The 140,589-nt window shown below is 43.5% G+C and overlaps 4 protein-coding genes across 6 annotated transcripts; 2 read left to right on the top strand and 2 right to left on the bottom strand.

The window, feature by feature from the left end:
• Positions 1-53,317: 53,317 nt before the first annotated feature.
• ccdc124 (coiled-coil domain containing 124) lies at positions 53,318-77,939 on the bottom strand. Of its 2 annotated transcripts, none has more exons than XM_052038092.1 (5): positions 77,825-77,939; positions 64,489-64,665; positions 57,953-58,142; positions 57,383-57,494; positions 53,318-55,272 (listed from the first exon to the last, which is right to left on the bottom strand). In XM_052038092.1, exons 2-5 carry the CDS (start codon positions 64,645-64,647, stop codon positions 55,035-55,037), a joined length of 699 nt encoding a protein of 232 aa, XP_051894052.1. In that variant the 5' UTR covers positions 64,648-64,665; positions 77,825-77,939; the 3' UTR covers positions 53,318-55,034. The 2 variants fall into 2 exon arrangements, with proteins under 2 accessions (XP_051894052.1, XP_051894053.1); XM_052038093.1 differs by lacking the exon at positions 77,825-77,939 and adding an exon at positions 75,812-76,023.
• A 5,842-nt stretch (positions 77,940-83,781) lies between these two features.
• On the bottom strand, positions 83,782-101,044 carry ushbp1 (Usher syndrome 1C binding protein 1). The gene is made up of 13 exons (XM_052037907.1): positions 100,955-101,044; positions 100,108-100,250; positions 99,222-99,370; positions 97,792-97,998; positions 96,846-96,971; positions 96,449-96,597; positions 95,335-95,475; positions 93,468-93,538; positions 92,360-92,637; positions 90,869-91,048; positions 90,032-90,105; positions 88,451-88,573; positions 83,782-86,619 (listed from the first exon to the last, which is right to left on the bottom strand). The coding sequence occupies exons 2-13, from the start codon at positions 100,115-100,117 to the stop codon at positions 86,445-86,447; spliced, it is 1,683 nt and encodes a 560-aa protein (XP_051893867.1). The 5' UTR covers positions 100,118-100,250; positions 100,955-101,044; the 3' UTR covers positions 83,782-86,444.
• A 6,389-nt stretch (positions 101,045-107,433) lies between these two features.
• Positions 107,434-120,224, top strand: babam1 (BRISC and BRCA1 A complex member 1). 2 transcript variants are annotated; one of them, XM_052037782.1, is made up of 9 exons: positions 107,434-108,227; positions 109,868-109,926; positions 112,000-112,120; positions 112,464-112,542; positions 113,459-113,489; positions 114,498-114,627; positions 115,933-116,019; positions 119,218-119,440; positions 119,766-120,224. In XM_052037782.1, the coding sequence occupies exons 1-8, from the start codon at positions 107,580-107,582 to the stop codon at positions 119,416-119,418; spliced, it is 1,356 nt and encodes a 451-aa protein (XP_051893742.1). In that variant the 5' UTR covers positions 107,434-107,579; the 3' UTR covers positions 119,419-119,440; positions 119,766-120,224. The 2 variants fall into 2 exon arrangements, with proteins under 2 accessions (XP_051893742.1, XP_051893743.1); XM_052037783.1 differs by having other exon boundaries at positions 107,435-108,227; positions 113,465-113,489.
• A 4,119-nt stretch (positions 120,225-124,343) lies between these two features.
• dda1 (DET1 and DDB1 associated 1) lies at positions 124,344-139,811 on the top strand. Its single transcript, XM_052038342.1, has 5 exons — positions 124,344-124,465; positions 127,573-127,653; positions 131,723-131,774; positions 132,263-132,324; positions 133,062-139,811. The coding sequence occupies exons 1-5, from the start codon at positions 124,463-124,465 to the stop codon at positions 133,170-133,172; spliced, it is 309 nt and encodes a 102-aa protein (XP_051894302.1). The 5' UTR covers positions 124,344-124,462; the 3' UTR covers positions 133,173-139,811.
• Positions 139,812-140,589: the final 778 nt, after the last annotated feature.

Raw genomic sequence — 140,589 nt, 5'->3', positions numbered from 1 at the left:
TATGGAGTCTCTTCAACATCCCCTCCGCTGAAGGAACAAGATTCCTTGCTACCTCATTTCTCATATTTCCTCACAATATGGAGGGAGGTCATTCAGCTCACTGAATCTATGCCATCTCTCAGAGCAATCCCACTGATGCCATTCCCCTCTCACTTCCCTGTAAGCTATTCACTCACAAATGTCCATTAACACCCACTGAATCTCCACCAGCCACCTGCATGTGGGATAATGTACAGTAGCCAATGACCCTAACAACCAACATGTCTTCAGGATGTGGGAGGAGACCAAAGCACCCAAGGGCAACTTATGTGGTCACAGGGAGACTGTGCAAACTCCACGCACACAGCACTGGAGGTCAGAATCTAACCCAACTAGTTGGAGCTGTGGGCTACACTGTGCCACCCAGTGTGCCATCCCTTAATTTAACTTCTTATCCAAAAAAGGGAACCTCCAGCAGTGTGGCACTCTCTTCTCTACTGCACAGGAGAGTCAGCCCAAATACATCGCCCAAATTGTTTGGTGTGCAGCTTGAATCTATACCATTTCCAAATCAGAAACAATAACTGGTCACAGACCTGAAACGTTGACTGTTTCTCTTTTCCACAGATACTGAGAGCTGCAGAGTTCTTCAAGCAATTTTTGCTTCAGATTTCCAGCAACTGCAGTTTTCTAGATTTTTATTACAAATCAGAACCCTTTGAAATACTCCATGTGAAGTTTGAAGAAAGGACATCAGATAGGAAGATTAACTCTCTTTCCTTCCCCACAGGAGCTCCCTAACTCACTGAGCATGTCAAAATTGTTTTTATTTCAGATTTCCAGCATTCGTTTTTGTGGTCTAACAATGCTCTGTATAAGGTTTACCATAACAACTTTAAACTCACAATGTTCCAACTCCAATATAAAGTACCATCAGTGCACTGCAGCTCACACCGCTGAGTACATCAGTAAACTGGGCTATGTGGACATCTGAGAAGTACAGGGAACACAAGACCAGCACTGGACAGTATTAAGAACATTCAGTAACTAAATGGGGGTTGTTGAAACATTAGGGCAACTGATAGCATCTCAGCAGGTGATCTCCTGCAGCGGTATTGTGTTGTGGAAGTGACTATCCACTTACATGATCATGTCTCTTTTATATACTTAAGAGAAATGCTGGCTTAACACAGCCCAACATCATTCAAGGAGAGAGAACCAAGTGCGATCTGTGTTACATTGTGTTTTGGTTTGTGCAATGTTACTTGCCCTTCAAAAACAGTATGAATTCGTAGTTATATCTTGCTCCTCAGAAGTGTCTGAGTGCTTAACAAGGGGATGAATGCTGTCACTTTATTGGAAGGAGCTGGCAGTCCTGGCAACCAACTTCAGCACAGCAAGCTCTAATTTATAACAATGAAATAAATGGTCAGGTAATCTGTTATTGTTGAAATATTAAAGAAGAGGAACAGGAAAGAGAATGCCCTGTATGTCTTTAAGTAATGTCAAAATGGCTTTTACATGAGAGTGTAGATGTTGCCACCCTATTAATTCCACCCCATCACAGATCTTTTCTTTGTTTTCTCTTTTCTTTCCCTTTTTTCTTTGCAATTTAAAATCGGTTTATTTCTGACTTTTTCCAGTTCTGATCAAAGGTCATTGCCCTGAAACGTGAGCTCTGTTTCTCGCTCCACAGATACTGCCTATGCCACTGAGAATTTCCAACATTATTTGTTTTTAACCTCAGTTTAATGTCTTACCCAAGGTATAATCCCAACAAGGCACTCCTGGAGGAGCAGCCTAGAAACTGAAGAAGAGTCTTCAACCATAAAAGATAATTCTGCTTCTCTTTCCAAAGACGCTGCCTGACCTGCATTTCTAATGTTTTCTGTTTTATTTTAGCCGAGAAAATGTGCTTAGGGCTCCAGAAGAGGAGTACTATGCATTGAACCTCAACAGGTATAGAATACATTGCACACAGTAGCTATCGTCTTGTGTCCGAGACAGTACTGTGACCCAGGCATTCAGAAACAAATACCTGGAAAAAGAAACGAGTTCCATTTTCTTGGTCTCCTCACTCAATGAAAATTCTTCTCACTGAAGAATCAAAGGGCATCAACTCTTCCTCCAATTCCTACTGTCTAATGAGTTCAACATTGGAAAGAATTGCATTTACATGGTGGATTTAACTAGCCTACTGAGAAACTCAATTCTCACTTTTCCAATAAAGATATCTCATTCCCTCCACAACACTAAATTCTCTTTAAAACTCAGCGCAATTCAAGATTTAAGTGCTTGCGTGGTGTCTCAAACTAGATTCTGACACTGTTGTCCTGCTTACAGGGCTGTCCCTTCCTGGTCCCATTTTGCTCTCTATTGCTTTCCTCAATTTCATCAGTACCACTAAGGTTAATCTTCTGAACTTGATACACAGTAAATTCCCAAAACACACTCTCTACCTCCTCCCCAGTTGAAACAGAGGCCTTGTATTCAAATAATTCTTATGATCTCCGTATTTTGAGTTCTTCATCTGCCTCAGCCTGTGCTTCCTCTGACCAGACAGTAAACTTGAAGTCACCACAGAAGAGAGCTCACATCCTTTGCCCAGCTTCACAAGGATAATATCATAACCACCTCTTTTCCTGTCCATCCACCAATGTCATGGGATCCTCCCACTGAAGGGCTCAGTGCAAACCTTGAGAGCTGGGCTCAGCAGGATCTTGAGCTGTGCATGGGTTGTCTTCAAGCAGTGGGCAAACTGAACGGTATTGCATGATGTGCCTCTTGTTGCAATGGTGGGTTTCAGTTATACCATTTTGAGTTTTGAGCAGCCAACTTGGGTTTTAAGGTTGTTTGGGGTCTTCCAGTTGGTCCATTTCTCCTTTGTCCCACAGGAAGCTGCTTGGACCCCACTGCCAGTGCTGGTCCCAAGGTCAAGTTCTGCAAGTCACAGCTGCCACAGCTCTCCATGGGCAGTTGCAACAGTGGTGCTGCCTACTTGTGTTGTAACGAGGAAGCTCCTGCAATTCAGGCATTCTGCTGCAGTGGGGTAGTCATGTCATGAGTGTTTGGCAGCCTCTGTTTGTCTTTTCCTTTCTCCTCACCTGGCCAGAGCTCGTTGAATGTCTGGTGGTGCTATTCCAGTGAGGACATACAACCTTAAGGAACTCAGACAGAGTTTTGATTCACCACTGGGTCAATTCTTTCTGTGTGGGCAGGGTGTTCCCACACTGGACAAGTATATTCTGTACTGGAGTACACACGCAAGAGTTTGAATAATGGGTGGATGTGCCCCTCCCCCACACTATCACCCCCCCCCCAACTCTCAATTTGCAAACTTCTGGATGATATTGTTTCAGCCTTGACTTTACATATTCTCAACAGAGCTGGAAGGTTGACCATCAGGAAAGACTGTAAAGCTGGTGGCTCTTTTCTTCAGAGGAAAGAAGACTGATCTGTTAGACATTTTTATGAAAAGATTTGTTGGGGCTTGGCGTAGAGATGTTGCTCAATGAGTGGTCATCAATATAAGACAGCCTCTAAAAAAATCCAGCAAAATATTATAAATGCTTTCCCCAGAGTGGGGAGAATGTGGACCTCATTTCCATGGAGATCAGTGGAGGCAAACAGCAGTGATAGGTTTAAGGAAAAACCAAATAAACACATGAGAGTGAGAGAGAGAGAGGAATAGAGGGATTTGATGGGAGAAATGGGAAGGGGGTGTGGGAGAAGAGATATATATATATATATATATATATAGAGAGAGAGAGAGAGAGAGAGAGAGAGAGAGAGAGAGAGAGAGTGCGCAGAAGTATTAGCATGAAGCTGATGGGCTGAATGGCCTGTTTCTTTGTTGTATGCTCTGTGTGATCTAAGACCTTCTGCCTTGATCCTCTATCTTGGTTTCCCTATTTAAATAAATTCAGTCACTCATGGATATTTTGCCTCAAAACAGTCCATTCTAGATAAAGAGAACCAATTAAACAGTACCTTCTTACAACCCCTGGATGATCCAAAGCTCTTCATAGCCAAAGAGCGACTGTATAATGCAGTCACTATGGTGAATATGGCAGCCAATCTTATGCAGAGTAAGATCCAACAACCAGAAAGTGAGATGAGAGAGCAGGTAATTTAACGAAGCCAAGGATGTAGGCCAAGGTAATTTGGCAAGCGAAAGAACCCTGAGAAGAGTTTGCAATGGAATTGAATGGGTTACAGCTCACTGCATTTAATCCGAAAAAAAGTGTATTTCATTAAGTAATTGGAGGTTTCTTGACCCATTGAAGTTGTTGGATTTCCTAGCTATCTGCTTCTTGCATTTGGTGTAATTGCTAACATAAAAATGAATAATTTATGCCTTTTTTTAGCCTTCAGTCTTAGCCATTGCCTTTGATAGTCAGCATAGACCCTGACTAAATATAGCACATGCATCCTGTTGGGTAAAGTGTCCCTCCTCCACTTAGCCAAGACCATAAAAAGCCAGGGCTGAATTAAAATAGAAACATCTTTATAACATCTTTATCTGTCCAACAAGATGGATCGAAAGCCTTAGCACTTAGGAATAACTTCTTTCTCCAGCTGCATGATACTCTTCAGCAGTGTAAACTACAAGATTTTTCAAATTTTAACTCTTTCACATCTAGCTGAGAAATGAACATGAACATTTTGGAGTATTTACTAACTCCATCAGCAGTGGTGGCTACAGTGTGCACCATCTACAAAACACATTGCAAATGTTTACCTAGGCTACTCTGATAGCACCTCCTAAACCTGTGACCACTCCCACTAAGAAGAACAAGGGCAGCAGGCACAGGAGAACATCACTACCTGCATGTTCCCCTTCATGTCACTGTCCTGACTTGGAAATATATCACCATTTCTTCATCATGCCTGGGTCTAGGTCCTGGAATTCCCTCACCAACAGCACTATTAAGGGCATTTTCACCACACAGACTGCAGCACTTCCAGAAGGCAGCTCCTCGTCACCTTCTTGGGGAGCAATGCATTTTTTGAGCCCACCTCCCCATTGCTTCTGAGCTATAAGCTGCAGATGGTATAAGCATGCTCACGCACTCTTCCCCTTCCTTACTCCCCCCAACCAGATCCTTGTGCTTTTCTTCACTTTAGATCTCCAAGAAATGCATCACAGGAAGAGAACGAAGCCAGTAATGATGAAATCACACGGCCATACAATTTCACACTTGTAGACACCAGTTCAGATACTGACACCAGAATTTCACATTGGTGGGACATGCATATGATGGGAATCTTAGCACAAGTGATCTGAAGCCAGCTTGACAGAGGGTGAGGCCGTATACAAATTCCATCCCAAAGAACTCAGATGAGAATTTAAAAAGGCAGCTTATTAGGGCTGAATCATCTGTGCAATTAAATGTTTAGTACTTTGCAAAGCCTGTCAGAAAGCCAGTGTCCAGTATCAAGGATCATAGAGGATTTGGCATGGGGTGTACAGAGCTTGGAGCCCATTCATCTAATGTGGAAGTGATGGCCAATTTTGCTTTTACATTTGCAGACATGAAGAAGTATTCAATGACCAAAGATCTGACTGCTACACTGGAAGCTCAGAGTGCTGCCATTGTGGCTGTGGATTGCAGCTGATGAACATTTGTAAACCAATTCGTCATATGAATATAATGGACTCCTTCCAGTAGTGAACAACAGACCTTGTGTTTGTTAGTGTTATGAAATTCCTTCAGCCGTGTGAACTTTAGGCCCTGTGTATATGCCTAATGTAACTAGTCTCACATTATTTTTATCAATTCATTTTTCTGCATCTGAGCATTGCTGGCAAGGCTGGCATTTATTGCCCATGAGTCGCCTTCTTAAATCGCCTATGTCTTTCTAGTGAAGATGCTTCCACCATACAGTGGGTGAGGCATTCCAGGGTTCAGACCCAGTGAAAGGATCTGCGATATATGCCCAAGTCAGGATGGTGTGCCACTTGGAGGGGACCCTGCAGGTAATGGTGTTCCTGTGCACTTATTGCCTTTCTGCTTTTTGATGGTAGCAGCTGTGGTTTGGGAACTGTGATCAGAGTAACATAGGGAAGTAACTGCAGTGTTTGGCACATATTGCAGCCACCGTATGACAGTGGTAGAGGAAATCAATAGTTAGGGTGGTGTCTGGAGAAGCACCCAAGCAGACTGCTTTATCCTGGATGGTGCTGAGTTTCTTGAGTGTTGTTGGGCTCATCCAAGCAAATAGAAAATGTTCCACCACACTCCCGACCTGTGCCTTGTAGATGATGGAAAGGATTTTGGGCTTCAGAAGGATACCCAGCCTCTGAGTTCCTCTTGTAACCACAGGTTGGTCCAGTTGAGGTTCTGGTCAATGGTGACCCCTAGGATGTTGATGGTGGGGGACTCACAATGGTCATGCCATTTAATGGCAAGAGGAGGTGGTTAGACTTTCTCTTGTTGGAGATGATCATTGTTTGACACTTTTGTGGGCAATGTTATTCACCACGTATTAGCTCATGCCTGGATGTCATCCAGGTCTCGCTACTCTGGAACGTCTACCGACATGCTTCATGTACTAATGAGTTGTGAGTAGAATTGAACATTGTGCACCCACAGAACATAGAACAGTACAGCACATCGTCAGCGAACATTCCCACTTTGATCTCATGCTGAAGGAACATTATTGATGAAGCAGCTGAAGATTGTTGCAGTGATGTCCTGGGGCTGGGATGATTGATCTCCAACACCCACAATCATCTTCCATTGTGCAAGGTGTGACTTGAAGTATTAGAATGTTTTCACCTCTATATCTGTTGACTTCATTTTTACCAGGGTTCCTTGATGATACACTCAGCCAAACATTGCCCTTATGTCAGAGCAGTTGCCCTCACCTCTCCTCTGGAATTCAGCTCTTTGGTTCATAAGTCTAGAACTGAGGAGTCCTGATAAAACCCAAACTGAGCACAGACAGCAGGTTATTGGTGAGTAAGTGTCACTTGATAGCACTGTTGATAATACCTTTCATCACTTTCCTGGTGATTGAGAGTAGAATGATTGGGCGGTAATTAGCTGGATTGGATTTGTCCCTGCTGTTTATGAACAGGACATACCTGTGCAATTTTCCACATTGTTGGGTAGGTGACAGTGTTGTAACTATATTGGATGAGCTTGGCTAGAAGTATAGCTAGTTCTGGAGCACAGTTCTTCAGCTAGTCCCCTAGCCTTTGCTATATCCAGTGCTATCAGCTGTTTCTTGACATCACTTGGACTGAATCAAATTGACTGGATTGCTTTCTGTGACTGGGCTCTCAAGAATTTGAGGTGGATCCTCCACTAGGTATCACTGTGAATGCTTCAGCCTTATCTTTGGCCTCAGATCCTGTAATCATTGAAAATAGGGATGTTCTGAAGTCTCCCCTTCCTGTCATCTGTTTATTTGTCTACCATCATCCACAACTAGATGTGGCAGGACTTAAGTGCTTTGATTCCACTTCATAAGGATTCACAGTACAGCCATCCATGTTAATTCATTCCTGTGGCAATTCAAATTCTGTGGCTCCACTGCAGACCAGAGCATGAGCATCCTGGGATCCATCTTTGCAGGTATACTCCACAACAATCTGTGGCTCACGTGCCGTCAATCGGATAAAAAGAGGGAGGTGGACTTTAGATGAGGCCCATGGTAAAAGATTCCTATTTTGAAAGGTGCTGGGAGGTTGAAGAGCCACGTTTCAAGGTTCAACAACAGTGTCTTCTCCACTGTCATCAGGTTCTTGAACTGACCTGAAAAACTCCAACACTACCTTGGACTATATGTCTTTTTCTCTCTCTCAACTTGCACTAATGTCGTTATATTTAATTTGTTGTGTAAATTCTGTATAATATATGCTAATTTAAGTTTATGTTAACTTATGTTTGTCATGATTGTAATGTACTGTTGCTTCATAACGCTAATTTTTCATGGCATTTATACCTTGTACATGCCTACATATGACAATAAACTTGAATTTGAATTCTGACCATGTCCTGGCCAATATTTGTCCTTCAATGTCTTCATAAACAGTTATCTGCTCACTACTGTTTTGCTTCTTGGGGGATCATGCTGAATGTGAACTAGCTGTTGTGTTTCCCCCATTATAACAGTGCTTCTGCGGCTTCCTAAACTGCTGAGAAGCTCTATAGGAATTTCTCTACAGGAATCCACACCGGGTTTTCCATCTCTCAATCCAATATTTCGGACCCCTCTTGACCGAGCAGGTTGTGAGCAGCGTGTGTGTGAGTCAGTGTGAATCTCGCTGAGTCACTACAAATCTCACAGACATGTGAAGCACAGCAACTCAGTAGCGGATTCCTGCGAGAAATCCTCGAGCAAAGTCAAGCGTCACTGCCGCTATATTTGGCTGCATTGCAGGAACTGGTAGTCGCAGGAGGGATAACCCGGGCAGGCGAAATCATTGCGCCTTGTCATCTGCGGAAGCCCAATGCTGCCCATAATCTGAGAGGCAAGGATGGATTTCCATAACTCTGCAGGTCTAAGTTCCACTCCTGCTTTTCCCCTGCACCTCTTTTGTTTGAGTCCATTGTCCTCTGTTACCTCTTGAAGACTGAGGTATAAAGACCTCCCATTTGTGTAGCGCCTTTCATATCTCAGGACATCCCACAGTGCTTCACAGCTGCGGAAGACTTTTAAGAGTGATCATTGTTATAATGTAGGGAGCACCATGGTTAGCGCGAACTTCTCACAATTTGATAACCAGATAATGTGGTTTATAGTGTGGTTGGGCAAGGTATAAGTACTGGCCAGAACACAGAGAACCAGCACCCTGCCTCTCTAAGATCATGGTGATTGAATATTTTACATCCAACCAGAAGGGCAAATTGGCCTCAGTTTAATGAATGGACTTCAACTGCACTGGGATGTCAATATGGAAAATGCATTCAAGCCTCAGGAATGGGGATTGAACCCTTCACCTGCTGACTCAAAGGCTAGATTTCTGGAGAGATACAGAATGGATGACACACTCAGGGGTTGCTGCACTGTCAGGGGGGAGTTCTGAGAGACAGTGGCATTGTTGGAGATACTGCCTCAACCAATCCTGCCCTGTGTTAATTAACTGATTAAATTACTTGAATGCTGTACGCAGGATTGTGCTGTGCACAAAACAGTTGTGACATTTGTTTGCAATGCAATTTCTGATGCTATTCAGGGCAGTTTGTGTTCTGAAACACCTCTAAGAGACGTGATCAGTTGGTTTTAATGACCCACAATTGTCACACTGAAAAGTGAACACAGGCAGTTCCCAGCATCTTGGCAGAGGGAGAAGGTGGGAGTGGGAGGTGGGGTAAGGAGGCTGGTGGAGACATTTTACTAAATCCTGAGGTCATCCATTGTCTGCATCTGTGCCATAGCTGAGACCTTGTAAACGGATTCATAGTTCATGTAAACATGTCACACAGTAATTATACCTTCCAGTCAGTGGTGGGGATGCAGTGTCACATCATTCACGGGGGTGTAAATACCGTGTGACAGGTTTATCAGGAGCTCCCATTAAAATATCAAATCAATAATTTACTATGTTGTACAAATTCTCCAGTTAGCCCTACTCCCTTGTTCTTTCCCCATAGCCCTACAATTTTATCCCTGAAAATATTTAACCAATTCCCTTCCAGTGGAAGATGCGTCCACTACCCAGCACATTCCGGATCAAGCACCTTGCTATGTGAAAGGATTCTCCTTTTTTGCTGATCATCTGCCATCAGGATCCTCTGGTTATGGACCTTCTAGGTAGTGATAACAGTTTCTCTTAAAACCCATAATGATATAAAAAGTATCCCAGTTCTAGGGAGAACAATCCCAGTCTCTCCTCATAATTTGTTCCTGGTCCGAAAAGCCAAAAAAATAGCGAGTTATCTGAGGACTGAGTTAGGGTCACTCATCCTATTACAGAGGTCCCACTTTCTGCAAATCTAATTCACCCAGTGACTACACATTCCCTGTGTGCACCAACTCAGCTGGTCAACTGGTACGGAGAATACGTTTTGCACGTGTTCTTTAAGGAGCCCATTTATCAGTTCGATGTTCTTATAATTCAACGCAACTTAGCATCAATTTATATTAACTCCATTAAAATTCATGGTAAGGTGACATCTGGAGCAGGAGCCATCTGTGAGCCGTCAGTAGGAGCAGCTAATCTTTTATCCTTGGTTATAATGGAATTACATTTATTTTCCTTCATAGCAGATTCTTGGATGAAGAAAAAGTAGTTGTAAGCTCAGAGTTTAACCCAAACTGAAGCAAATATTACACTGACAACTGTTGTCCAATGAATGACCTTTGGGCACTGCTCCCTTCTCTTGGTGTCAGAAGGTCATATGATTAAGGTACACTGCAGAGACTTGCGCATTAAATCTCAGATGACACTCCAATACAGTACTCAAAGAGTACCTCATTGTCAAAGGGTAGTCCTGAGGGTGTACCAGAGGGTTAGAGGGGCAAGACTGAAGTGGTACCACATAATTGGAGAGGCAGTATTAAGGGAATATCACACAGAACAGCAGCAATAAGGAGGTGCTACACCATCTGAGAGGCAGTACTGAGGGAGTAATATTGGATAGAAGTACTGAGAGACTGGTGCGCTGTTGGTCGGGCAACACTAAGGCAGTACTGAGATGCACTGTTCTATCTGAGGAGCACTGTTGAGGAAGTGCCACATAATTTTGGAGGGGCCACATTGAGATTCTGCCACAGTGAAAGTGGCAGTGAAAGTGAGCACGTCTCTGTCTGAGGGGCAGTAGCGAAGGACTACCACACGCTGAGAAGAGCTGTAATGAGAGGCCTGTAGCCTGACTGGGGACAGTACTGAGGATGCATCACGGTATTGGAGGGACAGTACTGAGAGACAAATGCATCAACAGAGAGTCATTACTGAGGGAGTGCTGCACTTTCTCCTTTTAAACTGAGGTCTTCTTACCAGTTCAAGTGGTTTCTGTTTATGTTAAAGGTCACAGTCCAATTTTTTAAGAGGTGTAGAAATAAGAGTAGTGGCTGAGGTTCAGAGGATGTGGTGAGAAGATGGAGGAGGGACCTTTGGGTAAATCTAAGATGAAGATTCTGGTTGCTCTGCCTAAATAACAATGTGTTCATACAGTGCACTTGTAATAAAACTTTGCGAAGGCATTTCACAGGAGCATCATCAGAGAAGAATTGACACCAAGCCCTTTAAGGAGGCACCTTGTGCAGACATTCTCAGTGTTCTTATCATTGAGGGGTAGCTTTGCTTACAATTCTATTGTGAGACATGAGATATGAACAAAAGCTTGATCAAAGAATCAGGTTTTAAGGAATGACCAGGGAGGAGTGTGTGATGAAGAGGGGGAGGATGTTTAAGGAGGGAATTCCAGAGCTTAGGGTCTTGGCAGTTGAAGGCAGCTGTCAATGGCAAAGTGATTGAGAATCCAGAATCAGAGGGGGGAGAGATTGCAGAGGTTTTGGAGGTAGAAGGAAGCTTCATATACTGGGAGAGGCAAGGCCATGGAGCAATTTGGATGTAAGATTGAGAATTTAAATCTACTTCTGTTTCTACTACCGCGGGGGCACATATTGCCAAGGATTCTGTCCCTTTGTAAGTGTATTTGTAAGTTTGGATTGCTTATTTGTTCCTGTTTTGTTTTGGTACATACTGTATGGAGTATTTCTGAGCACCAATTTTAGGCAAGAGATAAAGAGGAAATGTGAGGAAGAACTTTATTAAGCAGTGAGTGGTAAAGACCTGGAGCTCGCTGCCTGTGAGGGCGATGGAAGCAGAGGCCAAGGAAACTGGATCTGCAACTGAGGGAAATAAACTTGCAGGTCTGCAGTGATAGTGTGGAGGAATGGGATTGACCAGATCGTTCTGCAGAGAGCCAGCATTGACTTGATGTACCGAATGGTCTACTTCTGTGCCATAATGTCCAATATTCCTAAATACTATCCTTGATCGGAATCCAGTTCCGTACATCATCAATCCAGTCTAGAGCATTTGTTGTCACCCTCCAACAATACCATCCCTATTCCCTGCTTCCCTCCCCCTCCCCGCCTCCCCACCACCCCTCACCAAACCACACTCCTAAATAATTCACTGAGTTTGATTTATTTCCATTTATCCCACTGTCTCTGCAAAACCCAGTCCAGTGTCATTGTGAGAAATGATGAGAGAGCTGAAAACAGATTTGTATTTAACGCTTGTTAATAAAAGGAGAGTGAAAGTCTCAATCTTGATGTTGACGGCTGTCTAATGTGCCAGCTGTAGATATACATCAGAGAGTTTGTCCTCTCCCCCTCCCACATCACCATCCCCACCCCCAAAATACAAGTTCTCATCCAAACATTACTCCTTGATTAATGGAATTAGAGAATCATTACTGAACGGAAAGAGAACATTCAGCCCATTAAATCCATGCTTGCTCTCTGGGAAAATAATTGGAAAAAATACCTTATGTCCAGAATGATTCAGGGTGCAAGATATGAACAAAGTGAGGAGAAATGAGCAAAAGATATGGGCAGGACTGAGAGAAATATATGCCTTGTTCTGGTCTGAGTGTAGAAACTGGAGGATGCCATTCAACACAAAATTGTTCCTACATTTAATTAATTCAAGGCTGATTTCTAAATTAACACCATTTACGCACACTGGTTCTTTGGTCCTTAGCTAACAAAACACAATCCATTTCAGCTCTGAAATTTTCAGTTGATCCCTCCCTGTCCTCATCCTAGTCTCAGCACCTATTGAAAGGAGGAATTCAGATTTCCATTGCCCTTCTCTCAGAACTTCTCTCAGGCATCACCCTAGAACTTCTTGGCTCTGGTCTCCCCCACCAGAGGAAGCTGTTTCTTTCTATTGCATCCTTTAATAAACACTCAGTTAAAACAACACATGAAGGGTATGGACAGGTCTAGAGCCACAATATGGGAAGAATGAGGAAGAAAATACCTTTAGGACTCAATGACAATGGCTGAGAATCAGACGGATATTGTTGCTGTAAGGGCAGTAATGGATTCCACTTGAGGGAAAGCTATGGGAGGAGCAGGAAATGGGTCGGTGGTGATATTAAACACCGCAGAGGGTGAGAGTATATTTTACATGCTTTAAAAGTTAGAAATTGCATATCGTGGCTCCAAACTCACATGTAGATGACGATCCCTGATCCCAACCCTCCAACACAGTCTGAGCCCTGACTCCATTCAATCCCCAACTCTGGTTCCTGACTCCTATCCCACCTCCAATCCTTGATCCCTGACTTCTCCTCCTGCCTTAACCCTAATCAACAGATGAAATTAACACATGAAATAGGAAAAGGAAGTCATTCGGGCCTTGAGCTTACCCACTCCATTCAATAAGTTCACAGCCAGTCCTCTACTTTCCTGTCTAAGCCACAGGTTGCTCAGTTCTTTTAATGTCCAAAAAGAATCTGTCAATCCCAGACTAGAAGATACTCAAGAAACATCCACGGTCATCTGCAAAAGGGAACCCTCTCCTTAAAACCATCCTCCTTCCATTTTCTGACCCTTCAGCCCCTTAACCATAACCCTGATCTTTCAATCCCTCCTAATTGCTGGGCTCTGGCCCTCAGTACCAACACTCAATCTGTCTTGACCTTCTCTGCCCATAACCTGCACTCTCTCAGTCTGCATGTTCATATGGTACCATGGTCAGCACAGACGTCATGGGCCAACGGGCCAGTTCCTGGGCTGTACTGTTCTATGTTCTACACCTGTCTTCCTGGCAGGAAACAGAATAAAAAAATGGGAATGTCATGACAAATTCAGCATGATCTGGGGGACCCCAGAATTTCTGGATTATCCAAATTGTGTTCCTTCTCGGTCTCCATGGAAATACCCAAGGCAGTACTGGATTAAACATAGGGGACTGAGAATCAGGGGCTAACTGCAAAGACACATGCAGGCATGGACAAAGATATAAAGTCACAAGCAGACATGGAAAGACATGCATACACATATAGAAACACAAGAAGACGCACACATGCATAACCATGTACAGACACAGATGTAAAGATATACACCAGCACAGAAAGGCAGGCGAAACATGGGGAGAATTCTACAACTACTCCTGAGGCAGAAACACTGCGCTGTGTAACCAGAGCCCAGGTTAATGGGCAATGTTGCTGAGTGTAAAACAGACCTCATCTCAGCAGATAAATAATCAGCCACTAAACTGTAAAATCACCTCAGCAAATGGATGCCCGATAGTTAATCAGTTGAAAATCACCCAAACTCAACTGGGTTCAGATGGATTACAGGAGTTTGGTGGGAACTGAAGGTTGCTGAAAATTAGAAATGCAATCATGCAGCGCCTGTTTTTATGTGTCATCTAGCCCATCCGGAATGGTTAACCCATTTGCCCTTTTGATGCAGATTCTGTGCAGTCCCAGCTTCACTCTGTTTCCCTCCAACTTGTTGCTTGGTTTGTGATGAAATTGGAGATCTGTTATGCTCTCCCTGATGGAAAACAAAAACTAAATAGTGTCAAAACTGAAATCAGCAGAGTCAAACAGTCTTTAAAAATAGACATCGGAAAGTGCACTTGCAACTCTGTGTTTGTGCCCTCTGACTGCATCGTCCACCTGATCAAGTTTTGCTTCTGAAACCAAACCCAAAAAGATGCAAATCTCTGGCTGTGAGGAGTTGCTCAGTCACAACCCTGGCTCTCTACTGTAGGTTGTCCCGGGGAGGACATGCATTCTCCCACTGAATTCAGTTCATTCCCCCTTCTCTACCTTTTGCTCATCAGCATACTCCAAAATACTCCACTTCCTTATGGGATGGGATGGGGAGGGGAGGGGAGGGGAGGGGAGGGGTGGTACATAATTAAGATGCTTGACTTAATCCACAGTGAATATTGATTGAGGGGATCATTTAGAGTGATGCATCTCTCTTTATCTCTCTCTCTCTCACATTAGATATGTAGCAGAGTAAAATTTGTACATGCTCAATGAAGGCTTCAACAAGTGTGATGTGAAATTAAATTTCTCTTTTAACAGTGAAAAACATATTCTATCTGCAATTAAGAAAATCACACACTGAAAACACTCCCCCCCCCCATACCCTCCATCCCCACCAATATTCAAGTGCAAACTTTTGCAGTTCCATCTTCACAATGAGGTAATAAATCAAGGATTATGATTAGGGTCTCTTAATTTAATCGCTCTGCCACTCGCAGTTGTGCCTTCAGCTGCCTGAGCCCCAAGCATTTACTAAGCATTTTGTCTCTCTTTTTTTCATTTAAGACACTCTTTAAAATCTATCTCAGTGACCAAACTTTCAGTCACCTGTCCTAATATGTGGCCCAGTGTCAAATTTTGTGTGATAAATCAGTCCTGTGAGTACCTTAGGACATTTTGCTATTCTAAAAGGTGTTACGTAAATGCATGTTATTGTTATCGGTGGAAACAGATCCAGAGTTCATTGACTGTCATTCCTTGGGGATGAGGAAGTCAAGCAACATTGTACTTCAAGGAGGTGGCAGATGGAGCATAATGTAGGAAAACAAGGCCATGCACTCTGGAAGGAAGCCCAGAAACACAGAGCATTTTTTAAATAGTGTGAAACTAGTAAATGCAATGTACAAAGGGATCAGGCTGCTGGTTCATGAAATACAGAAAGTAAATGTGAAAGTTCAGGATTCAATTAGGGAGGCAAATGGGGTGTTAGCCTTTATTACAAGAGGTTTGGGATACAAAAGTAAGAAAGTCTTGCTGAGATTGCCCAGGGCTTTGGTGAGACCACCTCGGGAGCACTGTGCATAGTTTTGGTTTCCATACCTGAAGGCTAAATTAACCTCAGAAGTGGTGCAGAGTTGAATGAATAGATTGATTTGAGGGATGATTGAATCATCTTGAGGAAAGGAATAGTATAGAACAATACTTAACAGTTTGGGAAAATGAGAGGTGATTTCATTGCATGATACAAGATTCTGACAGCAGAGAAGCTAGAACTAAGGTGATTAGTCTCAGGATAAGAGGTTGGTTATTTAGCACCAAGTCTTAAGATCCATAGATTTTGAGACTGCCGAGGAAATCCAGGATGTGGAAATACGGAAGAGATGTAGACTTGAAGCACAGGATCAGCCATGATCTTGTTGAGTGGGGGAGAAGGCTCAAGGAACTGAATGCCTATAGAAATAAGTGGAGGGAATGAATTGACATGTGTTTAAAATCATGCTCTCTGGGAAGAATGAAGCAATTGACACATTTAACAGAGAACAAATCTCTCCTCCCACAGTGAAATCCAGGATCGATGTTGATTTTTATTCTCCATATCCCTGTCCTTCTCACTCGGAACATTTTTCCTTTCACATCAGCAAGCAATTCCAAACGTGGCATATTTTCAGATTTAATCCAAAGCCCTTCCCAATCTTTTTGGGTTTATTTTACGTAACTGTCTCCTCAGTGATATTTTTACATAAAAGAGGCTGTTTTTTTTCCTCTATGCCATGGTGGCTTTGATATGCTGAGTAGCAGTAGTGATCATTCAGCAACAAGCAGAAAATATTTACCAGATAATCAGCCTGCCCTTGAACAAAAGCCGATGCCTTTTTGAAATGGAGATAGCAGATCAGAATTACTGGAGGTCCCTCTCTCAAAGCAATAAAATTAACCAGAAGGGCGAGACTCCAGATCCACTGCATTACTTATTACTTCATGAAGAAAATTAACATCTATTCAAGTGCAAAGATGGAACTGTGTTGCTTTATGTCTCTAATTCCACACTAAATATTCTGTTGAGTAATTTTTCAGTCAAAGGAACACTACATGTTGCCACTGATGCAATGCACAATCATTGCTGGTAGTTTACACAACCGCACAAGTCCTCGCTAGAGCATCACACACAATAGCAGCAGTCTTGCATGAGTGCACACATCCTAAATGGAAGCTAGCAGCAGCAATAAAAGCAACTTGCATTTACAGAACAACTTTAATGCAGTAAAATCTCCCAGAATGTCCCAGGGATGTTCACTGTGTAAACCTGCTTAACAGAACCACAAACACTCACCAACAGGGCAGATGATTGCATTACTTTGCTTGGTTCTCACTCTGGAGATTAACGTAATTCTAAAATTGATACTGTATTTGAGAGTAAGCTGACAAACGCATGAGGGAGAATGGGAGCAAAGTGGTGGGAAGATGCTGATGTGGAGCAGGAACATGGCATAGAGCAGGGGTCAAATGACATATTTTGACAGCAATGACAGCCTGGAACTCTGTCCTAAAACCCCTCGGCCTCGCTCTCCTCGTTTATGATCCTCCCTAAAACGTACCTCCTTCACTAAGCTTTTGGTCAGCTGCCCTAGTATGTCCTTTCTTTTATTGATAATGGTTTTGTTAAACTCCTTGATATATTATGGTACTTCAAAGACAGTGGCCCAGAAATAGTTCTACATCTCAAAACATGCATTAAACAAGAAATGCATGGGGTCTAATGGGTGTCTCCCACTGGGATATTATGCCAAACAAAACATAAGCCATCAGGCACAATGCCTTAAATGAATATACACCTTGAAGTGCCTTTCCTCCATTCACTGTTCCATTGTAGAATGGGAGGGTTGGATCTTCAACCAGGAGGAGTCTGAGGATTGGGTCTGACCTTCAGAAGGATGGTTGTGAGTTCAGGATCATAATTGGCTGGTGCGAAATGGTGTGAGGCTAAAGATCAGGCCTGATCTGGTGGTGAGGAGCCCAAAAGGGTCCCACAGCAAAAGGTAGGTAAATATTTAAAGGGAACCTACCTGTAGGTGCCAGATTTTGCAATGTCAGCCCTGCTCAAGCAGCTCCCCTTTAAGCTGTTTCCCTAGAATTAGGAGCCACTGCTTCAAAATAGGGAGTTGAACATTTCAGACGGACATGAGGCATTTCTTTCTCGCAGAGGGTTGTGAGTCCTTGGAACTCTCTTTCATACAGGGCAGTGGAAGCAGAGACTTTGAAGATTTTTAAGGCACAGGTACATAGCTTTTTGATAAGCACGAAAGATTACTGCGGTAGACTGGAATATGGAGTTGAGGTTACAATCAAATAAGAAATTAACTGGGTGACCTCCTCCTGCTCCAAGTTCATACATTTGTATATAAGCAAATCTCTCATGCACCGTGACGGCCTGCTACTGAGGTGTGGTCTGCGCCACTTGCAGACCATACATGCAAGTGACATCGAAAAGTACTTTGAATGCTATGTCATTGGGCACTTCTGGCCAGCTCCATGTGTAAGTGCAGCATTTGCACATGGGAGCTGGAAATGGTATCCCCTGGGAATCGTGCTATGGGTAACCAACCACATTAAGCAACAGGGATTCTAATTAAATTCCTTTGTGTTGTTTAGTAAAATTCTACAATGTACAGAATATTTTCTGGGCTATTATGAAAATGCAAATAGTGGCTGTTATCTGGTTATTTCCACGCTGTATACTGAATGTAATTCTATGTACTTTCCTCGGCAGGGGATGTGGGAGGGGAGGGTTTGGATCAAATGCATTTCCAGTATCAATGTCCAGAGACAAGAATCTTTCATGTCAAATGGATTAGACAGTCACATTGATCTAATTAGATTACATGCAAATTGAATTGAATTACATTGCTCTCGACTATTTCCAGGCCATTGTACAGCTCACTGGGGGAGTGGCCTTACGGTGTATGTGGCTTCTGATAAGCAGCACAAACCAAAAGGTATTGAGGTCTGCAGGTTCAAACATCAGCAGACAGAGCCGGATCGTGACTAACATAATCAGATGCAACTTGCCCCAGATGGTGAAAGGAAAGACTTGCATTTCTATAGCACTTTTCACAGCCTGAGAATACCCCCAAAGTTCTTCACAGCCCAAGACATACTTCTGAGTGTAGGAATGTAGGAAACACAGCAGCCAAATTATGCTGAGCAAGCTCCCACAGGAATGAACGCCATGATGATGAGCTAACACACACAAAATGCTGGAGGAACTCAGCAGGTCAGGCAGTATCTATGGAGGGAAATAAACAGTCAACGTTTCAGGTCAAGACCCTTCATCAGAACTGGAAAGGAAGGGGGTTGAAGCCAGCATCTTTCCAAAACGTCGACTGTTCATTTCCCTCCATAGATGCTGACTGACCTACTGAGTTTCTCCAGCATTTTGTGTGTGTTGCTCCAGCATCTGCAGAATATTTTGTGTCTCTGATGATGAGCTAATCTGTTTTTTAGGAGTTGATGGATGGCACAACACTGAGGAGAACTCCCATGTTCTTCAAATTGCATGAAAAGACCCTTTATGTTTACCAAAGAGAACAGATGAGTTTGATGAGTAATTCTAAGAACATCTCTGGTAATGCAATCTATAATTGCCTCTTGAGGAGGCTGTTAAGAGTCAACTACATTGGCTAGTCTGGATTCACATAAGGATAGCAGATTTCCATCTCTGGATAACATAACAGATCCAGAGGGGGTTTATGACAATCCAGTAGTTTCATGGTTGCCGTTACTAAGGTCAGCTTTTTTAAAAATTAGTTGAATTTGAATTCCCTAGCTAGCAAGGTGAGATTCAGACCCACATACATACAGGGGCTGAAAGCATGACCTTCAATCTTACAGCAAAAGAAGTGAGAGATGCCCAAGAGGACAGGACAGGAGAAGAACAGGGATCTCGGGCTAAGCAGATGGGGAAGGAGAAATCCATAGAGGGTCCAGGGCTTGGACGAGGAATTAAGCAGCAGTTGGGTTCTGATGGGGCAGAGGGGGGGAATTGGGAGGTCTCGGTCTTGGAGGTGAAACATGGTTGGAAGATCAGTTCAGGGTCAACGAGCAGGTGGATGTTGTGAACAACTCAGTTCAGCCTGAGATACTTAGGGAAAGGGGTGAAGTCTGTGGTAGGCAAAAGGAACTGGCAGTGGCTTTAATGCGACTTGACACAGTGTGATTCCAGTCTGCTGGAGCAGTTTAATGTCAGACTGGCAAACACAACGCTTCTTGTGGATGAACCGCTGCTGCTAACCTCATTACACATTTCTCAGTACCTCTGGGCACTTTCTATTCAATGTCTAAACGCAGCCATCAAGTGCATTTCAGCCAGCTTTCTCATAGCGCACTTCCTTGAGGCTGCTACACCACCTGACAGCTGCTCTATGCTGATACTGTTGCTTATTAAACTGCTGCAGGGGATTCTCAGGCAGACTGCATCACTGGGGCAGGTCCCAGCCCAACATTGTCAGAGATGCTTTCTGTCAGGATGGGACCTTGCACCAAGGATCTGTGAGCCTTCACAAGTTGATGTCAGAGATCACCTTGAAGATGAGCAGGGCCCAATACTTATCCTTCAACATCACTCAAAAATTAATCTGGTCATTATCACATTATGGAGTCATAGAGTCATGGAGTACTACAGCACAGAAACAGGCCTTCGGCCCATCTAGTCCATGCCGACCTGATATTCTGCCTAGTCCCATCTACCTGCACCCGGATCATATCCCTCCAAACCCCTCCATCCACGTACCTATCCAAACTCTCCTAAATGTTGCAACTGAGCTTGCTTTGCACAAATTGGCAGCAGCATTGCCAATTTATTAGTGCCTGTTTTGCTGTCCAATCGAAGACCAGTCTGATGAATTTGGCCTTTGTCAGTTACCCTGTGGTTGTAGATTAAAAATACAATTACCTACCCATGACTCCAGTGCCCTTGCTTCTCAGTGCACAGGCCAAATCTCCCTGGAAGTGAAGGTTAAATCAGAAGAAGCAGAGAAGCAGTTGGAGTAACAGTCAAGCTTCCTATAGATGCCGAGACAGAATGAGAATATTTGCCTCTGATGGGATTAATTTAACAGACTGCCTTATGCCAACCTCACTTCGGGTGAAGCTGTAGCTTAAATTTAGAGCCAGGCCATAGAAAATGAAACCATTAACTCTTCCTCACACAATAGTTGCAGCAAATCTAGAATTCAGTTCCTTGCAACACTCTGGTTGCTTGGGTACATGTGACCAAATGACGCATTTATATAGCACCTATCACAACTGAAGTTCTTCACAGTCAATGTTATATGAGTATAGGATAAGGTGTGTCACTTGGCCCCTCTAACCTACTCCTTCATTCAATAAGATCATAGCTGATGTGATTGTAACCTCAACTCTACATTGAAGTCCACCCAGGGTAACCTTTCACTGCCTTACTTATTAAAAATATATCTGCCTCTGCCTTAAAAAATCTTCAAAGACTTTGCTTCCGTTACCCTTTGAGGAAGAGAGTTCTAAAGACTCATGACGCTCTGGGAGAAAAAATTCACCTCCTGTCTCTTAACTCCATGATCTTTTATTTTTAAACAGTGATCCCTAGTTCTAGATCTTCTCTATTTCAGATAAGTCAGTCACCCCTCACGCTTCTAAAGACCTAGTTAACCTTCTCTGAAGTGCTTCTAATGAATATCATCCTTCTTTGAATAAGGATACCAATAACATTCATTGTATTCCAGATGTAGATGCACCAACACCCTATATATCTGAGGTATAACCTCCCTATTTTTGGACTCAATTCCCCTAATAATAAACAATAACAATCTGTTAGCTTTCCTAATTATCTGCTTTGGCAGAATACTATTCTTTTGTAAATCATACACCAGGGCACCAACATCCCCCTGCATCTCAGAGCTCTTAAGTCTCTTGCCATTTAGATAATATGCTTTTCTTGCTTTTTGTGCCAAAATGGACAATTTCATGTTTTTCTTAATTGTACTCTATGTGCCAGATCTTTGCCCACTCACTAACCCAATCTATGTCTTTTTGTTGCCTTCTTATGTCTTCTTCACAATTTGCTGTCCTATCTATTAGGTGCCATCGGCAAATTTAGCAACTGTGTCTTCGGTCCCTTCATCTATGTCATTTATATAAATTGTGAAAAGTTGAGGGCCCAACATCGATCACTCTGAGACACTTCTCATTACATCCAGCCAACCAGAGAATGCATACTTTCTATTTCTTTAGCCAGCCAATCTTCTATCACTATCGTAATGTGGGAGATGCAAGAACCAATCCACGCAGGCCTGCCAGAAATAGGTTCCAGGACATGTAGAACCTCACTGCTCTTCTTCAAAATAGTGCTGGGAGATCCTTCACATCCACCAGAGAGAACATGGTACCTCTATGTAATGTCTGAAAAAATGTTACCTTTGAGAGTGCAGCTCTTCTTAAGCGTTGGACTGGGAATGGCAGCCCGGATTTTAAGGCTGGAGTAATACTTGAACCCGCAAGCCTTCAAAATCAAGAGTGTAACCCACTCAGCCACACCAAAGTCTTCAGGTTAACCTTTCGTGATTGAAACTGATAAAATTTTTGCAGAGTACAAGTATCAAAGAATATGGAGCAAACTAAACCGAGGTGCAAATCTAACTGACTGGTAGAACAGGGTCAATGGGCTGATCCCTATTCTTCTTCCTGTATTAGAATCATGAAGAGATACAGCACAGAAACAGGCCCTTCAGCCTCTGAATCTACACTGACCATCAACCACCAGTTTTTACCCCATTCCTACACTACCTGTTTTATTCCCCCCACATTCCCATCAACTCCTCCTCAGATTCTATCACTTGCCTCCCCACAGGGGGCATTTTACAATACCCAATTAACCTACTAACCCTTACATTATTGAGATATGAGAAGAAAATGGAGGACCCCATGCATTCCCAGGGAGAACATGCAAGCTCCACACAGACAGCACCAGAGGTCAGAATCGAACCAGGGTTGCTGGAGCTCCAAGGCAGCAGTTCTAATCACTGTGTGACTGTGCAGCCTATATTGTTAGTGCTTTGACAAGGCCCTACCTAAATCTAGGATGAATTTCAAAACAATTGCAGCTGCAATGTGGCAAGGCAGACAAAATTGTGGAAGTATAATACTTACTTTTATCAAAGCTGCTAATTTGCAAAAGTTATTACGTATATTCATTTTTGGCAGAAAACAGCTTAAACCACATAGGCTTTACTTATATTTTATAACAACATTTAAATTATGTCATTAAATCTTGATGGTGGATGCTTTACCTCAGTTACTCATGTTTTCTATGCACAGCCTTTGGCGCACTGCAGTTTGTTGCTTCAATAGAGGGACGTGATTAGTTTGGTTCCTGGGGTCGGATGCAGTAACGGGTGAACTTTGGATTTAGCACTGGCTGGATGGATGGCAAGCCCAGGGGAGTGACAGAGATGGAAACCAGAGATGCCAGGTGAAACTGGGGGATTGGCTGGAGACCCTGGGAATGGCTGGGTGAGGATTGAGACCCCCAGGAGTGGCTGAGGGAGAGGTTTGAGACCCCGGAAGTGGCCAAGAGGAAGCCAGAGTCACTGGGAGTGGGGAGCAGGTTGGAAGTTACACTCATTGTGTTAGAGGTCTGATATTTCTGAATCCAAAGTATCCATAGTGTAACTTAAGTAGGGCCTTAGCTATGTTGTATTTATCATCTATTTGGACAGGCAAAAGAGACCTCTGTGCCTTGTTAGGAACTTTCATAGCCTATTATAAGATTAACTTTTCTTTAGAGAGTATTAAATCCCAACCATCTATAAGCAATTCATGGCCAGAGGTATGCTGTGGATCATTACCCAGAACACCCCAGAATCCAGCCTAGAGAGGTAGGCCCCAGTTCTGAATGACAGGAGATGTCTGGCCTTGTACTTACATACCCAGGTTTGCTTGGCAAGCATTTCTCAGCAAATTAACTTTCTCAACAGCGAATTAATGTCGCTAAATCACTACACTCCTAATCCACCTGAATTTGAAAAATGCTTGGCATAGTTCCCAGGCCAGGGAAAGAGTGTTAATCACTCAGAAAACGTTTAGCCACGTTCTGTGAAATTAATGTTCATCGAATTAATCCTGGAGCACACATTAAGGTGCAAGTTACTGTTACAAGATGCAATGATTAGGCTAAAACATGCAAATAGACCCCAGGATCACTTTTCTAACCAATCGCCCACATCCCCACTTCAAAAAGGCCTCTCATCTCAACAAGGAAGGCAGATTTATTGCAGCTGTGAACAATCTCCAGCCTGTAAATTCTCAAAACTTCCAGGAATCTTGGGGAGCAACTTCTCTCTTTCAAATTATTGGAGGCATTAGGATGCAATGTTGATTATTGGGAGGTTGGGTTAACTGAGAGCCAATCCCAGTGCCCTGGGAATGCTTTGTAAACAGCCCATGTGATATCCTTCCCTATACTAAATATCATGACTCTAAGATGTCCACAATGCAGCCATTAGAACCCACCTAATCTCATCCCTGTATCAGAAGGTCCAGTGTTCCAACCTGATTCTAGAATTTGAGGAGACTGGGCACTCCCAGCACCATACTGAGGGAGTGCAGTATTGTTGCGGATCATCTTTTAGATGTGACTTTAAACTGAGGCCTCATCTGCCGCTGCAGGTGGATGGAATGTATCACAGGGCTGATATTTTGAAGAATAGGGGAGTGACCCCTGATGTCCTGAAGCCAATATTTATCCCATAGCCAACAGTGCTAAAACAGACTAGGCAAGAAATTCAAGTGCACCTGAACAGAGATGTGCTGGATGGGTGATACAAGCAGGGGAGTGGTAGGGTGGGGGAGAGACTTGGTGCAGTGTGGGCAAATTAAATGTAAGAATAGAACTTGCCTGTCAATGCTCAAAGTCTAGCATAATCCTGAGAGGATTTAGAAGTCTGGAATATGTTCAGAGATTGTCTCTCCACTGACAACATTGACCAAGTTCCATTGCAATGCTCCAAAAGAACTGTTGTGTGGGAAATGACATCATGTTTTGTTGCATACATGAAAACTGCAAATGGAATACAAGGTTGAATTTTAGGTCTGACATAAAATGACCCAGTTGGTTCCAGCGGTCATTAGAGACGAACAGAAACAGTGTTTCTGCTTTGAGTTTTCGGGCAATTATCTCAATATTGCTGTTTCTGGGATCTTGCCACATGTAAATTGGGTGCTCTCCCTCCATAGTAGTTAAAATACTATATGAGTAACTAAGAAGTCTAGGAATAATCCAGAGTCCAGGCATCAAATCCCACCATGGGAACTGGGGGATTTAATTAGTTAAATAAAAACTGAAAAAGCATGACTTGGTAATGGTGACTATGAAACAATTAGACAGCCTATTCGCTTTATTAATGCTCTCCTGGGAAGGAAATCAGCCCTCATTGCCTGATCTGGTCTCTTGAATCAAAGGACCACGGCTGATCACTAACTGAAATGTCTTAGTTTGGAGTGATTAATGACGGGCAATAAATCCTGGGCTTACCAAAAATATCCACATCCCAAGAATGAATAAGACTCCACTTCAGAAATACTTTAGTGTCTTTGAAGCACTGTGGGATACTCTGAGATCATGAGAGATGCTACATGATTGTCAGACTTTCCTTTTTGCTGTGGTTTACACAGGAGGCTTTTACTGCCACATCTGTATTACTTACTCTATGAAATCGCTCAATGTGGGTGACCTTTCACTTGCTGTGCTCTGCTGCTGGCTACAACGGTTCGTATTTCAATGCACACACCAGAGACCCAGCATCAATCACCAGGACAGAGCATAGGGCATGTGTAAATGTGAAGTGAAATTCATTCCGCATGCCTCATCAGATGCAGCAGTAAGCAGTCGTCACCTTTCTTGAGGTGTGGGCGAAGCACTGACATTCCTCTCTCCTCACGCTGTGAGGAATCTAAGTGAAGGTCAGAGGCTCAGGATTAAAGGCTCAAGATCAAAAGGCTAAAGTAAGAGGCTCAAAGTGTGAGAACTGGACAAATGAGAAAATACCAGCAGCGGGCCTGTGATTCTGATGATGACTCAGAATACTGAACCCTACAGAAACAAAAGGTATGAGGTGAGTGATGATGCAAAGGGTATGCAAAGGTAATGTACTTCAGTTACTAGGTCTGTAGAGAAGAGGATTTTGGGTGTCTCAGGACAGATTGACTTAGACTATAAGGCAGTATGATGAGTTTTTGTCATTTCTTTTGCACGCTGAATTTCCAAGCTGAATTTATCTGAGACCTTAAACCCCATTGACCAATTGCAATGGCATTTCATTAAACGACTTTGAATGTCTTGCTTTCTGGAGGTTGTGCCAAGGAGACACACAGCAGCCCAGTGAGTTGCATGGAAACACTTGCCAGGTATGTAGCTGTGAGACTGAATGTGTTAGTAAAAGGTGGGAATCATCCTCAGGGCACCTGGCAACTGGGCACAGCCTCAAACCCAGTAATGTTTCATGTTTGCAGAAAACAGAATGAACTTGCATTTCCGTAGTGCTTGTCACAACCTTAACAACGTACCAAAATAGTTTAGAGTCAATTATGTACTTAAGGATGGCAAAAGCTTGGTCAAAGAGGTCAGTGTTAAGGAACATCTTAGAGAGATGGAGAGGTGGAAAGGTTTAGGGAGAGAATTCCAGAGCTGAAGGCACAGCCACCAGTGGTGGGGTCAGAGGCCAGGATTGGAGGAGTGCAGAGAAAGGGCTGTGGGGCTGGTGAAAATGACAAAGACAGGAAAAGGTGAGCCTACAGAGGGATTTGAGAGGATGAAAGTTTTAAGGTTGAGGCATTGCATGACTAGGAGCCAGTGGGGACAGGGGAAGGGGTGACTGCAAAATTCTGAGTCATAGATTCAGGCCTTTGGCCCACCGAATCTGCGCAATCATCCAATTACACTAATTTTACCTGAACCCATTTTATTCTCCCTACCCCACAGGTTCTACCCCTCACCTACACATGAGGGGCAGTTTACAGTAGCCAATTAACCTATCAACCCACGCACCTTTGGGATGTGGGAGGCAACTGGACCATCAAGGAAACCCAGGCAGTCACAGGAAAACGTGCAAACTCCACACAGACACAGCCAAAGGTCAGGATCAAGCCTGGGTCATTGGAGCTGTGAGGCAGCAGCTCTACCGGCTGCACCACTGGGTGGATGAACACAAGGCTCAAGAGAGGCCAGGAGTGTGTTGGATCTAATAAGCAGCATCTAACACTGAGAAACATCCCAAGGCTCGACACACCTGAGCAATCAGACAGAATAAAATGGAGGATCGTGGGGCCATTCTTGCTTGCCTATTTTTATGGGTCAGCAATGGCGTTGCCAGTGGGAGGAGTTTAACACCAGATGCAAGTTAGTGAAATGCCAGAGGAAGTTGTCCAACCTGCACAAATCAAACATGCCTTTAAGGAAATTTTCCAAAAATTAATTGGGAGACTGGAGTCTCAGGAAACAGAAGCAGGGAATGTGGTGAGAGATGGGCAAACTACTGGATTCAGAGGTAATGTGCTTCAGTTACTCTTTCTGTTCTTCAATAATTACAGCCTGCTTTCTCTGCCTGAGTACCAGTCCAATTGTTTCTTTTAGTTTTGAATTTTCCACGCAATCCTCTTCTCTATCAAACACAGTCACTTCCTGATCAAGTTATATAGCATCCCAGTGAGGACATGCTGACCCCTTCCTTCAGTACCATCAGGTCAATATCCTGGAACTCCTGACCCAACCCATTGTGGTGACTCCTTCACCACACGGACTGGAGCAGTTTAAGGTGGTGGCTTCTTAAGTGGCAACCAGAGATGGATCTGGGGCTGAGAGAATGGAGAAGCTGAGGTTGTTTTCCTCAAAGACAGTCAAAATCATAAAGGGTTTCACTCAAGTAAACAAGCTCAAACTATCTTCATCAGCGGAAGACCCAGCAACCAGAGACACAGATCAGAAAAGATTGGCAAAAGAACCAGAGGGGATAGGAGGTAATAACAACACAGTAATGTAGTAAAATGTTGCAAAGGTATTTACAGGAGTGTCATCAAACAGAATTTGGCATTGACATCCATGGAGTTACTTCAGCCAGATGATTCCATTTTAAAGACACCATGATATTATTTAAAAGTTGTGGGTTGCTCCCGGATAGTCTGGTCATTATTTACTTCTTGGCCAATATTGGTAAATATAGGAAGGTCAGAGGTTGGGTAGGAGGTGGCAACTCACTCAACTCCTGAATCCCAAAGGCTTTGCATCATCCACAAGGCACAGATCAGGAGCACGATGGAAAATGTTCCAATGAGTGCAGGTCCGACAACGCTCTATGCTGTCCAGGACAAAACAGCTAATGCGACTGGGATCGCATCCACCTCCTCAAATATTCACCCCCTCCACCAGCTGTCTCAGTGGCTGCAGTGCATGCCTAACAAAAGTTACTCACCTAGACTACTCCAAAAGCAGATGCTGGGGAATACACCACTGGACATTTCAGCTCACACAGCATCTCGTCTTGGAATTATATTTCCGTCCCTCATCATTCCTGGATCTAAAACCTAGAACATCTTACCCATCAATGTGTGGGTGTACTTTCACCAAAAGGACTGCAGTAGTTCAGCCCCACCTATTCAAGGGCATTTAGGGATGAACTATAAATGCCGGCCTTGTCAGTGATGCCCACATCCTGGAAATGAGTGAAAAATGGTCATTGTCATGTTTCGATTAATGGGAGCTTGCTGTGTGGACATTGACTACTGCATTTCACACAATGGAGAAAGAATTACTGTACAAGTAACAGGAGAAGAAGTCACTTGATGTCTTGTCTTGTGTGGTCATCACTGATAAGACCAGCGTTTATTGCTATTGCGAAATGGTGGTGAGCTGCCTTCTTGAAATGCTGCAGTTGTACTGTTGAAGGTGTTCCCACAGGGCTTTTGGGAAGGCAGTCCTGGGATTTGGACTCAGCAACAATAAAGGGACAGCAATATATTTCCAAGGCAGAGTGGTGTGCAGTTTGGAGGGACACCTGTGGGGGTGGTGTTCCCATATTCCTACTGCCCTAACAGAATTTCTCTTTGAAGGGTTGAATGGCCATACTTTCTACTACATGAATCAATGATTACGTCAGTGACGGCACTTCAAGTGTAAGTCATTGACTGCTTTAGGACATCCTAAAGTTAAAAAAAAAGAACCACACAAAAACAAACATTCTTTCTCGACTTACCAATAATGAAGAAACCAGTCTTTTGCCTTGAGCCACCTGTGGGATCTTGCTGTGTAAGTGCCTGTGTAAACAACAAAAGTGGCAGACATTTGCCACAGGTGAAGCTATTTGGATCTGGCACATGCATTTCCAATGCACCAGTTACACAATGAATGTTGCCCACTCTGGTTGGATACATTCCTTCAGTATCTGACTGCAGCCCCTCACTCTTTTTCCATTGATCATCTGTACATCCATCCTCAAGATGCCTGGCCTTCCTCCACTGGTTGGAAGGTGGGGGGACTGATTGTTACAGGATTAGATGATTCTTTACCATCAGACGGTCTTTCTTCCCCATCTCCATCTCTGATGCTTTGAAAACTAATAAATATTTACGTAAACTGAAATACATAAATGCTGAATTTTACTATGATTTTTGCTCTTCTAAAGTAACGTTTAAATTCTGGGGATGTCAGGTCAATCCTGGAGTATAGGGAACCCTAAGAACAACTCAAATTAATAATAAAAATCACATGTCTAATTTCTCTTTTGCTGCCTCTTCACAGCTCTGGTTTATTCTGAGATTCTGGGTTATTTTTAGCGATTGCTGCTTTTTACACTAACTGCTCCATCAATCATGCACAGCAGAAATAATTTGATCTCTGGGTATTCCCAGCTGCCAGCCTGCTTTTAAGTGTTTCCTCAGTAACATTGATTTTTCACCGAGTGATTCCCCCCCAACTCCTGCCCTGGGAATTTGTAATGGATTCTAGTCGCCTTGGCAACCACCATCACCGTTGAGCAAAGCATGGTCAGGAGACGGGAGGTTTCATAAACAAGGCGATTGGATTTGAAATTAGAGTTTAAAAGGCTGGGGAATCCCTTGTTATTTCTACTCAGCACTCCGTTGGGAAATCTAACACAGCTGCAGAGGGATGACTTCCTGAGAATGGGCTTCCCTACAAATTTCCACAGCTCTAAGCCTGGGCAATCCCTCCGTACATTAATCTCATCTTTCCCCTACTGCTTTTCTTTGAAGGGGTGAGGTTTGAATATTGTGTGTGTGTGTGTGTGTGTGTGTGTGTGTGTGTGTGTGTGTGTGTGTGTGTGTGTGTGTGTGTGTGTGTGTGTGTGTGTGTCTTTTTGTTCTCAGCATTTTATTATGTCATCTCGTCATCTCTCTCCTGTAACATTAATAATGCTCTTGTGTATCACCTTGTGCTGTCTTGCTACATTAAAGCTGCTAGATAAATGCAGGTTGTTTTTGCTCCTTTTTCCTCTGCCCTTGAATGTCTCTTTATATCTGCCTCTCCCTCTATTGCTTCCTATATTCCCTCCCTCCTTACTCTTTGTAAGGTTTGCTATTTTCTGAAGCTGAGGATTTTATGCATCACACATTGAAAGGTGACTGAGGGAAAGGCTCAGGGATGATCCAAGTATTCTGGGCTCCCTTTCATCATAGGAAGGAGCTAAAGAAACATCTGGGCTACCTTGATGCCAGTCAACCTGCCACCATTGTTAGGAAACACATCTGGCTCTAAAATTAACCTATGGTGGGGAGGGATGAGGGAAACATGGGGAAATCAAACCCACAGTAGTCCTGGCTCAAGAGCAGGGAGTCAGAAGGAAAATTTACACTACATCCTAATCTCTAACTCCAACCCTATACCTGTAACCTAACCCCTGCCAAAATCCTTAACACTTAACCTCACACTAAAATACCACTTACCATTACCTTAAGTGTGACTACTTCTTCCAGAATATACACCCTATTTCTGGAACATGATACCTGTGTTGAACCCTCCAACATAATCCCTACCTAAGGCGGATAATGGGATGTAAAGGTGGACAGGGGACAATGAAGACCATGGCCCAATTAAAGTGGCAGTCCCAGAATTACAAACACAGGAAGGTGATGGTCCTGCCCCCCACAAACCCAAACTCTAACCCTAACCCTCAATGCCAATCCCTAACCTAACTGCATTTATATAACAAACAACCCAAATTCAGGAAGTCACAGTCTGATGCAGAATAAAATCAATGCAAATCAAGAAGAACTACCAAATCATAATGGTGAGCAAATCTGGGCAAGACAACAAAAAAAACGAGAACCAAACAAAAATGTCATCATCAGATATGGAGGAAGGTATGAGAAGGAACGATCCCCTCCTGCCTGGACCTCTCACTCTAACTTTAACCTGAAACTCTTCCTATCCCTTATCCTCATCCACTCTCCACTTCTAACCCAAGCCTTCTCCCTGACCTAAATCCTGTCCTTTTCACCTATTTGTAATCAACTCCTAATCCCAAAAAACCCTCTAAACCCTAAACTTTAATCCCTAATCCTTGCCCTAAAATACTCTCAGCTGGGATCCTCATCATGATATTACACAGAACTTCTCTTTCAGCTACACTCTGGGCATGGGACAAATGACTTGAACCCCAACCCTTAATGTAATCAATCAGGATGGATAATGACAAGTAGAAAGCAATCAAATGCATTGTAAAACATGAGTCAAACAAAAGCAGTTGCTCCCAATGAAACAAAGAAACTTGGACCCCAACTCAAATATGAGCTCTACCCTAGGAAAATTCTAACGTTTCTTTATTTTATCAATATTCTCTACATCACTCAATCAGGCTGTGACCTGTGCAACCTTCTCCACTCCTCATGCTCAAGTGACCTCTAAACACAATCTGCAGTAAAGAAAGAAGTATAGATACTGATATTAAAATATTTCAGTCTGATGTGTTAAATTGTGAATCTTCTTCCACGTATTCAAAAATAGTGATAAGAGGGAGTGAGTTTAGGTGGATGATTGAAGCATTCTGTCCATAATTTACAAAATATATGACAACTCATCAATAAAATGTAAGATGTTGCTGATTAGGCGAAACTGCAATACAACTGAGTGAACAAGATATTGGTACGTGAAGGGAAAGGTTAATGCTGTCCAGCAATAATGCAGAGAGATTCGGTATTATCACTTCCCATCAAAGTGACATTCACACATACAGTATCTTACAGGTGCTGGTTTGGGATTTAAGAATGTTTCTTTGTTATTCTGGTAATAATTAGAGCTCAAACATTTATTTTTCAGCAGTCAATTGTTGAATCTTACAGCACTGAAGAAGTAAATAGGATATATAAATAGGAAGAGGGCGGCTAAGGTAAACGTGGAGCCTCTAGAGAACAAGGCCGGTGAATTAATAAGTGCAAAGAAATGGCAGCTAAATTGAATTTCTTTTGTATCAATCTTCACTGTGGAAGACATTGCTAATATCCCTAAGATTTCATATGGGCTAATTTCAAATAACATGGTAGAACTTTTAAAAATCCAGATTACAAAGGATAAAGTATTGGAGAAACTCAGTGGGGCTAAAGTGGACAAGTCAAGGTCCTGCTGGACTGCATGCTAGGGTTTTAAAGGAAGTGGCTGCAGAGATAGTGGACCCATTGGTTGAAATTTTCAGAACTCACTAAACTCCAGGAAGGTGCTGGAAAACTGGAATACAGTCAATGTGGCTCCCTTGTTCAAAAAAGGAGAAAAGCAGAAGATGAGGAACTACAGGGCAGTTGGTTTAACAGCTGTTATTGGCAAGATGCTAGAGTCAATAATCAAAGAGGAAATAGTTAATCCTTTAGGAAAGCTGAATATAATTAAATCTCATCAACATAGTTTTATGAAAGGTAAATTATGTTTGACAAAGTTGCTCGAATTCTTCCATGGTAGTGTAGCAGTTAGCATAACACTATTACAGTGCCAGCGACCTGGGTACGATTCTGGCTGCTGTCTGTAAGAAGTTTGTACGTTCTCCGCGTGTCTGTGTGGGTTTCCCCCGGGTTCTCCAGTTTCCTCCCACATTCCAAAGATGTACAGTTTAGGAAGTTGTGGGCGTGCTATGTTGGCACAAGAAGCATGGCGACACTTGCGGGCTGCCCCAGAACACTCTACCCAAAAGATACATTTCACTGTGTGTTTCGATGTACATGTGACTAATAAAGATATCTTAAAAAAGGATTTAACAGGGAATGTTGATAGAGGGGAACCTGTAGATATAGTGTATTTAGATTTCCAAAAGGCATTTGATAAGGTGCCACTTAGGAGGCTGGTGACCATGGTATTGGAGGAAGTATGAGAGAATGGATTGAAAACTGGCCGTCTCATCATAAAGAGTTGGAATAAATGGGCCTTCTTCAGACTGGAAAGGCCTTCTTCAGATTGTAACTATTGGAGTACCACGGTGATTAGTTCTTGGACTGTAATTATTCACTATTTACATTAATGACCCGGGGCAAGGAACACTATGCAACGTTTCCAAATTTGCCCATGATACGAAAATAGGTAGAAGGGTATATTAAGGATACTGTGATTCTGCAAAGGGATGTAGATAGATCGAATGAGTGGGCAAAAGATGGGTAACTGGAATTTAATATGGAGAAGTGTGAGGCCATGCACTTTGGTAAGAGAAATCAAAAGACAGATTATGATCTGAATGGAGAGAAAGTGTAAGTGAGTGAAGTACAGAGGGATCTAGGTATTCTATGGCAGGAATCACAAAAAGCTAGCAGGCAGCTCCAACAAGTAGTTAGGAAGGCAAATGGCATTTTGGCCTTCATTGCAAAGGGGTTGGGGTTTAAAAATAGGGAGGTTTTGATGCAATTGTGCGGGATGTTGATGAGGCCAGACCTGGAATACTGCATACAGTTTTGGTCCCCTTGCCTAAAGACAATATTGTAACATTGGAGGCAGAACAATGAGATTCACCAGGCTAATTCCTGGGATGAAGGGGTTGTCCTATCAAGAGAGACTAACTAGTTAGGGGCTGTAGTCCTTGGAATTTAGAAGAATAAGGGGTGACCTTATTCAAACATATAAGATCTTAAGGGGGCTTGACAGGGTAGATGTTGGGAAGCAGGGGAGGGTCTTGAACAAGAGGACATCATAACTACAAGATAAGGAGCCATTTATTTAAAACTGAGGTACATAGAAGTTTTTTCTCCTAGATGGTGGTGAATCTCTGGAAATCTCTGCCCTGACAGGTGATGGAGGCTGGATCATTAGAAGTATTTAAAGTGGAGGTGGGTAAATATTTGATAGATGGAGGAACAGAGGGGTGTGGAGAAATGGCACAGAAGAGGAGTTGAGGCCAGCGTAGATCAGCCATGATTATATTAAATGGTGCAGCTGGCCAGGGCCTGATGGCCAACTCCTGCTCCTATTTTGTTGAGTTCTTGTGAGGAAGGCTATTTGGCCCATCAAGCCTGTTCTGGCTGTTTGAAAGAACTATCTGATTAGACCCATTCAACCTGCTCTTTACTAGCAGAACTGCAATCTTCCCTGTGAAGTATTTATCCAAATCACTATTGAAAGTTCCTAATGAATTCTCTTCCTCCAAGTTTTCAGGCAGTCCATTTCAGATCAAAACAACTTGCTGAGTAAAGTGTTCCTTATCTCCCTCTGGTTCTTTTGCCAGTTAATCTGTGCTTCTGATTACCAATCCCCTTATTTACACTATCAAATACAGTCATAATTTTAATGCCTCAATTAAATTTTCTCTTAATAACCTTAGCTTCTAAAGTCTCTCCACAGAAATTAAAAAATGATTCTATTCAAAAATATTAAAATTGAAAGTCATGAGAGACAATTAACATGGAGCAAGGGGGAGGATTTGGGATGTTGATGTTAACATGACATCCAGCGCAGAGAGAGACCATTCAGTCCAGTTCCAGATTAACATCTGAAGAAGTGCTGGCAAATTCCATGTTCTTTTCTATTCCCTAGATTCTTTTACATTTTTCCTTTTCAAATTACTTTTCTAATTCCTTCTTTTATGATGTTCAAGACTTTACCTTAAGAGTACCTACCCTTGACATTCAATGGTATTACCATCACCACATCCTCCCCTATCCTCATCTTGGGAGTCACCTGACCAGAAACTCAACTGGACTGGCCACATAAGTAGTGTGGCTCCAACAGTAGGTCAGAAGCTGGCTATCCTGCTGTGAGTGACTCTCCACCTGATGTCTCAAGGCCTTTCCTGCACTTACAAGTCTGGAGCATGATAGAATATTTTCCATTGTCTGGATGAGTGCAGCACCAAGAAACTCAACACCGTCAAGGACAAAGCACTCACTTTGTTGGTACACATCCATCACTTTAAACATTGATTCCCTCCAACACTGACATAAGTTGGCCATAGTGTGCACCATTTACAAAATACACTGCAGTTACTTGCTTTCGCTGCTCCAACAACACTTCCTAAACCAACAACCTCTACCATCGAGAGCAAGGGCAGCAGGTGCTTAGGAATACCACCACCTCCAGGTTTCCCTTCAAGTCACACACCATTCCTTCATTACTGATGAGTCTAAATCTGGAACTCCCTCTCCAATACACCGCAGGAGAGCCATCACCAGAAAAGCTGCAGCAGTCCAGGGCAACTCATTACCAGCTTCTCAAAGGCAATTCAAGATGGGCAATGAATGCTGGCCTTGCCAGTATTACCCCCATCCTGAAACGTGAATTAAGAGATCAGTAAACACCTATAGAAATTCATATTCTCTGCGTGAAAATGTCTTTAATCTTTCCTCTTCGGTACTTGCATTGGAATCCATCCAAAATTCTGCTCCAATTGGTGACGTACTGCAAGAGATTTTTATCCCTGCATGCTGGGTGGTAACCTGCTGGAACAGATTGCACACTGTTCAATCTTGGAACATTTCAGCAAAACCAGGCAAACCGAAGCTTATTTGGCTCCCAGCTAACTCTGATGGGGAAGGGTGAGATGTTTGTGAATATGTCTACTAATTGGGTGACTACTTGAAACCTCCCTAACATTTTTGCTGAGAATCCTTGTGCAAACTCTCCCAGAAATCCCAAACTCTGGCTGCAACTAACAGTACCCTGGAAATTATAATGACAGAACAAAAATATCCCTTTATTTAACAGAGCTTGACCGGCCCAAGAGGTAATATATAAATATATGTTTTATATAAAATAGATGGCTTTAGAGGAGATGTTAATCAAGGCTTATTGCTGGCATTGGTCAAAGATGTCATTATAACCAGATCATGAGAATCCCATGGAGACAGTAAACTGGATAGGCCTAGGTTTTCATCCGTCTTGCAAGACTGTGAGTGCACACTTTTGTTTTGCATGGAAACACCTTTGGAGACTATGTGGATGCAAATGGTGCTATAAAAATGCAAGTCTTTATGCAGGACCAAGCAATGCTTATATACATGTATACAAATGTGCACACAGATATATACATACACACACACACACACACACACACACACAATCAAACATAGACATGTGCAGACATAAACACATACATACACACGAATAAAATCACAGAAAACTAATTGTGTGATCAATCATCAGAAGTTTATCAATGATTGAAAACAGGAAAATAAGACAGTAATGTCTTTAAAGTACAATTTGGTACTGGGCTGTGGACAGATTCCCCACAGATGTTAAGTCACTTGAGGCTGGATTGAAAGTCCTGGAGCTGATCCAGAATGACAATGTTATTTCGGGAATGGATCCAGTTCTGAGGAGGCTCAGATCCAGATGCAAAAATATTCTGCCTTAAGCAGTATCACCCAGTGTTGGTTTCTAGCAAATCATTGAATTGAAGGAGAAGCACCTGCCAGATTTAGTTGTTGTTGTCTTTCCTCAGGCAGAGTACATGAACGGCCAAACGCCTCTGTCCCAACCAGGGGAAGCTGACCAGTTCAGCTTATAATGAGCATGGCATCCTCTTGCCAGAAACCTCTAGCTGGTCAAACAATGATGGGCTACACAGTCATAAAACAGGTAAAGGCAAAATCAATATGCCCTTCCATCAAACCCACACCTCCTGCCCCTGTGGACCAGTCTGTATTTCATTACATCCATTGACCCTTACAGAATACAAGGCCATTTGACCCACCGTGTCTGTGCCAAGCTCTTTGATCTATCCACTTTCCTTCACTCTCATGCTCTTTCTGCAGAGCCCTGTAGACTCTTCTTCAGGTTGTCATGCAATTTTCTTTTTCAAAGTTCCTGGTGAATCTATTTCCAATGCTCTGCAATACACTGCACATCAATCATAAATCCAAATCAATAACAAAGAGATTGGCTCAGTGTCTCATATGATCTCATATTTCCTTATGACATAAAAGGAGGCCATTTTGCCCACTAAATTTAGCCCACTTTTAAAGTAATCCCATTCCCCCACTTATAAAGTAATCCCATTCCCCCACTTATTTCCCTTTAACCTATTCTCTCACGTAGACCCATTACCCTCCTAATTGTCCCACCAACCATTTAAACCAGGGCTAATTTACAGTAGCCAAATAACCCAAGAAATTGGTGCACCTGCTTGAAGCCCACACAGTCACAGGGTGAACATGCAAACTCCACCAGATAGTACCTGAGGTCAGAAATGAACCTGGGTCACTGCAGCTCTGAGGCAGTTGCACCACCTGCAACCCCACTCTGCTGCTCTCAGTCAGAGAGAGAGAGAGTGCTCAATTGATGACATCTGTTATAAACTAATTCCAAATTACACTCCTTAAGAATAGTGAGCAAATGGGAGAGCACAGAGCCTGTAAGGAAGTGAAGCCAGAAGCAGGAATTTGCTAAAAGTGATAGAAAAGTTTACAGGCACCACCTATGTCAGGGACTCAGACAGCTTTCCAAACTTACATCCCCTAGCACCAGGGCAGCAGATGCAAGGGAACACCACTTGCAAGTTCTCCTCGAAGGTGTACTCTATCATGACTTGGAAATCTATCCCCAATCCTTCATTGTCGCTTGGTCTAAATTCTGGAACTCCCATCCGAACAGTATTGTGAGAGCACCTTCTCCTGAAGGACTGCAGTGGTTCAAGACAGCAGTTCATCACCATCTTCCCAAGGGCAATTGGGGATGGCCAATAAAGGCTGGCCTTGCCATTTACATCCACATCTTGTCGAAAAATATAAAGTAAGGAAATTGTCTTTATACAATAATGTTGTGATTTGGATTGCCCTGTCTTAAAGGGCAGGGGAAGCAGATACAATAAGAACTTTCAAAATGGAATTGGAAAATATTTTGAAGGGGAGAAGTTTGCAGGGTTGCATTGAAGAGCAAGGGGAGAGCGACTAATTGGAAAGCTTTCTTAAAGAGCCAGAACAAGCATGATGGGTTGAATGGTCTCCTTACACATTATATGATTCTATAGCAGAGTTGACACTTGAATGAGTATCAGGGCCCGAGTGTAATCATCTTAGCACACTCAACTACAAACAAGTCAGTGGGGACTGAAGGTATGACAAAGGATAACATCTTCACAAGTATTGATCCATGAGTATTATGCAAAAGGCAGCCATTTAAATCAACAGGTCCATGCAAGTTTTATGCAACAAACAAGCCTCTTCTCACCCATCTTCTGTTCACCGCACATCTCCCTTGTTGTCTATCCAGGTTTCCACTAAAATTGTGACATTTAGTGATGTCTCTGCACAATCCCCAAATTCTTCTGAGAAAATTGATTTCTCCTGAAGAGATCAACAAAAATATCTGGTCACCTGCTTTCAATTTGAATAGCAATACCACTAGATCACAAAGTGGGAATGTTCACTGATGATTGCACAGTATTTAATTCCATTCATAATGCCTCTGGAAAAGAAGCAGTCTATGCATGCACCTGGTGAGACCTATACGACTTTTGGGCATGGGATGATGTGGCAAGTAACATTTTTGACACAGATATATCAGGCAATGACCACCTCCATCAAGAGATTGTTTAACCACCTACCCTTGATTCAATAGCATTACCATCACCAAGTGCTCCACCAAAAACATTCTGGTGGGGGTTCATCATTGACCAGAAGCTCAATTGAATTGGCTACGAAACACCACAAGCAGGTCAAAGGCTGGGTGTCCTCTAGATAGCAACTCACATCCTGACACTCCAAACCCTTTCCAGCATCAAGACACAAGGAAGTACTGTAATGGAATACTCTCCACGTGCCTGCACCGGAGCAACTTCAATGATGTTAAGAAGCTCAACATCATCCATGACAAAGCAGCCCACCTGAGTGGTACCCTATTCACCTCTAGTGCATCATGATCCAGTATATACCATCTATATAATACACTACCAGTTCTCACTTAGGTTGCTTTGACACCATCTCCCAAGTCCACAACTTTTATAACCAAGAAGAATAATAGTTCAGTTGCATTAACCACTATCACCCTACAGGTTCCCCTCCAAATATTACACAACTTGGAAGTATATTGTCATTCCTTCATCATTGCTGGCTCAGAATCCTGGAACCTCCTCTGTAACAACACTGTGGGAACGCCTTCACCTGAAGACTGCAGTAGTTCTAAGAGGTTGCTCACCAGAAATTTCTCAAGGTCAATTTGTAGATACAAAGATCCCATGATAATTCAGTGAAAGTGGTTGATTGCTTTTGATTTGCTGCCTTGAGGCCTTTTACATCTGCCTAGTAGGACAGACAGCATGACAGTGAGCACTCACGCAGAACTGCAGCAGGTATGTCAGCCTGGATTCTGGGTTCAAGTCTCTGAAGTGGAACATGAACCAAAACATTCCTATCTAGTGGTGCATGGAAAAGCAGTGACCAAGTCTCAGCTAGTAGCTGAGGAGGATCGTTCCTCTGTTAGTCTCTTAGCCTGCACGCAGAGCTATCTCCTCCCCCACTGAAAAGTCCTACATATAAGAAGAGCACGGTCTCAGGGTAAATGGGTCACTCAGAACTGAGATCAAGAAGAATTTACCTATTCAAAGGACAGTGAATCTTTGGATTTCACTCCCCCAGAGGCCTGTGGATGTTTTATTCATTGAGTATATTCAATGCTGTAATTAATAGACTTCTGGACACTCAGAAGACATGGAGACAGAGAGGGAAAGTGACCCTGAGGCACAGGATCAGCTATGACCTCATTGATTTGTGGGTCAGACTCAAGGGGCTGAATGGCCAACCACTCCTATTTCTTTTGTTCTTATGACGAGTATGTAGCAAATGAACATTGTCTGTGGAAGAGACCGGGGCTTCCTTTTCATCTCCCTGCATTGTACCTGACTGTTCCTAAAATAGCAGCTGCATCTGAGTGAATTCTCCAGAGTCATCAGATCGTGAGCTGGTGTAAATAAATGAGCATTGCTGCTTCTCAGCTATTCTATTAGACAGGGTCAACAGCATAACTCTGATTGATGGCCCACTCTTCAGCAGCTTATTAGACAAGAGTTTAAACCAAGCAGCTCTACCCACACCACAATCCCACACCCACCACAGCATGTTCCACAACACCTCAATGCTGCCTGACTATTCCCGCAAGCAGCATCTCCAGCATTCCTGCCTGCTGCTCAGTGATTCACACTCTTCCTCAATGTTGCCTTTGGTCTACCCTTTTCCTCTGTCAGCCACACTCTTTCTCCTCCACACGGTGATTCACACTCTTCCTCAATGTTGCCTTTGGTCCACCCTTTTCCTCTGTCAGCCACACTCTTTCTCCTCCACATTCCCCAATCTCGTTAACGGTTCTCTCTGTTATCTCAGCCCCTCACTTGCATTACATAGAACATAGAACAGTACAGCACAGTATGGGCCCTTTGTTGTGCTGACCTATATAAACCTACTCCATGATCAATCTAACCCTTCCCTCCTACACAGCACATAACCCTCCGTTTTTCTCACATCCATGTGCCTATCTAAGAGTCTTTTAAATGTCCCTATTGAATCAGCCTGTACCACCATCCCCGGCAGTGCGTTCCAGGCACCCACCACTCTCAGTGTAAAAAACCTACCTCTGACATCTCCCCTAAATTTTCCTCCTCTGACCTTAAACTGATGTCCTCTGATATTGGCCATTGCTGTCCTGGGAAAAGGGTGCTGGCTGTCCACTCTATCTATGTCCCTTATAATCTTATACACTCCTATCAAGTCACCTCTCATCCTGTGTCACTCTAAAGAGAAAAGCCCTAGCTCACTCAATCTTTCTACCTAAGACATGCTCTCCAATCCAGGCAGCATCCTGGTAAATCTCCTTTGCACCCTCTCTAGATCTTCCGTATCCTTCCTATAATGAGGTGACCAGAACTGAAGACAGTACTTGGTGTGGTCTAATCAGAGTTTTACAGAGCTGCAATGTTACCTCGCAGCTCTTGAACTCAATCCCCCAACTAATGAAGGCCAGCAGACCACACACCTTCTTAACCACCCTATCAACTTGCATGGCAACTTTGAGGGATCTATGGACTTGGACCCCAAGATCCCTCTGTTCCACTACATTGCTAAGAATCCTGACATTAACCTTGTACTCCACCTTCAAATTCGTTCTTCCAAAGTGTATCACATCACACTTTTTCGGATTGAACTCCATCTGCCACTTCTCCCCCCAATTCTGCATCTTGTCTATATCACATTGTAACCTACGACAACCTTCTACATGATCCACAACACCTTCAACCTTTGTGTCATCTGCAGACTTACTAAGCCATCCCTCCACTTCCTCATCCAAGTCATTTATAAAAATCACAAGGAGCAGGGGTCCCAGAACAGATCCCTGCAGAACACCACTCATCACCAATCTCCAGACTGAATATGCTCCATCTACAACCACCCTCTGCTTTCTGTGGTCAAACCAATTCTGAATCCACACAACCAATTTTCTACAGATCCCATGCCTCATGACTTTCTGGATGAGCCTACCATGGGGAACCTTGTCAAACTCCTTACTAAAGTCCATATACACAACATCCACCGCACTACCTTCATCAATTTTTGTCACCTCATTGAAAAACTCAATTAGGCGCATGAGGCACGACCTGCCCCTCACAAAGCCATGCTGTCTATCCCTAATAAGACTGCTTCTCCAAATGCTTGTAAATTCTGTCCCTAAGAATCTTCTCCAATAGCTTGCCCACCACTGATGTTAGACTCACTGGTCTATGATTCCCAAGATTATCCCTATTACCTTTCTTGAACCACAAAACAACATTTGCCATCCTCCAATCCTCTGGTACCACTCCTGTGGCCAGGGATGCAAAGATCATCATCAATACCCCAGCAATCTCTTCCCTCATTTCCTGTAGTAACCTGGGGCATATCCTGTCTGGCCCTTGGCGCTTATCTATCCTAATGTTTCCCAGAAGTTCCAACACTACCTCTTTCTTAACCTCAACGTGCTCCAGCACATCAGCCTGTTCTATGTTGACCTCGCATTTGTCAAAGTCCCTCTCTCTGGTGAACACTGAGGCAAAGTATTCATTAAGGACCTCCCCTACCTACCTCCTCCGCCTCCAGGCACATGTTTCTCCCTTTATCCCTGAGTGGTCCCACCCTCACTCTAGTTATCCTCCTGTTCTTCACATATGTGTAGAACGCCTTGGGGTTTTCCTTAATCCTACTCACCAAGGCCTTCTCATGTCCCCTTCTAGCTCTCCTAATTCTCTTCTTAAGTTCCTTCCTGGCTACCTTATAATTCTCAAGAGCCCTGCCTGATTTTTGCTTCCTATACCTTAAGTATGCTTTCTTCTTCCTCTTGACTAGATGTTTCACCTCTCTTGTCACCCATAGTTCCTTCACCCTACCATCCTTTCCCTGTCTCAGTGGGGCAAACCTATCCAGAGCCCCATGCAAGTGTTCTCTAAACACCCTCCACATTTATAGAACATTGAACAGTACAGCACAATACAGGCCCTTCAGCCCACAATGTTGTGCTGACCTTTAAACCTCGCCTAATACTATCTAACCCCTTCCTCCCACATATCCCTCTATTTTAAATTCTTCCATATGCTTATCTGGCAATCTCTTGAATTTGACAAATGTACCTGCCTCCACCACCACCCCAGGCAGTGCATTCCATGCCCCAACCACTCTCTGGGTAAAAAACCGTCCTCTGATATCTCCCTTGAACTTCCCACCCATTACTTTAAAGCCATGCCCTCTTGTATTGAGCATTGGTGCCCTCCTCATTGCAGCACTCCTCTTCTCTCCCCTTCCCTTCTGAGCTACAGAGCCAGACTTGGTGCCAGAGATCTGGCCATTGTGGCTTTCCCCTAGTGGGTTGTCCCCCAACAACAGTATCCAAAGTGGTATACATGTTATTGGGGGGAACGGCCACAGGAGTACCCTGCACTGACTGCCTATTCCATTTCCCTCTCCTGATGGTCACCCAGCAACCTGCATCCTGCAACCTAGGAATGACTGCCTCCCGGTAACTCCTGTCTATCACCTCCTCAGTTTCCTGAATGATCCAGAGTTTGTCCAGCTCCTGCTCCAGTTCCCTAATGCGGTCTGCAAGGAGCTGCAGCCAGATGCACTTCTTGCAGATGTAGTCATCAGGGGCACTGGAGGACTCCCTGACTTCCTACATCCTGCAGGAGGAGCATACTACTGCCCTGGCTATCATTCCCACTGCTCTACCTGTGCAATAATAAAGATAGAAAGAGACCTTACCAGAACCTCAGCCTCTGCTCACTTCCTCCGCCCCTTCTCGCTGAAGCCTCTGAGCCAGTCTCAAGGTCCCACTCTTACACTGAGCCGCAGTGGCCGCTGCACAATGGCCGCTCCACTTGAGCTTACCTTTTTATTGGCTGCTGCTGACCATTTAGCCAATTAGCTAATCAATGAAATTTGCTCTTTTACCTGCTTCCCGCTCTGTTTCTTCCCACATTGTTTCTTTTTTTCTGTCATCCTGCTTTTCTCTCCTCACCTCCTCTCCATTCCTCCTCCCTCTCCTGCAGCTTGATCAGCTCTCTCTCCTCCCCTCCCATCATCTCTCCCTCTTCCCATCCCTCTCTTATCCTCTTCCTATTCATCTCTCCCTCTTATATCCCTCCCTCTCTCCTCCCCTCCAACTATCTCTTCCTACTCCCATAACCTTTCTCTGATCATCTCTCCTTCCTCCTCTCCTCAGTTCTCTCTCCCTTCTCTGAGCTCTCCCTCATTCCTTTTCTCTCTAACCTTTCCCTCCTGTGGCTTACCAGGTTTTCCAGGAAGAGATGTGGTTTTGACTTAGCATCACATGCAAAATTCAATCACCCCTACAGTGTCACACACCCTCAGCACTGTGCGGGGAGCATCAGCCTAGATTTTGTGCTTAAAACTCAAGATAAAAGATGCTAGAAACAGGAGTCAGCCCTTGACCCCCTCCAGCCTGCTCAATCTTTCAATACGATCGTGGCTGATCTTCCACATCAAGCCCACTTCCTCATATCCCCCAATTCCTTATATCCCCCAATTCCTTGTCCAAAAATCTATCAATATCAACCTTGATTATACTCAATAACTCAGCATCCACAGCTCTTTGAACAAAATAATCCCAAAGATTCATACCCTTCAGTGAAACAAATTCTCCTCACTTCTGTCCTAAATGGATGGTTCTTTTTTAAATCAATTTACAGGAATGTGAGCTTTGCTGTCACAGGCAGATTTGATTGCTCGCTACTCATTGAGGAAGTGGTGAAGGCCAGCTGCCTTCTTGAACTGCTACAGTCCTTGTGGTGAAGGTGCTCTGACTTTGTTATTGTGGAAGAAAGCAAGGATTTAGGAAGCAACCATGAAAGAATAGCAACATATTTCCAAGTCGGGAAGGTGTGCGACCTGGAAGGGAACATACAGGCAATTGGGTTCCCATGCACCTAAGTCTTGTCCTGGAAGGTGGTAGAGATCATGGGTTTGGGAGATGCAGTCAGACTAGCCTAGGTGAGTAATTGCAGTGCATTTTGTGGATGGTGCACACCACAGCATCTACACAAAGGTGGTGGGGAGAATGAATATTTAAGTTTACAAATAGGCTCCTTTGTCCTGGATGGTGTTAAGCTTCTTCAGCTTTGCTCAAGCTGTACTCCTTCAGGTAACCAAAGAGTATCCCACCTCACTGCTGACTTGTGTCTTGCAGATGATGGAAAGGCTCTGTGGTGTCAGGAGGTGAATCACTGACACAACATACCCAATCTCTGACCTGCTCTCGTGGCCAGACTATTGACATGGCTGCTCCAGACAAGCTTCTGGTTAATGGTGGTCTTTGGGTAATCACCAAATTCCAGAAGGACCACTAGGTGTGGTCAGCAAACAAAGTCCTTGACAGCAGTGCCTACATACCATGGATTAAAATGGTGGAGAGGGGTGGGGTGCAATTGAAATCTGAAATCTGCAAGAGACCAGAAATGGAGAAAAAACAAACAGCAACTTGGAAGGAAAGACAGAGGAAGTGAAATCCACACTGTGGTCGCGGTCTACATGACATGGTCAAATAGTATAAAGTGGTTCAGTGTGCTAATCAAGCTTTTTTACTAACAGTGAGAATTTTTAGCACTTTAATTGGAATAGACCTGAGGAGAATGGAATTCAGTTCTCATTATTTACAGGTTTGTGAACAAAATGTTTAAGTGACTTTGAAGGAATCTTCAGAGGACTGCTCCATTTACAAAGTCTGCATGCAATTCTCCAGAGAGGTCGGCAGTGCTGATTCTGCCCAACTCTAGTGCTGGTCTCAGATCCGATTTGCATCAGGATTCAGTATCCACACCAGGAGAACGAAGTTCAACTCAATGTTGCCGAGGGAAAGCAACTTCAAGTCAGAATCTCACTCCTAAAAACAAATTAAGTGTAAAGTCAATCCCAGTCATTTAAAGCAGTGATTGATGGTGGAACCTACTCAACCATCCCCTTTCTGGCTGGGAACTGTGGTGTCAACAGAGAAATCAGGGGAAGAAGAATGAGAACTCACCAATGAAAAGGTCAAAGGCCTCTCTCTTTTCCTCCAGGGCAGATCTTTATTGCCAGGCAGTCAAAACTAAATAACACTCTTTTCATCTCCAGCAGCTCTCACAAATCTATGACCTGTAAACCATCTGACAAACACATCCAGCAGTTACAAATGGATCCTTTGATGCCCTTTAAAGTCAGGTCTGCCAACTGCATCTGATCAAGGAGGCTGCCTTCTGCTCTGCTGTATAACCAAAGCACAAAACTGACATTGCCTGCATTATCACAGAATGCTACACTGTCAGAAGAGCTGCTATTTTGATATTACAATAAACCAAGGCCTTGTAGACTTCCAGGAGCATTTAAATTTTTCAAGGGCAATACTTCAAGAAAGAATTCTCTCTCCATACCTTGCAGCCAAGGTTAAATTAATATCCCAAAAATATTTGGTCAATGTCACAATATTATATCTGGGAGTTTCCTGTGCAAAAATTGGCTGCCACGATTCAAGATTATGGCAGTGAGTATATTTTTTTAAATGCTTCATGAATTTTGAAGTGCTTTGAAATGTCCTGAAAAGTATGTCAAAGATGCTACAGAAATGCAGGACTTCATAGCTTTTGTCTGAAGGTGGTGCTGGTGACTGGTCATTTATGCAGCCAGGAGGGAATCCCACAGATTGGCTCAAACCTTCACCTCCCTCCAATCTGCATTGGTTGCAATAGAGCTCTGGACACAATCAATAACAGAAATAACTTGCTGAGGATCTTGCTCAGTGACACCACAGTTCCCAGCCTGAATGGGGATGGCTGGGTAGTTTCTATCATCCATAACTGTTTTAGTGTGGATTTCAACTGTACCCTTGTGGTGAGGATCACCCTGGTCCCCAGCATGGCAAAGCACCAGTAGTGCAGTTGAGGGAACTGGTCGAGTCCCACAACTTGGTGGACATCTGGTGAATACTCCAACCCGATTCCAGCCCCTTTACCTGGAGGCTTGGAAGAGAATGGTCTGGAATTGACTTTCTGTACATTTCGTGGGTGTAGGTCTCCTGTGACTTGGTTGCCAACATGTGTCCAGCGCCATGCTCAGATCAGCACCTGGTGTGGGTGGAGCTCTTCCCACTGTGAATGTGGGTGGGCTCAGTGTACAGGCACTTTAACAAATGGCTGTTGGAGGCCAGGCAATTCCAGAATTCATATAGTCGGTTCTGGGCTGACTGGAGAAGGAAGTAGGAGGGCTTCTCCTCCTAGAGACTATGATGGGATGTGAGCAAGACTCTACTCTTCTGTCAGACAAGACAAAGGGGTCATGCAAAAGATCTGAGATCGAGTGCATTGACAAAAAGGTTGGTGGTCCTCCTCATCCGTCTGCTCCTGAACCCAGCCAAGGTGTCCTCTCACAGGTTCAGCCATCAAGGGGTCCATCACAGCTAACTGCCTACCTCACTGCCAAGATTACATTCATTCCCAGAGTGCCTGGAGAGGATGCATGCGGTGTCTGCCAGCTTGCTGGAGGCCTCTTAGAACTGGTGGGTACATCAGACATTGGAGCAGATCCTAATAAGCAAGGGAAACATTTTGAGTGGAAAATGAATGGAAGAGCACAAGAAAATAGGAGAAAGAGTAGGCCACATGGCTTCTCAAGCTTGTCCTATTAAATATCAGCATGGCTGATCTGTCCCAGGCAAACAGGGGCCTGGGAATGAAAGCAAAAACAAAACAGGTTAGTTACAATGTAAAGCTCCCTCATCATTGTCTCATCAAACACTCCTGGAGCAAGGACAGCATGGGTTAGGTAAAGACTGAAGCTTCCTCCACAGGGTCTTTGTAGATTAGATGACCCTTCTTTCAACCCATGCTTGATTTGAATCTAAGTTTCAGAAATGAGAGGCCAGTGTCAAGACTGCATCCTTAAAAAGTTATCCAAACTTTTTACATTTTTTGATGCTTTATTCTCAACCCAAACTGTCATTCTTTGAACTGGAGGGCAGAGGAGAGGGGGAAGTTTGGTTCAGCTGGAGTGAATCAAGTTTCAATGCGTAGCACACCTGCCTCTGTGCCAGATTGTTATTTGCTCATTTATCATACCAGGCACAAACGGGAAATTCTGTTTGATGCTCTGGTGCAACATTGCAGGAGTGCTGCACTGGGGGAAATGCTGCTGGTTTGGACTGGATCTTAAATCGAAAGAGCCACCAGCTCTTTCAGGTGAACCTAAAAGATCACATGAGCCTCCATTTCACAGAAATATATCTTGGATAATATTTATTGTTATCATCAACGAAAGTTGAGAAAGATATCTGGTTATCGTGCTACAGTTCGTGGAAGCTTGCTGTGCACAAATTGGGTGCTATGTTCCCCATATTACAATAGTAACTCAATGTCACTGCTTGTAATACAAAGTAAGATGCTAGAGGAATGCACACTCATTCTTTTCCCTGGAAGGAACGAGAGAAATCTGAAGATTTTAAGGTTATCAACCTGAGGGACTCTCAAACAAAACCCATTTCTTTTTAGCCTGTATGTGACCTTCAGTAACTCTGTAATAGGTAACGTCAGCCCAACGGCAGTGCGGAAAAGAGGTTGTACACGTGACCTAACCTCTATTTTCAATCCCTGTGACACATTTCCCCGCAGTGGGTAATAACTTCAGCCTCATTGCATGCAAGCTGGAAATTTCTCTTTCATTAACGGAGTGAAGGCAGAGGGGACAATTTAAGGTTATTTGCACAGGGAAAACATGCAAGGCTATTAAAAACAAATTGCAAATGAATCTCAAGACTATCTACTTCCTTTCAAGAGGGAATGATCTTGCATTATATATTTCTCCGGCTCTTATTTTATCTCACTGCTATGAGGAGGATGCAACTTGAGCTAGTTAATTAGAGGAATTAATCAATGACTGGAGCCTAGTTAATTATCCCAGTACACAACATTGGGATTTAAATCAACTAACTGACCCAAGTACAAAGGAAAGATTCCCTATTGGCCCAGATGGGATTTGAACTCTTGTGCATCCCCACCACCCGTCCCAGGATAAGCATACAGCCTGAACAGAATTTGTTGCTGTCAGTCTAGAGAACATTGCTGAGGTTTTCAATAACACCTTGAATGACCAGAAGATGATCATTATGGTACTTTAGTTTCGGAGGGTAGTCACTCTTGTAAAATAGGAAGCAAGCAGCCTTTTTGTGCACAACTCCTACACAATCAACATTGAGAAAATGACCAAATAATCTGTTTTTCCAGCGATTTTGACTCAGTGATAAGTGTTGACCCAGGTATGCCTGTTCTTCAATAGAGTACACAAGATCTTTTATACGTACCTAGGAAGTAGATGAGGTGGCAGTTTAACTGACACCTCAGACAGTGCTGCAATTTCTCAGTCCTTTACTGAGGGTATCAGCTTAGGTCTGTGAAGTGGGATTAGAACCTGTTATTCATTTTTTTTGGCACTATTTATTTTAGTAATTTATAGTAATTTTATGCTTTTGCACTGTACTGCTGCCGCTAAACAACAAATTTCATGACATACAAGTCAGTGATAATAAACCTGATTCTGATTCCTGACTCTGAAGTTAGGTGCTGTCCACTGAGCCACAGTTGACAGAGTCCCATATAATCTGGGAGTATCCTTCTCAATGGAAAGTGAGTGAGGGGGAAAGAATCCTGACCTACAATGTGAAGTAAAATTCTTCCGTCAGTATCAGCTGGGTCATTATCATTCAAATCCCAGATTACTGACAACCAACGGATGATACCTTTGGTAATAAACTCTGCAGCAGCTGAGACGAGAATGGCACTGTGGAGCAGAGCGCTCTTGGATGAAAGGTCTCATTTCAAATGGTTTCACAATCATGGAGCCCCCAGCTAAATTACAACATACAGTATCTGAATTCTGCAAGTGTTGCTTTTGAGCGCAACAATGTTTTTAAACACATACCTTCAAATAAAAATACTTCTTAAAAAATTTCTCTACCAATCTCAACTTCTGTGCAAATCTCAACAAGCATAAAAGATCATCAAAACCCCTTGCCACATCCAAAAAAACACCTGACATCCAAAACGTACTCAGCGACAATTTCCAATCAACAGATATCATTTGGTTGCACTAAAAAGCTGGATATAATGCTGCTTTGAACAAGTTAAATGTATGGAAAAAAAATTGAAAGCCTTTCCAGTATTCACATTTGTCAGCACAATCTCCTAAATTTCGTGCTGAGCATAAGTGATGTCGTCCTGATTCCCACTCAAGTTTGAGCACCCACGTTCTAATCACTGATCTGAGCTCGAGCCTCCTTTTTCCTGAAAGGACACAAGCCCGGATGCTTGCTTCCTAACCTGTTATCCAAGCCCATGTGTCCATCTACTAAATCCAATCCTAGCCCAAATGCTCGCTTGCTGCTTATGCAAAAAAGATACTATTCTAAAAGGGGTGCAGGAGCAAAGGGACCTGGGGTATGGATGCACAAGTCATTGAAAGTGGCAGGGCAGATTGAGAAAGTGGTAATAAGACAGACACAATTCTGTTTTTTTAATTAATAGGAGCATTGTGTATCAGAGAAATCATGTTGAACCTTTATAAAAATTGGCCTGGCCTCAACTGGAGTATTGTTTTCAATTCTGGTTGCCACATCATAGTACAGAAGTGAAGGCATTAAAGGGTCCAGAAAAGATTTATGAGAATGATTCCTGGGATGAGGAACTATAGGTACCAGGATAGATTAGAGAGATTGGAGAAGCTGGGACGGTTTTCTTTAGAGAAGGATGAAGGGAGATTTGATGGAAGTATAGTAAAATTCCTATAATCCTGCACACTCAGGACTTTGGGCAGGTCAGATAGCAGATTATCAGTTTTACTGTATATAAAAACAATGAGGGTTCTGGACAGAATATGTATTGGGAAGCTGTTCCCATTGATGCAAGAATCAAAGATAGAGAATTAAGTGACACAAAGAAAAGGCTTTTTATAAAAATGTGGTGTGGTTGGAAGAGGTTGGGGGTGGTGGGGGGGGGGGGGGGGGTGTGAAGCCAGCGAGAAACCCTGGTAGAGACAGCACAGACACGATGCCCTGAACAACCTTGTCCTGTTGCAGCAATTCTATTTTACCTGCTCACCTGAGATCAAGTGCCATCTTCTAACCCCCGAGTTGACACCAGGCGCATGTCTCCTAACCCCAGACCTGCACCTGAATGCTTGACCCCTAACCCCTGAGTTGTGTGCACAGGAGTCCACCTCATAACCAGTGACCCATGCCCAAGTGATTGTCTTCTTAGCTCTGACCCAAAACCAAAATGCCTAGCTCTTGAAACGGTTTTTTAAAATTACTGAGAAATACCAAATTGTACATTTCAGTTTGGTTTCCAGTCTCATTCGCAGCCTTTGCTGTGGTTGTCCACATCATCCTCCTCCAACCCCTCTCTTGGTTAAGATCTCTATTTCTCATCTAGCCAGAAAATCACCACAGCTCCCAGACTGTTACCTCTGGCATTCTCCAAGGATGCTTCCTTGGACCAACCCACCTTTTAATCTGCATGTTACTCCTGATCAATACACATTATATGTACAATATCCCAACTCTACCTTCCTACAATGATCCCTCCTGTACCTATAATTCCTCAAACTATTTGTAGGATATCCAGCACTGAATAAGCAGGAACTTGGTCCAAATTAAATATTGGGAAGTCTGAAGAAACCCACCCCCTTTGGAAATGTTATTCTCTCCACCCCTCTCTCTGGGAAACATTTAAAAGTGAACCAAACTCTTCACTACCTCTGTGTTGCTTGTAACACAGAGATAAGCTTTGATCATGACTGCACTATCAAAACCTTCTATTCTCACCTTTGAGTATAACCTGACTTTGCCCAGTTTCTGCTCAGTCCTTGCTGACACACCCATCCATGCTTCCGTTACCTTTAGACTTGACTATTCCAACACACTCCTGTCTGTTCTGCCTCATCTGACTCTCCATAAAACTAAGGTCATCTAAAAGTGTATTGCTCGTGTCCCAAATTGCACCAAGTCCTATTTCCACATCATCCATGCTTGTCAACCTACTTTATATTCTATCTAACTAACACTTTGATTTTAAGATGTTCACCCTTGATTTCAAGGCATTTTCAGCTGCATCAATGACCAAGCCTTCTATCATTTGCACTAATACCTCCTTCCAGGGCCCATTCACCAAAGGGGTACATTGCTTTGTTAAAAGCCCCAAATCAATGGAAGGCATCATTATTGTAGGCAATAAAACACAGCACACCACACACAGGTTTCACACATCAACTTCCTCCCTGCTCCCACCTGCAGTCCCCCAGGAAGTGCCCACAGACCCCACCACCAGGTATTGATGGATCTCTGCCCCTCCACTCCCAAGAAGTGGTAAAATGACTACTATGATAAACACAGAATTTATATTTAAATCTCATCATTGAGATCTTGAATTTGAAAGACAGTCAAAACTTCAACCTCTTTCAGGAGAACAATTACCCTTCAATGACCCCAGTGCCACACTGGCATGATTAATGTTCAACCTACCTCCAAAGCGGCCATTCAGTTGCATTGAAACCAGCTTCAAAATGGTTGAGGAAGGTAGTTTACCATCAGCACCAAGGGAACCTTAAGATGGGCAATAAATACCAGGCCTGCTAGTGAAACCAGATCCTGAGAATAAATTCCCCAAAGTATGTACATCTCAACTAAAATTCCTTCCTCTTTCCCCCAAATAGAGGAGACAGAATGAGGGAGAAAAAAAATTGGAGGAGGAGGAATTTAAGAGTGGATTGACAACACAGCTAAAGCCACAAGTAGCACCACCTTTGCAATGGTGAATGAAGCTTGTAGTGGAAAGGAGCAACTCACAGCAGGGATGTCACTTCTCATTCTGCTCAATGGTGTACTCTTAATTCAGAGAGCGTGCTGGTATATATATCCAACACCCCAGGCAATGCTCTGACATACATTCACTGAATGGAGAGTACTTCTGGCCTCATTCTTGCTCCTTGTCTCATTCACAGCCATCCAATTGCAAGGCTCTGAAATACGAGAGTGCAACGCGGGCAAAAGGGTTCACACTTGAATGCAAAAGCTGCTTTCCTGCATTCATTTGTTGATTCACTGATCGTTCAGCAGAATGTTTCAAATTAGTTCAAAGACATTCAGTCCCAGATATTTCCTCTCCAGAAAGAAAACTTCTCTGCATCTAACACACCTGCCCCATTAATGTTAAAAGGACAGTATTTTGCTCTTTATCAATTTGTTTTGTCCCAGAATTAGGAGTCTGTGACAGGACAGTGTAGAGGGAGCTTTACTGTATACAACAATTACGTGACTGTCCTGTCAAATACTCCCAGGGTAGTGAGAAGGGAGTTTAACTCTGTATCTAACACCTTTTTAAAAATATTCTCACCTAATCATGACCCTGCCTGAAAGACTAGAAGAACATTTATATCTAACCCATGCTGTCCAAGCTCTGGAATGTTTGAGGGGGCAGTATTGAGGGAGTTTTACTCTGTATCTAACTTGTGATTGAGAGTGAGAGTGTCTTGTGGGATACTGGGCACGAGAAATTAGAAGGGAGCTCTGTGCTGTGACATTGTACCCCTCCCTTCAAACACACAAAATTACCACAGAGACTTCAAATTCAGACTGAAGATTGTGACTCAAGTTTTGTTTGGGTTTGATTTTAAGTGCTTCTTTATTTGAGATCTTGCAACATAGCCCAATCACACACAAAGGTCAAATGGTTCAATTTAGTATTTAATCTAACAGAGGAACCCATTCATATTAAACTATCTCCAAGCTCTGTAACATCACTCCTCCTGCAAGGTTCAGAGATGCTTCATGCTTTGGGAAGATTTATTTACCACATTCTTGCCATACAGGCTCCATTTCAGATTTTGGCAAATCGATGAAGTTGTGAGCTGGTCACTCACCAACAGCTGCAGGACGTAGCATGGTTTCATGATGCCTACTACTCAATCACCTTTTTTTTAGAAACGAAAGTTTAAATTCAGCATCACAAGTTCTGGCATCTTTGGGGACTAAAATAGGGAAGATTCAACTGGTCGGTGCATGGTTGCTGAGTAAAATCTCTGTTTTACTGTGTAGTTTTGGAAATCAGAGTGGCAGGAATGGTCCACAAGCAGCAGTGAAATGAGGAACAATGGACAACAGCCTGAAGGGGTTTGGCCATTTGCACTGTCAGACATAGGTTGGATTGGGATAGTGTGGAATCAAGGTGAACAGTAAGAGGCCATTCACTGCCTCCCTCTTGATGACAGAGTGTTGTGGGTTGCTACTGTTCTTAGCAACAGGAAAATATCAATCAGATGTCAAAATGCTCACTCACATTATTAACTATTACTTCAAACACAACCTACAATGGAAGACTTCAAATCCCACTGAACACACCCATTGCCTTCCCTTCTCCTACTGAGCAAGAAAGTGATTAGAGCCTCAATACCTATGAAAGAGTTGCTGAAGCTTCATTCAAAGAGCTCATACAAGCTTCAGCAGGAGATTTCATTGTTTCTTTCTCATCCAAAGCTCAGAAAATGATGGCAGACTTGACCAAACACTTCAAATAAAACCAAATATCAGAAATCAAAGAGTTTAGGCCTGCCATCAGTAATCACTTCCTTCCCTTCTCATCCCTGATCTCTCCCTATCATACCGCTGACACCTGAACCTTCATCAATATACTGTTGCAAGCCAAAACTCGGTTCCATAAACTTCTCACACAAAGCAACCCCAACAGCTCCAGACTGCACTGATTCCTGCAAGTCCCAACCCAACGAGCTGCTGATGCCAGAATAACCCTCCCCATTCAGTGACCAAGATTTCCCCTCCTCCTACACCCCAACATTCCATGCCCCTCTTCAGAATTTTCCCCAGTTTATCTTTAAACAGGGAAATAAACAGAGAAACATTCCTGATCATGGAAACCCTGACACAGATTAGATCCCTTAACCTTCTTACTTACATATCAGTCATAATGCAGGGTCAAAATCACCCTCCCTTACCCCCTCATCCAAACTCTCAGGGCTTCAATGATGGGTTCGGTAATTTAACACACACTTTGCCAAGGAAAGTCCTGCCGTAGTCACTGCTTGCAGTGCAGGGGCTGACAATGATGGGAGTGGGATGGGGGTTTTACAGGAGGGTTGAGAGGTACAGCTGCTGCAAACACTGTTCAACACTGCACAGCAGTGGATGCCTGGGCTGCAAATTGATGGACAAGGGATAAGTTGTCCACTGTGCAACACTCCACATTTCCTGGGGCGGGATAAGCTTTATTTTATGCTGCTTGTGTTATTAAATGAGAATGCCAAATTGATATCACATTCACACTACTGGGTCAAAGTTCACACTGAATTTGAAGTTCAGGCAAGGCGGTTTCCTCTTGGAGCTGCTCGCTCGCTCTTGGTGTTGTAGGCCCCGTGGAGCTGGTTCAGGGGATTGTCAGGCGATTTCATCCACTCTTTCTTCAGCATCTGCTTGAGCTGAGACAAGCGCATGTTGGGATTCTCCTTCTTCAACCGTGGCATATTGGCGTCCTCAAAGGCAGCGTAGGCAGCTCGCAAACGTCGCTCAGGGTGATGGTCCACACTCTCGTTAGTGCTGAAAGCAGAGCACGAACAGTAAATACTGTGCACTTTTCTCCAAGCATGTGCACAGGTGCGAGTGTGTATGGGGACGTGTGATAGAGCGTGAGAGGGGGCTGAGTGAAGCAATTGCGAGAATGGCTGCAATCACACAAATGTGTATGGGTCGTGTGAGAGTGTCAGTGTGTGAACAAAGAAGAAATGATGAACTGTGAAGCGTATGTGAGCATGTTTCTGCAAGTGTGGAAGACAGCAGTTACGCAACAACACAACAGAGATTGTGCAGATGTGTGCGAGAGACGGTTGGCAAGTGAGTTAGTTACGTGTAGATGTATGCGAATGTCTGCATGCGGTTTCTCTCATTAATCAGCCAACACTGTGCTGCTGCTGTTCCTGTTCAGGGCTTGCTAGTCTCTGGTTTTGCCTGCAGTTATTTCAGAACACCAGAGAGAAACAAAATAAAGACACACAGAATACTGAGCACACAGACAGGAAAATACACCAGTGGAAGGATGCCCATGCCTTGGATACAATGCAGACAAGATTCACCAGAATGATCCCATGGATGGGGAGCTTCAATTAAATGGAGATATGAATGTAGGCATTGTTTTTTCAGAAAATGCCCTAACATTTTCTGCTCAAATAATAACACACCTTTATTATTCAAAATCAAGAGGAATTTTGTAAGCAATTTTGCCTTATTCACTCTATCAAAGGCAAGAGAGCTGCTAACCAGAGGACACAGATTGAATAGGCAAAAAAGGGAAACCAGGAGAAATTATTTTTACACGGCAAGCTTTTACAATCTGAATCAGCTGGCCAAAACAGAGGTGAAAGCAAATTCAAAGGAAACTTCAAAAAGGATCTGGGTATTATTTATAAACTAGAAATGCTGAGTGCTACAGTGTGAGAGTGGGGCTAACAAAAAAATCATCTCACAGAGCTGGCGTAGCCATGGGCTTTTGTGCTTCAAAAAAAATGGGAGCAGCCCACAAGACCCTGGAAAGAGTGATGGTGGGGACAGGTCTGTCATTGGCATCACTGGGGTGTGGTACAGGTAGGTTTGGATCTGTCACTGGCAGTGATAAAAATTGGATTAGTTCAGAGCACTAATCCAGATATGCTGGCTCAAGTTCAATCACCTTCTAATCAATTTTCAACATTCCATGTACTAAAGCAACAGATCCTACACAGAAATTGAAAACTGCACTGGGGAATTGCAGACAACACTAGGGCTTTTGTATGTTGAGAGTTAAATATTACAGATAAACAAAGAGACACTGCAGAACAGTCAAATCAGCCTCACTAATTCAGCTGATGGGTATAACAGTGTATCTAATGATTCAATGAGAAATGCGAGATTAGTTCTCAGTCACCTGAAACTCCAGTCAATTTAATGCAGCAGGAGTCTCACTGCTGGATCAGTCACGACTTGCCTGGGTATATAATGCAGTGGAGTGCAAATTTCTTACCCCATCCACACCCCACCCTCTCAATACTGGGATTGCCACAAGTCAGTGGGTAGTGAATATTTAAACCTCTGATGCGTGCAAGGCTGCAAGGGATTTAGTACACAGGACACTCTCAGAAGCAGTACCCATTTGAAGGGGAGCTTGGGACAGGGATACTACCAGAGGAGGTCAGAGAGTGAGAACACTCACACCTTTGCAAACTGCTGAGTTTAGTAATATCACTGGTTCGACATTCAGTGGCTGAGGTGTGAAGGGAAGAGGCACAAAATCTTTCAGTTCCTGGAGATGGAGCTGTGTAAAATAACTGGAGAGTGGAGACTGGAGTTAAGGTGAGATGAGAACACAAGAACCCAAGAAGTAGAAACAGTCGGAGGCCATTCAGCTTCAGGTGCCTGCTCCAAGCATTCAATAAAATCACAGCTTATCTCTTACTTCTGAGCCACTTAAGGAATTTGATGTTAAACCGAGAGTCAGGATCAGGCTGGTTGGATTGGAAATGGGACAATGGCTTTGTCCCATTCCAATACATGCGAGCTTCACCACATTAAAGGGCTGCAACTGATTTGCTGCTGGCTGAATACATTTCTTTACTTACTCTGCATCTAGAGAACACTGAGGTAACATAATTGCACATTGGCAAGCAGGGTACCTCACCTCAGGGCAGCAATGGCATCCTCAATGGTCCTGGCATCAACATCACCCTCATTGGGCATAATGCGGTTAACGTTTTCCTCTAATGGTACCTCCAGGTGGCTCATCTGCTTCTCTGCAATTCACAATCACAACAGTTCAACAACGGGAGCCCATGGCCAAACTGCTCCTTTCAAAAAGAGAGCCAAAAATCCTAGTTTTCCTTGCTTGGACGTGTTAAATTAGTTGCAGAAGGTGAACAATGTCTGTTCTGAAAAATACTTGTCCCGTCAACAGTCCCAGAACGTCACAGGATAAACTGTTTACAGAGTAAAGCTCCCCCTTGCACTATTCTCCTCAAATTGGGCCCTCTACCCTCTTTTGTGCTAAGGCAAAGTGCTGAAAACTCTGCCAAGTAACCCAGGGACTATTTTCTTGTCGTAGTTCTGGAGATATGGGAATTAATGCATTGTATTGACCTTGCAAGTGAAAAATTTACAAAGTGAGACTTTCAGGCGATGGGAGCAAGCTCAATATTGTAACGGAACTGCTATGGAAGCTGATGGACCCATCGTTCAGAAAGCAGCAAGGTACCTTTGCCTTCCTCTGCAGCTTGCCCAACATTCTCCTTTTTAACTGTCGCCTCAATCTGAGCTCGAGTTATCTTGGCTGGTGTTGCTGACTTGCTGGCTTTCGGTTTCATACTGTTCCCCTCCTCGTCCAGGAGCCGCTGGATTTCTTTCTTCCGCTCCAGAAGTTCCACACGTTTCCTCTCTTTCTCAACCTGAAGGCCAAAAGGGGAAAGGTCAAAACTCCAATTGGGCAACAAAGGATGCACTGCAACAGACAAAAGGGGATCAAAGAAAGCATGTGACCTGGAGTTTAAACTCCAAGCACTGAGTGAAAAAGTCAGGAGAAAAAGAAACATCAAAGTAAATCAGATCTGAAGAGACTGATGGTGGAAACTAAAATTAGGCACTGTTAATATTAGACAGTGGCTAATAAATCCATTGGAAACTCAAAAGAACCAAAGTTAAAAAGTACGCAAAGGCTCCTCCAACACAAAAGCACTGCTAGGCAATCCAGATTTGCCATACTTAATTAATTGAGAGATCCCTGGATATGGAATGGAATACTTCACATTCCAGCTCCCAGTCAGTATTGATCTCCATCAGGATAGGGACAGCACAGGTTAGACAGAGTGCATCTCCAAACACACCTGAACATCTATGGTATAGGGTCCACTAAACTATCCCAACAGACACATGAACAGATAGGCAATAGAGGGATACAGACCATGTGCAGGCAGATGGGATTAGGGAGATTGGTATCATGGTTGGTGCAGACATGGTGGGCCGAAGGGCCAGTTCCTGTGCTGTACTCTGTTACATGTGCCTTAACGTCAGTCTGAAAAGAGCAGCCAATTAACGATGACACATTTTCTACCTTAAGGGTTGCATAGTGCGTCAGCTAGAATTTCTGTCTCATAACTCCAGCAATATTGACCTTGTGTGGAATTTGCACATTTTCCCTGTAACCAAGTTGGTTCCCTACAAATTCCCCCAAAGGACCCGTTTCTATGCTGCACCCCCTCTCCCCCCCACAATTTACATCCCACACTAATCTAAGTGTCACCTTGGCTCAGTGGGTAACATTCTTGCCTCAACGTGTTCAAATTCTCATCCAGAGGAGGAAGATATAATCTAGACTAACATGCCCAATTGGAGCCAGTTGGAGGGGCAATTTCTTGAATGAGACATTAAACCAAGGACATTCTTTTAATGTAGTACATGCTAATGATTCTTCTGCAAAATCATTCTCCCCACTGCCTTGGCTAATATTTACTTTTCAACCATTGTCATCAAAAACCAGATTAGCAGTTTATGTCATATTACTGATTGTGGAATATCAGGTTTCTGACATTACATTGATGACTGCACTTCTAAATACTTCATTGGCATCTCTGGGGATTAGAAAGACCTACTAAAAATGCAATTTCACATTTAAACAGCAAAAAAAGGGCTGGACATTTCCAAAGTGTATTTTAAACTGTTGGGTGGGGATAGTGGGGATCGAGGAGAGAGAGGAAGCAAGGAAGCAAGCAGCCAGCAAGGAAGTGGTGCCCAAGGATGACTCGGGAAGGGCAGGATGCCCAGTCTGGGTTGGATTGCAGCTTTTTAATTTGGTGAAGAGGGAACATGGAGAGGGCACGTTGGAGAATGCATTGTATATTCATGAAGCGAAGGATTCAGTTGCACAAAAGGCTGGACGTAACATGAGACTCATCTCTTGGATTCACTGCTTCTTAAAGACCCAGGTTCCAGAACGATTAAGGAAATGCGCTGGCAAAGTCCATTAGTGTAACAAGGAGCAAATGCAGGTGTGGGGGAGGGAAAGGCAGCCTTCTGAAAAGGTCAGGAGGCATCTGCATTCCAGAAGATCAATACTGGTTTCTTAATCCACCATAATGCTACCCTGTCATTATCCATGAGCTTTTACCTTGTTGATTTAGAGAAAGACTCTTTCTCTATCTGTTGTCAATTAAAGCAATAGTTCTGGTGAAACTGTGCCTTGCCAAGACTAAATTCTCCTTCCCAGGGTGCTACACCCAGAACCAATACAATTACTGCAGGTGGTTCTGAATAATTACAGATAAGAACTGCCTTCCCTTTCATTTTCAGCCCACCTTGAGATAAAGCTCATCAATTTATTATTTTATAGGAGGTGGCTATTCGGACCATCGAGTCAATGCCAGCTCTCAGAACAATCCCATCTATCCCATTTCCTTACTTTATATCCCTGTAACTTATTCTCTCTCACATGCCCATCAACTCCATCCTGATTCTTCTACCACCTACCTACACCAGGGCTAACTTACAATGGCAAATTAACCTACCAACTAGCACATCTTTGGGATGTAGGAGGAGCTCAGGGGAAACCCACACAGTCACAGGGAGAATATGCGAACGCCACACAGACAGCACCAAAGGTCATTATCAAACAGGTCGCTGGAGCTGTGAAAATAGCAGTAGGGCAAGAGGCAATAGAATTCAGCACAGACTCCAACTCATGTGACCGAGAGAAATTAGCCAGCGTTCCTGCAACTCATTGTTGCCCACTGTACGGTTTTTTGATTTCTTCCAAAAGAATATGCAAAAGTTAAACTAGTGTGGGAGAATGAGATGGGGTCAAAGCGATGAACTTTACTCTGAAAAGGTCTAATGATGATTGCCAGAGGTCTTTTAAATTATTTTGATAGGACAGAAAGCGAGTATCTCACAGTTGATTACAGCAAAGACCAAAACAAGCCGCCATCGATGCAAGACAGTAATAAATTCAAAGGGGAATTCAGGAGACACTCTTTCCCTAGACACCTGCAAGAATGTGGAACTCACTCCCACAGGGAGGGGTTAAAAGGAAGCTGGACAAACACACAAGGGAGAGAGAAATGGATGCTGATAAAGGGAGATGAAGAGGAGATGGAGGTGGCTGGTGCAGAGCAAAATCATTGGCATGGAGTGGGGGTGGGAGTGGCAGGAGGCATTTTTATATCATTTGATATCATTTTCTGAGTCCAAAGCAAAATATTCCATGCTCCAACAGCAGCAGAGGGCAAGAGGTAATAACAGAATTCAACACAGACTTTAACTAATAGGTGTGACAGGGAGAAATCAGCTGGGGTTCTTCAAACTCATCATTGTCCTGTGATCCCTGAGTTAGAGACACAAGAAAAATGAGCCAAGGTTCCTGTAACTCATGGTCACTGACTCCAGTGTTAGACAGAAAGGTGAAATCAGTGAGGGCTCCTTTGCTTTCTGGAAAGTGCTCGTCTATTAGTAGTTAATGGAGAACAGGACACTGATATTCTTCCTATTTGAGCTATATACATCCAAATGTTTAAATTACAAGCAGAAGGCCACTTGGATCTTTGAGACTGCTCTTCCATTCAGTACGATTTTTTCTAGTTCCACTAAGCTTAACAAAAGAAGGATGCAGTGGAGCAAGCTCCAAGCGAGGTTCAGGAGAGGAGGGGCTGCCATCAACTCCCTTTAGTTCTGTGGTGACAGTCCAAGGCTGAACCAGATCATTCACAACCCAAGTGTCACAGTTGACTATACTGACCAGACATCATGCAATACATGCCCTTTTCCACCTTGGAAACAATTGCTTGATTTTGATCCTGTCTCAAGTCAGCAGATACTGGAATCCTCAGCCAGTTCTCAACCATTCCCAGATGCCTGCTCATCTTGTGCACTCTGCAAATCCAAGTTCATTCAAAGCTCTTGTCCTACTACACCAAGTCCCATTCAGCCATCACCCATGCTCTGACACATGCTGACAGGCAGTTAACCAACACATCAACTTTAAAATATCCTTGCTTTCAAATCTCCCCATGACCCAACCCCCTTCCTTCCTCCCCGTGCTCTTCTCCCGATCTCTACACTCAGTGCTATTGATCATCTTCAACTTGCCAAAGTCAACTCATGGCTGTGACTTTTGTCTTTGGAATCCCCTTGCTGTTGTAACTGCACAGGGAACAGCTGGAGTGTAAAACACTTGCTTTTCTATGATGCCTTGCACAATATCAGAATGTCCCAAAGTTTACCATTAAAACATCTTTGATGTTCAGTGACAGTCATTATTGTAGTGCAGAAAATATAACAGCTGATTTGCACAGAGAAAGGCCCTACAAAGATGCCAAAAGGCAAGATTACACAACAGCTGAATTCCCCACATGGATGCAAGCTCTGTATTAAGAAACTCCACCATAAAATTTACAGGATAGCATTTATATCTCTGAATATCCTCCTCCTTGTTATTAATCAAGATCAGAATCAGGGTTAAAAGCTGGCAAGTCCTCAGGAGCTGAAGACTTGTATTAAAGTTTCTAAAAGAAATGGCTGCAAAAGTAGTGGATTGATTGACTATGATTTCTGCAATTTCCCCAGATTAGTCCCAACACATTAGAAAACTGTAAACATAATACCAGTAATCAATAAAAGGAGCAAGGGAGACCACTAGGAACCATTTGCTAGTTAGTCTAACTTATGTTGTCATGGAAAAAAAACAAGAGTGCATTACTAAGAAATGGTAACAGGTTACTCAGAAAGTTATAATCAAAGTCAATGTGGTTTTATGAATGAAAAGCGTCTGACAACTTATTTAAATATTTGAGCAGGCTGGATGATAGAAACAATGGACACAGTGTATTCAGAGTCCCAAAAGACAATTGATAAGGTACCACATAGAAGTTTACTAACCATGATAAAAGTTCCAAGCATTAATGGTAACATAATAACCCATATAGAGGATCAGTTAACAGACAGAAAACAATCGGGATAAATGGGTTACTTTCAGGCAGGCTGAAACTAATGAGCTACCACAGGAATCAGTGCTGTGGCTTCAGCTATTTGAAAATTTGTATTACATTTTAAAATGGGGGAAGGGTGTGAAACTAAGTGTATTGTATCAAAGCTTGTTAGGATACAAAGATAGGTGAAGTAATCAAATAGCAAAAAAAAATCAGAAATATTGGAAATCTAAAAAATAAAACAAAAAATCCTGGAAATACTCAGTGGGTCAGAGAGCAGCTGCGGAGAGAGGAACAGAGTTAACACTTCAGGCCGACAACCTTTAGAATGTCGGCATACTGTGAGATCTGCGCATTCTCATACAAGATCCACAAGGTATCCCGCAGGTAAGCAATTAGGAATGCAAGCGGAAATTAGCCTTAACTACAAGAGGGACAGAGCACAAAAATAGGGACATACCACTACAATTTTACAAGCAAGACCACACCTGGAGTACTATGTACACTTTTGATCTCCTTATCCAAGATGTATTTGGTTAATTAGATTGATTTCAGGTACAAATGGTAACTGAATAGAAAAGATTGAGCAGATTAGGCATAGCTCTCTGGAGTCTAGAAGAATTTATGATAATTTTATGTTAAAATACAGGATTTGGAGGGGGCTTGATGTGGGGGGGGGTAAATGTTGAGGATGTTTCTTCTAGTGGGGCATCTGAAATGAAAAGGCATAGTCTCAGGATTAGGATCACCTATTTAAAACAAAGAAACTTCCTTTGAGCAGGTTGTGCATCTTTGGAATTCACTACCCTAGAGAGCTATGAATGCTGAGTCATTAAGTACAAGGGAAATTCATATAGATAAATGAGGAAATCAATGGTTATAGAGACCAGGCAAGAAAGTGGACAGGATTGGATCAGCCATGACCTTATTAAATGGCACAGGAGTATCAAGGGGCCGAATGGCATATACCTGCTCCTATTTTTCACGTTCTTATTAACGTTCCATGTCAACACCCAATTACACAGCAGCTCTGCCACCTGGTGGCAGTGAACTACACCTGCAAGTGTTAAAAACTGACCTGCAGTAATAATACTGTGGAGCTGGGAGTTGCACCAGTGGGTTTTCTGAACTGCCATCTGCTTACCAGTACTCAGGAGGAGGTGCCTCTCGAATGTTTGTGTATCATTGAGAACCTGAGCTAAAAATACATCCTGGCTACAAGAACAAGCTTGCTTTCACAACCCGTAGATGTCCCAGAGCATAGTGTGACCAACGAATTGCTTTCAAGTGCAGACATTATTCTGCAATGCAAACATTGTAACCAATTTCTATTCTCAAGATCAAAAAGAAAATAGATTAATATTTTGCTGATGGTGATGGAAGGATAGACATCAGCCAGGACACGGAAGAACGTTCCTGCTCTTGTTCAAAACTGATCTCTAAACAAGAAGGCAGGTGATTTAGCATTTCATCAGAAAGGCTGCACCCTTGAAAGCGTAGCATTCACTCTGTATCCAACTCAGGCTGTTCATACTCTGGAGGGTTTGACAGGACAGTGCAGAGGGAGTTTCAGTCTTTATTTAATTATGCTGTCCTCATCCTGAGAATGCTTGATAGGCTACTGTAGAGGGGGCTTTATCCTGTATCTAACCCTGCCGGCACTGTGCCATACTGGGAGAGGACAGCTAATTGAGCACAGACCAGAGTTCAGAAGCTGGGATCACCCTGTCCAACACGGTACTCAGTGCCAATCAAACACACAGTCTGGAATAAAAGACAAATAAAGCCAGAGCGAGTCTGGCAAGGCTGAATGACACACCTTTCGCTGCTCCTTCCTCACGACATGCTTGTCATCATCTTTCCAGTAGGCGTCTTCGAGCTCCCGCTGCAGTTTTGCATCTGCTGCTGCCTTCAGCTCCGCTTTCCGTGCCCTGGCAGCTGCTGACTTGCTGTTTTCTCCCTGGAACTTCTTGGGCATCCCTTCTGTGACCACCAGCTGAAAGACAGGGCACAGGAGTCAGAACAGAAACCCCAGGGGTATACAGGTGCAGGCACATTCTGTCCCTTTATACTCCTCTGCCATTTAATAAGGCAGAGACACATACAGAAGTACAGGCACACACCAGAGATACACACACACACAGAAGTACAGGCACACACCCAGATTTTAAAACAAAGATGCATAAACATGTGATGCAGTTAACAAATGCAGTCAGACTGAATCAGCAGCATTTGGACACTGAAGGACAGAAAGTAGTTTATAGAACAGATTGGGATACACCACAGGATGCAATGACGTCCAGAATCTGAAACTCCTGTGGTAATCCCTATGATGGTTTCATGAAATGTCAGTTCTTGAACTTAAAAAAAGGAAGCGATGCCAAACTGCTATGAGGCCCCAGCTGGAGTGTTGCAATCAGTCCTGGGCAATGCATTTCAGGAAAGATGTCAAGGCCTTGGAGAGAGCGCAGAAGAGATCTGACAGGATGTAAGCAGGAATGAGTGGCGTTGGTTGTGTGAAGTGATCAGAAATACAAATTGACCTCAAGATAATATTAAATCATTAGATGAAAGGATCAGAGTCATAGAGTCACAGAGAGATACAGCATGGAAACCAGTCCTTCAGCCCACACTATCCATCAAGCCAACTTCTTCTGCTAATCTTACCGCTGCCCATTTCATTCTCCCCACACTCTCATGATTCCACTCAAACACAAGGAGCAATATATAGTAAACAATTAACCCATCAATCCTCACATCTTTGGGATGTGGGAGGAAACAGGAGTACCCGGAGGAGATCCACATGGTCACAGGGAGACTCCAAAACAGCCAGCACCCTAGGTCAGGACTGAACCTGGGTCCCTGGCACAGTGAAGCAGTGGTTCTACTAACTACACCACTGTGCTACCCCAGATATCTGGTACATAACAGATGTGTCATGAGGGTAATAACAACAGATCATGCTCCTGACTGCAGTTACCAGGCTGGCATTTCTTCTGAGTCAGGAGATCGTGGCTTCCAGGAATTTGAGCACAAAACCCAGTCTAACAGTATAATAGAGTGCAGAGAGAGTACCGAATTCCTGAATGCACCATATTTTGGATGAAACATTTAACCAAGACCCATCAGTCCTCTCAAAATAAAAGTGCCCATGGTAGAAGGAAGATGTTGAAGTGTCTTGGATGACATTTATCCTACATTAGAACATGGAGTTATAATAAATTGAACTCTCCATTTTGTAATAAGGTCCACTGATCCACATGATCTTTCCAACATCTACAAGGCACAAGTCCAGTACTGTGATGGAATAAATTCCACTTGACTGGATGAGTGCAGCTCTAATGCTCGAGATCCTCAAAATGATCCAGGATAGAGCATCCTATTTGATTGGAATCTATTCACCACCCCAAACAATCACTCTCCCCAACAACTTACTCACTAAGGCTGGAATATTGCCCATCTATAAAAGGCACTGCAGTTACTCATCTAGGCTACAACACCTTCTAAACCCACCATCTCTGGCAGCCTTGCTAGCAATGCCTACAGCACGTGAATTAGTATTTATGAAAGGATTCAGGCAAGCACTTCAAAGGAGGAAAACACAGCACTGAACTGAAAAATCCAACGCTCATCCCTCACTCTAAACCAACGTCACAAAGACCGTACAACTGACATTTACCTTTCCACGTTTTTGGAGATGTTACAGAGAAACCTAGGGGCTGGGGAAGTCATTCAGTCCTCAGACCTGATTGTGACTGATCCAAACACAATTCCATCTTACCCGCTCTTAACTCCACATCCCTTGACTTACATACCTAACTTGCACATGTGGAAAATGTGCTTCCTAATTGGTTTATTATTGTCACATGTACCAAGATACAATGAAAAGCTTTTGTCTGCATGCCATCCAAACAGATCATTCCATATGCAAGTACATCAAGGTAGCACAAAAGGAAAAAACAGAAATCATAATATAGGGTTACAGTGACATAGAAAGTGTAGTGCAGGTAGACAAATAAAGTGCAAAAGCCATGACAAGGTAGATTGAAAGATCAAGAGCTCATCTTTAGTGTCTAAGAGGTCTGTTCATGAGTCTTAATTGCACTCCACCAAGGACCGACTATCCTTTTAAGCTTCATTTCCTATCTCCATCTAATGATGTGAGGGTATAGGAAAATAGTTTAAAAGGTTAAAATGATAGACCAGCAGTGACAAACATTAAAGGAAATATTTCGTAAGTCAAAGGTATATTCCGCTGAGGAAGAAAATGTGGCTAACCGAGTTGAAGATTACATCAAATTGAAAGAAAAGGCATACAATGTTGTGAATGTTAGTGCCGGGTGAAAGGAAAGGGAAATTTTTAGACATTAAAAAGATGACCAAAAAAAGAATTAAAAAGAAGTCAGGGTATGGAAAGCAAGTAGAAAGTAACACAAAACAAAGCAAGAGCTTTTACAGGGATATAAAGAAAGAGAATGGCTAAATTAAACATTTGTCCCTTACTGGGAACTTAATAACAGGAAATACAGAAACAGCAGACATTCTAGATAATTCTTTTGGGTATCCCAATAATAACAGATAATAAAGGGAGGGAGAAACTTAAAATAAACTCTATCAATAGAAAAAAAATTACTTGGCAAACTAAGGTCAACAAGTCCCCTGGGACCTAATGATCTGTATCCTAGGATCTTTAAGGAAGTGGCTACAGAGATAGAGGGTTCATTGGTTCTAATCTGCCAAAATTCCTCGGTTTCTGGAGAGGCCCCAGAGAATGGGAAAACTGAAAATCTAACACCTCTATTCAAAATAAAGGAAGGAGACAAGACATTCAAGAGACTATAGACATGATCCTCTAATGTTTGTCATTGGGGAAAACCCAAGGATCCCTTCAGGAGATGGTACTGGTAGTACATTTGGAAAATCACAAGATAATCAAACAGAGTCAACATGGTTTTATGAAAGGGAAACCTTGTTAGACAAATTTGCTAGAGTTCTTTGAGGATGTACCAAATAGGGTGGATAAAGGTGAACCAATAAATGTAAGATATTTGGATTTCCAGAAGGTATTCAATAAAGTGCCACATTTGAAAGGTTACCACATGAGATTATAGTACAAGGTGTTGGAGGTAACAGATTGGCATGGATAGGAGAGGAGTTAATTAGCAGAAAACAATAGGGATAAATGGGTCATTTTCAGATTCGCAATCAGTAAGTAGTGGAGTGCTACAGGGATCAGTGCTGGGGCAGCAACTATTTATATTCTATATTAACAACTTTGATGAAAGGACTGAGTCTATTGTGGCCAAATTTGCTGACTTTACAATGATAGATGAGTTAGAAAATTATAGCAAGGACACAAGGTGCCTTGAAAGGTATTTAGATGGGTTAAGTGAATGAGCAATAAATTGTCAGTCAGAATATAAATGTGGGAAAATTAGGTTATCCACTTTCAAAGGAAGAGGGTAGTGGACTCTGCCCAGTACATCACGGGCATATCCCTCTCCACCACTGGTGTTATCTACAGGAGGCGCTGCCTCAAGAAGGCAACATTCAAAGATCCCCACCATCTGGGCCATGCCATCTTCTCGCAGGTACCATTGGGCAGGAGGTACAGAAGCCTGAAGTCCCACACCACCAGGCTCAAGAACAGCTACTTCCCTTCAACCATTTGGTTCTTTTTGTTCTAATTGTGTTCCTTGTAAAATTTGTGTATAATTTATGTTTAATTTATGTTTTTCTTGTGAATGCCACTTATATGATGCTATGTGCCTGTGATGCTGCTGCAAGTAAGTTTTTCATTGCATCTGTACATACATGTACTTGTGCAGATGAGAATAAACTCGACTTTTGACTTTGAATGAAGAAACAAATTATTATTTAAACAGACTGAGACTACAAAAGGGATCAGTACAGTGGAATCTGGGGCTCCCAGTACGAGAAACACAAAATATTAACATCCAGTTACTGAAGCAATTACTAACAGATTAAGGCATTCATTGAAGGGGGTATGGATTATAAAAGTAGGCAAGTTTTGAGGCAACCTTACAGGGCCTGGTGAAAACGTACTTGTTGTTCTGGAGGCAGCACAGAGAAAGGTCATTAAATTGATTCCTGGGATGAAAGGACAGACATATGAAGAAAGTCTGATCAAGTGGGACCTGTATTCATTGGAGGATGCAAGAATAAAAGATGATCTTGTTAAAACAGAAGATTCTGGGGGAGGTTGAAGGTACAGCCTGACATTGTTTCCTTACTGGATGTATCTAGAATTAGGAGGAATAGTTTCAGAAAATGATGTTGCTTATTTCAAAAGAAGGAATTTCTTCTCTTGGAGAGTTATAAATCTTTGGAGTTCTCTAACCCCAACAGCTGTGGAAGGAGAGGCATTTTAGTATATTCACGGCATAGTTTAATAGATACATAAACTTCAAAGGAATCAAAGGATATGGGGCGGGGGGTGGAAATAGGAGAGAAGTAATATTGAGAGCATGATCTTACTGAATGGTGGAGCAGGCTTGAGAGGGAGTAGAGGAGCAGGTAGGCCTATTCCTGCTTCTGTTTCCCAAGTTCTCATGTTTTATCATCATTGGTCAGCACTGACACAATGAAGTGATAGACCTCCTACTGTGCTTATGAATCCCGTCATCATTTTAAATATAATTAATTCACCGCTTATTCTTCTAAACTTAGCACCACGTAAGAAACAAGAGAAACAAAGGACTGCAGATGCTGGAATCTAGCTGAAAATAACAACAAGATGCTGGAGGAACTCACGTAGATGGTCTACGTTTCAGGTCAGGACCCTTCTTCAGGACTGAAGATAGGAAAAGGGGAAGCCCAATATATAGGAGGGAAAAGCAGAGCAGTGATAGGTGGACAAAGGAGGGGAGGCAGGGTGGGCACAGGGTGGTGATAGGTAGATGCAGGTAAGAGATAGTGATAGGCAGATGCAGGGGAGGAGGGGAGAGCAGATCCACCAGGGGATGGGTCAAACGTACGGAGGCAGCACCCCATGGGGGGAGGGGAGGAGAGGAAAAAAAAGAAATAGGCAAGGAAAAAAAAGAGATGGGCTAGGAAAGGGAGGAAGAGAAGAGGCATGGTGATGGGGTGGTGTTTGGTTTACTTAAAGTGGGAGAATTCAATTATCATGCTGTTAGGCTGTGAGGTCCCAAGACTGAAAATGAGGTGCTGTTCCTCCAGTTTGCATTTGGACTTTTCCTGGCAGTGGAGGAGGCTGAGGACTGACGTATCAGTGACTGGGGGGGCGCGATTGAAGTGACTGGCAACGGGGAGATGGAGGTCGCGGTTACGGGCAGAGCGTAGGTGTTCTATGTGAGAAACTAGCCTGCTTCAGGCTCCCTCCATCAAAGCAGAAGGGAACAGGTGGAAGCTGTGAAGATAACACCATGTGGTGTAAAGGCAGACATGATTCAGGAAGCTAAAGCAGGATCTGGCTGAGGTCAGGCTGTGCTGAGTGAGCTGGTACTATTGACACATCCTGGAGTGAAACAAGGCAGGGCCCAGAGAACAAAAACACAACATTTGGCAATCCATACTCCAGTGCTCTCCAAAGCACATACATCAGATTGTGCAAGTCATGGTAAAAATTGAAACTGAATGATGCAGCACAGGAGGCCACTCAACCCTCATCATGACTTTACTCTTTGAAACAGTCTCCAATTGGTCCCATCCCCAGCTCCTTCCTCAGAGCAGCAACTTTTCTGTTTCTGGTATTTATCCAATTCCCTTGAAAGTTGGATTTTTTCTCAGCAAAGTTTGTTCAAACTTATTTTTATCTTTTATCATCTAAACATAACATGGGTTTTATCTCCATCCACAAATATTTCAATGTGGATGTTAGATTCCACCACTGGCTAATGGCTGGAACATTCCACAGAGATGAAGCATCCAAATCACTAGCAATGGAACAAAATGCCACTTTGCACTCTGTCCCAACCCTGTCATGTTAAGCCTACAACTGCAGGCATTTAAAGTGCAGGAAATTCCCCTTTGGCCCATCACCTCTCTTCTTCCTCAATCTGTCTGGATTCAGGTTCTCTGTAGGGAAAACAATATCAACCTGAAGTCAAATAGCCTTGGCACTGACACAACCAAATCTCCAGGGACGGGCCTAGATTGGCCAACTTCCACTTCTACCACACCTTTACTAAAGCTAAAGTTTCAGAAGAGCTGGATCAATGTAAAAACTGACGCAGAGGCACAAGAAGATGTTAGAGCATCTCCCCATTGCCAGTCATTTCAACTCCCCCTCCCAGTCGCTCACAGATATGTCAGTCCTCGGCCTCCTCCACTGCCAGGAGAATTCCAAGCGCAAACTGCAGGAACAGCACCTCATTTTCCGTCTTGGGACCTTGCAGCCTAACAGCATGAACATTGAATTCTCCCACTTTAAGTAACCCCCACCCCCTCCATGCCTCTTCTTTTCTTCCCTTTCCTAGTCTCTCTCTCTTTTTTCTACCTCCCCCTTTTTTTCTCCGTACCTTTGACCCATCCCCCAGTGGATCTGCTCTCCCCTCCTTCCCTGCACCTGCCCATCACTGTCTCTTACCTGCACCTACCTATCCCCACCCTGTGCCCACCCCACCTCCCCTCTTTTGTCCACCTATCACTGCTCTGCTCTTCCCTCCTATATATTGGGCTTCCCCTTTTCCTATCTTCAGTCCTGAAGAAGTGTCCTGACCCAAAATATTGACCACCTGCTTTTCTCCATGGATGCTGCCTGGCCTGCTGAGTTCCTCCAGCATCATCATGTTTTTCAATCAGGTAGGTTTTAAAGAATGTCCTAAAGGACGATGTGGTGGAGAGGCAGAGAGGTTTATCAAAGGAATTCCAAACTTGTGAGCCAGACATTGAAGGTATAGTACCAGTGGTGGAGTAATTCAAAAATCAGGGATGATCATGAGGAGCACCGAGATCTTGCGGCTATAAAAAGGGAAGAGCAAGATTATGAGTGGATTTAAAAATGATGAAAGTTTAAAATTGAGATTTAAGAAGCCATTGTGTGTCAGTAAGCACAGCAGTCATGACGAAAAGAACAATGCAATTTAGGACATGGGTAGAGAGCTTTGGATGACTTCAAGATCATGAGTGGAGAACTCGAGGCTAGAAAGGATGGGTTGGATATTCAAGTGTACAAAGATATGGGCGAGGCTTTCAACAGAAGATGGGCTGAGACAATGTTAGAGAATTGGCAATAGATAATGTTAGTATGTTCATTAAGTTTTAAAACTCGGGAACAAAATACGTGACAGGAATAAGACCTGGCTTAAGTGTGCCTAATACTTGGACAAAGGAGATTTCTGCACAACCACTACTATTGACAAGGACTTTTACAATTTAGCAATAGCACAGCCAAGAAAGGTTGGGGGGGGGGGGGGGGTGGGGGTAAGAGCTGGGTGAGCAAGCGTACATGTGGAAACTGGCATTGTGTTTTTTGATAATATTACATAGAACAGAAGCCATTGCTAGTGATTCTCTGCCTATAACAGTAAACCCAAGAATGGAACCAGGAGAGTGTGGTCTCACATAGACACATGCTGGTGGAGAAGCATCACAGAGGGATGGTGTGATCAATTGTCAAGGGCTGCAGGCAGGTCAAAAGGACAAGCACAGTCAATTTCTTTGTCACAATCACAAAGGGACATTATTAGTGACTGATCAGAGCTGTTTTGGACATTGTGTTAGGAGCAGAAAACTGATTGCAAGTACTGTACTTGAATAATAACACAGCAACAGACCCGTATCCATCAATAGTGTAATCCTAAATTACGGTGACAAACCTGCACCTGTTTTACGGCAAGATCTGTACCAAACAGTACTGTATTCCATACTGTATACATCCGTCACATATTGCATATGCGACGGACATGTTGTCATCAATACATACAATAATAGTACAAGAAATCTGCCCACACCCCCAACATTTTGCTGTGAAAGGCCCAAAACAACTAGTACATTGACTTTACTGTTCTCACTAATATTGTACCAGCATGAGTGACAGACTGATTGCTGGAAGTACTGTAATCACATTATACGGTGACAAACTTGTATTCACCTGTACTGTACCCCAGTATCACACGGTGACAGAACTGTACCTCAATGATGAACAGTAACAACTTGCACCCACCATTACTTTACCCCAATGTTATATGGTGACAGATCTTGTACCCACCACTGTACTCCAATGTTATACAGCCACAGACCTGTATTCCAGTGTTATACAGTGACAGAGCTGCACTCAAGTATTAAGAAGTGACAGACCTGAACCCTCAGGAGTGAGCCACGATATTACATGAAGTGTTAGCAAATAACAATTTTGAAAGTGTCAACCACCAAACTCGAAAGTTTAGCAGCACTGGGAGGATAATGTTAATTGCATGAATTTCCAGGCTGGTTAAAAATAATTTTAAATATGGGTGTCACCAAAATACATACGAGTGAATTCACACTGTAAGCAAGGTTCTACTGGTATTACCTCAGATGATACCAGCAGAAACTTGTTTATCCAAAAAACAATACTTCACCAGCTGGGAAGTACACCAGGACAGCTGGAGAACATAAAGGGATATGGAGAGAAAGCAGGAATCTCGAGTTAGGTCATAATGGCTTCAAGCAATTCCAGGGCAGGTTCACTTCTATAACATTGAGAGTAAGAGATTAAACTGTAAAGACATTTTCCACAGACTGGGCTTAGATTCCCTTTAGGATGGAAGAGTAAGCAGCAACCTAATTGAAGATATTGAGAGAAACTATTTTATCTGGTGGGAGGAGGGCCCAGAACAAGATCATAGGATCTTAAGATCGGAGCCAGGCCATTCACAGGTTTTAATCAGGAAGGATAAAGGATGGGATATCAAACCTTATAGAAGGCTGCTGAAGTAGGGGTTCAGTACAAAATTTCAAAACCAAAATGGATAGATTTTTGCTGGGTTAGGGAACGCCAGTGAATGACAAGTGTAATGATGCAAATCAGCAAATCACACGAATTACCTCGGTGATCTGAGCTGCACCACTGTCAGCATTACGAAAACAACTGCTCAACTTCTGTGTACTTCGTGACAAATACAAATTAAACTCAAAGTTTCAGATTGTTATGTCACCGTGTAAATTACTGGTTACAGGTGACTTACTGAACTGCGGCTGGGCACTCCAGGGGCCCAGAAAGAGGGAAAAAATGAGGACATTCACTCCTGTAAATGGTAAATAAAACCTGGAGCAATTCAAAGTTTTGTTTTTGAACTTTTGCCTTGCCTCTTATTTTTCTCCCTTAATTTTGTGACAAAACAATTCACCCATTTCCCCTTCATTCACTCTTTCCTTCTCTATCCCCAACTTTGATTGGTTATGAGATAGGCTGCTGGTCCCATTGATCAGAGGTCCCAGAAGCCTTATAATCCTTGGCACATTTCTGCAGTCCTGCCACACTAGTCACGGGTGAAGAATTAAATAGTTAATGGGAGTAGGTGGCTCCAAGAACATTCCCACCCTCAGTGATGATAGGACTCAGCACATCACTGCTAAAGACAAGGCTGAAGCATGCGCAGCCAGAAGAATGCTAGAAAGTAGAGTGGGCCACTTGCTCCATCTCTCAATATGATCATGAATGATCTGACCCATGCCTCATCTCTTCTTCCGTGCCAGTTCCCCTTAGCCCCCAATTCTCTGAACTTTGAACAGTTTATCTGGTTTCTCTTTAAATGCCGTCGATGATCTGGCCTCCACAACCCTCCAGGGCAGAGAATTCCAGATTCACCATTCTCTGCAAGAAAATCCTTAGTTTTAAATTATCATTCTTCACCCCCAGTTTTGTAACTATGTCCCCTCATTCTAGATTCCCTCACTGGTGAAGCATCTTGACATCTATCCTGCCATGCCCCCTCAGGATTTTATATTTCAATAAGATCTTCTGAACTCCAAGAAAATATAGATCTAATTTCTTCAGCTGCTCCCTCTCACCCTAGTCACGTTCAGCCAAAAGTGTCATTGATGACCCATCTCAGCTTCCTTCTAAGATCCTGAACAATTAAAAAAAGCCAATTTGATTCATTTCACATGACATCAAGAAATGCTTCCATACAGAAAGGCTATGGGATCAATCAACCTCCCAGCTGTAGTAGTGGTTGCTTACACTCCAGAACTAGCCACACTTCGAGCCAAACTATCCCAGCATAGTTACAAGAAACAAAATGCTCAGTGGATCAGAAAGCATTCATGGAGGGAATGGACAGTCAACGTTTCAGGTCGAGACCCTTCATCTGGATTTGTTACAAATGAAGGAGAAATGGGGTGAATTCCAGTTGTAGAGAAATTAAGGGAGAAAAAAAAGACACAAAGCAAAAGACTAGTTATAATACAAATATCTACCTGACAATGTTGAAAATTGCCCAGATATGTTCGGTTCACTAAAGGCAGGACAAATCCAATCCAGCTAATTACTACCCAATCAGTTGACTTTCAATCATCAAAGTGACAGAAGGCATCACTGATCATGTTATTAAGAGGCACTGTTCACACTAATAACCTGAAGATACCCCCACAATGCTGTTGTGCAGAGATCCAAGATTTAGATCCAGTAACGATGAATAAACAGCAATTATATATCCATCCAACACACCACCCCTCCAGCACTGTAATCCTTCCTCCGGCCATCTCTCGCACTGACCCCCTCGCTCAGCTCTGCACTGGGCTCATAGCCGAGATTTTACATTCACATCTCCAGAGTCGGACTAGAATCCCTGACACATAAACCCAGAAGGACTGCACTGCACTGGGGCAGGGCTGGCTCAGAGACTTGCACCCAAGAGAGGAACTCACTGGAGCTCAGAGGGAAGGGGAAGTTGTGTTGTGTTCTCCTCTCCATCCCTGCCCAGCTGGTTCAGCTTTACCTCCTTGTGCCTCAGCAGTTGGTGGGAGAGGAGGATCCCACGTAATTGCCATGGTAACCGGTGCCAAGAAGGCGAGGGTCGAACTCACTCCCCCCACAACCAGAGTAACAAGCCCGCCTTCTCCCCCACCCACACTGCGAGCTCTCAGTTTGCCGAGAGAAGGGAAAAATTCCCCAACACAATTAACCTCAACGTTAGTTTCTGCCTGTTCAGATGCTTCGTCAATAAATCACTCACCGACTCAAACGCCTGAACATTCAGCCCCAGCAACTGCCCCCTCTTTCTGACGCCTCCTGATGACGACAGGTGCCTGTCTCTTCTACTGCCTGGACACAACAGTCACGTCTCATTCAAACAGGTTTTTTTTCAAACGTGTCCACAGCATTTAAAAAATCCTGTTTATATCCATGAAAACTACCAAATGCTTGTGAAGAAACAAGGCGGATCATAATGTGGGGTCCTGAGGAAACCTGAATCCAGCTCCCAGTTGAGGCTTTGGTTGGCTTGTCGGCCATGTTGGTGAGGGGAAGACGGGTTGTCGGCCATGTTGGTGAGGGGAAGACGGGTTGTCGGCCATGTTGGTGAGGGGAAGACGGGTTGTCGGCCATGTTGGTGAGGGGAAGACGGGTTGTCGGCCATGTTGGTGAGGGGAAGACGGGTTGTCGGCCATGTTGGTGAGGGGAAGACGGGTTGTCGGCCATTGTTGCTGAGGGGAAGATGGCTTGTCGGCCATGTTGGTGAGGGGAAGACGGGTTGTCGGCCATGTTGGTGAGGGGAAGACGGCTTGTCGGCCATGTTGGTGAGGGGAAGACGGGTTGTCGGCCATGTTGGTGAGGGGAAGAGTGACGAGGCCGCTGCGCGATGTTGAGGAGAGCAGAGTGGAAACATAACCATAATTATGAGGGGCAAAGTGATTGAAAGAGCTGCCAGAGAAAATTAAAGAACCACTGTTGTTGGAAACATGAAATAAAAAACAGAAAATGCTGAAAAACCACTCAGCTGGTTGGGTAACGTCCATGGAAAGAGAAGCAGAGAACGTTTGGAAGTGCCTGCATCAGAGTGGGCCGCCATATTGGTAAGGGCAAACTGTCAGCTGCCAGGGTCACAGGCACATGTCGTGTCTGGATGCCCTGTGCCTGTGATGCTGCTGCAAGTGTTTCATACACCCGTGCCTGTACTTGTGCACATGGGAATCAGCTCGAGTATGGATAGAATAGAAGGGCTTGGTCGCCATATCTATGTGGGGCCTGTTGTCAGGCGGCTATGTTTGTGAAGGGCAACATGCAAATATTCGGTCATCAATGTGAATAAATGCCTTTTATTTCAGGTTTGTAAAAGTGCATTGTTTTTGAGTGAAACGCCATCAAATATCCGAAACCCTGAGATGGAACTGAGGATTGCAAACGTTAAATAACACATACTGATATAAAAATAAATCAGGTGAGGTCAGAGTTGCTCAGGTGAGCCCTATATTTACAGAGCTGTGTGGCTAATAGATTAGCTAGGGGGAGAGAAAACAAACACAATACATGATAAAGCTGGAAAATGCAGGTCACAGCTGTTGCTGAAAGTAAAGCGCAAATGGCTGTGTGGCACAATGGGGTTGCAGTTGCTGCGAAGTCTAAGAGCTCTAGCGATTCTGACCTCAGTGCTATATGGAATTTGCAAATTCTCCCTGTAGGTTTCCTCTCACATCCCAAAGATGTACTGGTTGTTAGGATAATTGGCTACTGTAAATTCCCCCTGGTGAAGAATCGAGGGTATTAATAGGCATGTGCGAGAGAAGAGGTTGCGGGGGGAGTAAATGGGGTTGATGGTTTTGCTCTGGGCACCAACATAGACGGGCCAAATGGCCTCTTTCTACAGCATAAGGAAATAAGAGAATGCTGGTAACGTGCAGCAGCTCAGGCAGTGTCTGTGGAAAAGGGAAAAACCAAGGTAATGTTGCAGATGGGTAATTCTCCTACCAGTTCTGACGCAATGAGGATAAAAGTGAGTTATATGAAATTGTAATATTCAATACTGAGCACCAAAGGCTGAAACGTACCCAAACAAAATGATCTTCCTCAAGCTTACAATTGTCCTCTTTGGATCAATGCAAGAACCAATATAACTACATCGTTATTTCCTTTTTCCACTATTTATTTGTCATTTATAGTAAATTTTATGTCTTTGCACTGTACTACTGCCGCAAAACAACAAAGTGACGTCATTTAAGTCAATAATAATGATTCTGAATCCTGGCCTCACCCTATCGGAGTTATTTCACTTGAGCCATCCACCCATCCATCTCGCCTTTACCGACTCTGCAACTTAAGGCTTTTCTTCTCTCTTTACCCGGTTCTGAAGAAGGATCTTCGACCTGAAACATTAACTACTCGCTCCTATCGGTGGACCTGCTGAAGTACTTCAGCCGCTTTTGCTTGTTTTTATTTCAGATTTCCGACATTTGCAGTTTTATTTTATGTTTCACATCTTTAAGGCGAGTAATTTCCCCATGAAAATAAATATATTTTCAGGTTAATGAAAGATTGGCGCCATCCTTTGGAGTTTGGCTTTGCCCAAAATATATAGTTTTTGTTCAACTTGCTCAGATACTTTCACTTCCGCCCCGCCGGATTCAAGACAAAAAACTTTATTAACAGCGACTGGCATAAACAGAGCGTCTGCATGAATCAACTTTATTAACAAGTCTGTCTTTTGCCCCGCATTAAGATGGTGTCCATCTCAATAAACTTTATTGACAGCGGAATTGATTCCCCGCCGGCCGTGGGTGGACGGGAACATGGAGGAAGAGATCAACAAGGCTGATCTACAGGAGGGCGTCAACAGGCCGCCCTGCAGCAATGACACCAAAAGGCACAAAGAGATGGAGAACGTGGCCCTGCAGACCAGCCTGAACCTCGGCCACAGGGAGGCCCGGCAGGAGGAGCAGGAGGCGGGGAAGGGCCGGGACGGGCCGGAGCTAACGCAGACCGACCACCTCAACAAGCGTCTCCTCACCTCCTTCCTGGAGAAGATCAACCAGCCCAGCTTCAGCTTCCCCAACCTGCTGCAGCTCGGCGACCTGCCTGAAGACTCCAACAAGATGCTGGAGGATTGGTGAGCCTGGCACCAGCTCCAGGGAGGGCTGAACATCAGGCTCCCAGACTAGATCACAGAGGGTTTCTCAAGTTCCTGGAAAGACCTAGACCATCTTCTAAATTGTCCAGTCTAAGATGGGACTGCAGCCTACATCCTATCAAGTGCAACACTGTTCGTAAACTATTGTAAGAAATTGCTCAAATTCTGCAGCAAAGTGGCCACAACTATTGGCTTCCTGGTCCAAGTGCAGGAATCGGGTGGCGTGATGGATTCCCATTCTTCTCTGATGTTGTTCTGGAACCTGATCCCCTTCATAGCCTGGGTCATTGAATACTGTGGTTGAAAGTTTCTACAAGGATAATTTGAGGTTAACAAAGTTTTAGAATCCTACCTGATATTGTCTTTCAGTTTTTGGTTTAAGTATTGTATTTTCAGAAGCAAATATCCTGAAGATTGATAATATTAGCTGAAAATCACAATAAATGTTTTGTCTAACATTTGAAGCTTTCCATCCTATCATATTAATAATTTAAACTAACATAGTGCAAAATCTGTTTTTCAGAGGATATCAGTAGAGTAATCAGTAAGAAATCCATGGCAGGAATGCTGGTCAATGCAGGATTAAGATTTAAGAACATAAGAAATAGGAATTGGTGTCGGCTATTTAGCCCTTCAAACCTGCCCCACTGTTCAACAAGGTCATTGCTGATCTTCTACCTCAACACCATATTCATGCCCTTTCCCCAGATTTCTTAATTCCACTAATATCCAAAAATCCATCAGTCTCTCAGTTGAATATTCTCAATGACTTGGGATGGAGATTCCAATGATTCACCACTCTGAGTGGGGGAAAATCATCTCTTCATCTCAGTCCCAAATGGCCTACCCCTTATTTTGAGGATGTGGCCCTTATTCTGGATTTCTGAGCTATGGGAGATATATCCCTGTATCTACCTTGTAGAGGCCGACAAGAATGTAGACATTTTGATGATGTCATCTCTGATTCTTGCAAAGTCTGAAGTACAGAGGCCAAGCCCGATTTGCAGAGCACCTGTGCTCTGTCCACAATGGCCATACTAAGCTCCCAATTACATGCCGTTTCAATTCCCCTTCCCATTCCCATACTGACCTGTCGGTCCTCTGCCCTCTCCATTGCCTGGGTGAGGCCCAGCACAAACTAGAAGAACAACACCTCATATTCCGCCTGGGAAGTCTACAATGCAATGGTGTCTACAATGCAATGGTGTGAAAGGTAACCCTCGCCTCCTGTGTTCCCCTCTCTCTTTCCAATCCAACTCTGGTTCTCACACTTTTGTTCCCTTTCCCTCCACCCCCCCATCACCCATTTATGCCCCCCTCCCTCTTTCTTTCTTTTTCAATCTTTTTATTAAATTTCAAATTAATATACATAACATTAGTGATTATAGACATGGTGCGAAGGGATCGGGATAACAATAGTAACAGTTGACATATACACTCACAGGGAGTAAAATATATAATCTGAACCTCCCAATCTCTTATTAAGTGAACATGATACAAAAGAATTTGAAAAGAAATTTAATTATACGAAAAGAGAACCCCCAAATTAAAAAAAAATAAACAAAAGCAAACCAAAAACTTTTTTAAAAAAAGCTGGACTGTTATTTCTTCGGTTTAAAAAGAAATATTATTATGTCGTTAGCTCTGCTCCCCTGTATTCAAAGGTTATTGAAAGGGATTCGAAAAAGGTTTGCTTATATCATATGGAAATACTGAATAAATGGACTCCAAACTTCCTCAAATTTAAGCGAAGGATCAACAGTTCCACTCCTAATTTTTTCTAAGTTTAAACATGTTATAGTTTGAGAAAACCATTGAAATGTGGTAGGAGGTATAGGATCCTTCCATTTAAATAGAATGAATCTCTTGGCCATTAATGTAACAAATGCAATCATACGACAAGCTGAAGCGGATAAGTGGCCAGAATCCATCATTGGTAACCTAAAAATTGCAGTAATAGGATGAGGTTGTACATCAATATTCAGTACAGTTGAAATAATATTAAAAATGTCTTTACAATATTTTTCCAGAGGGCAGGACCAAAACATATGTGTCAGGGAAGCCACCTCCGAATTACATCTGTCACATATAGGATTTATATGATGATAAGAACAGGCTAACTTGTCCTTAGACATATGGGTCCTGTGAACCACCTTAAACTGTATCAAAGAGTGCCTAGCACACATTGAAGAGTTATTAACTAATTGGAGAATTTTCTTCCATGTCTCTATAGGTAAAAGTATCTGGAGTTCTCCTTCCCATTCATTCTTAATTTTATCAAGTGCCTCTAGATGTATTTTCATAACCAGATCATAAATTATTGCTATCAAGCCCTTCTGATAAGGATTAAAACCTAAATTTTTTTCCATAATTTCAATTTTATGTGGTATCAGAAAAGTAGATAAAATAACTTTTAAAATATTTCTTATCTGTAAATATCGAAAAAAATGTGATCTAGGCAAATTGTATTTATCAGACAACTGTTCAAAAGACAGAAAACAGTTATCAATGAATAGATCACAAAAGCATGTTATTCCCTTCATTTTCCATAAAGAAAAAGCTAAATCAATTCTGGAGGGTTGAAAGAAAAAATTGGATTGGATAGGACTTGATAAAATGAATTTATTCAATCCAAAAAATTTACGAAATTGAAACCATGTTCATATTGTATGTTTAGTTATTAGGTTAATCATTTGTTTACTCAATTTAGTAAGTGCAAAAGGGAGTGAGGCTCCTAACATAGAAGTTAATGACCCCCTCCCGCTCCTAGTTCCATTCACCTACACCCACACATTTCACCCACCGGATCCCCTCCACCATCTGATTACATCTGCTCTTCATCTCTCACTCAATGGTTGCCATTATTACCTTTTCAGGTTCCAACACCAGTAGCCTTTGTGTCCCCACGTATCACCCTCCAGCTTCTGTCTGCACCTCCACCCTCCCCTCCCTCCACCTGGCTCCGTCTGCCTTTTTTTTTCCATGTTTGCTTCCACCTATGACCCACCTGCCTGTCTCCCAACTCCACCCCTCCCCCCTTCCCCACCTGGCCACATCTGCCCATCGTCCTTCACCCTCAGTCCACTTCTGTCCCACCCCTCTCCTCTTTATACTGGCTATCTTCCCTCTCCACTCTCAGTCCTTGTACAAGGTCTCAACCTGAAACATCCCTTTCCCCCCATGGATGCATCTTGACGTGCGAGCTCCTCCAGTAGTTTGTTTTTAGCTCTCTTCATGACTGATGAGCGATCCTAGGAACCAATCTGGTGGATCTTCACTGCAATCGCCCTCTAAAACAAACAGCTTCTTTTGTTTTAGTGACCAAAACTGTACACTGCATTCCAGGTGTGGTTGTCACCAGGCCCCAGATAATTATAGTAGGATACCTTCACTCTTGTACTCAGTCCTATAACAATAAAAGCCAACATACAATTTGCCTTCCTAACTGCCTGCTGTATCTGCATGTTAGTTTACAGTGACTTGTGTACAGGAAACCCAGGTCCATTTGGACAGCAACCCAATCTCTCAACATTAAAAATATACTCAGCATTTCTGAACAAAATGCAAAAAAAAACAGGTGGACACATAAGAGACTGCGGATGCTGGAATCTGAAGCTACAAACAATCTGCTGGAGGAACTCGGTGGGTCGAGCAGCATCTGTGGGGGGGGGAAGGAATTGTCACTTTTTCAGGTTGTGATGCAGGGTTTTGACCTGAAATGCTGAGATTTCCTTTTCTTACCCAGTAAGATCCTCCAACGTATCGTCTTTTTATGGACAGTAACTAGAGATGTACAGCACAGAAACAGGCCCACTGAATCAGCTCCAATAATTTGCACTAATTCCATTTTTTTTATTCTCCCCATATAACTATTCCCCACCTCCCTAGATTTGACCATTCACCTATGTGCTAAGTACAATTCCCAGCAGCCAATTAACCATCCAACTCGCATGCCTTTGGGATGTGGTTAGAACCTGGAGGAAGCCCACACAGTCACAGGAGAACCTGCAAACTCCACACAGATAACAACAGATGTTGCGATTGAATTCCAGCTGCTGGAGGTGTGAGGCAGCAGCTCTGCTAGCTGTGCCACTGTACTGTCTAGAATGCACTGTTTGAAGGAGATACAGTGGATTCAATTGGCTGAATTTTGCTGATAAATCCAGTGGTTCCAGGGCAAATTAATCCACTTAAATGTACACAAGCTTGGGATCTCAGAGCATGCCTGTCCAAACATGGAACTCCCCAACAAAATGATGGATTTCAACCGGTAAATCTGGTGGTGCGTTCCAGACCAGCTGGAATCTTGACATTGGAATTGTGTCAATCCTTGAATTGGGACAATTTGCAGGGCTCTGAAAGAAAACTGGCTTTGGAAGTAATTGGTGAATCTTCAAAGAGCCGGTATGGGCTGAAGGACTTCTCAGCAGTAAAGTGGAAGGAACAAATGTTTGGCTGGTGGATGGGTTGCCAGCCAAACAGGATGCCTTGTCCTTGTTGGTGCTGAGCTTCTTGAGTGCTGATGGAGCTGCACTTAACCAGGCAAGTGGAGAGTACTCCTGGCCTTGTAGCGTAGAGAAGTTTTGGGGGTTAGTCATTCATCACAGGATACCCAACCTCTTACCTGCTCTTGTAGACACAATATTTATGTGACTGGTCTAATTGTGTTTTTAGTTCAAAGTCCTCCAGAACCCTGGTGGGTGAGTCTCATTGCAAGACTGTTCAACCAGGTGCATATTACAGCTGAGCCCAATCTCGTCTTCTGCATAGAGCCTATGGCAATCTCCCATAGCAGTGGTCAACAAAAATCCCATCTTCCCCCCCCAAAAAAACTCTACCTGATAGCATTATCACGACCACCACTCTGCTCTCTGATCCCCGAGCAATAGCCTTAACCCCTCTTCCCCAAGCCCAAGCTGGTTGCTACAATTACCATCCAGAGAGTGGTGGGTAGGAAGTTAGTGGGAGTAAAGCTTTGTGTATCACCTTCAACCATTAGCACAGATCCCTCTGATGATACAAGGACCCTGTTGATCGCTGTGACTCAGCACAATTCAAACTCAGAGGGTGAATATATTTTTTTAAATTATGTTTTATTGGGATATTTTGCAACGTAACATTAGATGTAGCAGCTGTCTTAGTTAACCATCCAGATACTTTCATGGTGGAACAAGGAATAAACTGGGATCATTTATTGGCCCAGAAGAGATTTGATCGAGGTGCTGAACATCATCAATGTGGATTCACTGGAGTAAACAAGGAGAATCTGTTTCCATTGATAGGAGGGTTGGTGACCAGAGGACACAGATTGAAAGGGATTGGCGAGGAGGAGCAGTGTTTTACACAGCAGGTTTTTGTCGTCAGAGTGCACTGCTTGAGAGGGCAGTGGATGCAGTTCCAACAAAAACTTTCAACAGGCAACTGGATAAATTCTTGAAGGGGAAAATCGTGAGGGCTGTAGGGAGGGAGCAGAGAGTGGAGTTACAGATCTTTTTCATAGAATCAGCATAGGAACAATGGACAGAATAATTTCTCTCTGCGCAGTGAGAGCCTATAAATTCTCCTTTACAAAATAAAAACATTAAAGCAAAAAGAGAAAAGAAAAACTAGGAAAAGAAAGTGTGTTGTTCAAAGGTGCCCCTTCATCTCAACGTATGCGGCAACCCTAACTCTTTGTCTCTTTGTTTCACAGAAGTGCCTCCTGCATAACTGGAGATCCCTCGATTTGCAGTGCTTGTGTTACATTTATTTCTCTCCCCTTTGGGATTAAATTTCTAAAAAATTGTAAGCATTTAAATAAATGTTTGCCCATTGCAGGGTTTAGTTTGACAGTTAGAATTCAGGGAAAGACCCCACAAATAGGACATCACATGGTCTGTCCCAGAGTTTCCCAGTCCTGACCAAGATGGTGGCAAATTGACACAGTGAAGTGAAACAATTGTACAGAATCAACATTGTTCAAGACTAAGGCTGACAGATTGGAGGCATAGCTGGTGAGTGGAACTTTTCCTGAAATTGATTTGCCCCCCATAACCAATCTTATAAAGTTATTCGAAGAGGTTACCAGGAAGGTTGATGAAGGGAAGGCGGTGGATGTTGTCTACATGGACTTTAGCAAGGCCTTTGACAAAGTCCCGAATGGAAGGCTGCTCCAGAAGGTTAAGTCACTTGGCATTCAGGATGAAGTAGTCAATTGGATTTAACGTTGGCCTAACGGGAGAAGCCAGAGAGTGGTAGTAGAAATTTGCCTCTCCGATTGGAGGACTGAGACTAGTGGTGTGCTGCAGGGATCAGCGCTGGACCTGTTGTTGTTTATCATCTATATTAGTGATTTAGGTGATAATGTGGTAAACTGGATCAGCAAATTTGCAGATCCAGATTGGGGGCATAGTGGACAGTGAGAAAGGCTATCAAAGTTCGCAAAATGGTCTGGACCAGCTGGGAAAATGGGCTGAAAAATGGCAGATGGAATTTAATGCAGACAAGTGTGAGGTGATGCACTTTGGGAGGACAAACCAGGGTAAGACTTGCACAGTGAATGGTAGGGCTCTGAGGTAGAACGAAGGGACCTGGGAATACAGATCCATAATTCCTTGAAAGTGCATTGCAGGTAGATAGGGTCATAAAGAGAGCTTTTGGCACATTGGCCTTCATAAATCAGGGCATTGAGTATAGGAGTTGGAATGTTATGTTGAAGTTGTATAAGACGTTGGTGAGTATTGTGTGTAGTTCTGGTCACCCACCTACAGGAAAGATATCAATAAGCTTGAAAGAGTGCAGAGAAAATTTATACAGATGTTGCCAGGACTTGAAGACCTGAGTTAGAAGGATAGGTTGGGACTTTATTCCCTGAAGCACAGGAGAATGAGGGGAGATCTTACAGAAGTATACAAAATTATGAGGTGTATAGATAGGGTGAATGCATGCAGGCTTTTTCTCCTCGGGTTGGGTGAGACTAGAACTAGAGGTCATAGGTTTAGGGTGAAGGGTGAAATATTTAAGGAGAATCCGAGGGGGAACTACTTCACTCAGAGGGTGGTGCGAGTGTGGAACAAGCTACCAGCGGAAGTGGTGGATGCAGGTTCAATTGTAATATTTAAGAGAAGTTTGGATAGGTACATGAATGAGAGAGGTATGGAGGGCTATGGTCCGGGTGCAGGTAGATGGGACTAGGCAGAAAACCAGGCCGACATGGAGTAAATGGGCCAAGGGCCTGTTTTTGTGTTGTAGTGGTCTATGACTCTAAGTGACTGTGCTTAGGGAATACATGGATTAGGGAAAGATCAGTTAGCGTATTAAAGCTGTCATTTCCCAGTTCAGATGAAAAGCCACCGTCCTGAAATGTTAACTCTCCACCAAGGCTGCTAAACCCTCTGAGTATATCCATCATTTTCTATTTTTTAATTCTTCTCCATTTTATGTTGCTCTTCATGGACAATCCACAGCCCATGAACCCTCTTCCCTAACATGGACTCCACCAACCTATTGAATATTCTCCACAGACAAGGATACGTCCCATCGCAAATTCCACCCACCCCTTGAATCTGATCCCCAAGACTAGCAATACACTCCTCCCAGAGATACTCAAACTCAACCCACTCATTGAATATCCCACCAGACCTATGGACGTCATTCTCCCATGGAATCTGCTGACGGCACAGTATATTAAAATAGTCAGACTTTTCTGCGTGCAAGGTCCTAGGCTCAGAGATTTCCCAGTGGCCGAGGTGTGGTCTTTGGATCCCAGCTACAACCGTGTGCCATTGTTGTGGTCCAGCTTCTGTTGAAGCCTCATCAGTCTCTGCTCCAGCAGCTGAAGCTGGGCAGCCTGGCGCTCAGACATGGCATCCACCTGTGACTCCAGTTTGCTCAGCTGATTCTCGTACTTCTTCTTGGTGCTTCTGAAGGCTGTGCACAAGTTGCTGTACAAAGAAACCATGAGTTTTAATCAGACTATTGCTTAATATGAACAATCAATTCAGAGATCACTGAAAATTTGCGAAAGGGTATAGAGATAGTTTAAACACACCCCCAGAACATCATCCTTTGTGGCAGGAGCCAGAATATAAAGGGATAGAGTTCTGTTACAGTTGTGCCGAGCCCTGTTGGACCACCATGTAAAGAAGTGAGTTCAGTTTTTGGAATTTCATGAAGGAGATTGTAATTGAAGGGGGTGTACAGAATATCCATCAGTGATTCCAGGGCAGAAAGGGTTATTAGCATTGGTTGCACAGCCTGGGTTTGTATCCACAACATTAAAAAGTTAAAGGGACTGATCAAACCGAGTTGATTAGTTAGAGAGGTATGATCTTCTCCGAATTGGAATGGGAGTCCATAATAAGGGAACCAGCCAGGCTGGTGGTAGATGTGGGCATGAGGGCCTTATTCACTCATTGATTAGCTTAGTAGATGGATTTTATTGGGTAATAATTATATAACCAAAGAGGGTAGATTATCTGGAGACACGAGACTGCAGATACTGCAATCTAGTGCAAAAACAGGTGGATGATCTAATTGAAAAGCAAAACAACAGAAGATCTTGGAAACCTGAAATGAAAATAAAATACTGGAAATATTTAGCAGGTCAGGCAGAGCAAAACAGATTTAAATGGTTCTGGTCAATAACCCTTCATCAGAACTAGCCAAAGTTAGAAAACAAGCATATTTTAAGTTGCAGGGATGGAGAGAACAAAGAGATATGGTGAAAACCAAGAGAAACAGGTGATGCAGAATAGTTTCAGGTGAGAGAGGGCAGTGAAGTCCTGTAAATGATAGCTCATCTGTCTGGAGGAGTTGTAAATAGAAGGGGATGAACCAATCTAGTAAATCTTTTGCCTGTTACCCTCATTCTTTTTCAATTTAGAAACTAAAAACGGGATGACTAAAAAATAGCGGGAAAATAGATTGAGAGTAAATTTGCAAGAAATAAAAAACAGACAGTAAGAACCTCTAAGAATTTTAAAAGGATGGGTGTAGGTAAAGTGAACATTGGTCCCTTAGAAATGAGAATGGCAAATTAATAAAGAGAAATAAGGAAATAGCAGAGACTGAACCAATATTTCTTGTCTGTCTTCAAAGTAGAAGCTATTAAAAAGATCCCAACAATATTAGAAAATCCAGGGGCAAAAAGGCAGGAGGAACTTAAGATGATCACTATCACAAGAGAAAAGGTACCAGGCAAAGTAACAGGACTAAAGGCTGACTCATCCCCTAGACCTGATGGTCGCTATCTCAGAGTCTTAAAGGAAGAGGCAGAAGTGATGCTGGGTGCTCTGGTTGAGCCTATACTCATCTAAGTTCAGAAGAATGGGGTGTGATCATATTTAAACATGAGATTCTGAGTGGACCTGTCCTCTAATAGCAACCATCCTGATGTTTCCCCTGGTAGAGAACCTAAAATTAGAGGTCACAGTAACAGAATAAGGGGTTGCCCATCCAGCAAGGAGACGAGGAGGAATCACTTCTCTCAGATGGTCGTGAGTATTTGTAATTCTCCATCCCAGAGAGCTGTGGAAGGTGAATAACTGAATATCATTCAAGGCTGAAATCAGCAGATTTTTGTCTACAGCAGTAGACTAAACTATGGGGAACGGGCAGGAAAGTGGAGTCAAGGCCAAAATCAGGTCAGCCACAATCTTACCGAATAGCAAAACAGACTCAGAGGGCTGGTTGGCCAACTCCAGCTCCTGTTTCTTATGTTTTTATAATGCACTCAAGAAAAACACCCCCACTTTAGCTATTGTTCCCTGATACCTGTGTGTTTTCCTCAGCTCAGTAGCCAATTCCTCAGACCGATACTTTTGGTTGTTGTTGTTTTCTATTAGCCTCCCCAGTGATGTAGCCAACTCCTCGATATGATCTCTTAGTTGTTTTTCTCTGTAAGACAATTAAGATCAGATTTTCCCTGAAACTTTTTGCAACAGATCAAGTTAAACTACAGCTGCTTTCAGTGACTATATGTCCTATACATTTGCGAGCAAGGGTGCGATACCTCAACATTGTATCATCAAATGCTCCAGGACGTTTGGAGATTGGACACACCTGACAGCAATGTGGAGGCAACTCTAGACCTGCCAGAAACTGGGGAAGGAGGGAAAGTGTTTTTCAATAATTTTTTTGGTGGGGTGGAGGATAGGAAGAGACTTTTAATCTTGAAAATAAAGAACGTCCTTTAATATCATAAGGTTGGTGGATGCGGGATGCTTTTGGTAGAGACAGAAGATGTTGACACAAGTAGACTTCCTCCCCAGCTGGGTTACCTGCTCCAGATCTGCTGGAGCTGTCTGGATTAAGGACGTTTATTGTTAAACCTTAAACATGGGAAGTTTTTTTTACTGAATTGGGTGAAAAGGTTTTTCCCAGCCAGACATCTGCCACTCAGATGTGTACAGATAGACATCTTCCTTAGGCTTCCTCTCCTCTTCCCACCCCTATCCACCTCTCCTGTCCCTGATACTTATAGTTGTACCATTTCAACCAGGGTGGCCGTGGCTCTCAGATTCCATGACCAGCCCATCTCGGGTGAAAGGGCCCTTTCACAACCGTGCAGCAGTGACGGCTGTGACTGTGCCTATGGCCTCCTCACCCTTTAAGTAATAACGTCAAAGAGCGAGGTCAATAGTTACACCCAGCCCAACAGACTGTGTGAAGGCAATGGCTGAGTTTGTCATCCCCTCGACCATCATAGCAGCCTCTAAAATGTACGAGGAGGCTGTGTAATTTTCTGAAGATGGAGCGGGCAGTGTCCTTAACCCTATGTAAAGGGCTCCCCGTAAGGTTGAATCTTTCTGCTGGTGGAATCTCTAGAGACCAAAATGCAACAGGTTATATTATCAAATGTCCTGTTCTTCATTGCCAAGGGAACTCCTCCTCCTCCCCCTCCCCCTGCTGCACCGTCTGGGGAAGGTGAGGCCAACCATCACCCTGATCCTATTCGCTCTTGCGGTCTTCTGACACCAGGTCTTCTCCAGCTGATGTGGGAGGAGGACCCAATAGGACGTTTTATTGTCCATTTCGGGGTCAGCATACCACATCTTTTGAACAGGGCACAGGGCCACGCTACTAGAAGCTGGGACACATTGAAAGGAGCTGCCACAATCTTCAGGCTGCCAGTTTCACTGCTACTACTCCCCTCCGCCCCACACCAGAAGCAGTGGGCCCGCGGGTGTAGAGGTTGGGAAGGAGGGGAGGGCCTAAAGGAAAGGAAGGCATGGAGGAAGATAAAACACCTCGAGATACATCCCAAGGAAGTGGTGCATACTAAGGAGCAGCCGGAATTTGAGCTTACCCTGAGCCCAACCCCAGGGCATTTTACCCTGTGGATTCTGTACTTACCGTGTGGAGACCGTTGTGACTTCAGACACCAGCTGCTCATTGCACATTGTTGATTTGGATGCTGATTTGGTTTCCTAAAATTAGAGCGGAGTTATCAGACCTCAGCAGGATTGGCATGGAGACGATAGGATTCTAATTGTTTTGAGTTATTCTCCCTCTGCTGCTGCTGGACTCAGGGGGGACAGCCATCTTCTGGGATCCCACCAAGTGACTGGTCCAGCCGACACTCACCAGGGTTTCGAAGAATGAAAAGTGATCACATTCGGGCAGACTAGGATCTGAGAGGAATCAAAGTGCAGATGCTGAGACACTCTCTACCCAGGCTGGGGACTCTGGAGCAGTGGGCATACTTGGGGTAAGGGGTCAGCCACTCTGGATTGAGAAAAGGAGGAATTTCTTTCAGATGGTAATCAATCTTTGGTATTCCTTTCCCCAGAGAGCTGAGGGTGCTCAGTCTGTGAGAATATTCAAGGCTGGAACCTATAGATTTTTCCAACAGTCAGGAAATCAAGGGATATGGGAATTGGCGGGAAAGTGGAATTGTGATTCATGATCTGGCAATGTCTCACTAAATGCCAGTGCAGATCTGAGGAGCTGAATTACCTCCTTTTGCTCCTATTTCATTACTACTTAAGTGACCATCATTCCCTGACCTCAGGAATGAACACCGAACCCAGCAGAGAATTGAGGACACAGATCAGTGGTCAGTGGATAGTGGTCAGGAGCAGGAACACAGACATCCCATTATTAAGGTATCTACACAGATTGGCTGATATCCTTGTATCTACCTATTGACAGATACTTGCATGTTGATGGTGACTTTGTCCTTGGACATACCTGCCTGACAAGGTCTGTTCTAGGGTCCTCCCGCAGCCACCCGTCCCGTTGTTCTTGCCAATGTGTGAGTAGAAGGTTTATGGCTTCGTCCCGAGGCTCTTGAGATTGTAGCTTCTGCTCCAAACCTTTCTTCTCCTTCTTCATCCAACTCAGCTGACTTTTCAACCAGGACATATCTTCCTGATAATTGGGAGCAGACCATGGAGATGGGAAAATATGTAAAAATTGGGTCATTTGACCATAGTTAGCTGAATGCATAGGGCAATGGTTACTGAGCCTCTACAAAGTTACCTCAAATCTCCATTGACCACTGAACTAGCCTTGATCTGCCTGTCACTGGGACACCGATTCAGGATGCACCAATTGTGTTTCACTCCTTCACTCAAATGCCATCTATGGTTCAGTGAGCAGCACTCTACCTCACATCTACGTCAGAAGGTTGTGGGTTCAAACCCCTCCAAAGACTTCAGCCTACAGTCTAGGTTAATAGTACCTGTGAGGGAATTAAAATACTGTCAGAGATGGTCTCCTACAGGTGAGATTTTGAACTAAGGCCACAGTTCGACCTTTCAGGTTTGATGGCAATATTTTGTGGAAGAGTAGGAAGGGGTCTCTCTAATGTCAAAAGGCTAATATTTGTCCCTCAATGTCATTAAAGCAGATTATTTGGTTATTATCATATTGTTCATTGTGGTATCCTGCTACCATGCATCCTACATAATAACAACGAACACACGCCAAAAATCTCCCTCACAGGTTTAACCCTCTCAGTGATGCCCTGGGGTTGTGATCCATGCTACAGAAACCCATTGGAAAAAGGCCATTTGGCTCATTGAATCTCTGTTGCCCTTTATCCTGTGTGACCAGGAGTCAACCTGCCACCACTTTCCTTTATCACATTTGCCCTTAACACTGTAGCAATGATGGTCCTTAACATGCAAAGCAACATATCTTCATGGGCTCGGGAGATTCTAAGTTCAGATGCTTATAGTCAGGAGGTGGAGACGTTCCTTATAGGGCAGTGCAGATACCCAGAAGATTTTAAAAAGACATAAAGGGAATTGATGGAATATAATGACTAGTGGGAGTATCGGTAACCCAAGCGACACAGAGTTAAGGTAATTGGGGAGATGAGGGGAGTTTTTTTTACACACAGGGAGTTGTGATCTGGAATGCATTGTCTGAAAGGGCGTATTCCATAGGAAGTTTGAAAAGGAAACAGGATAAGTATTTAATCGTGAATAAAATTTGCAGGATTGTGGAGAAAAAATAGGATGGAGTGGGACTAATTGAATAGTTGCTCCTAGAGCTTGCACAAGCATGATGGGCTGAATAGCCTCCTCCTACACTGTAATGTTTTATAACAAGAGGAGGCCATTCAGCCCCTCAAACCCTGTTCCCCATGCAGTTAACATAATGGCTAATCTGAATCTTAAACCCATCTTCCAACTTTGTCTCACAACTTGTAAGATCCCTGGCCCAGTCACTCACCCTGACAGTCACGAGATCTTGCTGCAGTTCTTTCTTCCCTCTGCTTAGTCGCTGAAGCATCCCAGGGGAACGTGAGGTGAACCCAGGCAAGGCCAGATCCTGCACCACTGGCATGATCCCACAGCTTCCAGGCCCGGCCTCACTTTGCTGGTAGCGCTTCAGGTCTGGTGAAATGTCCCCCAGATTGAGGATGGTCCGTTTCATGGCAGCGTAGCCCTGCCTCAGTCTCGCAATGTCTCCCCTCAGCTGGGCAACACTGCTGTCAACCTCTGGCTCCCCTGAGAACATAAAAATAATAGTAGGCCATTCTGCCCTCATGCCTGTACTGCCATTTAATAAATTCATGACTGATCTTTTACCTCAGTGCCACTGTCTTACACAGACCCCTTATCCCTTAATTCCCTTGATACCCAAAAACCTATCCATCTCTATCTTGAAAATATATTCAGCGACTGCACCTCCACTGCCTGCTTTGTAGAGAATACCAAAGGTTTACTACCCCCCTAGTGAAGAAATGTTTGATTTTTGTTTTCTCCTCTCTGAGATCTCTCCTTCCCCACTGTTGCTGTCACTTCACCACTGGCAGTTCTGCCATCAGCTGCCTGGTATGGGATTTTTTCCCTGTATTTCTCTACCTTTCTCACCTCCCACTGATGGTCTAAAATTCTGCCCTTATGCCCAAGCCTTTGGTCAGCTGCCCAACATCTTACAGGGCTGAGTGTCAAATTTTGATTGTGAATGACTGGAACGTTCCCTCAAATCTCCATTGACCACTGAACTAGCCTTGATCTGCCTGTCAGTGGGACACCAATTCAGGTTCCACTCCTTCACTCAAGTGTCTGTGATTAAGTGAGCAACACTCTACCTCACATTATGTTAGAATGTTGTGGGTTCAAACCCCTCCAAAAACTTCAGCCTACAGTCTGCAATTAAAGGCAACTTAAAATTGCAAACAGTTGTCCAGACAAACCAGAGTGGGAAGATCAAGCAGACAGGACCGAGTGATCCGAGAGCTGTGCTGACAGGGTTCCCTGGAGCTCAGCTTGGACTATGCTTCCTAGGTATGGTTAGTCCCACTATTCACCCAAGCATCCCGCAACTGTATCACCTGCATCCGGTTGTCTTCCTGTGGTTTCAGCCCTGACCAGAAGTTTTCCATAGGCCTCAATGCAGTCCTCACTGTAAGGAACGAATGTACAAAGAGTCATTTCTAGAGAAAGAGATTTAAAATAAAGTAAATGAGCATATCAAAACCTGAAGCACTAGGTAGCTCTGATTTACAAATATCTTGGTTGGACAATATTTAGAACACCACGCATAGTTCTGTTCTTCACATAATGAAAACTTAAACAAAATCTGGAAAACTGAAATGAAAACAATTGCAACTTCAAATAACCATTTTTTTCATCTCTCTTTCCCAGTTCTGACAAAGAGTCTCTGTCCTGAAATGTTAACACTGTTTCTCTTTCCACAGATACTGCCTGACCTGCTGAGTGTTTCCAGCACTTTGATTTTATTTCAGAGTTCAAGCATCTGCAATTTTTTGATTTTCATTTACTGGTCTTGGTTAGACCACACTTGAAGTACCATGCACAGTTCTGGCCTTCGAACACCTTGGGCTAGACCTATCGTTCCAGCCTCTGTATTGCAGGAAGATGTAGAAGCACTGGAGGGGTGCAAGGATGATACCAGAAGCAAGAGGTTGTATTTATCAAGGAAGTCTGAACAAGACGGGGTTAGTTTCTCTTGAAAAGAGCAAGATGAGCAGTAGCCCGAGAGGGGTCTGTAAGATTATGAAGGAGATCAATAGGGTTGATGTAGAGTTGTTTCTGTTGTGTGGTAACCAGAAATCAAAAGCCATAAATATAACCGAAAATCAAAAAGACCTGAAGATATCAGATATCTAAAATAGAAACAGAAAATGATGGAAATACTCAGCCAGTCAGGCTGCATCTGTGGGAGGAGAAAAAAGCTAATGTTTCAGGTCGAAGGTCTGAAGAGAGTCACCCTTCTGACGAAGGGTCTTAGACCTGAAATGTGAGCTCTGTTTCTCTTCCCACAGATAGAGCCTGATCTGCTGAATATTGTCATGCCATAAATATGTCTCTCATCAATCCAGTCAGAAATTCAGGAGAAAGTTCTTTTCCCAGAGAGCCAGGAGAATGTCGAATTCACTCCCATACAGTGGGGTTGAGGTGAACAGCAGGAGGGTTTTAAGGAGTAGCTGGATAAACAGGAGGAAGAGAGGAACATGAGGAGATAATGGGGGCACATGAGGGATGAATGGCAGCTGGTGTGGAGCTTACATAGACCAATAAGGTTGCATAGCAGCCTTGGGAGGAGGCAGTGGAGGGAGCCCAGTGCGCTGCCATCCGTACACACCAGTGTCAAAACCTTAAAGGTACAGATTCACACCACAAACCATGAGACCATTTGAGCTAGTTCTTTACAGAGATGTCTAGTTATTCCCAAAACGCAATCTAATCTCCTTCCTCTACCCTTTAACAAATTATAGTTAATATGATAAATTATTGCCCATTAACTTGCAAGTTCACTGCACATCTTTCAGCTAGATATCCAAAAGTGTTCTGTCATCAATTAAATACTTTTCCAAGTGTTGTTGCTGTTGTAGTGTAGGAACCATAGCTGCCAATTTGTACACAGTAAGATCCCACCAATAGAAATGTGATAATGACTAGATAATTCACTTTAGCAATGTTAGACATCATGAAGAACTTTCCTGCTCTCTTCAAATTGTGGCCATGGGACCTATTACCAAGAGATAGATGGGGACATCTGATATACAGCTCTTAGGACAGTCAGTACCCCTAAGTACTACCACTGGACTATGGGGCTGAAGTATCTGGATTAGAGTCGAACTGCTGACCTTTGACTCAGGGAGGTAGCATTGGGCTGCAGCTGATGGGCAGAGATGTTCAGTTGTGAGGTCAGGCTTGGAGGGGTACAGGTCTTACCTGTACTGTAGAGCGAGGTGCAGTGCAGTGCTGTTGGATTCGTGCTTGCCCAGTAACATACTCAGCCGCTCGCAGTCTCCCTTGCACTCCTGCAGGACCCTGGACAGCAGGTTGTTGCGTTCCTTCCACTCATCGATGGAACTACAGAAGGAAAATGGGCAAAGGAGCAATAGAACAGACATCAAGTCTCTTCCACCCACATGGGAACTCTCCTCCAAATCACCTTGACTGGACATATCCTGACTGGTTCTGTATCACCGTTGGATCAACATCTGTTGGCCTTTACTGTAAATGTGATGAGTGCTAAAGAAGGGAAATCTTGTTACCATTGTGCAGAACTTTGGTGACAGCATTTATTTAAGGAAGGATGTATTATTATGGAGGCATTTCAGAGAACGTTGATTCCAGGGATAAAAGTGTTGTCTTATGAGGAAAGGTTGAGCAGGCTGGGACTGAGATTTTGGAAGAATAAAAGGTGATCTTGATGAAACATAAGAATCTGAGGGGAAGTGACAGGGCAGACACTGAGAACTGGGGAGCATAGTTTCAGAATAAGAAGCCTCCTCTTTAAGATGGAACTGGCCATTCATTTAAGACAGTCTCAAGCAAATGCAGTGGGGAATTCAGGTCAAACTTCTCTCCCCAGAGAATGTGGAGCTCAGAGGGAGGGGTTGGACTGAACAGCCAAGGGAGTTCAAGGCAGCTTGATAAACAGGCAAGAGATCAAGGAACGGAAGGAGGCGGTGATGATGGAGATGGAGAAGGGTGGGAGGAGGCAACTACGGAAAGAACTGGGACTGAGAGTTTCCACAATGCATTAACCATTTGGAGGCTCATCTTTTAACATCATGTTCTAAAAAATAACTTTTTTAGATGTTACTGTGAAGTAACATGAATTTTGCAGTAAAGGCACATGGCAATGGCCGGGATAGCTCCCTCCACCTTCTCAAGGTAATAAGTACCAGCCAAGCCAACGATGTCCACATCCAAGAATGAAAATGTAAAAAGATTTTTCCTCTGAGAAATGCTTAAACAAGAAAATACAACAAGAGTGAGCGAGATTCCAAAGTACATGGCTCATTGGGAATTCTACAAAATCAATCCAATGGCTTACTTTCTTAGCTGATCTGCTTCCATTTCTGAATCTTGAATCTTGACTCCAATCACATTGGATTCATGCACCTGAAAGAATCGGGAAAACCCCTGGATGCTGGAACTATCCTGGAATGACTGCATCAATTGTTCAAGGACAAAGCCAGGATCCTGCAGTGGAGATGAGGGCATGGAGTGAAGGCACATGTTCCCAAACTGAACAACAATCCCTCTTACTGAGACTGATGCTACTCACTGCTTTGGAACAGATCTGGGGAGTATCCATAGCAACAGCACCCCAGACTGTTGTGCAAAGCTACAATCATCATCTATAGAATAGTGTTCACTGACACACACCTGCTTAGGTGTTGAGAATTTAACATTTCTCATTAGCCCTGTGACCTAGTTCTGAGAATTACTTTGCTCACTGAAGCCTCAATCTCATTGCCGATGGTGTCGGATCCGGCTCTGTCCACAACACTGGGAGGTGAAGGGTCTCTCTCACTCTGCTGCACATTATGGAGACACGACAGCAATTCATCAGCCTAATGTAGGGACAGAAACAGTCAGGATCTGCTCACATTGAATATCTTTGCTATACATACAAGAACACGCATAAACACATTCACCTAAACACTTAAACATGCACATGGTACACAAAAAAACTCTCTCATGCCCATACACACATACTTGCATACACTTTCATGAACAAATACCACCACATGAACACATATACACATGTGCACACACAAATATATACACTGCTGGAAATGCAAAAACAATCCAAAACTGTGAAGCAGCTGATTTTGATGCACATGAGCTTCCCCCAGTCAATTCCAAACCTTACTGGCAGAGTGCAGAGTAAGGTTTACCCTCTATATAACCCATGCTGACCCTGCTCTGTGAGTGATTGATGGGATAATGCAATGGGAGCTTTGCCCTGTACCTCACCTCTGTTGTCCCTGTCTGGAGTACTTGATGGGTCAGTGTAGATGGAGGTTTACTCAGTATTCAGCTCATGTTGTCCTTGCCTGGGGAGTGATTGACGGGATAGCATATAGGAAGCTTTGCTCTGTATCCAGCCCATGCTGTCTTTGCCCAGGGAGTATTTGGTGGGTCAGTGTAGAGGAGCTTCACTCCGAATCTAACTCGTGTTGTACCCGTCCTGGGAGTGTTCAGTGGTGATGCTATTTTCCCAGCACAGGCTAGTAGAAAAGTTAAGCTTTTATTTCTTGAACACCTCCCTGCTGGGCCAAGCCTGCTGGAGATATTCTGGAGTCCTTTGTAAGTTTCTGGACCCATTCACTGAACCACAGAGCAGACACACTGAGAGCCACATTGGCTGGTAAGGCAGAATGGAATCACCTTTAGCCGGAGCTTGTCCCTCTCCCGTTGAATCCTGCCAACAGCTACCATAGCAGACCGCAGCTCTTGATCCTTCCCGTGGAGCTGCTCTCTGAGTCGCTGGTTCTTCTCCCTCAGGCACTCCATGTCCACCTCCCACTGCTTCCTCTCCTCTCGTAGCTCTGGGGTTAGGTCAACGTCCAGCTCCCGCTCTACCTCCTCAATCGTCTGTGGGATAGGGGTGGAGGAGAGGTTATGGCAGACACAGTAACATGGTCATCCTTTGATCCGCTGAGTGGGTGGGCAGTGGAGGTTGGGGGCTACCAGATAGCACAAACTCTCACTCATGCACTGAACGTTCTTCTTCCCCAGCATGTGACTATTGGTTGTCGTGAGGTCTCATGGATCTGCTGCTGATGGCTGGGGTGGGAGGAGGGAATAATCAGTGAACAGGGGTGGGCATCTGCCGAGGGGCAAAAGCCAGTACATCCATGGGGATCTGGACCCCGAGCAACAGGTTGTCAGAGTGTGGGGGGAAGGATGTCTGCAGGAATCAAGAAGAGGTTGGAATGGACAACTGGGCAGAGGTATGGCACAGAAACAAAAAACAGCTCTCAATGAGTTCAAGGCTGCTCTACCCCCTCACTCAGCATTACTGCCTCTGCCTTTCGTCCCTTTAATCAACAAAATAGGTCAAACGATTGACCAGGTGTCATTTGGCATTTTGTAGAAGAAGAACTCCAAATTTCGACCACCTTGTGTGGAATCTCCTAACTTTGCTCTTGAACAACCTGCCTCCAATCTGTGGACCTTGTTGCCTGGATGTAACCAGCAGAGAGTGTTTCTCACTCTCCTCCCTACCACTTCCCCAAACACTGAAAACTTAAATAAATCCAAACCATAACTTTTAAACAACGAGAGATAAAACCCTGGTACCAGTAGAATGTTTGGCCCAAAGGACTGTTGGTCCATACAAGACCCCTCCCTCTCAGGGTATCCTCCGTATCTCTCTACTGCTGCCTCCCTCACATTATGAATCAGTGGTGTCTGACTCAGACTCCCCATGTGGAAGCCCATTCCCCATTCTTACCGGTCACTGTGGGAACAAGTTGCTGCTAAACTTTATGTTAGTGACCAGGTAATATTTATGCCCATTTGTTCTAGAGTCCCCTTTAGGTAGAAACAATTCCACAGTTGTCCAATCAACTGAATTAATCAACTTAAATAGCTCCCTCTGCTTTCCTCTCTTCCTGGTGCCTCAATAACATTAGGAACAGAGAGAAATTTAATCCTAAACAGAAAGCAGTGTGTTCCCAATGGCCAATCCCCGATCCACCAGCCAGTCTCTGACCAGTCCCTGACACAACCTCCAGGGTCTGTCCCAGTTCCCATGTTCGATTAGCATCTACTCTGTGGCCCAGTGTCCAGTGTTTGGTTTTCTGGATCCCTACTTGAGTGACCAGCTCCCAGCGTGCAAGTGCAGCCTCCTCTTCCTCAGAGCCATCACCACAGTGTGGGATTTCGGCTTTCTGCGTGCGCACTGTGTCCTCGATTTCCGTCAGCACCTGGTGCAGCGTCCGCAAAAGGTCGCAGGGCTCACCTGCGAAAGGAAGTGGAGCAGCGGTGAGCAAAGAACGCTTGGATAGTAGGGCAGGAATACTGAGCATTGTGTTTCCGATCTGTGCGTAGCACAATGTGGCTGGAATCTTGAGTAGTCGAGACTTGCATTTATACAGCACTTCTGGGTGTTCTCCAGATGTTATGAAACAAAATTAGACACCAGGTTACATAAGGGGTTGTCAGGGCCGATAACTGAAACCTTGGATGCAGTGGTTGGTCTCAAGGAGTATGTTCAAGAAGGAGTAGGCAGAGAGGTTTAGGGAGGGAATTTCAGAGCTTGGGGCCCAGGCAGATGAAGGCACAGTTGCCAATCAAGGAGCAATTATGTTTGCAGATGCGCAACTGGCCAGAATTTTTAGTTGGATTTATTAATTTTTTGGGATGTGGACATCAATTATAAATTTGTCCATCTCTAAATGTCCTGGAGACGGTGATGAGGAGCTGTCTTCTTGAATCCCTATAGTTCTTCTGGTGATGATGCACCCATAGTGCTGTTGGATAGGGATTAGAACAGGGCAGGAATCTGGGAGATTCTGGAGCTGGAGGAGCTTATGGAAGGCCAGAGGGTGATCAATCCTGAGTGTGCAGCACTGCCTCAGTACTGCAGCACTGTGCCAGCCTAGAGACTTGAGGGGATTTTCATCTCACTAACTTCTGATATTGTGCCAGTGGTGTGGCATTCAATACTTGGTACTCACCGAGGCTTTTCCTACTAACCTGTTAGCATTGAGGTTGGACAAGGCTGCCCTGGGCAACTGGAATCTGTGGAGTGACCCTGGTCTGGAAATCGACACACCCTGGTCTCTGGGTATTGGTTGTCACTGAGATCAGAACAAGTTTCCAGATACTCATCGTCTTCCCTGCAAGGAAAATAAGTGATTGTAGAAACACCCTAGTGACCGAGACCAGACCAGTAAGCAGCCAAACTGAGTCCAGTGGGAAAACAGCAGGAATAACATGATATCTGAAGCAGGAGGTAGAAGAACATTGTACAGTTTGACAGTCCTGAGGTTGACAGGTACCATCCAAGGGTAGGGGAAGATTTGTCATTGCATGGACTTGCCCAGCTGAGCCAGTCACACTAGTCCAGTCACTCCAAGCTGACTTGGTCCTCCTGACTGGTCACTGGGAGCCAGTTACTCCAGGCTGGTCACTCTAGGTTGGTTGCTTCGAGCCAGTCACGTGGAGTGAAAATAACAGACCGGTCATGATCTCATTGAATGTTAAACAGGTTCAAGGGACTGAGTGACCTCATGTTCTTATATTTCAACAGCAGTACATTTCAGAAAGTATTTCACTGGCTGGAAATCTCTGAAGGGAATGCGAAAGGTGTTATAGAAATGTGAGTCTCTCCTTCTTATAGGACTGATGTTGTCTGTCAATTGGTGCTGTGGAGAATTGGCCATTAGGATGCACAAGGAGAGAACTTGGTTGTGAGTTGTGGGAATGAAAGGTGGAAAATTCAAAGCTGTCTCGATGACTGAAATGGAGCCCCCCCCCCCCCCCCCAAACCTCCTATCCATAGGAGCCATGGGAAAATCAGTCAGTCCTTAGCTCGGCCTACCTGCTGGGGGTGAGAGTCAGTCTGTCGATCTTTCTGTTCAGCTCGAGAATAACAACAAGCAACTCTGTGATCTGCCTCTCGTAACGCAGCACAGCCTCCACCTCCTCCTCCTCCTCCTCCTCCTCCTCCTCCTCCTCCTCCTCCTCCTTCAATGTCTCCAGCTCTGTATTCAGAGGATCCTGAGACCGAACAAAATGAATCAAGTAATATTCACAACACAACATGTATAAGATTTTGAGCATACTGGACACAGTATGTAGAATTACCTTTTTCTCTCAGTGGGGAAGTCAGTCTTTAGAAGCACAGATTTAAGTTAATTAGTACCGGATTGGGGGGTGGTGAAATAAAATTATTTCATTCAATGAATGGTGAAGCTCTGGAACTCACTGCCTAAAAGGGTGGTGGAGGCAAAAATCCTCACTACATTTAAAATATATCTGAAGAAGCACTCAAGGAGTTGTATCCTACAGGACTATGGGTCTAGAGCAAGAAATGAGATTAACACAAAGTCCATTTTCCAGCATGGACATGTTGGACGAATGGCCACCTCCTTGGGTCTAAAGTTCTGTTGTTCTATGAACATTCACTCAGTGTGCAGTGCGACAGACTCAGGCCCACGTGTGTGATGTGACCGTGTAACAGCCAGTAAAACGATTCCATGTGACTGACCACCTATGACACCGACAAATGTGACAGGGCAGTGAGATGGTTCTGTACACAGATCCGTGCAACAGGCCAGCATGACCATACCACCCTGTGTATAATCTAAATTCCCACAGAGGTGCTTTATCAGCTCTTTGAAAGAGCTCTCCAATAATCCTCATTCCCCTGTTCTCTGCCCCACAGCCCCATGATACTTTTTCCTCCTTCAGCTATTTCTCCAGTTCCTTTTGATGGTTCTTGTTGAATCTACTTCCCCTGCCTGTGTGAGCAGCATGTTCCACATCACTCACTGCATTTACATTCTCCCCCTCTCCTCTTGCCAATCACTCTGAATCCTTGTCACCCTGGTCACCAACCCTCCTGTCACTCCAAGCATTTCCCCCGATTTACTCTGTCAGAACCCCTCATTACTAGAAAACCTCACCCTATATTTTTCTCTGCTCTAAAGAGAACAGCTTCATCATGTCAATAAATCACATTACTTCACCCTGTGGGATCTTACTGTACATAGATTGGCTGACATATTTCCAACATTATAACAGTGCCATCACTTCAAAAACAACTTCATTGGATGTAACTTTCGCTCAGCTCTAGGTAGTGAAAAATGCTACAAAATGAAAGTGTTTCTTTCACTCACGCCTGTCCAAGTCGCTCAAACCTGAAATCCCTCCATCAAATCTCTTCTGAAGTGAAAATAAAAAAAAAACTGATAAAGGGACTTCAACCTGAAAAGTTAACTCTGTTTCTTTTCCCACAGATACAGCCTGACCCGCTGCATATTTTCAGCATTTTCTGTTTTTATTTTAAATCTCTTCTTAAATTCCTCTGCTCTAAGGAGAACAACCCCAGTTTCTTCAGTCTCTCAGTGGGAATAGTCCCTCATGCTGGGACCATTCTGACTCCCTGGCTTCTTCTCTGTACTGTCAGGAACGTCAGGAGAATGACCTCATTGCTGAACACACTGTCTGACATCACACATCAAACTGTTCACATGCAGCCTTTGGAAAGAAAAAAAGATTTGCATTAATGTAGCACCTTTCATAACTTCAGGGCATCACAACAAACTTTACATGTAACTTCCTTCAGGGAAGATGATTTGTCGTCCTTTCCCAAACTGGGTTATTAGTAATTCCAGCTCCATCAATCTTAATTGCCTCTTCTATTCAAGAGGCACTAGTGGGTGGATAGTGATGGTGATCTTGTAGTGAATGAATAAAAAGTGATTCACAGCAGCCAACTTGCACACATTGAGCTCCCCCAAAGAGCAATGAGAGAATGACCATGCAATCTGTTCTTTAGCTCCAGTGTCTGAGAATTAAGAATTGGCTGCAGGACAGAGAGAACTAATCTGCTCTTCACAGATGGGGTTACAGTTTAACCTCTCATCAGAGAGACATCACATCTGACAGAGCAGCCCTCTGTGCAGAACAGGAATGTCAGCCTAGACATTGTCTCTGTAGTGGGGGTTGAACCCATGAACTTCTAACTCAGAACTAGAAGTGAGAGTCATCAGTCCTGATGGTCCAGACAGGGTTTAGCCCCTGCTCCCAGGATGGGAGCTCCTTGTCAGAGCAAACAGCCCTGCACTGGGCATCAACAGATCAGAAAAGAGCACCCTAACTTAGAGAATACAGCAGAGAGACAGACCCAATCTGTCCATCCTGACCACCAGGTACCCATCTATATTAATTCCATACACCACTATTTGATCCCCAGTCTATTACGTCTTCGGGGACAATGTGAGTGACAGAGAGGGTAACACTTACTATTAGACCTTACCTCCATTTCTGAGCAGCAATTCCACTCCTTTCGTTCTGGAGAAGGGTAAAGGAGAGGTTGGGCTTTTATGGCATCTTGCTGTTTGTTGCTCTGCCTGGGCTTCACTCTCTTTTGGATTGTAACCTCAACTTTGAGATTTGTTGTACTTTTGAAACAAAAGGCTAATTGTCGGCAATCCCTGGGATTTCCTGTCTCACCAAAAGTCGGAAGTGCCCTTCCTCTGGTGCTGCTTTCAAGTCAACATCCCCAGGACTTTAACATCCTCTTTCACATTAACTCTCAAAGAGCAAGAATCAACACATGAGAAACTCGCCAAGTGCAGTTGAATTAAATGGCAAGTACTGCGCAAAAACAGGCCAATCTTCAATCTATTGTACTGCATTTGGTGCGCATGATGTAGTCTCATCTACACTGGGGAAACCAAAAACTGACTGGCTGATTGCTTTGAAGAACCTCCTCCATTCAATCTGTGAGGATTACCCTGAGCTTCCAGTTGTCTTTCATTTCAATTCTCCATCCCGCTCTGACCTCTCTGTCTTTGGCCTCCTACACTTGTTCCAATGAAGCCCAGCGTGAGCTCAAGGAACAGCATCTCATCTTCAGAGTAGGCATGTCACAGACTCTATGACTTAACAATGTTCAACTTTTCCGATATCCATCCTTTTCATTCCAAAACAAACCAATTCTGCTGAAATGTTAGACTGAAATGTCAACTCTCTCTCTGCACTTGACTTGCTGATTATTTCCCTGCATTTTCTGTTTTTATTTCAGATTTCCAGCTTATGCGGTATTTTGCATTTCAACAGATCATGTGGCTTCTCAGCTCCATGCCAGTGATTCTATCCCACACTAGCTTGCTCCCTTCCCCTTGCATCTTCTCCAGTCACTACCTCCAATTCTTTTCCCCCTCGTGTTTATCCAACACTTGTTAACAACATATAGTCCATCCATCAGAGCTGGTTGAGTGTGGTCACAGCATTAATACTGGGGATATTGGCCTAGAAGAACATGTTGACATCCTCCCAATGGATATGAAGCATTTTGCAGAGACAGCTTTGGCGGTATCTCTCGTGCACATTGAACTGCCCACTGCAAGTTGTCTACGACTCTGAAGTGCACAGCAAGTTTGGGATCAATCCTTTCTAGTAGACCCTGACTTTGGTGCTGGGTTTGAGATCTTGGTCTTTGATCTCCCTTTTCATCAGTCAGCCAAAGGCAGTCCTGGCAGACTTGGAGCCCCTGATGGATTTTGTCTTTAATGTCTGCCTTTGCTGATAGGTGGCTCCCAAGAAATGGAAAGATGTCCAGGTTTTCAATGAATTCATTGAGAATATTAATTGTTGGGGGTTGGTGTTGTGCAGTGGTGGGAAAGGTAGGTGCAGGACTCCTGGATTAAAAACAGAACAAAACAGATTTAATATTTCAAGATGATGACCTTTCATCAGGGCTGAGGGAAGTTAGAATAAAAATTATTTTATTATTATTGTCACACGTACTAAGGTACAGTGAAAAACGTTGTTTTGCATGCCATCCATACAGATTATCTCATCACATCAGTACATCGAGGTAGTACAAGGGAAAACAATAACAGAATGTAGAATAAAATGTTAATTACAGAGAAAGTGCAATGCAGGCAGACAGTGGGTGCAAGGCCACGACAAGGACGATTTTGAGGTCAAGAGTCCACCTTTCTCCCTGTGTCTGCATGGGTTTCCTCCGGGTACTCCGGTTTCCTCCCACATTCCAAAGATGTATGGGTTAGGAAGTTGTGGGCATGCTATGTTGGCGACGGAAGCGTGGCGACACTTGTGGGCTGCCCCCAGAACACTCTATGCAAAAAAGATGCATTTCACTGTGTGTTTTGATGTACATGTGACTAATAAAGATATCTTATCTTATTGTACTAGGCGACCATTCAATAGTCTTATAACAGTGGGATAGGAGCTGTCTCTGAGCCCGGTGGTACATGCTTTCAGGCCTTTGTATCTTCTGCCCAATGGGAGGGGGGAGAAGAGAGAATGTCTGGGGTGGGTGGGGTCTTTGATTATGTTGGCTGTTTTACCAAGGCAGTAAGAAGTGCAGACAGAGTCCACGGAGGGGAGGCTGGTTTTCGTGAAATGTGTTAAAATACTGAGAAAGTGGGGAGAGGTAGAGAGGACAAAAGGGAAGACCTGTGTTAAGTTGGAGACCAAAAGAAGCAATCCTGGATCCTGGGGCTGGGAGGCTAAGATTATTAGAGTAATGAAGGTGGGGGTAGTGCCAGCTGGACGAAGATGGTATAGGCAGGTAAGTAATAACGGGTATAAGAGGGGTCAAATGAAATCTGAAATTAGCAGAAGAGGCAGAAGTAAAGAAATGCTAGAAACGTAAATGACAAGACTGAAAAGAGAGATTACTTAAAATTACTTAAAATACACCATTGAGTCCCAAGGGCTGTAACATGCCATGTTGGAAGATCACATGTGGTTCCTTGAGCTTATGTTGTGCTTCACTGGAAGCTGTAGAAAGCCAAAGACAGAAGGATCAGAATGGGGGTGGGATGGAGAATTAAAGTGACAGGCAACCAGAAATTCAGGGTCATCCTCACTGGCAATGGTTTCCTCAAATGTAGTTTATGTCATGAATACCAACCACAGGTATACTACATTTGAAGAAGTACAAGTAAATCGCTGCTTCTTCTAGAATGTCTTATGATCAGATGGTGGGAAGAGAAGCGGTGAAAGGGCAGGTGCTGCATCTCTTGCAGTTGCATGGAAAATAGGAGATGGGTGTTGATGGAGATGGAAGTGTGAACCAAAGAGTTGCAAAAGAATGGTGCCATCTGAATGTTGAAAGGGGAAGGGAGTGGAAGATGTGTCTGGTGGTGGCTTCACATTTGAAGCATCAGAAATTACGTAGGATGCCTGTTGAATATGGAGGCTAATGGGTTGGCAAGTGAGGACACAGAGGACCCTATCCCTGCTCTGGGTGAGGTTGAGAACAGAAATGGAAGGTTTGTGGTTGAGGGCCCTGTCAACTATGGCAGAGACGCAACCACAACTGAGGAAAAAGGAATTTCAAATCGGAAGCACCAAGCGACAGAGACAAAGAAACTTAGAGCATAGTATTGGAATCGTAGAAACAGGCTAAAAAGCCATGGCACACAGTGGATACTAGTTGTTAACCTGTCCCCTGAACTGGAGACAGAGAAGTCAAGAAAGGGAAGAGTCAGTGACAGATCAAGTGAAAGAGACAGCAGAATGGAAATTAACAGCAAAGATGCCAATGTTTAGTGTAAGGCTATCGAAATAGTTAATAATAACTTCCAATGAAAACATTAATAATAACTTGGAGCTCCAGTTGTGAACATAGGCAAGTATTACCTGTATACTATAAATGAGATTGGCTGATGGTTCTGGAGTAGAGTCAACAAAATATGAACATTGCCCATCTCACCCTGTCTACCAGTTCCACTCCAGCAGGATGCTTGTTGAAGGTGAGGTGCACAGTGAGGAAGATTGAGAAGAGGATTGGAGCAATGACACAGTCTTGTTTGACCCCAATGTGTACGTGGGATTATATTAATGATGGGTTCATCGATGAGAATCATGGTTTACATATCATCAAGTAGCAGACGTAACGAATTTCTGAGGCAGCCAAATTTGAGAAGGATTTCCACATATAGAATAGAGATAAATAGCTACAATTTGAAAATATAACTTGCCCTCCCTGACTCCAATCCACTGCAATAAAAGTTGAGAAACAATAAATCGCCCCCTTCCCGTAAATATGAAAGAAAAGAAATTAGGATTTCGTGGTTATCCTTGAATTGTTATATGTTCTGTTGGAATCAATGGGTTCTTCGGAACCAGATTGATTTAAGGTGGTTATCTAGCAAGATAGATAATAAAACAAAGCACCCGGCGAGGTTTCGCGCAGTATTCTGGGAGATGTAGTTTCTTTCTTAGTGACTGGAATGGGGAAGATGGGATCAGGAACTACAAGGTCCATAATGCATCACGGCCCGGACTAGCCCGCTGGGTTCCTCTGGCATCATAGTGTTTTCCATCTGAACCGGCCGGCGCCGCAGTCTCCTCTGGGATTGTAGTCCTTCCTTTGTTTTCACAGGTGGAAGCGGACACTGTGGAACTACATCTCCCAGAAACCATTAAGGAAGAGTTCCGCCCTGGTGCTTGTGGTAGAGATGTCGGCGCCCGCTGAGGAAGGCCGAGAGGCCCCGGCCGGTTCCGAACCGGAGCCCCAGGCTTCGGGCCCGAACGTTCAGCGGCCTAGTACCCGGTCCAACCCTGAGGGCGCAGAGGATAGACAGGATCCGCCCGGACAGGGGGCGCAGGCGGGCAGCAGAGAAGGAGATGGGGAGGCTGGGACTGAGAGCCCGGGAGTCGGGGGAAGGACCAGGGGCAGCAGGAGGAGGCAGCAGGAACAAGAGGTCCAGGCCCAAGCCCACAGTCTACCCTCGTTCCAGTCCCAGTCTCAACCCCAGTCCCTAACTCAAGCCCAATCCCAGAGTAAATTCCAGTCCCAGTCTTCAAACCAATCCCCAAATCCATCCCAGACCCCAAATCAAGCCCAAAGTCAACCTCAGCCTCTGTGTCAAACCCAATCACTGCCTCAGTCTCAGTCTCAATCCCAATTCCAGTCCAAGCCTCAGTCGCTGCCCCAGTCTCAAAGCCAACCCCAACTTCAAAACCAGACCCTGCCTCAAGGCCAGTCTTCAGTCCTGCCCCAATCCCAGAGTCAGCCCCAATTCCAATCTCAACTGCAGTTCCAAAGTCAACCCCAGCCTGAGATTCAGATCAGGACCCCAAAGGTTAACTGCCCAGAGAAAGTGGTAAGTCTTGTTGTGGTTGCTTTTAAAACAGTGGTCACTTACTTTTACTTGCCCTACTTTTTTTTAAAGTAAAAAATATAATTAGGGAAAATAATTGTAGTTTATGTTGACAAAATCAGTTACTAAACTTTTATGATGCTGGACTTCTGTTTTGCAGAATCATAGATAATTTTTTATATATGTTATAAAGTGTGAAGATTGGCTAATCTAGTATTGAAAGTTGGAGATATTACTGTAACATTGATTTATCTGTAAAGGAGGGGGATTTTTGAATGATCTTGATTGACAAGTGGAACTTGGGTATCCTGTGAAAGGGAATTGGTTAGCTTTGAAATGGCCTTTCCTGTTGTGTATTGAGAGATTAGTGATGTAAAGCATTCATTACATAACTTTAAGTTATGGGAAATAAATTAGGGAAAAGATGTGTAACTTGGGTTATTAGTACAGCATACTTGCAGGTATTAAGCTGTGTGTTGAGTGCCAAGTCATTGCCTGATCCAGATTTCTTCCATCCTTGCTCCTAACCTAATTCTGTGGATAGAATAATCCACTGGAAATATCTAAATTATAACTAATATTTCCCAACAATCCCAATAGGTGTTGTATTTGGAAAAAGCAGGTTGACAGTGAATATGATGACAATAGAGCAACTTTTGTGGAAAGGATTTACAGCCCAAGGTCCATTCATTTTGGTAGTGGTGGGGTCTTTTGATCTTTAGAGATTGAAAAGTCAGATGGAACAGCTGGTTGGAGGGATGACTAACAGCTTGATTAGAAAAATAGAAAGAATTAGTTTGGAAAGGATTAGTGCCTGGGTAGTGGGAGCAAAGGGTTCTGACCATCACGGGTAGGCTGTTGGAAGGAGGGGTGACACAAAGATGAGACAAGGTTGAGGAGGATGCTGCAGAAACAGCAGAGGGGACAGGTGGAGCATTGTAGACTGGGATTTTAAATGCAGTGTATGTTGAAGCATGTAGGACAGTGAGATTGAAGGTGGGCTAAGGAATGTGGCCTATGTGAAATAATATCTTGGAATACCGAAAAAGTTGCAGTTTATAGAGAGTGCGGCTTACAAGGAGGATGATCTCTGTGTCGTTTACGAGCAGATTGAGAGTATTGTCATCTGTGGTTAGTGTATTACTAAAGTGTGATTTTTTTTTCCGGCACCATTATATCTGTCATGGTGTGATGGACCTAATTGTGTTAGAGGGCTTGGCCAGTTACAAGCATTGCAATGTTTTGCTGAGTGGGTTTGAGTGGGCGGCACAGTGGTGTAGTGGTTAGCGTAACCCTAGTACAGTGCCAGTGACCCGTGTTCAATTCCAGCCACTGTCTATAAGGAGTTTGTACATTCTCCCCATGTCTGCGTGGGTTTCCTCCGGGTGGTCTGGTTTCCTCCCATGTTCCAAAGACGTACGGGTTAGGAAGTTGTGGCATGCTATGTTGGCGCTGGAAGCATGGCGACACTTGCGGGCTGCCCCCAGAACATTCTACGCAAAAAGATGCATTTCACTGTGTATTTTGATGTACATGTGACTAATAAAGAAATCTTATCTGGTTGATGGGTCAACAATGTGTTTATTAAGTGGGATCAGGCTGCAAAAAGTCTTGCTTCAAGTTTTGTCTCATTCTCTTTACAGATCATTTGCTTGGATCTTTCAGAAGAGATGTCACTGCAGAAACTTGAGTCGATGAATGGGTTAGGATGCTTAACACTATTATTTTGCCACTTGCCATGTATCACTAACTGCTGAAAAATTGTGCGGGCTGTGGCTCTCTACAGAAGAGAGAAAGCTGAAGGGGCCTAAAAATTTGTGAACCTTTTTGACGGTGTTAGAAGAGATCTGAATAAGATCAGAAAGAAAAAATGGGTCATTAATAAGTAGACTCAGTAGAAACATTTGCCCCAGTGGTGAGAATGTACAATTTTTTCCCACAGGGAGTAGTTAAGGGAATACGCAGAGATGCATTTAAGATGAAGCTGCTTTTCAAAACAAAAAGGAGAAAGGAATAGAAGGATATATTCATAAGGTTAGGTGAGGTTGAATGGGAGGAGGCTTGTGTGTAGCTGAGATGAGATGGAACAAATGTTCTGTTTCTATAAACCTGATGTCGTGCAGATGTGAGTAGTGTGGCTGTCAGTCTGCTCCATGTGATTTGGAAGTCACTGCAGTGCTAGAGAGGAGGAGGAGGAGGAAAGACACTACAGAGTTTGGCTGCGGGTTTTGCATTGTGAATAAGTTTTGTTGATGTGATTGGGTTGTCAGGGTTTAGCCTAGAGCTGCTATGCATTGGCTGAGGTCCAACCTCTGGATGTGAGGAATTTTAGCTTTGCTGTAACACTTTGCTTGTTGGGGTGACTGTGTCATTATTGTTGGGAGATTACTGAGAGAGCAGAGTGTTCCATTTGTTTTTATTGATTTTGAGAATGCAATTAGTATCGTCAGGTTGTGTCCCCATGGGGCCAAAAGGTTGAGAGGAGATTTAATATTCTCATAGAGAATATTAAATATTAATGTGGTTTTCATGAAGAAACTAAGGACTTCTACTTGCAGGAATTAGAAAACCAGTTGACGTTCTGGGTCGAGACCCTTTATCTGGACTGAAAGATAAGGGGGAGATGGTCAGTATAAAAAGATGGAGGGAAAGAGTGGAGCAAGCGATAGGTGGATCCAGATGAGAGATGATAGGCGGATGGGGGAGGGTAGAGTGGAAATAGTGCCGGAAAGTGTGAGGTGATGGGTGGCAGCGATAAAAGGCTGAAGATGATGGAATCTGATGGGGGAGGAGGGTGGAGCATGGAATCAAGGGAGGGACATGGGGAGGGCAGATGGGAACAGTGGGGGAGGGGAACCAGTGGAGGAGTGTATGGGTGATGGGCAATTGGAGTGGGTGGAGGAGGGGAAAGTAACAGGGTGATGAGGGCTGGGGTGAGTAAGTCAGGAGGAAAGAGAAGAGGGGGAGCAGTTTACAGGAAGTTGGAGAATTCAATGTCCATGCCATTGGGTTGTAGACACCCCAGGCAGAATATGAGGTTCTGTTCCTCTAGTTTGCGCTTAGCCTCATGCTGGCAGTGGAGGATGCTGAGGACAGTCGTGTTAGTGTGGGAATGGGGAGGAGAATAGCAACTGGGAGCTCTAGGCGGCCACGGTGGATGGAGCACCGGTGGTCAGCAAAGCAGTCCCCTAGTCTGTGCCTGGTCTCATCGATGCAGAGGAGGCCACATCGGGAACACTGGATGCAATAACTAAGGCTGGAGGATCTGCATGTGAATGTCTGTCTCCCTTAGAAGGGCTGTTTAGCGCCCTGGATGGTGGTGAGGGAGGAGGTGTAGGGACAGGTGTTTCACCTTCTACAGTTACAGGGGAAAGTGTCTGGGAGGGTTGAGCAGACCAGGAAGTTGTGGGGAGAATGATCCCTGCAGAAAGATGTGGCTGGTGGTGGGATCATGTTGTAACTGGTGGAAGTTATGAAGAATGACGTGATGGAGATGTAGGCTGGTGGGATGATATGAGGACCAGGGGAACTCTATCCCTGTTCTGTCTAGGGGGTGGGGGGAGGGAGGGCAGTGGGGTAAGATCAGTGGGCCAAGTGGCTATCTCATACTCTCAGTTTCTGTGGTACTGGATGATTGTTGGGTTGACAATTCATTTATCGTTGAAGCTATTGGGTGGGCAGTGACCCAGTTACTGGGGCTGTACGGAGTTGACTGATTAGGAACTGGGAATTGTTGAATTTGATTTCATGTTTTTTTTTGTTTTCTTTTATTCAGTTCCAAAACCAATGCATTAAACATCGCTCAGAAAATGATAGAAATGTTTGTCAGGACAAAGCACAAGATTGACAAGCGGCATGAATTTGCTCTTGTGGTGGTGAATGATGAAGTCACTTGGGTAAGAACAATGTACTATCTAAAGCTGAGACAGAAGTGGCGGAAGTGTGCTTAGTTGGTGGCATTCAAGTCACTGGAATTGCCTTGTGGCTGAAAATAGCATGGATCCTTGACCATTCATATCTGGATCAACAACCAAGTCATTGGAGTGGTCCTCTCATCTGTTTATGTCAATGGTCACTGTGTAATGCTAAAAGCAACCAGTAGATAGCACTAGAGTATAATTCTATCTATGTAATAACCAAGCAGATGCTTGATTGGAAATATTGTTATCCACTTCTGTGTAGCATTGATCTGAATTATTAGTTGATTTGCACCTTGCATTTCTCTTTCCCTCCTTCCAGCTGTCTGGGTTCACTTCTGACCCCCGGGAGGTTTGCAGCTGTCTGTATGATCTGGATACAAATGTCTGTGAGTCTTTTGGTATCCTTTTTTAATGGAAGTCCATAAATCCTGAATTGGATTGCGATGTGCTGCAGAACATACTAATGGACTGTGTTGCTGTCATCCTATAAGACTGCAATGCATTTTCTGTGCCTGCTGCAGAGATATTGGAGCTGTAGTGTCTAAGGCATGAATAACCCAGTCCTGCAATTCCATGTGCAATATTAAGAGCTCAGTAACCTGTAATAGAAGTGGAAGTTTCATATTGTATTTCATTTGAACTGTGAAAGCTCTCCAGTAATATAATTGGAGATTTTCACCTTCTAAATTTGGCTTGTGTCAGAAGTGAAAGTACTATGAAGTGTATTACAAAATTGGGGTTTTGTGTTAGTGGGCACGGCACAGTACTAGTGAGATACATCTGTCACTCTAAAACATATATAATGCTGTTGGGGATAGGTCTTGCCCTGTACAACACAGGGTATTGGGACTGGTGGGACGGGTCTTGCCCTGTACAACACAGGAAAATGTACAGAAGACTTACAAAGATATTGCCAGGACTGGGAGGATACAGCAATCAGGAGAGATGAAGGAAATGAAGGGGAAATCGGATAGCGATCTTTAAAATCGGGAAAGGATTGAATAATATGCTTTTGTGGGGAAATGCTTTCTTCATCTAGAAGTTGAAATCAAGAATAGAAGATAGTCTGGAATAAATTTAGGAGGCATTCTTCAGACAACAAACGGTGAGAATGCAGAACCAAATACCACAGGGACTGGTTGCAAAAGCCTTTGATGGAATAAAGGACAGTTTTGATGTTTATGATGAGGGAGAAAGAAGTGGTGGGTTATTGGTGGCTGGGGAAGGCTTGTTTAGAGCATAATCCCATTTGGCTGAGTGATCACTCTGTACTGTGATACTATATAATTCTTTGTTATTTTCCTTAAAGTCTAGTTCCAGATCTGGATGGACTCTTTAGCCTTGTGTAAGTAGCTTTTACTCCAACTGATTATTAACTGGATTCTAGCTTGAGATGACAAGTCCAAAAAAACATATTTGAGAAAACTCCCAACGAGTGGGGATTTCCAAACTAGTTTGAGCATTCCTTGAATCTGAGTTTGGCCTGGTGACACATTCCTCTGTAAAATAAATATTAAAATTACTGTATATGTGCAGTACTCTGCGTCAGCTTGGAATGGAGTAAGCAAGTAACTGCTGCTTCAGAACAGAGTGCTCCCTGTGGATTCACTACAAACATTGTGCACAGAGCATTCCATTTCTGTGGTGCCTTTCGTGATCATTAGACATTTGAAAGTGCTTTACGGCCAGTGAGCAATTTTGAAGTTCAGTCTTTGTTGTAGTGTCGTAAATGTAGCAGTGGTGTGCAAAGAAAGATCCCATAACTTCAACATGATAATTGGGGTGAAAAAAATGTTTCCGTGATGCTGCTAAAAGGAACAACTTTGACCCAGCGCTGAATGTAGCTGTCTTGCTCAATTGATGGGAGTGTTTGCATTCATCTGAGAGGGAGGGCAAGGGTTCAATTAAATGTCTCTTCCGAAAGTTGGCACCTCCATTAGTGCAGTACACCCTTGCCTCCTGCACTGGGAGTGTCATCTAGATTTTTGCATGATACTTTGGAGTAGGATTGAATTCCTAACCTGATTCTGAGTGGAGGGTGCTGACCAATGAATCACGGCTGAATGCGAACAGGAGGAGGGGGTGTGGTGGGGATACAAGAGAAGCAGCAAGTAGCAGCTGGTCAAGTCCGTCAGAGCAGGTCTGCAAGACTGCCAGGTCTTGCATACACTGAGGCTGTTAGTGATAATTTCTGCCTCGTCATTGACTTGCACATGCTATACCCATTCCAGACAGTAAGGTAAGCTGGCAACATCCTCCTAATCTTGGGAAGGCCTTTGTTTATGAGTTTTCATGGCCTTGCTAAGCTGAGCTTATTACTCTGTTCAATTCATGTTAGCATCTGATCCCACAGACAACAAAAAATTGAGTTGCCAGTGACGGAAAATGTCCAGACCATCCCGCCTCCATATATCGTACGAATGATACTGGTCTACATTCGAACGCCTTGCCACCCGCAGTCAGTCTCGGTGGAGCATTTCAGTGTAAGTAGGGAAGATATTTTGCCTCTCGCTTGAACCTGTGACACTCTCCCAGCTCCTGGTATAATGCTGGGGACAAAGGTACTGCTTGCCACCAGTGCCCCTGCCACACAAAGTCTTGGGGGATAAATATTATTTCATGCTTGTGAATCTTGCCATGTGTATATTGGCTACCACCTTTGCCTACTTCGATACACTTTCGAAAATGTTTTGGGTCAGCCACTAGGATGAGAACTTTCTTCAAAGGATCTGAGCATCCTGTTCCTCAAAGGGTTTGGAGTGCTCAGTTATATTCAAAATTGCGCTCAGTAGATTTTTGTAAGTTAAGGTAATGGAGGGATACATCGATCAGTTGAGAAAATGGAATTGAAGGAGAGTGGGAAAAGGTATCCATAGTTATGACTAGTTCAGACTCTGGAGGGTACAATTCATGGGTTGGACAATAAAAGGGCAGAGCCCGTGGAATTACTGGGGAATATGACCAAAAACAATAGTGTGTTTCTGGAGAAAGGCATGATTGAGAGATACAATTGGGAAATGGAATTGGGGCATCTGGGATGTTGGAAATGAAGGGATGCGGGTGAAAGGATTCCAGATTGTTGGGGTAAATAGGTTTTTTGTCGCAAAATTTCTTGTGTTTAATAATCTGCAAGTTCCCTGGCAGCCCATTCCAACAGTCATGCGTCTGAGGAAGCCCGTTGTTCCAGAGAGGTCTGGTTTGAGCATTTGGCCTCAGAATGGAAGTGCGAAGTAGTCTCTACCTCACATCATTTTGGGTAGATTGCCAACCTTCTGAGGCCTCTGACACTCACACTTGGTCCTGCAATAACACCCCCCCCACCCCTCCCCATTCTCCCAATTACTTCATAGGCTGCTACATCTCTCCAACTTCCTGCACTCTTGCATTTGTCCTCCACTGTTCCTGGGTCAGGGCTTTCTTTCTCCAGCCAATTCGACAGTCTCCAGCTCTGTATCTGTCTTCTTTCACTGCTTTATCTGTCTCTGCTTAAAGTCTCTTAAGAACCTGCCAATTGAATCTCTGCTTAGCTCCATTTAGCCCCTTGAGCCCACTCCATTCAGTTGGATAATGGCTGATTTTGTATCTCAACACACTTATTCCATAATCCCTCAATATTCCTCCTCAACAAAAGTCTATCAGTTTTTGTCTTTTCTCATTTGTTCCATTCCTTTCCTTTAAGGAAGTTCTCTGGGATGTAACTTGTGCTGAGAAAGGTCATAATTGTAAGTGACACACAGTTTTATTTGATGCACAGCGTAATCAGTGTGTTTCTCCACCTCTCTCCCCAGAAAATTCTGCAATCTCCTTATTTTTTCTTCGACGTGATTTATATTTACAACAGAACTGAAGAAATGGATGAGGAGCCTAGTTACAAGGTGGTGTCGTACTTTTTCTCCCTTGTTTCTTTCCACCCTCCCAACATCTCCAATGTTTGTCTTGCTCTTTTTGTCCACCTCTTTCCTAATGTGCTGTGCAGCCACTGTTGTAAAGAAAATATGGCAGACAGTTTGCACACATGGTGGGCATTGCATTTACCCATTTGGGGAAGAGGGAAGTAATGAGGTGGGATGGGTATGCATTGTGTTTAAGGGTAATCAACCCAGCTGGTTTGTGCTACCCATTTTGCTCCATGTACTATTTAAATACAAAGCGTGTAGATATTTGTCATTATTGATTGAGGCATGGACTGTACAAAGCATGAGGGCATTTTCTTATTTGGTCACCCCATTACAGGAAAAGTTTGAGTTGTTTTCTTTGTAACAGAAGAAGATGAGGGGACAATTTATAAGCAACATTGATAAGATGAATAACAAGAACTTGCATTATCAGAGAGGTTGCTAACCAGGGAATAAAGGCTTAACCTAATTTGTGGAAGGGTCAGAGTTGACTGTGTGTGTGGGGAGGGCAACGGCTTTCCTCCAAAACAAAAAGTTGGAATTCACTGCCAAAGTGTGATGGAGGCATGTTTAAAAGAAGTACCTAGATAATCATTTGAATGCTACAGATCAAAAACTGGGAAGTAGCATTGGCCTCAGTAGCTGCTTTTTGATGATGGGCTGAATGGCCTTGTTCAGTAAAGTAAATTTCTATCATTCTGTTTAAAAACATGCATCTTTTTTCTACAACCTTTCTCCTCCATCTTCATCTGGCCCCTAGGCTAATACAGTTGTTAATATGCAATTGGTGAGCTGGTTTTTCACTACCCCCTTAAGGGCTTGTTTGTCTTCAGATATCGCAAGTGATGTTTGACTAGATAAATTTATACAACTGCAGCAAATGGACAAAAGATCAATTTGCATCTCTGTAAGCAGATATACAAAAGATGTCAGGAATAGCTGGTATTTCTGGCTATTCCTGATATCAATAGTGTTGCTTAACCACCTTAGGATGTGCCAACACACAACCAAAATAAGTACTTTTGAAGCGGAATTAATTTTTTCATTCTTATAGCAGTGGTCTTACTGACAAATCTGGCATTTATTGCCAATCCCTAATTGCCCTCAAGGCGGTGATGAGCCATGACCTTAAACTACAGCACTCCATGTGCTGAAGATGTTCTGCAGTGCTGTTGGGGTGGGTGTTTTATTTTTCACATCGGGTGAAGATGAAGGAACGGTGATGTATTTCCAAGTCAGTATGGTGTATGACTTGGAGGAAAATTTACAGGCAGTGGTATTCTTGTGCATTTCTGAGCCTTGCTCTTCTAGGTGTGGAGGTCAGTTTTGAGAGGTGTTATCAAAGAAAGCTCAGCAAGCAATTGCAGTGCAGCTTTGAGACTGTTAATATTGCTCGTGGAGGGTTGAATTTTTAAGGTAGTAGGTAAGATAGTAATCAAGTGACTGGTTCATCTTGGATTGTGTTATGCATCTTCTTGGAGCTGTTCTTCACCTACTCAGCTGAGAGTACTCATAATCCATCACGGTCCTGATTTGTAGATGCTGGAAAAGCATTGTTTGGCATGTCAGGGGCTGGTAGGTCACTCACTCCAGCATTCCCAGCCTCAGATGCTCTTGTACAGTATTTGTGACTAGTCTGTTTAAAACCTCTGCATAGTGTTGACTCCCATCTACAAATGAATTAATCTCTGAATATCAAGGGTAGGTGGTATACTCTATTCAGAGATGTTTAGCTCCTTTCAGAGATTACTATTATTTGTTACTTGCAACTAACTAATCCAGGCAGAATGTTGTCCAGCTTTTGTTGAATATGGCACGGGCTAAATTGTTATCTGAGGAGCTACAGATAAAAGTAAAAACTACATTCACACCAAATAAAAACAGAAAATGTAGAAATACTAAGGAGGTTGGGCAGCATTTGTGGAAAGTGAAGCTGTGACCTTTCATTAGAACTCCGAAATGTTAGAAATCAAGTTGCATAGAGAGATGGGGGGGAAGAGAACAAAGGGTTAGTAGGGTGGAGCTCAAGAGAGGTTGAATGATAAGTGGTGTTTAAGATTTAGTAGCAGCTGATCTGTGTGCAGGATGTATAAATACAAGGAGCTGAATGACAATAGTTTTTTAAAAAATAATGAAATAGTGAAATACAAAGCCCTGCACCTTCTGGAAAACTAAAGTAAAAGGGGAAGCTGGAAGTATTTGGGTCAGGCAGCATCTGTAGAGAGACTAGTGTTGGCTGCTTAGAGTAGAAGTGTGGAGATGGAAGAGTGTACTAGGGAGTTGCAGTGGAAATGGTCCCTTTAGGATGTTAAAGAAGGAGGAGAAGGTGTGTGTGGCAGTGGCCTACGTTAGTGGGAATTTAATTCCTTGAATGTGGTGACTAATGGGATGGAAGGTGAGGACAAGGGGAATCTTATCCTTGCTCTAGGTTGAGAGTAGCAATACAGCAAATGGAACAGATGTGGTTGAGAGCACTGTCAACTGTGATATCTATGGTTTCCCAGCCATCACAGCCATCTAAGGGAAAAAGAGTTTGCCAGTGAATGCCCCTCTTCAGACTTTATAAGAGGGAGGGTGATTGAAGCATCCAAAGCTACTGTAAGTAGGAAATGCAGCAGCCAAACTTCAAACAGCAAGATCCTACAGACAACGGAGACACAAGAGACTGCAGGTGCTGGAATCTGGAGCAACAAACAATCTGCTGGTGGAACTCAGTGGGTTGAGCAGCATCTGTGGGAGCAAAGGAATTGTCAATAATTCCTCCCACAGATGTGGATTGACCTGCTGATTTCTTCCAGCAGATGGATGACTGAAGGATCAACAAACAATGTGCTTAAGGCTAACTAATCTATTTTCCTTAACATTGTTTGCAAGAGGAGTGTTGGCTGAAAGACTCTTGCTCTTCCTATCTACATGGGCAGGAGGTTCTTGGTTAAGCAGCCCAGCCAGAAAACGGCGCATGTAACATGCAGCATTCCAACTTGAGTATACTGGAGATTCAGCTTAATTTTCATGCTCTTAAAATCTTTGTGTAGATTCAAGTTCCACTGCAATCTTCTGAGGCCAGGATGATGAAGGGAATGATGAAATATACATTAAAATTTTAATATTTTCTATGTATCTTTTATTAACTTTTGTAGATTCCAAAGTGATATTTAATTTTCTTTCTCCACACAGGAAGCTTATTCATTTTTCAATAACTTGGACACAAAGGGAACCAGCTACAAATATGATGTGTCACTCACTGGACAGGCTGTGGAGCTGCACAACTGCATGGCCAAGTTACTCGCACATCCACTGCAGAGGCCGATCCAGGTCCATGCAGTTTATAGTCTTCTGGAGGATGATGATGCAGTAGAAGTGGAAGCAACTGTTTGACGGAAGGATGTTTCTGGGAGAAGTAAATTAAAATTCTGTCTCATCTGTTTCAATGTCTCTATCTCCACTTCTTTCTCTCCCTCTCTTTCACACTGTATCTGTCTAACTGTGTGTGTCTCTCTTTCTCTCTCTCTGTTATTGCTCTTTGGCTCATGCTCTGCAATAATTTACTGCCATCTCTCTCCATGGCTTTGAAGTGCTACACTGGCTGCCTCATCCTGTAGCTCCAGTCCATTCTAGCTATGACTGTAAAATGGGGAGTGTGGGATCTTATTCAGTAAGTTGAGGTGAGCACAATCTTGCATGGTGTCAAACTACAAATATTTTCTGGTTGTTGGAAAATTTAGGCTCCAGGCTCCAGGCTCCACGCCAGATGCATCGCCAACTCTTGCCCCGTGCAGTACTGAAGGTCAACTGCATTGCTTTAGGACCAGACATTCATATGGGATCTCGCCTGCCTTTTCCATTCAGCAATGGTGATTCCATGTCGCTTTTGAAGAACAGGTTCTTCTGTCATCCAACTCGAATCAAAGCACAAGGTCAATTGACGATCCAGCCTGATTTGTTCCTTTGTTTATTTGATGTTACTGTGCCTAATGGCTGCTGTATATCAGTCCTTGCACTTCGTGGTAATTCATAAGATGTAAAAAGCATTCAGTGCTTTCAAATGCATAACATGTAAATACAACTCTAACCCCCAGTCAGCAACACTGGCCAGATAATTCTTTCTTGAAAGCTTGTATCGAAGCAAAACATTGATTGCCAATTTTTGTTTGCTTTAATAGAAATAAAACTACTTAAAGAAATTTCTGTATTTTTTTAATTCTAAAGAATTCCATAAAATGTACAGCATAGAAGTAGGATGCTTGGATTACCTGGTCCCTGCTAAGAACAAAAGAAATAGGTGTAGGTCACATAGACCCTTGAACAGATCTTTCCTGCCTGATCTCCGTATCCACTGATTCCCTCTGCTGCTGCTGTATATGCTTCCAGTGAGCTTCCTGCAACCTATCTCAGACCTATTGGCATGTCCTTTTAGACAATTTCTCCTCTATCTTGCTGGTTATTTGTTATTTCAATCACAACCATTCTCAATGTTTGTCATCGATATAGCACAGAAACAGACCCTTTAGCCCATTGAGTATGCACTCACTGTCAAGCACCCATTTTGTTTTACACTAATTCTACTCAAACCCATTTTATTTGCCCCACCTCCAATTCTACCATTCGTTAGGGACAATTTACTGTAGCCAATTAACCTACCAATCTGCACATATTTGGGATGTGGGAGAAAACTGGATCATCTGGAGTAAACCCATGCAGTCACAGGAAAAACGTGCAGGGACTGAACCTGGGTCACTGCAACTATTAGGCAGCAGATCTACTTGGCCCGTAACCTCAGTATTTTGCCTTCTGGCAGCAGTGCTATTGAGGGTTGTGAGAGGAGATGTAATGTTGAAAGTGATAAGGTGGGGCAAAGCAATGTGGAATTGGAAAATGGTAATTTTGGTTGAGGAAGTTCAGCTTCTGTTTGTAGTACTTTGGGGCACTGGGAACCAGTAAATTCAGAGAAATATCATCAGGCCGGCTCTCAGTATCAGAGCCATGAGAAGAACACAAGGTGTTCACATTATGAAGCACCCTAAGATTTCTTCATTCTGAGGTATCAAATTGGTTTTAAACTATTTAATATTTTTCTTTGCCTCCATTATCCAGCTGGGAGTTCTCGTAAGATGTTAATCAAACTTGTGCATAATCCTAAATTTACTAGATTTGAACAGAACATGAATACCTGGAATTTAAAATGAGTTCCTGTATTTGCTTTGTATAATGTTAACCTTAGCTTAGTGGTGGTACTCTCATCAATAGGTCATCCTAGAGCCTAACCAAGCACGGTACTCCTGTGATGCACTATCAAGAGTACTCATTTTTTGGAGGTTATGTTAAATCAAGGCCTTATTATAGATAGTTAAAATACCCCAGGGTGGTAGAATAGCAGAGCATTCTACTGAAGCTAATTAGCTCTCAAGAACATTACTAAAAGCGTGTCATTTAATCATTTATTACACTGCTCTTTGTAGTATGGGTCCTTTCTTCAGGGACAGATGGGTTTAAAACCAAATCTGAAATAATTTAAAACCAATTTGGCACCACAGAATAGTGAAAGCCTAGGGTCCTTCATTATGAGAACATCTTGTGTTCTCCTCGTGGCTCTGATATTGGGAGCTGGCCTGGTGACATTTTTCTGAACTAACTGGTTCCCACTGCCCCAAAGTACTCCAACCAGAATCAAAATTACCATTCTTCTGGTTCCACCACTGAGATTTTCTCCCTGCTTTGCTGTGATGTAGGACACTACATTGTAGTCCAGCTGTAGAGCACCAGCTTCCTATAGTTCCCCTGTAGTGGTGCTGGGTTTACTCCTGGCTGGAGCTGTGCTGGGATAGACGATGCAGTTTCAGTGCAAAGGAATGGCCTAGAGAGAGAGAGGAGTAATGTACAGTTAAATTACATTTTCTTGAAAAAATGTATATTTAACTGTTTTGAGTGCTTTCTAGTGTCTGTAAGCATTTTATTTTTAGTAATTAAGATATTGGATATTATGATTAAAATTTTTTTTAAAAAGGCTTGTGAATGTCAGTCGTTGATAATTATTCCTCTGTTTTGTAAGCTGGTATGTCAGAGGGGTGGCTTGGCCAACTGTAAGAACATTTCTGGGAGTGGAGCAGTGCAAGACTTCACTGTTCAGGAGTCAGCTTTGCAAACTTACCAGTTACTGGTTTAGGTAAGGGAGGGATGGAACACATGCCGTTCATTAATGCAAGCTAGGTGAGAACATCCTGCTGGCTGGATGGGACTGAAGCTAGTATATTGTTCACCATTGCTGTCGACAAACTTTTAGCTTTGCTTGCTTTGTAAGTTAATCTATATTTCTCCAATACTTTAATGGCTGCAAAGTTCTATGGAACATTCCAAGATTATGAAAGATGTTATAGAAATACAAATCTGTTCAAAAACTAAAATGAGCAAGGGCTGTTCTCATTAGGACTTATCATGTGGGTTGGCCATTTCTAATTTACTCCTGATGTAGTATTTTGACCATTCAAAACATCGACAATATCTGCGCTCCCACCCCCCACAGATGCTGCTCAACCCGCTGAGTTCCACCAGCAGATTGTTTGTTGCTCCAGATTCCAGCACCTGTAGTCTCTTGTGTCTCTAACTTACAGGCATGTTTACGAAGGTTTCAATTTTACTTACCACATCCTATGAATGGTAAAGCAATGCACTTCTTTATTACTCAGTTAGGTGTTTCCAGTCAGACATCTTTTCCCTACAATTTTCCACTGCCTGCCCTCCCCATTGTCCTGGGAAATTCTGGGAAAATCCAGGGGAATTTTATAACTCAAGGTACTTTCTCTGCAAAAAAAAAGCATTCTGAAGAGGCAACATGAATTACAAATAAGTTTATGAGTAATGAATTTCAATGCCCAGGCAATAATCTTAAGACTTACAGCTGAGAATAGTGGAGGTCCAAAGATATTTAGGTACACTAAAATGTGAGGTTTAATAAAATTAGCAGAAGTGCTTAAGAGAATGTTTGCCTTTATAAGTCAAGGACCAGATATGTAGAGGAGGGAGGGTAAGTTTTGATATAGCCCTACAAGGCCAGGATAGATCACACTGAAGCACTGTGTGGTTTGCCAGTGCAAAGCCAGAATGTTCTAGCCTTGGGAGGGAAGAAGCAGTGCAGATTTACCAGTATTTTGTGTGGACTCCAATTATGAAGAATATAGAAAGTTGAGAAGAGACTTTATTGAGGGTGTTACAATTTTGAAAGTAATTGTTAGGGTAGAGGGAAATTATACCTCCCAAAGTACTTGAAATCAGTTCCTGACTATTCTGGAGAATGGTTTGCACAAAGGCACAGGTAGCTGTGTGGAACTACAGAAAGCAGTAGATGTTGGATCGCGCTCAAGTGAGCAGATTTTTGCTAGTTTGTGAAATAAACAAGACTTAAGACAGGCAGATAGATATAAATTTCATATCAGCCAAGACCTCACTGCATATTGGACAAGGCTTGTGGTGCTGAATGAGACCAATGGAAATAGGAGCAGGAGCAGGAGCAGGCCATGTGCCCCCTCAAGCCTGTTCTATCAATCAATAAGATCATATCGGATCCTCAGGCCATTTTCTGGCCTGGTTCTCAAAACCTGTGATTCCCCTGCAGTCCACACAACAGCCTTGATATACTTAATGACTCTCTGTTCAAAGCTCACCAGAGGATTGCGAAGATTCATAATCTTTTGAGAGAAGAAATGTCTCATTTAATTCATAAATTGAACTGTTTAAGTTCTGAGATTGTGTCCCCTCGTTCTGGATCCCCTGAGCAGAGAAAACATCCACGTCAAGGCCCCTTGAGGGTCTTTTGTATTTGAATGGCTGCCTCCTGTTTCTGTCTTGCTGCCCCTAGATGAATTGTTTTAACCCAATTGTCTGGGAGATTATTTCTTCGACGGTGCTGGAGACTGTACCGCAGGAAAAAAAATCCACTGAACGTACAAGGTGCAAAATGGAATCAGCAAATTAATGCATGAAAGAACTTCAATGGGTGGGTAGGGTGAGCAAGACAATTTTCTGCTGAACTACATATCCCAGGGAATCCACCCATAGAATCTTGTCCATATCTGGGAAGGGGGCAACTGTTCGGCCGCAGCGCACGCTGGGAGTTGTAGTGTATTTTGAATTTTTCTCCCCGTTATCCTTGGAGGGTTCGTCCGAGAGGAACTACCACTCCCAGAATGCTATGCGTCCTCACCAATGGTGAGGCGTCTGTAAGTCACCTGCTGCAACGGAAATACCGTCACTCCGGCTCAACCCAACTTGGCGGCGGAAGGCTACATTTGATTGAGAACATTGTTATCTAATCAACGAGCTGCCTTCCGCCGCTCGCGGCAACCTGACCAATAGCCGGTGTGAGAGGGCGGGATCAGACGGGCTAGCGGGTTTGTGTGAGACGTAGAGTGATGCGGAGCTGGAGAAGATGGTGAGTGAGGGAGTCGCAGGGAGAGGACTCGTGTTCGGGCCTTTCTGCGCTGACAGGGCGGGGTTAGGCCGAGGCGAGGAGAGAACGCCCGGGGAAACCGCAAAGCGGGTGGGGAGAGGCAGTGGATGGTGGGAGGCGGCGAGAGGGTTGGGGCAGGGCAGGGCTGGGCTGGGCTGGGCTGGGCTGGGGAGGGGAGAGGAGGGGGTTGAGGGGGTGGAAGATGGTGGGTGGGGTGGGGTGGAAGGGTGATTGGTAGTGGGATGGATGTATGGCTGGAAGGCAGGAAGGAAGAATGGTTCTGCAGGTGGGGGGATGGGAGAGCGGGGTGGGGGATGGGGAGGGGAGGGGTTGTGGCTGAAGGGGTGGATTGACGGGAGGAATAGAATGGTGGGTGGAGGTACAAGTTGGCATGATGTGGTTAGGGATGGGGGATGGGGGCGTTGGGACTGAGGTGAGGGTGGGGCTAGAGTATTGACTAGAGTGCTTTGTCGGGGTGCTGGGAGGGATTGGGGTGTTGTGAATCAGGGAGGTTGGAGGATGGGAAAGTGGTTTGAATGGATGGCTGTTGGGGGACAGAAGTGTGGGTGTGGTTTGGTGGGTAGAGAGTGACTAGGCAGGTGGTTATGGTGAAGAGTAATGTGTGCGCGGGGAAGTATGCCATGAGTGGGGGGGGGGAGGGGTGGGACAGGTGGGGAAGTAGCAGAGAAAATGAGAGAGCTGGAAATACAAGGTATATATGTGGATAAGGGATGGATAGAGTGTTTGATATGGATATCTTGTACAGTGACAGACCTGTACCTACCCATATTGTACATATTGGGTAGACAAAGTTTTGAAACAGTCCATTAAACAAAGAAAATCTTCCAAATGCTCAACAGTTGAATCTAATTTAAAGTCTTGAGGAAAAGTCAAAGAAAGTGCATTCCAATCTTCACAGTCATATGGGTCTTTGCTTTCAAGAAGTGGAGAGAATTGTAGAAGATGATGCTCCAAACTGCAATACAAATGGCTGGAAGGTCATGGGGCAAACCTACTTCCATCAATACTATTCTAGTGTTATACAGTAACAGGCTTGTCCCTTTAGTACTGTATCCCTGTTGTACAGTAAAAGACCTGTACCTGTAATTACTGTACCCCAATATCACACAGTTATGGACCTGTATCTACCAGTACTGTACTTTGGTGTTACCACAGTGCTATGCAACTCTGTTGGCATGCTAGTGAAATGTATTACATTCAGGGTTGACTGCGGTATTTAACCTTCGATTGGTGAAATGTAAGCACAGTGCATCTCTGGTCCAATCCACTGGTACTGTTATTACTCCTGAAAAATCCTTGCATTGCGTCATCTAAGGGTTCTTCTGCAGTGTACAACTTTTCTTGTAGGGTATAACTTGATGCATTGGAAAGGACAAGGCCCAGTTCTGCAGGAGTCTGTGCTCAAGGTATTTGTGTCCAGTTCTGTCTTTGGAAGTCTGTACATGGGCAGTAATCACTACCTACTTGCACCTGTAGGAATCTGTTTATGGGAATTTTTCCCCAGTTCTGCTTATAGGAGTTTGCAGTTAAGATATAATCAGTGGCCAATTCATACTATCAACGAACATCCAAGAGATCCTCATTCTGCATCTTGAACTAGAGACTATTCTGAAATGTTATCTGAAGATAGAATTAGTCAAATTCTATCTCTTGCAATGTGTTTTACAGCAATTGTACAGTTTTCTTGATGGAATTCTTTATGTTTTGTGAAAGTTGACACCCATATGACCTTGAACAATGGAATGTCTTCTTGATTTTTCTTTTAAACCAGATTCAGCTGTTAAACCTTTGGGAGATTCTATTTAATAAACTATTTCAGTGCTTAAAGTATGTTCAGAATGTTTTTTGGGTTTTGAATTTTACTCTGGTAATCTGGCTTACCTGCAAAATAATTCACCTTTTATGTAAAGTAATCAAAGCCACGATGACATATTTATATGATATATTGAACATCTATTAGTTTTGTAACTTCCTTTCCAGCTTTGAATCGGCTGAGGTTCAGAGGATTCCAGTCTAAATTTAACCTTTTGCCATCAGCTGCCAGAACCAGTGAATTATCTGGATTAATCAGTTGTTGTGAGATTCTCCCACCTCCTTGCCAGCCATGACCTCAACTCTCTACTAATGGCTGTATTTTCTCTTCTCTCGAAGTTACTTGGTTTGAGGCAGTCTGTATCTTCTGACTTCGCCTATTGACACTTTGAGTTGTCTTTATCTCTGCAATCTCCGGTGTTCTCAGAACTCTGCACTCCTCTCGATCATTCCTAATTTTAATCATTCTGTCGTTGGCAGCCTTGGCTTCAGCTGCTAAGACCACAAGCTCCAGAGTTCCCTCCATCAACCTCTCTGAACTCCAAAAGATTCTTTGCTAACTTTGGGTCAACTGTTCTAATACCTCATTTGGCTGGGCACTAGATTTTGTTTGATAAAGCTTTGAGACAATTTGCTATGTTAAAGGTTCCATATAAATGAAAATTGTTGGTGCTGGCTTCTGTCTGCTGTGCTGATTCCTCTTCTACAATTGACAAATGAATTTTCTTTCTCCTAACAAGGCATGAACTTGAGCCTTTCTCGTCAGTTTAGCTGGGTTCCTGGAGTTACATTTATTGCCTGATTCCCTTCACCCGTTTTTGCACCATCAGCTGTCGGTGACAGGCTATTTATTCCTATGTTGTAATACTTTCCCATCTCCTTGTCAGGGCTAATTTTGACTTTCTAATGATGCCTTTTTTCTTCTAAGTAAGTTCGTTTGAGGCAGTCTGTCCAACAGAGATGCAGTCATTTTCATCTATCACAAAGATGGTCTTGCGTATTGTAACTGGCCACCACTTGACCATTCAATCTCTCTACACCCCCTGTATTGAAGGCAGTGGATGAAAGGTATTGATAGTGGTTTGAATTTTGCAGCCTGTTCAGCGTGAGGAAGGGCCGTGGCTCTCCCAACACCTTGTCCATCACTTTGATTGGTAGAAACAGTGTTTCCTTCCATTGCCAGCCTGCCCTCTACAGCTTGCCCTAGCCTGGAAATTGGCTTGTTATTGGCTATTTGTATGTGTGTTTACTTACAGGCGGACTTCTTGAAAGGACTACCAGTCTATAATGAAAGCAATTTCAGCCGGTTTCACGCAGATTCAGTTTGCAAAGCTTCGGTGAGTGTTTGCCAAAGGTTGACAAGGATCAGCAATATATCTTAATTACTGTCAGCACATGAGCATGAGGGTAAACCTCCCTGAGGTAGATAGAGTGAAGTGACAGTGTTCCAAACATGGAACAAATGGGGGGTCGCATACTAAACCCAAGAATATTAAGAGGTGCATGATCAATACCAATACTAATCCTGTGAGAGTTCACGGTACATGTGACAAATGATAAAGATTAAACAAAGATGAGAAACAGTAATAAACTGGTGATAATTTTGGGCTTTTTATGCACCAATATGTGTTATTGGTGTGCCATCCAGCACTTGTTTGAGATAACAATGGGTGTGCACTATTGGGTAGTATCGAGTTTGCATCTATAGATGTCTCTGAGGCCATTAACCCTTTCAGAGCCCTGAAGGCAAATATCAAAGACAGCTCATAGCAGTGTAGTCTGGCCTGTTCCACTAAGGGCAAGGAAGTTTGTTATTTGGTAGTTCTTGTCATCATTTCCTGAAGTCACCAACTCTGCCCTGAGATTCCACAGGCCTTCTGGTTCCTTGGCCAAGTATATGAGCTTCAGTCAGCCTGGACAAGTAAGTGTCAGTTGTGCCCCGAGGCCATGCTCATTTGACATCCACATAACTGCTTGCTGCCAGGAGCCACTTCCCTCCAGCTTCACAGACAAAAGGCAGTCCCTAATTCCCACTCAATATCGACTGGCATTGAATAAGATTATTTGTACGACAATCTGATTGAATAACGCTAGAGCTGCCACACAAATATTTAGCATTCTCCTGCAACTATCGGAGGGTTGAATCTATACAAAGTTGCAGTCTCTTCAGGACATGACCTCATCTATTTCCTTAATCATGCCTTTGATTTCATTTGCTTTGCTCTTCAAGTTTACCTAGGTTGCAACCTGCATCCAATCAGTGAGGGTGACAGCCAGATTCCAGGGCCCAGTGTTACCAAAAGCTGTGAAGATGCCCTAAAATGTGCATGGCAAAGTCTGTCCTTCTTCCCAAAATGTGATGAGGATTGCAGTGACTTCTGTTCTAAATCTTTCAATCCACACTTCATCCATTGTGCACATTAGGGTGGATAAAGGGAATCTATCCCAGGATGCTAAGGGAAACAAGGGTGGAAGATTGCTAGGGCTCTGCAGATTTTTGCATCGTTGTTAGCCATGGGTGAGGTACCAGAAGACTGAAGCATAGTTAATATTGGTATTGGTTTATTATTGTCACTTGTACTGAGGTACAGTGAAAAACTTGTCTTGCATGCCGATCATACAGGTCAATTCAACTGTTGGGGGCAAGCCTGGAAACTACAAGCCAGTGATTCTTATCAGTGGCAGGGAAGTTGTTGAAGATCCTGAGGGACAGGATTTGCATACAGTTGGAAAGGCAGGGACTGATTAGGAGGAGTCAGTGTGGTTTTATGCAAGGGAGATCATGTATCACAAACTTGACTGAGTTTTTTGAGGAAAATTGATAAAGGCAGAGCAGTAGATGTAGATTACGTTGACTTTAGTAAGGCTTTTGATTAGGCCCTGTATGGTAGGCTGGTCCAGAAGGTTAAGGCACAAAATTGGCTTGGTGATAGGAAGCAGAGGGTAGTGGTGGATGCGTGTCTTTCTGACTGAAAGTCCATAGCAAGTAGTGTACCACGGGGATCGGTGCTGGGGCCTTGAATTTTATATATGAGAATGTAGCTGGTACGGTCAATAGATTAGCAGATGACATGTAGATTGGTGAAGTTGTAGATAGTGGAGAAGGTGGTTTAAGGATACAGTGGAATGTAGATCAGCTGGTGGCAGATGGAATTTAATCCAGACAACTCTGAGGAAATTAATTTTAGGAAGTCAAATTCTGGTAGGACATGTAGAGTAAATGGTAGGGGCCTTAAGAGCATTGGTGTACAGAGGGATCTTGGGGTGCAAGTCCAAAGCTCCCTGAAAGTGGCAAAACAGGTGGATAGGATAGTGAAGATGGCATTGTGGTATTCTTGCCTTCATAGGCTGAGGCATTGAGTTTAAGACTTGGAATGTCATGTTGCAGCTTTTGGAGTATTGTGTACAGTGTCACCATACAAAAAGAATGTGGTAATGGTAGAGAGAATGCAGAACAAATCTACCAGGAAGTTTCCTGGCATGGAGGGCTATAGTTATGAAAGATTAGATAAGCTGGATTTATTCTCACTGGAACATAGGAGGCTGAGGGATGATGTTATAGAGGTTTATAAAAGTTATGATATGGGTATACTAATATGCAGAGGTATTTTGAGATCAAGAAGGTGATGTTGTTGGGTCTCATGAAGAGCATTAAGGTGGATATCCCCAGGGCCTGATAGGATCTCTCCCAGGTTATTGAGGGAGACGAGAGGAGATCATTAGGGCCTTTGCGAAGATCCTGTGTAGCCTCAGGTGAAGTCCGGAGGACTGGAGAGTAGCCAACGTTGTTCCTTTGTTTAAGAAGAGAAGTGGCAATATCCAGGGAACTGTAGGCTATTGAACCTCATGTCAGTGGTAGGGAAGCTATTGTAGAGGATTCTTAAGGAGAGGATTTACTCACATTTGGAAAAGCCTGAGCTAGTTAGGAACAGTCAGGATTGGCTTTGTGTGGGGCAGGCCAGGTCTTACAAATTTGATTGAGTTTTTTGAGAAGATAATGAAGGTGAATGATGAGGGTAGGGCAGTGGATGTTGTCTACATGGAATTTAGTACGGCATTTGACATGGTCCCTCATGGTAGGCTGATCCAGGAGATTAAGATGCATTGGATCCATGGTGACTTTGCTGTTTGGATTCAGAATTGGCTTGTGCTTGGAAGATGGGGTAGAGGTGGAGGGGTGTTATTCTTGCTGGAGGTCCATGACCAGTGGTGTTCCCACAAGGATCAGTGCTGGGATCTCTTTTGTTTGCAATATACATAAATGATGTGGACAAAAATGTAGATGGGTTAGTAAGTTTACAGATGACAGAAAAATTGGTGGAGTTGTGGAAGGTTGTCAAAGGGTACAGCAGAACTTACTGTAGATCAGTTACTTAGATAACAAAGGTGTAGAGGGACACAGGCCTAATGCAGGCAAATGGGATTAGCGTAGATGGACATCTCGGTTGGTATGGATGAGATGGGCTGAGAGGGCCCATTTTTGTGCTGTACAATACTATAACTCTCTAATTCACTTCCCATCTTGCTCAAATGACATGCTGATTAGTCACCAAACTTGCATCCTCTGTTTAAATGATGCAGTACTGTGACGTTAAGTGAGACTGTTATTTAAACATCAAAAGTGTTTATCCAGCCTTTCCTTGTATATACCTTTGCTGTCTATCTCAACATCTCCTTGTGGTAGATACTGATCAAACCCCTTTGTAAGTTTCGTTACTACTCTCCGATCACCCCTCAGTCTTTTTGTCTCCCCACCTTTCCTGATCATTGTAACAGTTCCAGTTGATCTCTGCAAAATCTTTTATTTTCCCCTCCTTCACTGCCTTTGCCTCACTTTTGCTGTTTAATGTAGACAGACATCCTAAGCCACTACGAGATATAATAACCCAAATACAATCTTCAAACCAAAGGAAGAGATATTAAGATGGGAAGAAGCTTGAATAGAGAAGAGGCAGATGGATTTGGGGTGAAAGCTTCAAAATGTGTCTCAGCAGCTGAAGGTACAGTCATCAGAGGTGCCTCTGGAGGAGATTAGCAAGAGGCTGAAGTCAGTGAGTGTGGGTTTCTTGGTGAATTCCAGGGTTGGAAAGGCTGGAGATGGATGATGTTAAGGAGTTGGTGGTCTTGGTGATGGAGCAAATATGGTATTTAATGCACCACCGGGCATAAGATATAGCCTATCTGCCTTTTGCGAGATAGCTTTCTAATGTGTGTGGGTCTGTCAGAAATGCCATAGTAAGAGCTGTGTTTGTAGGGGTATACATTAGGATATAAAATGATAGTGGACTGTGTATCATATCAAACGAACAAAACCAGCAGCAGGAATAAAGGTCCAACGTATCAAATTGTCATGGAAAATAATTACTGTGGTGTACAAAAATTGCTGAATTTTAAAATCTCTTGCAGAATAGGAGACCGTCTGTATACCTCCCAACACGAGAATATCCGTCGGAACAGAGTGAGTGCTAGCCTCTTTCATTTAGATATAACTGTCAGGAATGCCTCAACTCTGGGTAAATATAGAATGATTGTTGTCTGTACTTTTCTCCGTGGGAAAGGAAGGTGAATGTCTTTGATGCCCCCCAAGTGATGTGATGGGACACTCATTGTCCACCTCTACCTTGATTTCCCACACCACTCCTGGTTGTCTACCACTGTGACTCAGTTTCAGCCTGTGTGCAGTCCCCAGGTTCCTCCTTCGTCATCCCCTTTGGGAGTGTCCCTGGGTAAATGCTGTCCACAGCCTGGATCTTTTACTGTTGGACCAAAAGAGAAACTGCCAGGAAACGTCACCCCAGTTTCTTGAGTGAAATTGAACCTGGGTTTAGAATTGAAAGTCAAAAGTAATACAGTTTTTTTTGTGTTATTGTGTTATTTCTGGTGTTATTGTCTTAAACTGTTCATGGACAACTTCCCTTTAAGTCTCCTCTTTATCCCCTTTTGCAGTCATTGTGACAGAAAAGACCAATATTTTGCTTCGATATCTCCATCAGCAATGGGACAAAAAGGTGAGTGGTTGAGTAGTGACTTCTTTTTAGGATGCATGTGAAAATGAGGGTATTTGGTATATTGCAGGGTTGAGGCACAGAGAAACGCACTGGGTGCTGGGTTCACAATGGGGATACACCTGCTGTGCCTCAAGAAGCCTTTCCTGGACATTGGAATGTCCAAGGTAGGGGACATCTCTTGGAAGTTAGGAATTGCAGGAGCAAAGCATCTCCCTGGGGGTTTGGTAAGGAGAAAGCCTACTTGACAAGTGGGATTTTGAGCAAGGGTTCCAGTTTAATGGGATGCTGGTTGACTTCTGCATCTGCCAGAGGAGGTGGTAGAGGCAGGTACAATTATGACATTTAAAAAAAACACACACCTTCGGACGGGTAGATGGATAGGAAATTTTCAGAGGGGTATGGGCCAAAGGCAGGCAAATTGGGAGTAGCTTATGGAACGAGCATAGCATCATATAGCATCTTGTTTGGCATGGAGAAGTTGGGCCGAAGGGCCTGTTTCCGTATAACTCTACAAATCTGAGTCTGCTCTTGACTGCAGGGACAAACTGAATGAAACTACATCCAAACACGAATCCCTACTTCCACGTTCCCCCCCCAATATGCATGCACACACAGTGAGGGCAGCTAATTTATTACAGACAATTAATCAAGCTCGCAGCTGTCTTGGCTTGATTCAGAAGCACTTCCATGGGTACCTTTCTTTGCTGAAATGTTATTTTCTTTCCTAATCCTTGCAGAATGCAGCAAAGAAACGAGATCAAGAGCAAGTGGACATTGAAGGCGAGAGCTCTGCACCACCCCGGAAAATCGCCCGCACAGACAGCCAGGATATGATTGAAGACACCTAGTCCTTTGAACTCCAGATGCAAGTGCTTCCCTTTTCATCATGTAATGTCTTACCGTCTCTCCACCGTGCAGCCCTTCATTTGTATATCATAGGAGCACCTTTATTTATTTACATATAATTTATGGCCTGGGGGAGGGGAGCAGGGAGGCAGGTGGGGATTTCAAGTAGAACAAATGGAAGCCCAGTGCATATCCAGTCGGTATCAGCGAATGACTTAACTGCTCCAGGTTTTACTGGGGGTCTGGGGCAGAGACTGGATGGATGTAATGCAAAATCTGTGGTGAAACATTGTAAGAGTGAGAGCTTCCAGGAATGGCAATAGTTTTGCAGTGTGCATCTCTCCAACTGGTACTGTTCACAATGTCTAAATTGACATCTCCCTTGTCTATCACCAGACAGTTTTAAGCCCCCGAGAGGTTTGATTAAGCACACTTTGCTACTGAGGTGCTTGTCTTGATCTTCAGACAGAAGCAGACCTGTCTGCTTCACTAGTTACAACTGTTGAAACCCTCTTGCCCTCATCATAATAGAGGACTTCCCCATAGCTGCTTTGGTTGTTTTCTTGAGGTTCCACACAACAATCCCCCTACCCCATCCTCCTCTCACTAGTTCTTGCTTAGAGCATCAGAATGCAAGAAAAGTGGGAACTAACTGGGCTGATCCACCCCAGACCAGCCTCAGCTCTTTAGTGAATGTTGCAAGATTGGCCTGGAAACCTTTGGCAATTGCAGCATTGCTGGGTGTGCTAGGCACATGTCATTCATGTCCTGCACAGGTTAAACCTTTGGGACTGTTCACTGGCCTTGTGGGACCTTCAGTTTTATGCTTTAGTTTGAGAAAGGGAAGCCATTTTGTATAGGTTTGTTGTTTTTTTTAAAAAAGAATAAATGTTTTTGAAGTCCAAAGAGTTAATGTCAGGCATGCTGGCAAATCACTGATTCTGACTCTCTGCATGTTGAGGGATCGCTTCCAGGGAGCCTCAGAAGGACATCCCAGCCCTGAAATGACAGCACTGGTGTTTAATGCATTTGTATAACATTGATTTTTCCACAATTTTAACACAGGCATTGACTTTTTAAATGCCAGACTGGAGAGAGCAGTATGCAGCGTAGCTTAAGACTATGTTACGTTGTTCTTGTGTTGATGTCACACATGCTGCAACTTTTGTCTGTGGTGCAGTAAACCCTTTTCTAAGCATTTTTTTTGAGTGAGCTTAACTACTGGCAGAGAAAAAAAACTTCCACCTGCTACACCTTCACTGAAACTTAGCTTCAAAGGCCAGTTTCTGCTTGATTTCATAACATTTTGCTCAGCCTGAAATCTTACCATTATCAGTGTGAAAGTTGGGGGGAAATGTACTGACTACAAGGAAGGAAGAGCAAGAGATGCCACCGCTTTTGTTGCTGGTCTGAATCTGAGGCAAGAAGTGGATAGACACGTTTAAACTAAATCTGAGGCACAGAGGTCCAAAGTTGGGTTATGTCTCATGCATGGGCCATTGTGGCAGAATGTTGTTCTGCTTCTAGCTCGAGCTGGTTCTCCACTGTTACTCCTTTCTCTATACTTCACCTATTCCTCCTTCCCTCCTTGCTAAGTCTTTGGACTATTCAGTTTCTTTAAGGAATGTGAGGACCCTGTTTTAGACTTGGCACAACCTCAAGTCTTATACAGTAATTACAGATAGCATTAAATATTTTCTACATTCGCAACCATTTTTCTCTTTTCCTGTTTTATCCCTAAAGCACCCCCCACCATAACAGAATTGCTGCTTCATTCCCATTGTATGCAGTGCTCCTTGCTGTGACACTGTTTGTGTTCCTTGCCATTCTTTGTTGATAAGCATGGAAAGGGAATTGAATTAAGTTGAAGTTGTCTTGCCTTTCATACCTTGTCAAATTTTGCCAAAATGATTCGCTTTCGATCAAGGTCTGGTATGCAGTTCTGGATTGCTGTGGGTGTGGATCGATATGTGTTACTGCATTTACCCTGTGACTGCAGCTCCCTGATGTTCTGATATCATTGTGACTGAGGTAAAATTATAACTTGCCCTTCTGTTATCAACCAAATTAAATCTCCAAGCCAGGTGACTGATTATCAGGAAAATTGGGGACAAAATGTTTCTTAACCAGAAGCTGTTGTGTGTCATCCAGTGCTTCCTTTCTCTATAGTCCTGTGATGGTCTTGTGATTCTACATGGTCTTTCTAAGGAGCTGTGGGTTTTTTTTAGTGGTGGGCATGAGTGAGGCTGATGGTCAATTAAGGACTACTACTTCCTGTGTGGGCTGGTCCTTCAGCCTGAAAGTGGAGCTGTACTTTTCCATTCTCAGGGTCAACACTGCTCTCACTGAGGAAGATGAGTAAACGGCCTTGGTTTCACCCACAAAGAACCTGTGATGTCAAACGCTCGGAGCATCAAAGCCATTATACCTCTCTGCTCTGTGTATATGACCTTGATTTGGAGTTGGCACATGTGAACCGTTAGCAGATAATGTTATGCCAAAGCTTTGCTGATAACATTGTGCAAACTGTACGCAAGCTGAAACAATTTCCGTGGCTTGTGTGGTTCCCCAACAGGTGTTAGTCCCCTCAAACACTTTTCTTTCTCTCCTCCTTCTCCTTATCATATTTTGAAAAAGACGCTTTCTCAGAATTTGAACAATAGCTCACTTGTAAAGTTGCGAAGTTTTCAGCCTGACAGATGGCAAAATTTATTCAGATTTGCTAATGCCTGCCTTCTGACACACATTGAATGAAACACACTGTTGTTAATACTCTGGTGTTTAGCATGTGGCATCACCTAGATTTCAATCCTCATTGTCAATGATTCTAGACCAGGCTGGGGGTGAGTTGTTGTCAGGTTAAACACTGAATTAATTTTCCCATAATTAAGTTTGTCTAAAGCCACTATGTTAATAAAAGTAAAGGTCATGGTCTAGAGAGGGCTTTATTGTCATGAGAACATGAGAGGTTCCAGAGAAATGCAGGTCCTTTCTAATGATTGTGGCAATAAAAATAGAGAAGATGCTGGAGATACTTAGCTGGTCATGGCAGAATCCATGGGGAAATAATTACATTTTTGTTGATCTTTCATTCGAACATTAGTTCATCAACCTGAATTATTAACTTTTTCTGTCCTCATCTATTGCCTAACCTCTGTGTGTTTCCAGCAATGTCATTTTTTTATTTCCAGTTGTTGGGATTTGGCTTTTATGAAAGTCTTTCAGGACATATTCCCCGCACTTCTGATACTTGGTTTTAAATCCAGTCCCTATTGTTGAGCAGAATTTTTTAGCTCTCTCAACGTGACAGCTTAGATGCTTACAAATCCATAGCACCAATAAGTGGGCTTAATTTCACTAATTTACCAGCATGGTTTAGGCCATCCAGAAGAGATTGATTGGGTGGGGGGGGGGGGGGGGGGGGGTGGTGAGGTGGTGTAATGTAGTCAATGCCATCTAATTTAGTGGAGGGGAGGTTGTGAAAATACTGTTCCATGCCTATAACTTAAAACAGTGAGCTGCAGTTTGCATCTTAATCTATAGTAGTGAATGTAACCAAAAACACAAATGCTGTGCTTCCTTTCCAGCAGGTTACTTGCTGAAGATTGTAATCCCAGCATTGGCAGTGTTGTGAAGTTAAATACATAATTTCTATAGTTTGTCTCCCTTCAATTTGAGATTGGGCCAATGTTCCTCACAAAAATTATATTAAGCATTCAGAAAGGGGGTAGCTGGAGTTTTAAACAGGTTCCTGTCATTCACTGAATGGCAATGAATTTGTGGGACAAATCCAAGTGTGCACAGTTACTGAGGAGCTGTTCTTTCCCTCCCATCCATGCTGTCAGATCTCCTAGCTCCTTGGGACAAGATTGCAGTAGATCATGCTCCTCAGGGCTAATCGGTGCTTTCAGGCACAATGTGACATTATCGTTGGTGGAGCATGGGTGGGGTGTGAAAAGAGCCCAGATTTTAGTGTGTCCTTTCTCCCTCTGCAGTGAGTTGCTTTTTGAACTTGGATGAAGTGCATGTGATGCTCCTGGTCTGAAAATGTCGCACCAGCTGCGAGAGTGTTCACGTCAGCTGTGTTTTCCCCCATTCTTTCGTGCAATACACACACACACACACACACACACACACACACACACACACACACACACACACACACACACACAGTCAGTTGCACTGCTCCTGGCATGATGAAATCCTTCTGAACTCTCTAATCATGGAGTCAGGAGCCTGGACAGTGGTTTTTGGGTATTATCTTTGGATACTCTAATTGTTTCTAAGTTTTAAGCATCAGCATTCTACACCACCACGTTCGCTGACACTGGAGTGAATGGAGTCTTGCTTTTTATAGCTTGCTGTCTAGTGCAGTCTACTACAGGTGCACAACTATCCCTGTGTCCACAGGAGATGGGACAATGGACCAGCTCTTGTTCAAATATCATTGCCCATCACTGTACCAGCACATTGTACAAAGTTGCTCTTCCCTGCTTGCTCCCTCGATCACCTTTAAATTTGCTCTGCATGAACTATGTGAGCTGTTACCAATCAATAGCTGGCTTTTATCGGATTTTTTAAATAAATAAAATGCCACAGAAGCCTTGTAATAAAGGTGTTTGTAAGTGTGAAGAATGTAAACTTTTTTTGTATTACTGGGTCCAGACCAGTGTGATTACCGAGTTGATCAGAGCCATTGGTGGATTATAGACTGATTGTTTAACAAGTCCGGGCATGGCCTGCTAACACAAAGGGAGCAGCATTCCCAGGTTGTATCTGTATTGAACTGAATGTTTCTGTCTGACCTCCCACTCCCTTCCTCATGAAAAGCTACAGACTCCTGTATGAGGGTTTGGTTAAACAGCCACCATGAGATGTCATTCTAAGATTCTGGGGATTGTTTAGGTGGTGGCAAGGTGATGTTGCAGGATAGTAACAGTCCTAAGGTAAGGAAACACTGGGCAGATTGAACCGACCGATAGCCCAATAATTGGCATTGAACCTGGCTCTGATTTGTGGTGCAGGTATTTGTAAGGGATGGGGCAGCTAGGAACCTGGAGAAGTGGTGAGATGTCTGGGTGGCAGGCCCTCAGTGCTGAGTGCTCATATACTAGCTTTAGCTCTGATTATTAGTACTCCTGTTGTTCACACCCTTTGATCTCTGCTGTACAATCAACCCTGCAGCCTTATCTGCACCACATGTTTTCAAACTGTCAATATGGGTCCCAGAAATACTTCCCAAGCTGGTTTTGCTCCTGCTTGTTGTAACCATTCTGTGTTACTCTTTCATTTTCCCAAATGTTATAAATTATTCTTGTTGCTGTGTCTCTACCTGGATTCAGTGGCTACACTCTCGCTTAAGTCAGAGCATTGAGCGTTCAAACCCCTACTCCAGGTGTTTGACCAGAAAAATGTAGGCTGACGCTTCAGTACAGCACTGAGGGAGTGCCACACTGCTGAAGGTGTTACCTTTCATATGAGATATTAAATCAAGGCCAGGCCTGCACTTTCAGGTGAATGTGAAGGTTCTAATATGCTGATTTGGAAAAGAAAAGTTGGGGGATTCTCCCTGGTGCTTTTGCTAGACTTTGTCCCTCAGACATCATCACTGAAATATAATCTGTTTGTAGGAGCTTGCTGAGTGCAGGTTACCAGTTGCATTTCCTACGTTACGTCAGTGACTACACTTCAACATGTACTTCATTGGCCCTGAAGTACTGTGGTGGTGTTGGGTGCTATAAAAATGCAAATTTTTTTCACTATCAATACCTTTTCTTGCTTTGAATAAATGGCAAAGCCTTTATTAGATGTAGAGTAGGCAAACTTTGGAATGTGTGTGGGGATGGGTGGGTTTTCCTGGGAGAGTGCCAAGATGTATACTGAGTCTTTTGTTGGGAAATAAAAATATTTGAAGATCACAGCACTTATGTAGTGGGAACCTTCCTTAAGGTTAGTTTGCTAGTGAGGGGCTGGACCCCTAGGGTCAGTTATTTCTTGCTTTAGAACAACCTGGCGGGGTTCCCATGAGAGATCCTGCAACAGCTTAACTGTGCAGAAGATGTGTGAAGATCATCAGTCAATCTCTGATCACCACCTTTATCCCTCCCCCTAAATTGGCTACTGCTTGTGGTGATGGGCTGTTTGACCACAGAGAATCGCAAACAGCTGGAATTCTGATTTCATCACGTGCATGTACTTCCGAACTAAGGTGACTAGTTAGTGAACATGTGCAGTAAGCACAGATTTCTTGATTTTTGTTTTATATGTATATCTATCCCCACATCCCCCTCCCTTTTGTTCCCCACTTCCTCAAAGTAGCAGGGCCTATCTTTGCTTTAGGCTGTAATGCATCAACTCCACACAGCCTGGGTCCTATTCTAACTTGTGGGGCTCAGTAGCAGTGATGTGGGACGCGGTGGTAAAGATTGAAGTGAGGGTGTGAAGGGATTCCTCATATTCCCCTTTTAAAAGAAATAGTGAATTGGAAAAGAAATGAGCTGGTGAGATCACCATCAGTAATTACCTTGATCTGGTCTATTGCTGCTCTCTGAATTTGTACAAATTTTTTTGAGCTCTCTATTGTGGATTTAGCAAACAAAAGCTAATGTACCTTCTAGATGCAAATTAAAATATTTTGACAAATACCATTTCCTGCCGTTTACCTTTTTTAAAACAGTGTTCATTTGCTGAATCTGTGACTTGCTCACTCTACAGAATGATGAACGTACAGGCCATTTAGTCCTATGGTCCATGTTCCACTCAATCCTTCTCCTGCTGCTTCATTGCACCGGCACTTTCTAATCCCTTCTCCCTTGTGCTTATTTAGTTTCCTATTTAAAATACGTCCACCTTTGTCACAATTATTCAATGGTGGCAAATTCATTTGCTCTGCTCTAATCCACTTGGTAATTCATAATGTAAATAGTCATTGCACCTCTGTGAACTTTGTACCTGTTCCTTTAAGTTATGGATGTCAGCCTGTGCTCAATGGTACCACTCCCTGAGTCAGATGGTTGTGGCTTCTAAGGACTTGAGCATGAAATCCAGGCTAACACTGTGAACTTGCAGCAAAAGTCTCTGGAATGTGAGTCTTCCCATCCCCTTTAACCTCTCCCATCTCCATCTGTCTCTTCCCTCCAATTTGTACTTAATCTGCTCTCCTGATAAGACAATAAACTGAGGGGCCAATTTGGATGTTGGTTTATGATCTGACAGTTCATTTGAACTGCCAACACCACTTCCATGTCCTGGCCTACATTCAACTGTCAAGTTCTGTTTACCCATCACCCTGTGCTCATGGACCAATGCTGGCCCCTCATCAAAATGCTGCCAGATACTAAGGTTTTCTGCTTAAGTCCCTCCATGGTCTTGGCCCACCTTACTTTTATAATCTCTTCAATGCCCACAACTCTCTGCTCT

The sequence above is a fragment of the Pristis pectinata genome, chromosome 24 (genome assembly GCF_009764475.1).
Source record: "Pristis pectinata isolate sPriPec2 chromosome 24, sPriPec2.1.pri, whole genome shotgun sequence".
In the NCBI taxonomy this organism is placed as follows: Eukaryota; Metazoa; Chordata; class Chondrichthyes; order Rhinopristiformes; family Pristidae; genus Pristis; species Pristis pectinata.
Note: the sequence above shows the minus strand (reverse complement) of the source record. Positions and strands in the feature narration are given on the sequence as shown.

What these genes read in the sequence shown, in the direction of transcription:
- ccdc124 (XM_052038092.1), bottom strand. Translation starts at nt 64,647, where the DNA reads ATGCCCAAGAAGTTCCAGGGAGAAAACAGCAAGTCAGCAGCTGCCAGG. An exon ending in TGAGGAAGGAGCAGCGAAAG is followed by an intron (nt 58,143 to 64,488) that starts GTGTGTCATTCA and finishes TTTGGCCTTCAG; the next exon opens with GTTGAGAAAGAGAGGAAACG. An exon ending in GATGCCATTGCTGCCCTGAG is followed by an intron (nt 55,273 to 57,382) that starts GTGAGGTACCCT and finishes CTCTGCTTTCAG; the next exon opens with CACTAACGAGAGTGTGGACC.
- ushbp1 (XM_052037907.1), bottom strand. An exon ending in GGGACAAGCTCCGGCTAAAG is followed by an intron (nt 96,972 to 97,791) that starts GTGATTCCATTC and finishes TCCCTACATTAG; the next exon opens with GCTGATGAATTGCTGTCGTG. An exon ending in GTCACAACGGTCTCCACACG is followed by an intron (nt 88,574 to 90,031) that starts GTAAGTACAGAA and finishes ATTGTCTTACAG; the next exon opens with AGAAAAACAACTAAGAGATC.
- babam1 (XM_052037782.1), top strand. Translation starts at nt 107,580, where the DNA reads ATGTCGGCGCCCGCTGAGGAAGGCCGAGAGGCCCCGGCCGGTTCCGAA. An exon ending in AAACTTGAGTCGATGAATGG is followed by an intron (nt 109,927 to 111,999) that starts GTTAGGATGCTT and finishes TCTTTTATTCAG; the next exon opens with TTCCAAAACCAATGCATTAA. An exon ending in ATGAGGAGCCTAGTTACAAG is followed by an intron (nt 116,020 to 119,217) that starts GTGGTGTCGTAC and finishes TTCTCCACACAG; the next exon opens with GAAGCTTATTCATTTTTCAA.
- dda1 (XM_052038342.1), top strand. An exon ending in ATTCAGTTTGCAAAGCTTCG is followed by an intron (nt 127,654 to 131,722) that starts GTGAGTGTTTGC and finishes AATCTCTTGCAG; the next exon opens with AATAGGAGACCGTCTGTATA. An exon ending in AGAATATCCGTCGGAACAGA is followed by an intron (nt 131,775 to 132,262) that starts GTGAGTGCTAGC and finishes CCCCTTTTGCAG; the next exon opens with TCATTGTGACAGAAAAGACC.